Source organism: Juglans regia, chromosome 11 (genome assembly GCF_001411555.2).
Source record: "Juglans regia cultivar Chandler chromosome 11, Walnut 2.0, whole genome shotgun sequence".
Taxonomy (NCBI): Eukaryota; Viridiplantae; Streptophyta; class Magnoliopsida; order Fagales; family Juglandaceae; genus Juglans; species Juglans regia.
In genome coordinates this window covers 23,945,698-24,069,700 of record NC_049911.1, presented here as the reverse complement: position 1 = coordinate 24,069,700, position 124,003 = coordinate 23,945,698, and the positions used below count along the sequence as shown (strand labels likewise).

At 36.7% G+C, this 124,003-nt stretch overlaps 7 protein-coding genes, 1 non-coding gene and 1 pseudogene across 25 annotated transcripts; 4 read left to right on the top strand and 5 right to left on the bottom strand.

The window, feature by feature from the left end:
• The first annotated feature begins 23,184 nt into the window (after nucleotides 1–23,184).
• On the top strand, nucleotides 23,185–26,701 carry LOC109002251 (zinc finger protein GAI-ASSOCIATED FACTOR 1-like). Its single transcript, XM_018979915.2, has 3 exons — nucleotides 23,185–23,654; nucleotides 24,402–24,798; nucleotides 25,218–26,701. The coding sequence occupies exons 1-3, from the start codon at nucleotides 23,450–23,452 to the stop codon at nucleotides 26,302–26,304; spliced, it is 1,689 nt and encodes a 562-aa protein (XP_018835460.1). The 5' UTR covers nucleotides 23,185–23,449; the 3' UTR covers nucleotides 26,305–26,701.
• A 13,111-nt stretch (nucleotides 26,702–39,812) lies between these two features.
• On the top strand, nucleotides 39,813–42,660 carry LOC109002250. 6 transcript variants are annotated; one of them, XR_004797583.1, is made up of 5 exons: nucleotides 39,813–40,507; nucleotides 41,172–41,268; nucleotides 41,891–42,016; nucleotides 42,180–42,257; nucleotides 42,345–42,660. XR_004797583.1 is itself a non-coding variant. In XM_035682836.1 (5 exons), exons 1-5 carry the CDS (start codon nucleotides 39,999–40,001, stop codon nucleotides 42,439–42,441), a joined length of 867 nt encoding a protein of 288 aa, XP_035538729.1. In that variant the 5' UTR covers nucleotides 39,813–39,998; the 3' UTR covers nucleotides 42,442–42,660. The 6 variants fall into 6 exon arrangements, 4 of the variants coding, with proteins under 4 accessions (XP_035538729.1, XP_035538730.1, XP_018835458.2 ...); XM_035682836.1 differs by having other exon boundaries at nucleotides 41,931–42,016; XM_035682837.1 differs by having other exon boundaries at nucleotides 41,931–42,016; nucleotides 42,180–42,263.
• A 254-nt stretch (nucleotides 42,661–42,914) lies between these two features.
• On the bottom strand, nucleotides 42,915–44,512 carry LOC109015208 (annotated as a pseudogene).
• Nucleotides 44,513–44,962: 450 nt separating this feature from the next.
• On the top strand, nucleotides 44,963–45,041 carry LOC118343858. The gene has a single exon (XR_004797648.1). It is a non-coding gene; the product is annotated as a small nucleolar RNA Z155 (small nucleolar RNA).
• A 354-nt stretch (nucleotides 45,042–45,395) lies between these two features.
• On the bottom strand, nucleotides 45,396–63,414 carry LOC109002244 (metal tolerance protein 2). Of its 2 annotated transcripts, none has more exons than XM_018979906.2 (12): nucleotides 62,953–63,414; nucleotides 55,469–55,538; nucleotides 55,052–55,149; nucleotides 54,709–54,863; nucleotides 54,063–54,178; nucleotides 52,736–52,832; nucleotides 52,069–52,153; nucleotides 51,090–51,152; nucleotides 50,873–50,978; nucleotides 47,846–47,991; nucleotides 45,987–46,078; nucleotides 45,396–45,893 (listed from the first exon to the last, which is right to left on the bottom strand). In XM_018979906.2, exons 1-12 carry the CDS (start codon nucleotides 63,319–63,321, stop codon nucleotides 45,773–45,775), a joined length of 1,518 nt encoding a protein of 505 aa, XP_018835451.1. In that variant the 5' UTR covers nucleotides 63,322–63,414; the 3' UTR covers nucleotides 45,396–45,772. The 2 variants fall into 2 exon arrangements, with proteins under 2 accessions (XP_018835451.1, XP_035551629.1); XM_035695736.1 differs by having other exon boundaries at nucleotides 45,396–45,889.
• Nucleotides 63,415–65,710: 2,296 nt separating this feature from the next.
• Nucleotides 65,711–80,306, bottom strand: LOC109002240 (homeobox protein LUMINIDEPENDENS). Its single transcript, XM_018979894.2, has 13 exons — nucleotides 79,862–80,306; nucleotides 79,312–79,339; nucleotides 78,314–78,444; nucleotides 77,644–77,993; nucleotides 77,459–77,552; nucleotides 77,281–77,374; nucleotides 76,680–76,809; nucleotides 76,551–76,602; nucleotides 76,385–76,428; nucleotides 76,206–76,294; nucleotides 74,719–75,150; nucleotides 67,684–68,255; nucleotides 65,711–67,056 (listed from the first exon to the last, which is right to left on the bottom strand). Exons 1-13 carry the CDS (start codon nucleotides 80,033–80,035, stop codon nucleotides 66,205–66,207), a joined length of 3,042 nt encoding a protein of 1,013 aa, XP_018835439.1. The 5' UTR covers nucleotides 80,036–80,306; the 3' UTR covers nucleotides 65,711–66,204.
• Nucleotides 80,307–96,535: 16,229 nt separating this feature from the next.
• On the top strand, nucleotides 96,536–105,221 carry LOC109002241 (cullin-1-like). Of its 4 annotated transcripts, XR_001997985.2 has the most exons (21): nucleotides 96,619–96,717; nucleotides 97,137–97,344; nucleotides 97,448–97,547; nucleotides 97,985–98,170; nucleotides 98,324–98,371; nucleotides 98,462–98,665; nucleotides 98,760–98,837; nucleotides 99,231–99,320; nucleotides 99,424–99,504; nucleotides 99,683–99,742; nucleotides 101,859–101,891; nucleotides 101,971–102,057; nucleotides 102,142–102,291; nucleotides 102,381–102,436; nucleotides 102,543–102,663; nucleotides 102,770–102,931; nucleotides 103,049–103,192; nucleotides 103,312–103,530; nucleotides 103,647–103,814; nucleotides 104,426–104,668; nucleotides 105,007–105,221. XR_001997985.2 is itself a non-coding variant. In XM_018979897.2 (20 exons), exons 2-20 carry the CDS (start codon nucleotides 97,214–97,216, stop codon nucleotides 104,525–104,527), a joined length of 2,220 nt encoding a protein of 739 aa, XP_018835442.1. In that variant the 5' UTR covers nucleotides 96,536–96,612; nucleotides 97,137–97,213; the 3' UTR covers nucleotides 104,528–104,865. The 4 variants fall into 4 exon arrangements, 3 of the variants coding, with proteins under 3 accessions (XP_018835442.1, XP_018835444.1, XP_018835441.1); XM_018979897.2 differs by lacking the exons at nucleotides 96,619–96,717; nucleotides 105,007–105,221 and adding an exon at nucleotides 96,536–96,612 and having other exon boundaries at nucleotides 104,426–104,865; XM_018979899.2 differs by lacking the exon at nucleotides 105,007–105,221 and having other exon boundaries at nucleotides 96,608–96,717; nucleotides 97,158–97,344; nucleotides 104,426–104,865.
• Nucleotides 105,222–105,378: 157 nt separating this feature from the next.
• Nucleotides 105,379–106,839, bottom strand: LOC118349826. Of its 9 annotated transcripts, none has more exons than XR_004802750.1 (4): nucleotides 106,496–106,636; nucleotides 106,324–106,411; nucleotides 106,092–106,186; nucleotides 105,379–105,701 (listed from the first exon to the last, which is right to left on the bottom strand). XR_004802750.1 is itself a non-coding variant. In XM_035695404.1 (4 exons), exons 1-4 carry the CDS (start codon nucleotides 106,735–106,737, stop codon nucleotides 105,605–105,607), a joined length of 327 nt encoding a protein of 108 aa, XP_035551297.1. In that variant the 5' UTR covers nucleotides 106,738–106,839; the 3' UTR covers nucleotides 105,380–105,604. The 9 variants fall into 9 exon arrangements, 4 of the variants coding, with proteins under 4 accessions (XP_035551297.1, XP_035551298.1, XP_035551296.1 ...); XM_035695404.1 differs by lacking the exon at nucleotides 106,092–106,186 and adding an exon at nucleotides 106,732–106,839 and having other exon boundaries at nucleotides 105,380–105,701; nucleotides 106,324–106,405; nucleotides 106,496–106,637; XM_035695405.1 differs by lacking the exon at nucleotides 106,092–106,186 and adding an exon at nucleotides 106,732–106,839 and having other exon boundaries at nucleotides 105,380–105,701; nucleotides 106,324–106,378; nucleotides 106,496–106,637.
• Nucleotides 106,840–107,242: 403 nt separating this feature from the next.
• Nucleotides 107,243–116,597, bottom strand: LOC109002237. Its single transcript, XM_018979887.2, has 11 exons — nucleotides 116,014–116,597; nucleotides 115,167–115,239; nucleotides 114,942–115,072; nucleotides 114,239–114,622; nucleotides 112,791–114,142; nucleotides 112,263–112,702; nucleotides 110,286–112,165; nucleotides 110,037–110,197; nucleotides 108,372–108,532; nucleotides 107,842–108,002; nucleotides 107,243–107,455 (listed from the first exon to the last, which is right to left on the bottom strand). Exons 1-11 carry the CDS (start codon nucleotides 116,185–116,187, stop codon nucleotides 107,270–107,272), a joined length of 5,103 nt encoding a protein of 1,700 aa, XP_018835432.1. The 5' UTR covers nucleotides 116,188–116,597; the 3' UTR covers nucleotides 107,243–107,269.
• Between the last annotated feature and the right edge of the window lie 7,406 nt (nucleotides 116,598–124,003).

Sequence of the window (124,003 nt, the reverse complement as noted above, 5' to 3'; positions counted from 1 at the left end):
ATGACGACTTGCTTGATAATTGAATCATCCCCACTCTGATCTATATAGTATGAATATGACTACTTTGTGATCTCATCTTACTTGGTATGGTTATCAAGTGCCGGCTCAAAGGATTGATACTTTAATTAACTTTCCTTATTTAAATCATTTTCCTAATTATAATGTACCCTCCAGACCGTAATTATTGGATGCTCATTTTTTCAATACCTAATATCATGACCTCAGAAATCGAAGATTCGAGGCGAAAGGACGAGAATAAAAAGAGAGGGTAAGGAATAATTCACTTCCATAATAATAGAGAAATTCGATTCGATACTTAATTAGAATAACTTAGAGTATTTTCAGAATGATTGTCAACGTTAATTTTTGGTTTATTTTACTAATGCTATATATGTTTTGATCTTTTATCACTCGATCAAAGGAAGAAACATAAACTAGATAATTAGTAATTTAGTACATCATGATCATGTATGTTATGACTATAAACATATATACATCATGCCTATATATGCTTATATGGTTTGATAGTGTCCCATATCATGAGGCATCACTTGCTCAATAACTCATGACAAGTACGTACTATACTTGTTGAATAATGCAAAAGTCGTTTGTCATGGTTTAAATTTGAAACCCCAGTTTATCCCTATCTATATATGTGAACTCACTTTGAAGGATATCAATCCAAAGCATATCATGTAGGAGCTAGCTAGCTAGCATATATATATATATAGCTCATTAGCTTATAATTAACAATTAAATAGCCGCAGACAAACAGTGCGTACTCTCCAAATTAAATAGTATCAAATGCCTGAAAAGGAAAATAATTTGATGAGGAGAACATAAAACTGACAATTAAGATGCTAAATTGGGCAATTTATGTAATTAATTACCACGTGCATGTAGAGATCGATCAAGAGGAAGTACTGGAATATTTAAAAATAAAATGGTAATAATAAATATTTAATTATAAAAAGAATTGATCACATCGATCGGAAGATCATGATATTGCCTCACCCCAGCCATGATCTGCAAACCCTAATCCCAATTGCTAGCTAGCATATTATATATATATATATATATGTATATATATATATATATATATAAATGAAAGATAGATATATACTCCAAATTGACTGATCCTTGCTTCTAATTCGATCCAGCTCATACATTAGAACAAAACATATCTATATATAAGAGTACAAACTAGCTATTCTACAATTATATATAGGTAATAATATATAAGAAGCATTAATACTGAATTTTGAACGGTGAGAAAAAATCAGAAAAGATAGTGACTAAAAATATTCCAGGAAATTCCAAATTATAGCGACACCTTTATATATATATATATATATATTCCCAACTTCCCTCAAAAAGATATAAATATGTATCACATGATTATGGAATATATCCCATTTCCAATTGTATATATATTAAACCACATCTTGATATATGTTCCAAGATTATTGCTTGCCACCGAAAGTTGCATTAGCCAATCTTCTGCATCTTACCGTACTTGTATGTTGGCCTGAAAACCACTGTTTAGAGAACATGATATGTGGTCCTGCATGTTCAGTAAACAAGTAGAGGGTTCGTTCATCAGGCAGCTGGATGAAGAAAAGTAGGCCAGCAGGCCGAAAAACAATTATAAACACGTACAGACGCATGGATCTGATCATAACCTTGCTTTTAAAGCTTTTCGATCTCTATGACTTAAAGTAGTACGGCTAGCTGGTTTATACATATATAGAGATTTAATTTGATCATCTGAAAATGGAATTTTAGAGTTGTTTTGCCTCTCATATATATATATATATATTTCTCGATCGATCGTCTATCTCAGCCATATATATATAGATTTGTTTCATGTGTACTGGGGCTAGCTCCTTAATTAATTGATTCTTCCATACTCAAAACATTAATTTCTTTCCTCGTCCTTGGGTACTACAAATTCCAATGATGCATCCATCAGCTAGCTAGCTACGATCGATCGAAGTTCCACCTGGGGCAGGGGTACGTACTATCATCATCATAGGGCGGCATATATGCAGTTCAACCCTTTCAAAAGAAATATTGGTTGCGAGCTGTTATAAATGGTGATTAATAAGTCATACACTGCCAAAGTTACCATGATCTGCATGGTGGGTTGACTTCAATTTTGGATTCTCTATTAACACAAGTAGCGTAATAAAGAATTTTCAATTAACCAATGGGTCTGGGCACTTAAATATAAGTCCCTGAAAGAAACTGTTCCTCCTAGCTATCTTCTTTTACTATGATTCCTCTCCATCCTCTTTCTTGCTCTAGTGGGCATCTTAGCCGGTCGATCTATTCTAGATTTTTGAATCTAGCCGGCTTTGGAAGAGTGGGTTTTGGTCCCGTTCTAAAAGGGTACTTAATCATTATAAGGAACTGAAAATCTAGCTTTAATATGCGTCATGTTTCACTCTGTTCGATCGATTAGTGTTTCTTGAACCCTGATAAGTAAATTTGCATGCTAATTTTTGAAGTAAACCCTTTTTGTTATTGCTTAATGCCCAGTATTGACTAGAGGGGTGTTAAATTGTGTTAACGGATCGTGTTCGTGTCATGTCGTGTCAAGACATGTACATTATATTTAATGGATTAATCCGAACACGACCCGTTAAGGATTTCGTATCAAAATCTTAAATCTTAATACGACCCATTCAAATAACGGGTTAACACGACACGACACGACCCGTTACTGAATACGAAATAGATTGACACGATACGACCCAACTCGTTTCAACCCGTTTACATTAATGGGTTGAACATAACCATTTCAATCTATTTGACCTGATTGATTTTATATAAATATTAAAATATAAACAATATCTATACAAAATAAAAAACTAACTATAAGTCCAAAATTTACAATCCAAACAAAAAAAATACTGACATTAAAATTTCAACAGTATCAAATATATAAACACACAATTACACAAATATGATAAATATACATTGTAATAATATTACAGTTACAATCTCCAAATATGATAAACACATATTGTAAAATATTAATGTTACAATTCCAAATATGATATAAATGTAAATTCAATTTTCTTAACGGGTCATAAGGGATTATAATGGGTCATAACGGTTTACCCGTTAAGCAATCGTGTTTTAATGGATCAATCCGTTTTGACCTGAACCCATTAAGGCCAAACAAAAACCTGCTTTTATAGTATCATGTTCATGTTGGGTTAACGGGTCGTGTCACATATTACCACTCCTAGGCCAATACTGCTGTTTTCAAATAGTACTGTTATGGTTTCAAGTACTACGTACATCCACATACAATTGTGTTATCTGATATTGTACAGCTTGGAGAAACAGACACAGACACATGTACTATATATCTATACATGCATAAAAAAAATATTTTGTGTCTATCTTACATTAACATTAGCAACTATAAAGTAAACCAAAAAACATCGTATACAACAAATGTAGCAAAGATAAAGGCTCTAAAAGTCAAGCCCTGGTCCCCAAAGTGCGCTATTTATAAGTAATTAAAATTAGGTGTGTGTGTGTGTGTGTATATATATATATATATATATTGGCTGACTAATTAATCTTAAGTACTCAGGGTCAAGAACACTATTTTTGAACAATTAATAAGAGTTAGACCTTCCTTCTTTTCAGACTATATAATTTTATGGATACGAAAAAAAAGATGAGATAAAAAAAAAAAACTGGCTTTATTAATTGTCAACTGCTCCTATTAATGTACATGTGCTATATAGCACACATGGTTTTGCCAAACCGTGTGATCTTCCCCAGTACTCAAACAATGTAGGTTTTACGCGAAGAAGATTCGCCTAAGCATATTAATTATATTCGACACAGGTAGGAGAAGATGGGTCTAAAATCATCATGTTAAATGAGTTTTGTCATTTGATTTCTTATAAACTTTAGAACTGTACGTAAATGGACTTATATAGAAGCTTTATTCCTTAGGATATTAATTAAACTAACATACTAATTAGCACAACTAACTTTTAAACAAATAGATTTTGAACTTACAACTACATAGATGGGACAGCTTACCATTAAAATTCCAATTTAACAAATTAATGACATGATCCAAATGATGGACTCATATATATACATATAGTGAGAAATTCATAAACTTACATATGAAAGCTAGCATTCAACATGCATGCTGTTCAAAATAGTTATTCTATTATCAAGTTGATCATATGTAGAGCATATCATCCATATCACTTAAATAGTAAGATCTTATTTGTAAGACTCAAGTCTTAAAATTTATCTTTCAAATTAAATTATGGCATGGAAATACTTTACTCTTTGTGCTCTACACACCGGCTTGAGAGTATAATTAATTTTTCTGTTCAAAAACATGAGCAGGGAATCTCATATCGAGCACTGCAATGTTTGAAAGATGTTTAATAGGACCTCTTTCTAACACATAGTTCAAAAGGCTTAAACAAATAATTGCGACGTTTGAAGAACATTAAAAACAACATTCTTGCATGCACGTTCTCAAGCATTTAAATTTGCAATGTTTCAAGGTTCAAGTGGCATTTAAAGTCACATGATTTGAACATGCATGTAGATCCGGTGATATAAACATTTAATATCAAGCAATACTAGCTAGGTTAAACAAAGACAAAAGACTGTCATGGCCTTAATGTCAATGTCTGTCCCTTCTACTCCCAATCAATATACTACTGCTGGATCGAAGTCAATATTAATTATCTCATATTTCCTCATGTCCGTTAAAAAAATGAGTCCCGAACATTCAATTCCGACCGAGACTAGAGGCAGCATGTCATGCAATGTTGGACATCCATGCATATAGGAAAAACATATCATGCTAACTGGCAATTTCTGGCTTTGAAAGATAGCTAACTCTACGTATGTTCTTCATAACACTCAAATATATATATATATATATATATATATAAACAGCGGTACAAGAAGAAGAGAGGAGATCAGAGTATGCACAGTGTTATGCAGGCGGTTAAACCGACCATATGCATGTAAGTGCATTAAAATATCAACTTAGTAAAATTACAAAGCTTTAAAACAGGTTATACAAATTTGTACTTACAAGGTTAAGCAAGTGAGAGCAGAGCAAGAGAAGATAGAAGACAGAATGAGCTCTACCTAATTCCAAAGCAATGTTCTCATTTTATAGATCAATGAGTTTCCGTTTACAATAGTAAAAGTAAATCGTAAGTAAACAGTAAGGGTTACTATTGGATCATGTGAAAGTAAAGTTATCATTATGTCTTCAGCAGATTCTACGGGAGCATTTGCTTTTGGCATAAGGTGAAAAAAAAACAAGACAGGCTAGGGGTTCATCATTGTGTCTTCAACGGATTCTTCGGGAGCATCTGCTTTCGACACAAGGTGACAAAATAGGAAAACAAAGAGCTAGTCAGTCTGGTAAGATGACCGTCTTTGTTGGTGAAGCAACGGATCATTCATCATCTGATAACCTTGGGGTTTCTTCATAATCATGTCCAAAAATGTTGTTGTATGGATCAACAACAGAAGCCTCTGATGATGCTTCTGAACTTTGGTCTTCTTCAGAATCATTTGTTAGGGACATTTTTAACAAATTAATTAGATCATTTTTATTAAGTCCTTCAAGAACATTGGTCTTGTTTTTGGACTTAGAGGATTTCTTAGAGGATGAGCTAGTAGCTTTTCCTTTTTATGAAGCAGTTCGTGATGTAGGAGCCTGGATCTGGGGGTATCGGTCGAAACAAGTGAACCATGTGTGATGGTAGAGAATTCTTCTTTGTTCTGCAAGTCTAGTGCAGGCTAAGGAAAATGTTTGATCACTTAGTAATTTATTGGGTATAAGGAAACCTATCCCACTATTTTGTGAAGCAAGATTGGGTCATGATATTAGCATTCCTCTTATAATTCCATTTCATGATCCATGGTACTTTATACCATTGGCAAAAATGGAGACAATAAGGAAAATGAAACATATGTCAATCAAGTTTAGAACAAACAATATTAGAAAAATAGTTGAAGGCTCTAAGGAGCTCATCAGAAAAGTTCTGGGGAATAGGTTCGAATTGATTCCACCATTGGAGAAACCAAAAAGGAAATTTCCCTTTGAAGTTTTTATAAAAATTAAGAAATCATGAATGACTCATATCTGGTACTTGGAAGAACATGGAACGGTTTCAAGCTGTGATGTAGTCATGGTAGTTATAGGCAATGTCTGTATTGGCGAGTCTCTTGGGAGTATAGGGGTTGGTACCCCAGTCTTCTTCTGTGAGGACTCAGAAAATATAGGCACTGTGGTAAATCAATTTTGTTTTATCATTCTTGTCATATATAGGTTTTATGACAAGCGAATTAGTGTGGATTAAAATACTGGAGTAATATTGAAGATTCTTAGAGGAATCCTTAGGTATCCAGTGAAATCCAGAAGGAAAATAGGATGAAGTAATTTTGAAATTATCTGTATACACAGACCGGTTAGGTTCAATATAAAAACAGATAGGCAGAATAAGATGTTTTAATATACACAGTTTTTCCTTTAGGGAGGAAATACTAGGTAAAAGCAGATTTTGACGCAATTGCTTTTGCATAGGGGTTAAAGGTCAAAGCAACTGTAGAAGCAAAAGTAGCAGGTTGGATAACCTTGCCAAGAGGTGTGAACCTATTGACAATTTTCAAAGAGGAAGTAGGCTCATTTTTTATGAGCTTTTGGTTGGTAACAAGGGGAGGAGCATTGGTCTGTTTTTCTTTTTCTTTTCTCTTGCTCATTATTGGGTGTTTGCAAGAATTCACGGGTAAGAAAATCAGGGCCATAATTATTAGTGCCTTTGATAAATTCAATGTCAAAATAAAAAACACTTAAAATAGCCTGCCAGCGTGTAAAAATATATTTTGATGCAATGTTTTCAACATCTTTTTCTAATACATACTTAGTACTTTTGCAATCAATTCTCAATAGGAATTTCTTATTGAGTAAATCACTTTGAAATTTAGAAATGCATAGTACTATAGATAATATTTCCTTTTTAATAGTACTATAATTTTCCTGTGCAGGATTCCAGACTTCGGAATAGAGGTGAACAATTTGTTCAAAAGAGTCTGGTGAAACAATTTGGTTCAGAATGCCATCATAACCGATGCCAGTGGCATCTGTTTCAATTATTTTGAAGGAATCAGAAGTAGGGATACCAAGGCACGAGAGAGTTTTAATATGTGCTTTGATTTTCCTTACTAGAGTAGTATGAATATCTGACCAAGGGAGAGGGTTCTGTAGAAGCCTTTTAAACAAAGGTTGACATTGTTTCCTCATGTTTTGGTAGAAATCAACAACATAATTGAGAGATCATAAGAATCTCTGTAATTGTTTTTCGTTAGTGATGACATCAGGGAATTTGTCAGCAAATTCAATAGCCTGTTGAATGGGTCTAATTTTACCTTCAGAAATATCATAACCAAGGAATTTAATCTTGGTTTGGAACAATTTGATATTTTTTGCAGAAACAACAAGATTATTTAATCTAATGATGTTAAGAACGAATTTAAGTATTTCCAATGATCATCAATAGACTTGGAGAAAATAAGAACACCATCTATGTAGACAATGGTGAAATGGGTGAACGAATTGAAAATATCATTCATGATATTTTGGAATTCACTTGGGGCATTTTTTAGGCCAAATGGCATCACATTCCATTCGTAGTGACCAAAAAGGGTATTAAAGGCAGTCTTATACCTATCTTACTAGGCTATATGGATTTGTCAAAATCCTGATTTTAGGTCAAATTTAGAGAAGACTATAATATCACTCAACCTATGAATTAAGTCATTTTTATTGGAAATAGGATACCAAATCCATTCTAAGACTTTATTCAAAGGTTTGTAATTAATAACAAGGCGAGGTATTCCTCTTTCTAACTCAGTATTTTTTTGGACATAGAAGGCAGCACAAGACCATGGGGACTTGCTGTGTCTAATTATCCATTTTTGAAGAAGATCAACAATTTCAAGTTGGCAAAATTCTAAAGTCTGACTATTCATTTGAATAGGTTTGGCTTTAGTGGGAATATATTTTTCATTAAAATCTTTGATATAAGGAAGATAAACAACATATTTTTTCCTATACCAAAAAGCATTGGGTAAATTAGAACAAATATAAGAAATCAAACGTTTGTTAAAATCTTCAGTTTTTTATTGAAGCAAAGCATTGGATAATTGTTTAGAAATCTTTTTGTATCTGATTTCCTGTTAGAGGAAATTCAAATGTTTTGTTTTTGCAGTAAGCAAATATTTCAAACCTTTATCCATATCAATCTCAAAACGAGAAACAAATTTGAATTTGACTCTTTGACCAAAATGATCGGTAGTGATACCATCTTTTTCAGTCAAAAAAGGATATAAAGATGAAATAAAAGGAATCCCTAAAATCACTTTGTCAGACATGTTTCTGACCAAAACAGAAGAGATTTTAAAACAGACATTATCTTGGCAAACATGAGCATTGTTGAGCTCATAATTGATCTTCATCTGAGATCCATTTGCTGAAAATAATCTTTCAGTAGATTTTTCAAAGTATTTGCTAGGGATTAATCATTCTTGAATGCAATTCAAGTCTGATCCAGAATCAATCATAACAACAACAGAAAATTGAAAATCTTGAGAAATAAGAATAGTGACTCGTGAAAACCATTTATGAGAAATAGTATGACGGATCAAACATATCTGATTGTCATCAGCCCAATCATTTTGGTTAGAACCAGATTCATTCGTTTGCTCATTATCAGAAGGAATATCTTGATCAAAATTTTTATCAATTTTAAAACACAAAAATTCTTGTTTTAAAATCTCATTTTCAGATTTGAGATTGTTAATCTCGAATCTGAGTTCAACGATTTCTTTTTTAATAGAATTTATTTCGTGTTGTAAATCAGAAGTAGAAACATCTTTGGATTTATTAGTGATATTAGATTGTGTGCCAATAAAATGTTTTAAAATAACGTAAATCAATGTGTTAATACCATCAGGATGAGCCATCCCAATTGTGTCATAAAAAATAGGTAATCCTTTGTCATTACGCTTTACAGCATTCTGAATGGTTTCCTTATCATCACAAGTGAGATTTTTGTCCCACCAATGACGAAACACTCCGGAAAAACTTGGGTTAAAATCATAACAATATCAGGTTGTCTGATATTGTTGTTAATATAAGCATTTGCAACCAAAGATATTTTACTCATGGTATTGAGGATTTCTTGTTCAGATAATCCATCAATATTCTATTCGTAAACTTTGTCAGTAGAGCAAGAAAATTGGTTTTAAAAAACTTTTTCTTCAAACTGTAAATCAGGAGGAGTAGGATTGGAATACCAGTTTTTTGTCAGACTCATTGGTTTGGGTTATTTTGAAGAAAATCTGGCAATTTCAGATTTTAAATCAAAATCTTGAAAATTGTTTTCAAGTAAATCTATATCTTTTTCAACAGATAAATCATTGTCAAATGATTCTCTTGTGGTTTCTACAAGAACAGTCTCCTTTTCATTGCTGGTTAAAGCATTAGTAGAAGGTTGTTCTTTTTTTAGATCAGCAAGCATTTGATCTATTTTATCCAGTGTCTTGGCATGTGACTTTTTAAACTCAATTTTAGGTCGACTATCTGGTAGAATAATCAAAAGTTTTTCAATAATTTTCAAATTTTTCTTTGGCTGTTCTATGGGAGGAACCAAAGGATTTTCAATTTTGAAAACAAGATTTGAAGTAAAGATATGCTTTTCAACATTTTCTTCAATCCTATCCAACTGTTGTCCGATCGTGTGAAGAGCAAGGTTTACAAAATTATTCTGATGAATAATCGTTTTTTTTTCTTTCATAACCTTGTCATTTTCAGGATCTCTGGAAACAGTTTCAAAGATTTTGAAAGGGGTGGAACCAGGAGTTTTTTGTTGGGAGCCAACCAAAATAATTATAAATGTAAAAGCATGTAAGTTCTTATAGCTCCCCTCTATATGAGTACACGTGCATTCCTAAAGCTCTACTCAAAGGCTTGAAGTAAAGAATCAATATTGTAATCGCTTAAAGTTGATTATATAATAAGAAATCCAACATAGTTCTGCAAATAAATAGCTTTTAAAAAAGACTAAGAGATTTTGGAAAATTTTTGGAGGGATCAAATAGTACTCTTTATTTTGAGGACAAGTTCTCGATGCCTTGTGCCTCCACGCAAATCCTTATTCCACATGCATCAAATTGCTGAACTTGACAAGAAGGCAACTGGTCATGGAGGCTCCAGTTGCCATGTTGAGATATAGGGATAATAAAAGAAGCCCATGTATATATAAAAGGCTAGCTCCCTTCTAAGGGGTGCAGTATTCTTTCCAGGGCCTCCTCCTTTTGTGGCCCTCCAAAAGCGGACTTACTTGGGATGGGGTCTGCATAATTTCACGAGTCTTGTAATATTTTCCATTCATATTAATGTCCATTTCAAGAAGGTCGCTTTACTTAGCTCAAGTATTTTTATCTAATATTCTCCATATAAAATCTAAAAAGTGTCTATAATAATTAGAGCTGTAAGTCGGTCCTGTCCATGAGGGGTGATGGATCAAAATTTTCAGTCCATCATTTTTTCGGACCGAACCTGACCAAATATCTATAGGGACAACCGTAATGGTAGCTATCGGTCTAGTCCGGTTCGACCTAATTATTTTGTTATTTTGTTTCATTTTTTATATAAATTAATAAAACAAATTGTTTAAATTACTAAATTAAAATTAAGTGAATTATTAATATTGATTATGTAACTAACTCATTAAAAATATTTAACTATAATTATATTTATGATGTTGATAGTTACTACTTACTAACTTAGATTTTACTCTTTAGTATGCATAATTATTAATAATATCATATATACATTTTATATATGGTTAATGAATATTAAATAATTTCATTGTACATAGATAATTCATGCTTGCTTGCAACTTAGGTATTTAAAAAAAAAAAAACCTAAATACTTTAATTAAGTGTAAATAGTAGAGTATGTGTGAATGTATGATGTATTAACTATTTACATATAATGACATAAATTATTACATGATTTATGATTTATTATAAATTGATAGTATATATTATTTTATATTTTATATGGTCAATGATAATAAATTAGATGAAAATTACATCATTAACTTATATAATTACTATAGAATTTTGGTCCGGTCCGGTCCAAAATTTATAGACCCCGAGACAGGACAGAATTTCTTTAGTCCATGATTTTTGGGACCGAGACCAACCTGTACAATATTCGGTCCAGCTAGTTTTCCCGATCCAGATCGAATTTTGTACACCCCTAATAATAATGATTAGTTTCCAAGATTTAATAGCTCTATACATACTGATTTAATAATATTGATTCGGCCCGGCTAGAATCTAGACATACAGATTCATGTAGATAGTTACCCAGGTCAGGATTAATTCGGGTCAAATAGTGGTCATATACCTAAAGATCAAAAGCCCATGAAAAATTACTTACATTTAAGAGATCCAAAATAAAATCCATAAGATAAGGTCAAGAGATTGGTACTGGATTTAAATTACTTTGTGTTGGTAATGGGTACCCCATGACCCATGTTGTGTCCACATGTGTAGGAAAATTATTATTTAACTCCCCACCATTAAGAGTTAATTAACTTCCCACAACTACTAGTACTTAATTTTAGGAAAGTTAATTAACCGTCTATGAGAAAACTCTTTAAATACTTGTAAAAAAAAAAAAACTCTTTAAATAAGAGTTTTTTAAAGGGTTTTCCTTACGTTAAAATCATAAGAGTGAAAAAATGAACGTGCAAAAGAAAAGCTCTCGTCTATCTCTACAATTTTCTAGAGCAACCCTTGATCAACTTTTGATTTTCATGCGTAGAATTATTTAGGAGACTCTAGTAGCCTCCTAAGTAACATATAGGTACAAACAACAAAGTGACTTGGGTTGTAAGACGAACAAAGATCCAGGCTGTGGGAATTCTGCTCATTGAGGTAGTTCGAATTAACCTTATTTAACTTGGTATCAAAGCCTATGCTGCTTGTTTTCGTCCATATGAATATGATTACAAGTTGTTTGATGCTTTAGAATGAGTTTAAAAGCATCTAATTGATGATATGTCATAATTGTTTGTGTTTCAGATTTTTTAATAATGGCTACGGTATAACATGTTTAAAGTTGAATTCTCTACATGAAAACATTCTTTATAAGTCAGAAACATATCCCTTAAATTTGGTGAAGTTTTGTTGCATGTAGAAGAAGAAATCTGAAACTCTAATTTTAAAATTCATATTCAGACCGTGAATTTGACCCAACTTTTAACCAAAAAAATCTTATTTTATATAATTAGAGATCTGGACTCATAAGCTTTAAATTGACATATTATATGCTTGATTTGGAGATAATATGAGTAAGTTATGGTCAATTGAAAATGGATGTCGAAATTGGAATAAATCAAAAAAACTGATTGAGGAAGAAGATGATGAACAATAATTTTTTACCAATCCCACTCTTGGTCTTAGAGTGTAATCCACAATTGCGCTTGGGGTGCGCTTTTGCTCACTTTATTGACACACATACACATTAAAATGATTGAACTTTGTGTTTGGATATCGGTAAAAAGAACGACAGAGGTGATATACACTCTCTGTCACAACAACTAAAGCAGATGTAAGACAACCTCTGGAGCTAAAACGAAGCCTACATGCATAGGAGGTACATGTGGCGGCTTCCAGTGTCCATTTTTTTGTCACATGTGGCACGTGTACTCTTGTGTTGATGTCTAAAGTTGATTTTTTTTTTTATTCATTAAATGTGTATGTGTCAAAAAATATTTTTATTAAAATGCTTTAAATATTCATTAAATATTTATTAAAATGCTTTAAAAAAAATAAAATTAGATAATAATAAAAATTATTTTTGAGACACTTGTCATACTTTCTCAAGTCTAATTTTTCTGTTATATGAACATTTATATAGATTATTTTTGGATGCATGTATTGAATTGATTTTGTAAATATATGTCCATATTGAATATGTTTCCAAAATTTGACGACCTATTGAACCCTTCTCATTAGGTGAAAATGTGGTTCTATATGTATTGAACTATCATGTATACATTTATGATTAGATGTTTGAGTTCATTATTTTTTAATTAAAATTGATAGAGTTGACATTGGTAATTTTTTGTGCTCATGTGTAATGTATATATTTATTTTTATGTGAATGGATATGGTGTAGTTTATAAGTATATTGATGACTTGGCATTCCTATTTATTTATTTATTATTTTTCTAGAAGATTTGTAGTAGGACTTTCTTTGAAAATGTAATTTTATTATTGAGGCCATGTAAATGGATGTGTTTCACGTCTATCGATATACTTTAAGCTTACATTAACATGATGCACCAAATTCTAAAAAACTAAGAAGTTCAGGTAAGCAGGGTTGTTATGCTAGATTTTGTATAAAAATAAAATGGGCTGGAGTTGATTTTTGAAAAGTATGCATGTTTTGTTATGAAAATAAATTTATACTTCAGTTATTTGTTCTGCATTACTCATGAGATTATGTTTAAGAATAAAGTATTTTTCTGGCATGACTGGTGTAGACATGAGTTATTTTGGTATTTTATTTCTGAACTGTGCAAAAGAGAGCGAATATGAAATTTTTTGTATAAATTATGTTTTTGTGATCTGATTCTGTTATATTCTGAAGATGTTTTGTACTCTGATATGATATGATGTGATTTTTGAAAACCTCTAGCATAACATTCTGTTTTTGTTTATGTTCCGTTTGACCTTATCGCTAGTGTAAAACTGTGGCCTCTGTTCGGGTTGGTACCAACTTTTCTGTTTCCGGTACACCCACTTTAGAAGCAAAATGGTTTCCTAGGTGCCTATGTGCACCCTTAGAGTTTCGAGAATAATAAAGGGAAGATTTACATTTTGTTTATGTTAGGTTGGTCATTGGCATTTGCACAACCCTACCATGAGGGTTAAACATGCTCTCTGTTCTGATATGATAAGATAAGATGTGATGTTTCAGTTTATACTATGTGAAATGGATTTTGATTATAAATATTTTTGAACTTTCACTCTGATATTTTTTATAATATTTTGATTATACATTCTGAAAGAAAATGTTTTATTTTGCATTCTGAAAGAAAGTATTTTATTATGCATTCTGAACTCTGTAAATGCTTATGTTTACACACTAATATATGTTCTCTATTTACTGAGTTGTTGATAACTCATCCCTTATCTTTAAATATTTTTTAGATGATTTTGATGGTTCAGCTGGAGAACAAGAGTAGGAAGTTTTAGAAAGGTGTGATGATCGTAGAGGAATAAGTGTCCGAGGGTACAAGTACTTATTTGAGAGTCATAGTTAGTAAATTGATTATTTTCAAATATTTTGATGTGTTGGGTTAATGATATTTTTGAGTTTTTGGGAAGTTTCTAATTTAATTTATTGAGAATTTCTTTGTTGTTTTGGTGAAGGAACATGGATATTTGAGTTGAGCAAATGAATTAATATTTTATTAAGTTTTATGGATTTTATAGTTGTGGTATTGGAATTGATATTAAGTATTAAGAGCTAACTCTCTGAACTTCCGGAATCAGGGCGTTACATACTGAACCGCAATTAGGGTGATGACTAACACACTTATACAACTGTAGTTAGTTATTTGTTGTCTAATTTGAGTGTAACCCCTATCACATGTGCATTGCTAACATTTAGCTTACGAGGTGGCGGGAGAGATGTTGGACCGTGGTTGGGGCAAGGGAAAACACACTTATATAAGTGCAATTAGCCTTTTGTAGCCTAGTGCAGGTGTTAGCACTAATCACATGCGCATTACTAACACTAGGTTTACGAGGTGGTAGGAGAAATGTTTAACTGCAATTTGGGTGATGACTAGCACACTTATACAAGTGCAGTTAGCCATTTGTTGACTTATGCGAGTGTTGGCCTCGATCACATGCACGTTGCTAACATTCGGCTTACGAGGTGGCAGGAGAGATGTTCAACCATCGTCGGGCCAAAGGCTAACCTTAATCATGCGTGCGGTTTGGCTTTGGCTGCCTAGTGAATTAGGATGTTGCGTGAAAGATAACATTTGAAAGAAAGCCACTTTATTGCATTCTTATGTTAAATGAAACAATTTAAGCAAAGTACTTTTTTAAATACTTGGCATTCCAAGGGTGAGATAATTCTATTTTGTTCATATCCCTGAGGTGATATGAACCCAGCCTATGACTGGCTATGACCACACATGGTCCCTCCCATCAAGGGTCCCTTATCCTTCCGTCATTGTTCCTATTTCCCTTAGCACTAAGTCCCCAATCTAGAGTGACTTGGGCTTGACTTTTTTATTGAAATAATGCTCGATTCTCATTTTGTAAGTTGTGACTCTAACCTCTGCCTCCTCTCTTATTTCATCCAGCAAATTGAGATTCTCCTCTAGTCCCCTGTTATCACTTCCTCACAGTAGTGTCGGACTGTGTGACTTTGTATGCCAGTTTCCACCGGTATTACTGCTTCACTCCCATATGTCAATGCGAATGGAGTTTCCCCAGTCGGGATTTTTATGGTTTTCTTGTATGCCCATAGGACTCGTGGTAGTCTTCGGCCCATACTCCCTTTTTGTTTTCCAGTCTTTTCTTTATTATGTTGAACACGGTCTTATTGGCCGCCTCAACTTGCCTGTTGCCCTGAGGGTGCCCCGACGAAGAGCCTAGACTTTTATTCCCAGCTTTGCACACCAATTGTGATATTGGTCATAATTGAATTGTCACCTATTGTATGAAATTATGGCCCAAGGTTTGCCAAACTTGCATATAATGGTCTTTCAAAGCAATTTGGTGATGGTGCTGGCTATAATTACTGTTGATGCCTCTTGTGGTGCCCTCGACCCCCACTGGTGTTTTCGCGAGAGTCGCAATTCCGAGATGTTGGCCACTCGGGTCGCACACCCCTAAAGCAATGCGGAAGCAAGTGTGTGCAAGCATGCGATCTAATAGTGTGCAATTAAATTGCAACGTAAATTAAAAAGGGCAATCAAAAATACTAAGAGTACCAGAATTTAAAATTACATCACCCAACAAAAATCATAAGTCACCAATCTTCAAACATCGACATAAAAACAATACAGTCATTTGCTTAAATTAAAAACATCTAATCAACATTACGCAAAGGGGAAACAGGCCCCCCCCCCTCCCAAGTCTTCACTCATCAGGCGAAGCCGAACCTCCAAGTTTATAATTATCCTCTGCATCAAACGTAGGTAGGGACACCAAAATGAGATTTTGCAAAGTCTCAGTAAGTGAAACAAAGTCTAACACTCAAAATACAAGCAGGTGCAAAAATATTAAATCATGCAAAGTAGAAAATATCAGAGAATCATAACATTTACGATTTTACCCATTTCTCATACAAGACACCACACAACTGAAGATCACATTTTTATTTTGAAATTATTTGTTTTAAAAAATAGGATATGCACCATCTGCACACTCTAGCTCTCTTCGTCATACTACGGGTAACGATTGTGCATGTGACTTCGTAGCGAGCGATGCCCAACATGGTCTCCTCTAGTCAAGTGACCAAGCATCCTCTAGCCTCCGCCAGCAAAGACATCACGGAGTCGACTCAAGAGTGTTACCGTCTTACCCAAGCCTGTTGTTGCCCGACGACAACCAAATGGACGTCACTTAGTTTTACGCACTCCCGAGTAACCAGAAGAGCTCCATCTAGGTTGGTGTGACACGACAAAACGATGGTGGCAAGGATCCCTAAGTGAGAATGCTAGTGAAAGGGATCTAAGAGGTGGTTGCAAAGCTTGGGATGGAGGGGTAACACCATAGATCTAGATGGATTTGGATGTGAGGGTCCACTTTTGGTGGTTCTTGGTGGCAAGTTTGGGTTGTTTGTGGTTGATTGATGGTGGCTGCTGGAATGGTGATGAAACCGAATGAAGAAATTGTGAGAGAGGGAGAGGGATTGAGACCGTGTTGGTTTTGAAGGAAAATCGCACGACGAGGAATGACAGTGACATGGGTTGCGACAGATAGCACAACGGAGAGAGAAGAGAGATCTGAGGGAGGGGGAGCGAGATCGAAGGACGAGAGGAGAGAGGACTTACTGGCACTAGAGATAGACCTAGCAACGACAACAAGAAGAATCTAGCAGAGGTGGCCATTGTGACGTGGCAATGCAGTAAGGTAGAGAGAGAGAGAGAGAGAGAGAGAGAGAGAGAGAGAGAGAGAGAACGGGGAAAATGGAGAAGAGGAAGGAAATTTAGGATTTGCCCAACACTAAGTGGTTTTGAGTCTTGGGCACGTGAGGGCTGGGCTTGGGTATATGGGGGCACTTGGGCAGGGTTCAATTGTCTTGGGCCTCACACCTCTGCTTCTACCCACTTTATGAAATAGTCCACAGTGACGACAACAAACTTGGTGCCTCCCTTGCCTGGTGGCTTTGGTCCCATAATACCAATCCCCCATTGTGCAAAGGGCTATGGCGTGGTGATTAACATTAGTTCTTTAGGTGGGTTGTGAGGTACATGCACGTGTAACTGTCACTTCATGCATTTCCTGACAAACTCATCTGCGTCATTTAGTGCATGTGACCAATAGTAACCCATTCGCAGGACCTTTCCCGCCAAAGCTCTCTCACCAAAATGGTTTTCGTATATTTCTACCATCACATACTATGCCTCTTCTTGTGAAACACATCTCAAGAATGGGCTAGAGAAGCCTTGCTTGTATAGTATTCCTTCCACAAGGGTGAACCTAGCCACCACTTTCCTCGTTTACCACTTCTTGCTAGGAAGTTCCCTAGTGGTTAGATATATCATCATGTCGCATGCCCATTTTGGGCCACCCAATTATATCTAATACTTCGTTTCTGACGAATGAGCTTCCAACACTTTAATCATCACATCCCATGGTGGAAGTGAGTAAACCATCCCTGAAGCAAACCGTGCTAATTTGTCTGCTTTCTAGTTGTCCTCCTATAGTATTTGTCTGATGCCGAAATAATGAAAACGATCATGCCGTTCCCACACCTATTGTAGATACATTTTGAGCTTTTCTCCCTTCGATAGGTATTATCTCGTCACCTAGTTTACCACTACCTAAGAATCGGCATGTACATCAACTTATCTCGCCCCTAGTCTTTCTGCTATAGTGAGTCCTGCCAGCAATGCCTCTTGTTCCGCATCAATGCTAGTGGTTTTAAACGCGAGCCTTATCATGTAATGGAGTTCCTTGCCGGTCTTAGTTACAAGGTATATGCCTACTAGCGGCGGGAGGAGCCGTTGACGAAAACTCGCCAAGGCTTCCTTTCGATACTACCTGGATCTCATTAGGAAAGTTGATGAACTTGACGACGAAATCTGCCAAAACCTACTCTTTCATGGTCATAGATGATCACCCATGCCTAGATATTGCTCTTTGTGCTTGTAGTGAGAATCTATTACTTGCATATATAAATAAATAAATAAATGAGGCGTAGAGATTAGTGATTCCAATACCGAAATCTACATCCACAAGCAGATCTTTTAACCCTTCCTCCTTACATGATGGGCTGCAATTTGCTATAGACTCTTGATTGGACTTGTCATTCCTGAATCGTTTTAAGTTATTCAAGCAAATGCCCAACCTTGACCCATTGCAGTACTGCGGGCCTCGACCCTATGGGGGCAGATTGATATTGGAAATTTACGACAAACAATCTAAAAAGAAAAATACTATTTTGGTTTTTGAATTAAAAGGGATCGGGATTTGAAAAGATTGTTTTAGGGGATCATTGGGGTCCTTTTTTTTTTTTTTTGTGAATCAGATTGGGGTCCATTTATATATGTTAGAATCCTACATGAACTGGATTTTACAAAATTACACTATTTTTTTTTTCTTTTCTTTTGATAGGGTCCAATAAGGGCATGAAAAGCAGCCTTTCTGCTTTTAAAAGAAGACAAGAAAGCAAAAGAGTCAAGAACTACTGTTTTTTTTAGTTATGTACTAAAAAGGTTGTCTTTCTGATTTACAAAAGATTACTACGTACAAAAGCCCAAACGAAAAACATATTTGATGGAGTTATTATTGCAAATATCGCTTATTATCAAGACTAAAATTCATGATTAAATAAACCGTTAATCTTTGTTGAGTAATGCTATTATGTTGCTCCAATTATATCATTTATTTTGTTCTATTGACGTGATACCACATAAAAATAAAAATAAAAAGTATATTAAAAATAAAATGACATCTAATTAAAAACACAAAAAATAGATGACTGAAACCTTACTTCTACTCATTTTATATTTATATTTTTTTTAATAAACTACGTGGCACGGTACTGCCACGTCAATAAGACAAAATGAGCGGTATAATTGGGGTGGTGCTGTAATATTATTTATAAGCACATTAATTAAAGATCAGGTCCTAATGGTACGCATGCACTTTGCTTATTAATTTGCTCAAAACTAGAGAAGATTTTATAAAAAAAAATAATGTGCTGATCAAATCAATATTAATTTTTAAACCATCATTTTACATCAAATTGACGAGGTGCATGTAATTTGATGGACGACTGAAAAATGCTAAAATATATTCTCCTTATATATCAATTTCTTTTCATTATCAAAACATGTCTATATCAAGGAAAAAAAAAAAAAAAAAAGACTATCCTTTTGTTTTTTTCCCACCGTACGTTCACATATCTTTTCAAAGAAATATAATATAATTATAAAAATATTATCAGAATGGAATATAATGGATGGCTGTCTTTTCCATTGGTTGTATCCATTCGGTTACTTTGCTTATGTCAATTAGCAACTGGATCGGTCTGAATTAATTATGTTTTACCGGCATCCAAATGCCATTTCAAACGTTTAATATCCAGTTTTATCATAACATACATAAGAAATTTGGTCTAATATGCACATGATGTTGCAATTTCTCTGTCTTTAAGTTGTTGTGTTGATGTTAGCTAGCTTCCTCAAATACATCGATCTTCATAGATACTTACTAGGCAATGATCTATTTTTGGCGTGATTATAAGGATCGTTAATTATATTAATGTGATGGAGTTGATCATCATCATCATCATCATCATCATCAAGGGGGCATCTACATGAAAATGCCCCAAGAGTTGTTTTGACTTGAGACTTAAATTAACGTAATTAGCCCATGCATGGATGATCATATATATTCTAATTCCTGTCACATTGTTGTTCCCATGATTTATCGCCGGGCTGGTTGTTGTTTCATTATATATAGGTTTGAGGAAGCTGCAATAATTAAAGTACTCATGATGAAATATTCCTTGAAAGGAAAAAAAGGGAAATGGATAATATTATCAAAATGCAATGAAATTTGCTTATGTATGGATGTGATCCATGACAACAAAAATATGAAAAATGCGTCATTAATTAATTAGAGATCTAGTAATTAATTATTTGTTGATCTCACGTATAATACACGTTGAATTAAAGATTGCAACATTAAAACAATTAGTAAAAAGAATGTTATTAGGTTTTTGGAAAATTAATATAATATAGTACTCATAAATCTATTTTGCTTTAGATTTAAGTAGTTTTCACAATTGTCTAGCTAGGTAATTAAGTTACCCTCGATCACGACATGATCAACAAGTTTGATGAAGAATGATAAAAAATAAGATGAAAAATAACATTACTATATAAAATATTAGTTGCTGCGCCAAGAATCATGCACCATAATATTATCACTATATATATATATATATATTATATTATATACACTTAATTTCCTTAAAAACGATGTTTAAATTGAGAAATAGGCGGTAACGGATGTGATGAGGAGCATCATGAATCTCTCAACAAGGTATTCCAATCCCTTTTGTTTATATTATATGAACTGATCATTAGTCGTTTAGAATTCAAAGTGGAGGTCAAGTTGTTCAATCCTAAGCTGTGGTATATACTGTGTGATATATACAGATTGTAATTAATATATACTTCCTCAATTGCTGGTTGTCTTTTAGGCTATAAGCTAGTGCATGGCTTGTAATTAGCAACTTATAAATAATATTGCATAAATGTGATCACTTTCCATAAGATGTCAAATTCCATGCACTTATAATAATTATTAGTATGATATTCTTGGATATATAATATATACACACACATTTTCTAAGTATATATTATATAATTGGTTGGAATATTATTTCTTCACAACTATAAATATGCTTAATTAGCTGATCACATATATCATGCAAACCTAGAAAATAAAGGTAACATCATCTTTCTATGTCTTTGCTTAATTAGTTTTAAGATTTATGTAGCGATATTCACTTGTTTGGTTCCTACAATGGATCATATATATAAGACAATAAGATTCGGCACTGTTTATATTAACAGATATATATATATATATGCATATAATATGCAGCTTATATAATTGTCTGATTTGTGCAAAAAATGATTTTCATACTGATTAATTTATATTAATTGCTTAATAAATGCCAGTATATATTGATCTAACTAGCTAGTATTACAACGACTAATTTAAAAAATAAAAAATAAAACTGAGAAATAAAATGATCAATAAAAGGCTTGAATTATGATTGGATGAATGCCAAAATGACTAATACTGCAGAAGCTAATTAGAAATTAATTACCTTCCTTTGAATTATACACGACGTTCTAGCTTCACACACACACACATAGTACTACATGATAAATAGAATCCAAGAGTACTCAAAACTCCTTTAAAAAGCCTCAAAGTTTACATAAATAGATGCCGATGCTAATATAATTAATAACGTACTCAGTTATTAATTTGAGAGAGAATTAATATTCATGAGTACTTATATTATTATATACTCCGAATGAAAGTAGACCTAATTAAAATGGCAAATTATAATCATTATGAATAAGACATTATATATTGAATTGCAATGATTAGTGAAAAGAAATTACTCAAAAAGAAAAAAAAGCGAATGCAATAATTATATATTTATTTATTTTCTATTCTATAGAGCGCCAACTCTTTATAAACTAATTATTTCTTAAAAAGTGGTTGCATCCTATGCTAGCTTTTACCGTGAAAGCATGATGATCAGTGGCGTCATTTCACTAAAAAGGCTGGCGCGCGGCTGCTAGCTGTGAAGGCGTTGGTTATTACCTCGTTTGTTTTTAAAGATGAAATAAGATAAGATGAGTTAATATTAAAATTAAAAAGTTAAATAAAATATTATTAAAATATATTTTTTAATATTATTTTTATTTTGAAATTTAAAAATTTTAAATTGTTTATTTTATTTTAAAAATTAAAAAAATTATAATAATTAAATAAAATGAGATAAAATAAAATAAAATGAGATATTTTTTTAAGACAAACGAGACCGCTAGCCTAGCTTTTGACCTAGTTACTTAATTAGTACGTACTTGAGTAAGCTATGTTTAATCTTGCTGTGTTTCTCCTGATTGTATTATATATATATATATATATATATATATATGTTTAGCCATTATTAATGAGTTAAAGATATTATATATAAGTTCCTTCATTGCCAAGACATCAAGTGTACGTACAGGCTAACTTTGGCTTCATATTTAATTCCCCTATCCTTTCGATTTCCTAATCTATTCTTTATGAGTAATGTTAGAGAGAAGCAACTATAGTAGTGTACATTTTATACTCACTGCATGATTATTTCTAGTTGATTATTTTCAACACTTACTTAGAGAGATGTGTGGTCTAGATGATGCCACATCATGTGTATAAAATGGATGCTCCTAATAATGACTTCTATCTATATTTATTCATTCTTTATATATGAATTTTACCTAAAGGCCGCATGTACTGATGTACTTGCTAGTTTATTGATAATCCAGTTGAAGTTCTGCTAATATTTATCAACAGATTTATAATGACACCCAGCTTCCCTGCATATATAATAGATGCAGATAAAAAATTTAAAAAAATGGAAAAAAATAATTAATATATTGAAAAAGAATAAAGAAAATTAGGTGAAATGGAATGGCCAAGATCAATATTATATATGATATATAATAATTAACCAAGAAGTTGGGGGTATTTGCTAAGCGATTGTCTCTTATGAATACTATATATAATGCTTATATAAGGCCAAAGAAGACCAGGTTCCAATGGTACTCTTGTGGCAGCAATAGTTCATGACTTCAACTTCTTCACTAGAAATGAAGGAGAATTCTCTGGTTTTTGTCTTCCTCTTATGAAAGAAAACTCCTGATTTTGTGTTAACCAAAAAACAAGCCGTTCCTTTTAGTAAGAGCGCCGGCAACAAGAAAGGAATTAGAAAGAAACAAAGGAGTGTTTGGAAAGGAAGAAAAAAATAAAAAAGAAAGAACAGGAAGACAAGTATCAATCTTCTGATCCCTTTCGAATGTCAAATATTACAGGTGATGAAGGGAGTTTCTCTTCAGGAAATACTGGGGATCAGGAAAATCAGCTTCAACAAAACTTCCATGGCTCAAGCTCAGGACGACCCTCCGGTGTCTCTAACAGCAATAGCTCCACCTCCCAACAGCAGCAGCAACAACAACAACAACAGCCAGTTAAGAAGAAAAGGAATCTTCCAGGAACTCCAGGCAAATTCAACCACCCACGAATCTTAGTCATGTTTTTCCTGTTAAAACATCTAGCGATCGAGCTAGCTGGTTCCTTAGGTTAAATATTGAACTTTGTAATCCCGAAAGAAGTTTTGCTGAAGTTAATTTTGAAATTAAATCACGTAAATTCTCTTGGCATGCATTAATTACGTTCTTGAACATATATAAGAGGCGATTTTACCACTGAATTTTACATGTTTCAGTAGTCATGTTTGAGCATACACGTTAAGAGGTATATGATTTAGGTCAAGAGAATTACAAAGAAATTTTTTTATAAATCATGAGGTTATCTTCTCGAAAAATATTAAAGCTGATAGCCATATTTGTCGAAAGAATAATTATTATGATAAAAGTTCAATTATTGCCTAGAGATCAGATTACAATAATTGTTGACAACTGTTAGCTAGCTTGATTGCATTTTGTATCTCTCTCTTTTTGCCTCTAACTGTTGTGGGTGCTATGGGGTCATGATGGAATCAATAGTACTATAGATGGAATGATATTTATGAAACTCCGACTTACATAATATATATGGATGACATTTTTCTTCTCTATAAATGATTATTTCTAATATTTCATCCTCTCACTTAGAGAATTAGCAATCTAGCTAGCTTATAATATCGATCGTTCCTGGCCTTGTGGATGATCAATTCGACAAGGCTATATATATATATATATATATATATATATATATATGCTAATTATGGAATTTTTATGGATTAATAGATCCAAATGCTGAAGTTATTGCTCTATCACCAACAACACTAATGGCAACAAACAGGTTTGTATGTGAGATTTGCAATAAAGGGTTCCAGAGGGACCAAAACCTGCAGTTGCACCGAAGAGGTCATAATCTTCCATGGAAGCTCAAGCAAAGAACGAGCACCGAGATCAGGAAACGGGTCTACATATGCCCTGAGCCCACATGTGTCCACAACAAACCTGCTCGTGCACTAGGAGACCTTACAGGCATTAAAAAACACTACAGCCGGAAACATGGAGAAAAGAAATGGAAATGTGACAAGTGCTCAAAGAAATATGCTGTGCAATCGGATTGGAAGGCTCATCAAAAGAGCTGTGGTACTAGGGAATACAAATGTGATTGTGGAACCATCTTCTCCAGGTTCTCATTTGATATTTAATTTCCTCAAGTGCATATATAGAGTACTAAACATATAAAAGTACTTCATCTGCATGGAATTTTGATTAATTAAGTATTTTTTGTGGGTTAATATATTTCTAAGTTCGCAGAGCCTGTTGAAAATCTGCCCCAATTGGTAATATATAAATGGGCTGTTTTCACTTAGGTTAAATTATCACAGTATTTCAAACTTTCCAATTAAAGGAAATAATTTAGAAATGGCCGACAAATTGATGGGGTACTCTTTTAGATACCCTTTTTGGTGCTTCTTTTTATGGTGCAAGTTTTGAATTTTTTCTTCTCATACAAATATTATAGTCTACTGTACTTAATTATTCGAATTAAGGTTTTTAAACTAGCAACCAAAACCTAATGCAGCTCACTTCTTCGTGTGCGTGCAGAAGAGATAGTTTTATCACCCACAGGGCCTTTTGTGATGCATTAGCGGAAGAAAACAACAAAGTAAATCAGGGACTGATGAATAATGTCGGATCAAACTTTCAGACACAAATGCAGGAGCTTATGTCATCCATGCCCATGAATACAACCACCAATGCATCCATTGGAACATCCGAATTCAACAATTTAGACCCCAAGAACCCCCTTAACTCCCTCCCTCAAGAACCAGTCCCAATGCCTTTCAAACCTATGAACATGACAGGAGGCATGTTCTCAACCAGCTCCGGTACTCTCTTTGGTGGTCCAAGAACCTCCTCTTCATCAAGCCTTCAGCTCAGTTCCAACAGCTCCTCTGGCTTGAATTACCTACATGACAGCAAAAATGGTTGCAAAATATCCGGGTCTGCTCACATGTCAGCAACAGCTTTATTACAGAAAGCAGCCCAAATGGGTGCCACTGCAAGCAACACTATAAACTCTCCCATGATGCAAAAGAGCTTTGTTAGTAGCATGGCTGGTCCTGACCAGCTTTCTTCGATTAGACCACCATACACAGGTAACGTTCAGCAGCTTAACTCCTCATATGATCACTTCCGACCACAGCCTGATCATCAATCAAACATGGCTGGGATAAATGGCGGTGAATTCACCAATCAGCTTTTGCAGAAAGGCCCTCATGAAGATATCTCACAGATTTTTGATGCTATTGGTGGCTCTACAATACAAAATATGGTGTTTAGCCAAATGCTCATGGGAGGTGATCAAAACCAAGGCTTCATCAAGAACAAGGAACAAGAGGAAAGTGGTAGTTCTAGTTTGATACATGGGAGAACTACGGTGGCTCCGGATAGGAACACGACAGTGCCGTCAAGCTTTGGAGGAAGTGCAGCACGAAATAGTATGACACTTGATCTAATCTTGGGGATTGGAGGGTCAAGGCCTGTGATCAGTTGGCAAGAACAGCAGCAGCAGCAGCAGCAGCAACAACAACAACAAAGGTTGGAATTGGAGGAAATGATCGAGCCAGCCAAGGTTGCCAATTATGATACCTTTCCAGCAATAAATCCCACGTGGGGATTTAGGGATTGAAAGCTGTCATTTGGTATATATGTTTGGAGGTTTGATCTGTAGGAGTGGAGCCCTGATTAGAGGAAAAACATGCGGGTTTCTTTCACATTTTGATTGGCCATGAGCCGTACGTAGTAATCTAAAGGGCACCTAATGGGTTATGATTTGGCCATAGTACTCAACTTAGCCATCGTCACACCTGAGCCTCAGTACTCTTGAACTCTATGTGGCTCTCCAGCACGTACGATCCAACTAGATGGCTCTTTTTTCTTGTATCTTGATTAATATGCTTGTTTGTGATCTGGCTTCAAAAAGAAAAAGGAAAACATGAATTCCATCGCTACAACGCTTAATTGAATGGTCCTAGCTTGAGTGTGCTTAGGGGAATGACTAACTAAGAAAAGGCCGGTGAGTTCTAGCGGGCATCATGTAAAACGATATTCAGTACCATGTTGAATGAATGATTTACAAAAACTAGTCACTAGATCAGCACGGGCAAACGTGAATATGTTTTGAATCTCTCTCTCTTTTTTTTTTTTGGCAAGTGCTCTATGCATGATAATCATAAACCGTAGCATGCAGCCTTTAATTTTGATTCTTTTTGAAGACTTTCCACTCCTAATTTTACTTTTCATGAAGCACTTAAATCTAATAATTAATTAGTTAATAGGCTAGCTAGGCGTTTCGTAAATGATAAATAATCTTAAATTTTTGGACATTTTCCGCCACTAGGATATTGCATTAATATTGGACTGATCATCTGAGGATGTCACTTTCTTATATGCTTTAATTTGCTCGAAGCTAAAAAAGAAGATCAAAGAACAACATAAAGAAGAAGATGTACAAGAAGATATATACCATGAGTTACGCGCAACTCCTTATATTTTAGAAAATTATTTGCACAAGCTTGTTTTTTTAAATAAAACTAACTAATTAAAAAATAGAAAACGCCCCAGATTAATGTTCAGGTGGGGAATACCTTTGGAACCGCTTTGTTGGTTTGCATTCTCTCAGTATATTTTTCATTTATATGCGTTGCATTGCTTGAGAGTTTTTCATCAAACAATTCGCTTTGTTTGATTTTCCATCTCATAATGGATGAGGACTACCTTTCTGAACGATGGGGGAAGTTGCCTTTGTCTGAAGTTGAAAATGCCGAAGTGCCATTACCAGCCAAGGTTTCGGACTCTATGTTGGATTATTCCGATCATTGTCTTATTTTCAGCTTTCCAGAAGAAAATTCTTCAATAAGGAAGCATTTAAGACATTGATGCGTAATGTGTGGAATCCGAGTAAGGGAGTTGAGTTTTTTTGACTTGGGTGATATTTTTTTCTTAGCACAATTCTCTGAGCAAAGTGATAAAGACAGGGTTGTTCGATATCGCCCCTGGTCATTTGATAAGAACTTGGTGCTTTTGAAGGAATATAATGGTAATATTCAACCGTTACCATGTCTTATGCTTCATTCTGGTTCGTTTATATGATTCACTTTGAAATGGATGAATGGGATAACAATCAAACGTATTGGTGAATCTATTGGAGTGGTCATTATAAGAAAATTGTTTATTTGCGACCAGTTAATTCTAACGAAATGACTATTTACAACTAAAATTGGTTGCAAATAATCTTTTGGTTGTAATAAATTGGTTACAAAAGTCTGTTTTTCTTGTAGTGGTGGAAGATATAGATTTATTTGATTATTCTTCTGGGTAGAGCTCTTGTAACACCCAGGTCCAACAACAAGATTTATCTAGCAGCTTCCTAATCATTTATGTACATTTGTTTTTTTATTATCTCAATTCAAAATTATTTTGATCATTCTCAAATTTAGTTATAATTAGTTAGATATTTTTTTACGTCAATGTTAAATTTTATTAATCCGGTATTTTTTTACTATTTAATATTAGTAGATCATCCGGGTTCTTTGCAACATATTTCAACTCGATAGTACTTCCATTCAATAATTTCATTTAAGAGGCAAATTAGTTACTATTAGAAGAAAAAAATAAAAACGATATTTTGATCAAGCTTATAAATATTTGAGACTCCTAACCTCGTTTTTCAGCTGCTCATTCTCTAAATTCTTCATAAAGCATCATGTCATCCCCATTAATAGAGCTGACAAAGAATATTTATATAGATATATATCTACTTTATTTTTATTTTAATAAAATATAATAGTACTTTGAACTGGGCATACGTGCCTGAGGCATGTAACTTACTAGTTTATATATATATATATATATATATATATATATATATACACACACACATACCTGCATGTGCTAGTTTACCAAGCCTATAGCTGTTGTAAACCTCCCACGGTAGTCTCCACCCACGCATGCACAAAAACAGCTCCATCCACAAACCATCGTCCACCACAAGCTCCACCCTCCACAACCTCCATGCAATCACCATCGCTGTCTCTACACCTCCACACCCATGGCGTTAGACCTCGCCTGCAGCCATTGCAGACCTCGCCATCACAAAACCCATGCCTGTGTGTGCTCAACCGAATGGAAACCACCCCCCGTGCGAGTTTCCCCCTGCACGACGGAAGCCTCTGGCCATTGCCCAACCCCTTGTGAAACCGTAAGCCACCATAGCCCAACCATGTATCATCCCCAACCCCCTTGGAATACTCTGTTTTCTATACAAAAAACAGAGCATCCCAAATGCCTCCTCCCTCTGCCACCATGCACCACCAAGCGATGCCATCGAGTACAAGCTCCTTTCACCACCCAGAACCTCCCTCATGACCACCACCGGAAGCCACCATGGCCCTGTTTATAGGAAGCGAAGTGGAGCAATTTTTCTTGCTCCTCCTAGTTGCACTGCGCCGGACACAATCCAGGCCACGAGGTTTCACGTAGAAGCCGCTGCACGTGGGGCCAACCACCATGCCTGGTCCTCCACCTGTGAGATATCTAAATTTTTACTTGTGTTTTAAATCCATATATTTTTTAATTGAGGTGTTATTTTGTTATTTTAATTAAATGTGTTATTTTATTGTTGTTATAATTTATTTTGGTATGTTTTTATTTTGGGTTTTTATTTCCTTAATATTTATTTATATATGTTATTTATATTATTTTCGTAGTGTTTTATTTTATTGGGTTGTGTGTGTGTGTGTTTTTATTTGTGTTGTGGCCCAAACCGTGTGAGATAGCCCAGCCCGAGTGTGTAAAGTCTAAACCTTGTGCAGCAGAGCCCAGCCCGTGTGCCAAGCAGAGCCCAACCCATGCGCCTATCTAACCCAGCCCAGCTCGAAGCTCAGCCCGTGCGGGTTAAGTGAACCCAGCCCCCTTAGCTTGCAATGGCGCCATTTTGAGGAACCCCTTAGGGTTCCATCGTGTTCTTCTCCTGCGCCGCACAACATTTCTCATTTCTTCTTCTTCTTCTTCCTTCCAGCAGATTCCTACCTCCACGCAGCAGCTGCCAATGCCATTTCGAAGCATAGTCATGTCTTTCAGCCTTGAGCTGCCACCTCCATCTTCCCTTTTCTTCTCAGTGTCGCTCGGCTAGTGATTTTCGAAAGCTCGCTATCAAGCCATCCTTCTTCATGGCCACCTCCACCCACCGTGAGCAGCTCCGTGTAAACTGGTTGTGAATTTCGGGTGGTGTTGTCTTTGCCGCCGCACCACGTGTCCGCATGATATGCTACTTTTCCTCCACGGCTTGCTACCGTTTTCTCTTCTTCTACCTGTGTGACACATGGGCACCTACCACCACCATTTTTAGTCTATTTATAGGCCACAGCATCTCCAATTTAATCCTTCAGAGATCACCATCTTCTCTCTCTCTCTTAAGCTTTTTGCATTGTTGGTGTTTGAGAAATTTTTTTGTGTTTTCGTTTGTGAACCCGTGAGCTCTAAATTGTTTCTAAAATCATAAATTTTGCTCGGGTTCTTGATGAATTGTTGGGTTGTATTGTGTTGATTTTCCATCCTCTTGTGTTTTGACCAACCTGAGAGTTGAGAGGCCTTTTTGGTAGTGTTTTGCCGTGTGCCGCCGCCTTTTGCAACTTTTCCTTTCACGTGATCTTCCATAATTTTTCCTGTCTTCGTGTGTATGTAATTTTTCCGTTTAATAATATTGTTGTATTTGTCGTTCATAAACTTTTGATTGTATTGGTTTGTTGGAATTGGGCCTTGGGCCGTTGAAGCGTTGGGTTGTAAATTGGAGTTGTTGGAATTGGGCCTTGGGCCGGATTGGAGGACGAGATTTTGCTTGTAATTGTGAAACTGTGTAATTATAAATGGAGGTCTATTGTATGTAAATGAATTATTTTAATTGTATATTCCTGTTAATTGTTGAAATGTATATTTTATAGTTTTTATTAAAATTGTGTTGTGGTATCACGTTGTCTGTTTGTAATTGTGACTGAACATGTGGGTGCGTGTGTATCACGACCCCAAGCCGAGATGGGCATTATCTCGATGGAGCTCCTCTGGTCACTCGGGAGCGTAACAGACTGACATGACGTCCCCTGAGTTGTAGGAGGGCGATGACGGGAATGGATGAGACGGCAACGCTCTCGTACCAATTCCGTAACCTTTTGGCTGGCGAGGTTAGAGGATGTTTGGCCATATACGCGCTGGGCGCAGAACTAGGCATTGCTCGTTATAAAGTCTCATGCACGGACGTTACCCGTGATGTGACAATGAGAATCAGGTCGTGCGGACGGTCCATAGGGGAGATCGTGGCGCATGCTTATTAATTAATAGTTATGATTGGACCAAAAATGGGATTTTCGGCGTGAGTGGTTAAAAAGAGTATTTTTGGAAAAAAGAACATATGGTGTTGTTTTATGTGGATTATGTCCGTATGGGGACGCGTGTTATTTTTATATATCTCTTAGATGTTATTTTTGGTTAATTACTTGTTGAGATGTCATAATCTCATTGCGGTATTTTACCCTACGATTCCGTCTTATGGTGCTGTAGAGTCTGACGTAGAGCCCGAGTATGAACCCGAGAGATCAGCTCCGTCGGAGGTTTGAGTTGCTGAGAAACTGTTCAGCGGGATTTGTTTCCCTTATGTTATTTCTTGTTTTTAATTTATCTGTCGAATGACTCTTTAATCCTTGTAAAGTCACTTTACTGTTTTTGAACAATTCTAGTACTTAATAAAGAAAGACTTTTTATTTCTCTGCTGCGAATACTATTTTGTATACTTATAGCATAATGTACACACACTCTAAGCATTGGTCGTTGGGGTGCATGATCCGTGTGGTCATCATCTCGGTGTCACGAACTCCACAAAAATAACACGTGGGGGTCAAAGGCACCACACCACCCCTCCTGATTCCCCTCTCACGCTCTGTTGCCCGAGATAGCCACCGTCACTCAACCATGTCGGAGATTCATGGTTGAACCCACAACGCACGTCGCATACATACACTGCCCATGCGTAAGTCACTCTCCTCCACTTCACTTGTTGAGACATTAAGCCCCTTATAAGTAAATTACATGTATGCCCTTCTTAGTAAGTGATCCAGTATTTGTTATTTATAATGATTTTTGTAATAAGACAAGAAGTTAGATGTTGGAAGTTGCAGGTATTTTAGGCGTTTTTAAAGTATTTTAGAGAGATGATATTTTATGATTTGGAGGATTTGTAGACAATAGGAAAATTTAGATTTTGTAGAACTTGGGTGTTGATTTCGAAATATGTGTTCAACTGAAAATTTACAAAAGTTACGTGTGACTATCTTATAGGTGATGATCGATTTTCTTTTCCGTTGGCACTATTGTGAGAAAATTCAAAGAATTTAAAAAGTTCAGGTAAGCGGAGTTCCTATATTAGACTTTGCACAAAAATAAAATAGACTGAGGTTGACTTTTGAAAAGTATTCATGTTTTGTTATGAAAAAAAATTTGAACTACCTCAGTTATTTGTTCAGCATTACTCAAGAGATTGTATTTAAGAATAAAGTATTTTTCTGGCATGACTGATGTAGATATGAGCTTATTTGTTTCTGAATTGTGCAAAAGAGAGCGAATATAAAATTTTGTGCATAAATTATGTTTTTGTGAACTAATTTTGTTATGTTCTAAAGATGTTTTGTACTCTGATATGATATGATATGATTTCTGAAAACCTCTGGCATAACATTCTGTTTCTGTTTCTGTTCCGTTCTGACCTTACCACAGGTATAAAATTGTGGCCTCTATTTGGGTTGGTACCAACTTTTCTCTTTCCGGTGCACCCACTTTGGAAGCAAAGTTTTTTTTTACATGGTCTTTCTTGTGTGCACACTCGGGACTCCGATAATAATAAGGAGAAGATTCACATTCTGTTTCTGCTCAGTTGACCGCCGAGATTTACATTACCCTACTACGGGGGTTAAACATGGTATCTATTCTGATATGATAAGATAAGATATGATGTTTTAGTTTATGTTATCTCAAAGGGATTTTAATTATGAAGATTTTTGAATTTTCGCTCTAATATTTTTTATAACAATTCTGCTACAAGTACCGTATTCGGGTACCCGTTACGGAATCATTGACGTGGCTAATGCCACGTCTAAAAATAAAATAAAATAAAAAAAAAGAAAAGGACGGAAAGCATTTGCGCAGAAGAAGACGAGTTCCGTTCTTCATCGTGGGGGAAAGGACGAAGATTGGGGTGTAGCAGTTTGAAGGTGATACTAGCTTCCCAAACCTGCTTTCCGTCCGTTCTCCAAACAACACAGAAAAAGACGAGTTCCGTTCTTCATCGTTACCATTTGTGCTGAAAAGAGAAGCACCAGAAATGTTCCAACGTTGAAAACAAAAGCACCAGAACTCGGCGTGTACCGAAACCATTCTGCGAACCGTGGGTTCGTCGTTCTTCATCAAGTTCGTCGTTCTTCAAGTGAGTGCCGTCGTACCCATGGCCTGAGTAATTTTTTTTTTCTTGATTTTTCTTCATCGTGTTCATGGTGTTGTGGGTATGCTCTGTTTTAGTGATTTTTTTTTTCTATTTTTATATATTTTTCGCCACCCAGTGTGACAAAGCCGTGATAACCTTTCTTCTACTTGTATATTTCTCAAGAAACGACATCGTGAGGAGCTTGGATGAGGCCGTTAGCGTCCTGCTGCAGCGGAGTCCCGAGAAGATGAGGGAGTTGATGCGCCTCACGTTTGTTAAGCCCAATTACAAGGTCGTGCCCTCTTGCTTTCTCAACGATTTCATCCAAGTAAGTGGTCTTTTATATTGAGACTTGGGGGATTGATTAGAATTGGAATTTGTATCTCGAAATTACTTCAACGTTGGTTCAAATTTTACAAAAGAAAATTAAGCGAAGAAAATTACAACGTTGGGGGTATTTCATCCAAAGTTGTTCGAGGAGAAGCTTGTGGCCACCCATTGTACCTCCGTGGGGGAATCATCTTTGTAGCAAGTTTGGGAAGCTTGGAGGTGTGAAAGGACAAAGATTGGGGTGTAGCAGTCTTCCATGGGTGTTCCTGTGTTGAGTTCAGTCCTAATCGTCTGAAGATAGTCTAGTCTTCATGGGTCAGTTTCATTTCACAAGTGTTGATAACAAGCAGAAAAAACAGTGCGTTTAACTTAGGATGCAAACGCACCATTTAAATAAAGCTGACTTGGAACCCGGGTAAGCGGCATGTCCCCGTCCCGGGTGCAGGTAGCTTTTTTCTTTTTATAATATTCTGATTATGCATTCTGAAAGAAAACGTTTTGTTTTACATTCTGAAAGAAAGTATTTTATTCTGCATTCTGAACTCTGTAAATGCTCATGTTTATACACTAGTATATGTTTTCTGTTTACTGAGTTGTTGATAACTCACCCCTTATCTCCAAATATTTTTCATATGATTTTGACGGTTTAGCTGAAGAACAAGAGTATGAAGTTTTAGCAAGGTGTGATGATTGTAAAGGAATAAGTGTCTGAGAGTACAAGTACTTATTTGAGAGTCATAGTTAGTAAATTGGTTATTTTTGGATATTTTAATGTATTGAATTAAGGATATTTTCGAATCTTTGAGAAGTTGCTAATTTATTTTATTGAGAATTTCTTTATTGTTTCGGTAAAGGAATATGGATATTTAGTTCGAGTTCAACTAGACATCAGTAAACCACTGCCACGCGTTAAATGCCTTTGTCTGTCGGAGGAGGAAATTATCTAGGTGCATCTGAAATATGAAGGCCTACCTAATTTTTTTTTATTGTTGTGGAAAGTTAGGACGTGGAAATAAAGACTGTGAGTTGTGGCTAGAGTCTAGGGAGGTGTTTGAAAAAGATAGGTTCGTTATGGTGCTTGGTTAAGGGCAGATGGAGGGAATACTGCTATTCGAAACCTTAAAAATAACACGGTTTTTTCTGATCCTTCACCAGCGCTTGAACATAAGGAGGGGGATAATTCTTTGTTTTCGGAAACGGTGGCATAGGTTTCAAATCCTTCTATTCTACATAATAGTGCTCCAATAATGGGAAAGAAGGAGACATCAGTTAATATTGATGATTATCGGGTGTAGAGGTTAAAGATGAAGCAGACAACGTTGTTGCAAATTGCGAAAAAAGAAGTGAGCTTTTCTAAGCATGGTTTGCCAAATATCATGCTATTCTCTGATGGGCCGAAAAAAAAAACATATTTACTCTGATGGGAGGGTAATTAATGAGGGTGGATCTGCTTGGCCGAAAGCCAAGAGTAATTTGTCTACTGGGTTGACAATTGCTAAGGAACAAGTCTTCCACAGGCTAGGTCTTGTTCTTATAACCAGCAAGAGAAATTCATCTCATGGACGATGAAGGGCTCCATCTTCACAGAAGGGACAATGGCATAGGAAGGGTTCGGGTCTTCTTTAGGCGAGGCAAGTGAGTCTTCGAATTAGTACCCACAAAACAACTTGCAGAGGTTTTTCCCTCTACTATGTCGTCTGATTTTCATGATTTGAATAGGGTTAAATCCTCTTGTGATGGCCAATTGGTGGACATTAAGGTGTAATCGGCAGAGGCTGAGGTTCAACCCTACCGACAACCATGCAAATCCTCAGCTGGAACTCCTATGGGTTTGGGAACCCACAGGGTGTTCGTACACTTTGGGACTTAGTCCGGAGTGAAGATTCTGATGTGGTTTTCCTCATGGAAACCAAAATGTGGCAGGTCCTATGGAGAGGTTGAAGTTTACTTTGGGATTTTCTGATTGTCTTGTTGTAGATTGTGAGGGACGTAATGGGGGTCTGGTTTTATTTTGTCGTAGGGAATCTGATTTAGAGATATTTTGCTATTCAAAAAATCATTTTGATACTTGGGTGTATGATATGCATAATGATTTGAGATTCCACATTACTGTGGTCTATGGATATCCTCAGGCGAGTAAATGACATGATGTGTGGAGAAGAGATTAATGAAGTTGTTTTCAACTCAGGTATAGGGTCCTTGGTTATGTTTTGGGGATTTTAATGATATCATTTCTAATTCTGAAAAAAGAGAAGGTCGGGTTAGATTGGATGGGTAGAATGCAAGACTTTCAGGACGCACTTAACTTTTGTTGGTTGAAAGGTTTAGATTCTAAGGGCCTTTATTTACTTGATCTAATATGAGATAGGGGAATACACATATTCAAGAACGTCTAGATCTATTCATTGCAAATCCTGATTGGTTGTCTATGTTTCCGATGTCAAGGTTAATAATTTTCTTACTTCACACTCTCTGATCATCATTGTATTTTATTAAACATGATTGGTTTTGTTGCTCCTCAATGGAGAGGGAGGAAACCATTTCGTTTTGAAGCAAAGTGGGTGGGTAGTAGGGGATGTGAAGAGGTTATATCGGATTCCTTGAGGGGAGGAGATAGTGTTGATTCTGTTGAGGTTTTACGTAGTACACTTTCTTCTTGTAGTCGTAATTTAACTGTTTGGAATTCTGCTCAATTTGGTAATATTAAATCACAGTTGAGGTATAAAAAGAACGAGTTATCTAGAGTATCAAGTGGCTCTCAAGCAGCGTTGTCTTTGCCTTTTATTAACTCTCTTAGATATGATATCAACTTGTTACTGGAAATAGAGGAATTAATCTGGAAATAAAGATATAAGGTTTTTTGGTTGTCTTCGGGTGATCAAAATTCAAAGTTTTTTCATAGGAAATAATCATAAAGGAAAACCAAAAATTATATCAGTAAGTTATTAGATGATGATGGTGTTTGGCAAGAAGGGAGGGCAATGGAATCGGTTGTTACAAATTATTTTTCTTCATTGTTTGCCACATCACAGTCGGGTAGCATGGAGGGTATTCTTGATACCATTCAATCCAAAGTAACTAACTCTATGAATGTTGATTTATTAAATCCATACTCTAAGGAAGAGATCAAATATGCTTTATTTCAGATGCAACATTTAAAGGCACCTGGACCAAATGGTATGTCTCTTATCTTTTTTCAAAAGTACTGGCACATTACGGATAGCTTGGTAACCAGGTCGGTTTTATCTTGTTTGAATCATGGTTGTATTCCTACAAAGCTAAATGAGACTTTTGTTGTACTTATTCCGAAGAGGAAGAAACCTTGAAAATTATAGAGTTTAGGCTTCTTAGTCTCTGGAATGTTGTTTACAAGATTATTGCTAAGGTTAATAGCAAATAGGCTTAAACTCATTTTACCAAAAGTGGTCTCTCCTAATCAGTGTGCTTTTGTTCTGGGTCATCTTATCACGGATAATGTGCTTGTGACTTTTGAGACATTTCATGCTATTTATGAAAAGCAAAAGGGTCGTTGGGTGTGATGCTTTTGAAGCTTGATATGAGTAAGGCGTATGACATGGTTGAGTGGTGTTTCCTTGAACAAGTTATGTTGAAATTTGGCTTCAATCAATGGTGGGCGAATTTGGTTTTATCATGTCTCACTTCAGTGTCAGCTAGGTTTGGGTACCAAAAGTATCTCAAGTATTCTCAACATTCTCCACTACTATTCATTACTTTTATTACTTTTTACCTATTTTTTACTATTATTCATTACTTTTCATTACTATTCAATATTCTATTATTACTTTTTCATTACTTTTTCACTACTATTTACAAACATTACGCTTCTCAAGTATTCTCACTACCCAAACGTATTTGAATTTTTTTCCAACAAAAGTATTGAGACAATGTGATCATTTATTACCATATTTATTTGTGCTATGTGCTGAGAGTTTATGATCTCTTCTTCAAAATACTGAGCGACTACATTTGATTAATGGTGTGAAAGTGTGCCCATGGGCTTTTGCAATAACTCATTTATTTTTTGCGGATGATAGTTTGCTATTTTGTCATGCTACTTGAGCTCAAAATGAATCTTTACAAAGACTACTAGATATTTATGAGTTAGCAGCCAGACAATAGATTAATTTAGAACAAACAGAGTTGATTATTAATCCAAATGTGGGTATGGATGAGGTTAATGATATTATGGCCATTTGGAATGTATCTTTTTTGCAACATCATACTCGATATTTGGGACTCCCTGCGTTTGTTGGGTGTTTTACGATTGCTACTTTCCATGATTTGAAAGAAAAGGTGTGGACTAAATTACAAGAGTGGAAGGAACAACTACTTTCTCAAGCTTGGAGAGAGATTTTGATTAAACTTTTTCAAGCTTTGTCAACATATTCCATGAACTATTTTTTTTTACCAAAAAGTTTCTCCAGGGAGTCAGAAGGGATGTTTGCATGGTTCAATGGGGTCAACAGAATTCATAACGTAAATTACATTTTGTGAGTTGGCAACGTATGTGTCTATCAAAATTTCAAGGGGGTATGGGTTTTAAGCATTTGGAGTTATATAATTTAGCTTTAATTGTGAAACAAGGGTGGCGGTTATTACATAATACTCAATCCCTATTGTATAAAGTTTTTAAAGCCAAGTATTTTTCTCATGTGGGATTTTTGCAGTCAAGTTTGGGTCGAAAGCCTTCATATGTGTGGAGAAGTATTGTAGCCAAGAATATTTTGCTATCTGGATGTACTTGAAAAATAGGGAAGGGTAATAGAGTTAATACGAGATAGAGGGCTTCCATTGTCTTGGCAACCTCATTTCTTACCTCCCAACCAGTTTGTATGTCCTGATAGTACAGTTGATACCTTGCTGATCCAGAATTCCAGCTCTTGGGACCATGACTTGGTGAAATCAGTTATCCCTCCTTTTGTGGCTAAAACAATTTATATACTTCCTTTGCTTTCAAGAGAGGTTGAAGATCACATTGTGTGGCAAGGTATAAAGAGTGAATATTATTCTGTAAAGTCAGGTTACCATACAGCTTTGGTGCCATTCCGACATGAGGATAATGCTGAAAGTTCATATACAGCGGAAACCAAACTGTTTTGATACCAATTTTGGAATTTGAAACTGCCAAATAAGGTTAAAAATTTTAGGAGGAGAGCACGTACAGAAAGTCTTCCTACAAAAATAATTTATTGTTAAAAGGGATTATTTAATCTAGATTGTGTGCACATTGTCAGGTTGGTTTGGAAGATTGTATTCATACTTTTTGTGGATGCTCATTTGTTCGACCAATATGGGCTGCTAGATGTCCACAGATTTGATCTTTGGTGGGAATGGTGGATCGGTTTTATGATTTGTTGTGCATTGATGAAGTTTGATTTGCACTTAGTTCCTATTTCCCTTCTATTGCATGTAGTATTTGGAAATGTAGAAAACTTAAGATATTTCAAAATTCTGATTGTGTTATGCAAGAGATTGTTGATGATTGCCTAATGTATGTTGAGAGCTATAATTATGTCAAGAACCAGCATTTCGTGGTGTGTAAGGAGTACTTGCTCTCATGGAAAGCTCCCCCAAGGTATGTTTTAAACTGAATTTTGATGGTGCCTTATTCTGACATTCAAAACTAGCTAGTGTTGGTGTTATTATGAGATTCATAAAGGTGATGTTGTCATGGCTTCAAGTTGAAAGGAACAAGGAGAATATGAGAGATGATATTGAATCTTTGGCAGCACTGCGGAGATTACAAATATTCTTATTGCAGTTGGGTATATCTAAGCTGATTTTGGAAGTGGATTCCTTGACTATAATTAAAGATATTCGTTCGAATGTACCAAATTTATCCAGACAGGGATCAATGATTGCAGAAATTCAGAGCCTTCTTGGGTTTGAAAGGCATAAGATGATCCGTGTTGGTCAACAAGGAAATGAAGCTGCTCATTTACTTGCAAGACATGCTTCTTTTGTAGAGGACACCAATATCCAGATTTCATCCAATCCCAAGTTCTATTAGATGGTTCATTGTAATGTAGCTTGTCGTGCTACTATGTACCGATCTTCTTTATGAATGAAACATTTTATTTTGAAAAAATAAAAAAGTCTCTAAAAAAATTCTACTTTTTCATGATAAATCTCCTTTTTTTTTAGAGGTTATCCGTAGACAAAACTTAACATGCAAAACTTGTATTTTAACGTTAGCCTTTTTTATCTGGATTTGAGGAAAGGTTTACGGAGCCAAGAGGCCTACACTCAAGCCCAGTGGCATTTTCGTAGTTCACTACACAAATAGCGTCTACCGTCTCAAACCTAACCCGCAGCAACTGGAACCTTCTCTGTTCTCACACAAAGCTTGCAGCTACGTCTCAAACCAAACCCTAATTCAGAAATTTTCTCTCTCTCTCTCTCACTCTCTCTCTCATTCTCACAAATATTTGTGGAGGTATGTTGGCAGATGTTCGGGGGCAATGATACTGAAAACTACCTATTTTCTGAGGGAATAAATTTCCCTAATGATTATGAAAACAGTTCTTCTGGGTGCAAGCGATGCTGCGTACCAATTGCGTACCAACGGCCTACGTGGAGAACTTTGTCAGAGAATAAAAAAAAAATGTAAAATGAAAGAAAATGCAGAGAATAGAAAGACGGAGGGAAAAAAAGGCAGCCCGCGTTCAAATCCCCCAAATCTATTGATCCCAACGCATTATCTCCCCCAAATTTCTTCCTCAACGCAGGCATCTCTCCCAAATCTCCTTTGCGCGCGACGACGACGAGATGGCGAGGCTCCTCTGCCGCGAGGGTCTCCTCTGCGCGCGACCGTGACGGTCTCCTCTGCGCGCGAGGACGACGAGATGGCGAGGGTCTCCATTGCGCGCAACCGCGAGGGTCTCCTCTGTGCGCGACTGCGACGGTCTCCTCTGTGCGCGACCGCGACGGGATGGCGAGGGTCTCCTCTGCGTGCGACCGCGACGGTCTCCTCTGCGCGCGACAGCGACGGTCTTCTTTGTGTCGATGATCCCAGGTACTCCATCCTCTGTAAAAAAAAATGTATGTGAATATTATGATTTCATCTCTGTGCTCACGCAGAAGGGCATTCTTTTTTAAATCAGATGCTGCCATCTATGCGTCTGAAATAATCTATTCTTGCCAAACTGGTTTGGTTCATACATTTTGTTGATGGTTGCTCCAATAAAGCACCCCCATCCCGTGAGTGGATAATCCTTCAATGCATCTCTAAAACCTTCAACTTAAAAAATTGGTTTGCAAAAAGCTTTTCTCGGCAGTGATAGATATACAGGTGCCACAAATAACCATTGTGGTTTCAATTTAGTTAGTATTTTCTTCAATGCTCAACATATATTCGTTTTGGCAAATCCGTCATAAAATTTGTCTATGGTCACGGTTGAAAATCTGGTTGAGAGGATCTTAAAAAAAAAAATGGAAATTGTATAGAGGATTAAATAGTAGGTCTTCCTGTCAGTTATTAATCTGGAGTATCAACATCTTAAATTCTCAAGTGGCTTTGTTTTCTGTGGATTTATATACTTTTGTTCAGACAGCTTAATGTCCAAGGCAAACCATTTGTTGGGTTGGGGTTAGACTAGACCCTTCCTGAGTTTGGTTCTTATTGATTCTTGTATGCTAGAAAGAACTTTACCATTGTACCAAATATTTTTCTTGAACAGGAAGGGATTGCTTATGTCATTGGCAGAGAGTCAGAAGAATGTCTGTTGTAAAAATCCCTTTTGCTCAAGTCGGGCTTCTTATGGCAATGTTGAGAGGGTATTCCACCCCCCCCCCCCCCATTATTTGATGGATGTCTTGTCTGATACCTCTCATTATTCCCTTTGACAAGAGTTGCTAAACTACTGATCAATGCATTGCCAATATGATCTTCTGAATCCAATGTTCCTTGGAGTCTTGTACCTCTTTAGGCCAGCAACACATTAAAAAAAAATGAATGGTCTAGCTTGCTTATGTGATGGTAAATGGGCTTGGTTGTTAGTAATGTTGATGGCTTTTTAAATTCTAGGAATCTCCAGCTAAATGCTCTGAAACATGTTGTCAACTCAATGGAAATTTTCTCATGTTATGTTGTTGTGGGATTTAATATTTTATTTCTACTCTTTTCTTTTTCTTTTTTAATAAATTCTAGTACTTTTAGGGTTCTATAAGATACAAATTATTTTTCTACAAATTTTAATTTTCTAAGTGTGATTGGGGATGACAGATTAGGATGAAGAAGAGCATTTCTCAATTGTGTATTCTATAGTCTTGCATTTAAAATTAGTCCCTCTTCATCCATTTATTTTGTCTTTTCTACTAACCATTCCATGGACGCTAAGTTGGAGTTTAGTATGTAGATAATGACTTAAAGTTTCTAATCTGTCTTGGCATATTTCAGTCAGCTGCATGATTATTTAGCTTGTGCCTCTTCCTTCTAGCTATCTGTAATTTGCCTCAGCTGCAATATGCCTCAGTTGGCACGTGCAATAATTTATTTGGGACTCAAGAGAGTGTTCCCGTTCAGGTTACATAACTCTTAATTAGTGCTTTTAAATTATATTGTGTTTTGTTCTTTTTATTCATAGGATTGCTTTTAAATCAACTATAATGCTTAAGAAGTGAGCAGATTTTTTTGTAAGATTTCTCAACTATATATATAATATGCCCTTTTTTTTATCTGTTGTTAGTCGCCCCAAAACACTACCCAAGTGTTGGACTTTAGTGGAATCCAGATTGGCACGGCAGAGATCGAGATACAAGAAAGTGTAATGGTTTTTGTTCCACTTCGTCACTCTCTCTATTTGACTTTGTTACATGTGGATGAGTTTTTAACTATTATATTATGTTCACAGATGCAACTTGGGGTGGTGGATGGAACCTAGCCAAATAGCTTGTCTGGGACACAACTGTGGCTATAAGTCAATGTACTTGGAGAAGTTGGTTGGATAGTTGTTTTATTTTAGAATGGATGGGAAGTTGTTAAAAACATGTTGATATATTGTCAGATGTAAATATATTTTTTTTGGGACGATTGATGTTAAATACATGGATGGGAAGTTGATAAAAACATGTTGATATTTTTAGCTCTTTTTTATATTCTTTTACTTGGAAGATGTTGCAAGGGAAGTTTGTGAAATTAGGGACTTGAATGAAGTTCAGAGTTTATGATACTGAGTGCAGGAATTTTAAAAACATTTGAGGATGGTCTCTTTTTGCCATGCAATTTGCCATGATCATTCTATAAACAGATTTTAGTACTTTGCAAATCATATTATTTCCAATTCGATGATCAACAGATTTATTGCTAGTAAATGACTGACCTGTGGGCCTAATGGACAACAATGTTTTTTCCAGAATTTTACAATGGATGCAAGTGATCCTGTCTTTGTGTAAGGAAAGCCATAGTTGCTTATAAGTTATTATTATAAGCAACTATAGTTTTCACATGATACCCTCAGCTTGATACATGCCTTGATATTAGAGTACACATCAATACCATACTACTCTTTAAATTTTGAAGCAAAATAAGTAAACAAAACTTCTTCAAAGTCTCGCCCTCCCAAGCTTATGTCAAAAGTATGTGATAATATCCTCATATGTCCAGCCTCAAATAATGCAATAGAGACATGGTGTCACAATGACCAATGTCAACAAGTGCAACGTAAATTGGTCCAGAGCTGGGGAAATCTGTTTTATAAATTCCAAAACTAAGTGAGTGGTAGTACAGTCATGCATCAATCTCAAAGGCCTTAACCCAGCAATTGTCGCAGCATTCAAATATGCACATCTTTGCAAGTCCATAAAGTATGATGGGATCCCCGATTACACAATCTGAAATGGGCATTTCCAAACGTTTCTCTATTATCTCTTTCAAATGAGAAAAGAGCATTGCCAGAATCTGCACTGGTGTACAGGTATGGCTCTCACCCCGGTTCGTCAAGTGAATCAAAATGCCCCCATCCAGACCTTTAGAAGTTTCAAAAGGCAGCTTTTTTAGCTCGTTCTGTACATCCATATCTAAGAATTCCTTGCCAATTAGTCTTTTGACCTGAGATATTGTGGATTTCAGATTCATCAATGCAGAAGCAGCACCAGCAGATCCCATAAACCGTTGCTTCTCCCCAAAACATACCACAGCCGGGGTTTTACGTTTCGATTCATCATTCAACAAAACATCAATACCCCTTTGCTTCACCACGGCAATAACACAGTCCTCATTTCCAATATCAAATCCCACCACACTCATTTCAACTGATTTGGTTTTAGTGCAAACCAAAAAAAGAAGTAACTTGATTAAGTCCAAATTCTCACTTTCCCCAACCAACTCAAGACTTTATACCTTGGATCTTTTCCACAAACCTTAAGTTTCCCTACAACAATATTCAAAATTTAAACAAGAAAACATAATGGTGAGAATGCCCAAGCCCGTAAACCAATATCCAAAGAAATGTAAACTCACTCTACTTGAACAAAGGATATTTTCAGTGCAAATTAAAAATTAAAGGGTGTTAAAAATTATTATAGTCATTCAATCCGAAGCCAATCAATTAGCATACATCTAGTGACCTCCCAACTATTAAAGCCAAAACAAATAGACACAGAAACTAAAAACTTTCTTCCCATTTTCGTAGCAACCAAAAACAGGGCAAAGTTCTATCTCACAAGCTAATCTGTAAAAATCCAATTTGAGAAGCAGCAAAGAACTTTTCCTGGTTAAGAAGGACAGATTACCTGATTTAGAGACTATTTTTCGACAAAAAATTCCACGAATTACCTAAATTCAAAACCTAACTTTTGAAAACTCTTAAATCAAAATATATACACAATACAAAATTAATCAACTGCATGATTATCTGCTACAGAGAGAGAGAGAGAGAGAGAGAGAGAGAGATATACCAGTGGATGTAGTTGTGTTCGCGGGAAAGAGCCGCAACGAAGGCACGCGGAGAAGATTAGGGCTTGGACCAAAAAATGGGGGTTAAACGAAAAATGGAAGCTTTTAGGTGGAAGAGAGAAGAAAATCGATACTTGAAGAGAAGCCAGGCAGAGCAGAGGAGGCACACGAAGAAGAGAGAAGGCACAGACGGGAAGGGGAAAAAACCAGAGAAGAGAGAGGGCACGAAGAGGAAGAGAAAGAGGAAGAGAGAAGGCACGAAGACTGTGCCCTTCGTTCAAAACTATGCATTTTGTCAAAATATTTTATTTATCTTCAGATCCCGCCCAAACTTCAGCTCCTTCACGTAAAATCAAAAACGGTTCGTTTCATTAAATTGATCCATGTCAGCACATGGGTGCACTTCGATACGCAATTTCGCTTAACTTTAGAGTTTTCCTTATGAAAAACCAATGGATCCTTTGAGCCCTCACTCTTCCTTTCATACTCTTCTTTTCTTTTTTGGGTCTGTCATTCAAACGTTTTTGCTTTCTTGGTTTTCGGTTTCCTCGATTTGTTTTAAATCTGATTCGGAGCCATTGGCGTGATGATACACAACTCTGAAAATACATCATGTGGACTAAACCATAATCAGACTACAATTATCTGATCAATGGCTCTTTTTTTTTCCTCTCTTGTCCTCTTAGAAATTATAATACTATTTATTTATTTTAGGAACCTGCAATATAGCATAGCCCAGTTGCAGAACGAAGTGCATAAATTACCCAATTGCAAGCATGCCTTCCAATGATATTGTGATGCATTTTCTAGGAACCTTCAATATGCAGTTTTGTTTATAATGACAAAGTAATGAATAAGGTTCCGTTTGATGTTAAGAGTCTCTCAGATCATCTGTGAATGATAATGAAATAATTTGTGAATAGTAGTGAATTAATTGTAAATAGTAATGAAATAGTTGAGAATGTCCCAAACACAGCCTCAGATCTGAATTCACAAGCATTACGTGATCAGACATAAAATGCATCACAATATGATGAACAAACTTCAGCATCATATGTAACAAAATATTCGAAAAGGCTTAGGAGGGGAACAACTCTGGATCTCACCAGAGTCCCCTCAGCACAGAACATGGATCTCAACTGAATGTGGATGAAACTAAAAGATTACACGAAAAACTGGTTCCCTAAACAATGTAATCATGATAAACGAGGTGGCTCCAATGAAACTTTGGAGTGTTAAAGACGCAATTTCCCTGGCCCCTTGTGGACAATAGATGTCCATAGTATTATGTCAGTGCTTCAGCAATCCTATTTATTACTCTTCCCTAACTAGAAACAACACATGTATAACCTGTACGTTCTGTATTCTTCTCTCTTGGTCAGTATGTTATTCATGGTTCAACTGTGGCATTGGATGCCCCAAGCGCAGCTGAATGCTGACATGAATGATATTTGAGGCTGCCTTCTGAATCTCCTTTTCTGCTTCTACTGCCAACTCCATTGCCTGTCTGGGATCAGGAAAAAGAAAAGACCAAAGCTTTTGGAGAGTAACTTTTGGCAAACATTAATAAAATCACCAAGGTTGGATTATTAGCTTTTACCTTATCAACATTTCTGGGGGCATAGACACCTCAATTTGGAGTAAAACCTTGCCTTGCAACAAATGGCGGGTAATGCGCTCAACAACCATGATCTGAAACTCATTCACATATCATTTTCACATAATTAAAAGGCTGAAGAAATGCTCCATTTAACAAAACGTTTGGTGTAGCTTCACATCCGGTAGTCTAATTAGCAATAATTTTCCATGCTCAAAGCATCCTTGATAGGGTGAACCAAAATAAAACAAAATTTTAAAATTTTTCTTCCAAATCAAAATATGCTACATGTATAGTGTGTGATGTAAAAACCTTCAAATAGAATTATTCATAATTTAGCTCTCAGAACATAATCATGATGACCCCAATTGTCACAATGCCCAACTGCCTCCGAGCCTCTAGCTCAAACAATGGCTAAAGCAGCATGACTAAATTTATAACCTATAAGTGGATAAGGCTCTCAAATAATTCCATGGCATTGTGGCATTGTAAGTTAAGCGTGTAATTCAATTCCAGCTTAATTTTTTTTTTTTTTATAAATAAAATGAAAATTTTATTGATACGAATGAAGTAGGCAAAGCCCATGTACACAGAAAGTACACAAAAGAACACCTAAATATATTCTAGGAACCAGAAATTAAAAATAAAAATCATGAACACTAGTTCTGTTAAGCACAATAGCTGAAAATAAGAGTAATCAGGTGTGCACAAAAAAGTTCCAAAGTTCCTCCACTGTGTGCTCCCTAACTTCAAAGCGCCGATCATTCATTTCCATCCAAATACACCACATAATGCACAAAGGAATCATCCTCCAAACTGCAGCCACTTGGGGACAGCCTTGAATATCCTTCCAGCAAGCTAGTAAATCCACCACCCTCAAAAGGCATAACCCAAGCCACACCAATTCTTTTAAAGATCTCATCCCACAACACTCTTGTCACCTTACAATGCAGTAATAAATTATCCACTTATTCCCCATTTTTCTTGCACAAATAAGTCCAATCCATAACAATGAGACCCCACTTCCTCAAATTGTTTGTGGTCAAAATATTTCCAAGAGAGGCGTTCCATACGAAGAAAGCAACTTTGGAAGGCACATGAGACTTCCAAATATTCTTCCATGGAAAAGGGACATTACCATGTGATGCCAACAGCTTGTAATAAGATCTCACTGTAAACTGTTTGCTCCCGTTGGGCCTCCACGGCATCCTATCCCCATGTACTGATAGACCTCTCATAGAATATACAAGACTGAAAAATTCAGAAACAGTATCCATTTCCCATTCACGAATATCTCTATAAAATTGAACATCCCACTGGTGAGAACCATGGGAAAATGCCAACAGATCCAACATAGAAGCATCCCGAAATGCGATAGAGAGCTGGGAAAGCCCTATAGAGAGCCCGATCTCCACACCAAACATCATGCCAAAATCTGATTCTAGAGCCCTCACCAACTACAAAACAAATATGAGTGGCAAAACTCTTCCAAGCCCTCCTAATAAATTTCCATAAGCCCACACCATACACACCCCCTCACTCTGTTAGAACGCCAAAAGCTATGGAGAGTGGAGCAGGTCTCCATTGACTTTTTGTATCACATAATTGAACTTACTGATTCCGCCCCTGGTTGCTGGCTCTTTTTAACAGAAAACAACAAACGGATAAAAACTTGAAAGACCACCCCTTGGTTTCAGTTCCGGTTTAAATTTTTAAATTTTTATAGAATAGCACATGCCATACTTCAGTGCTCAAAAGCTATGGAGAGTGGAGCAGGTCTCCATTGACTTTTTGTATCACATAATTTCAAAGTAAAGCATAGCTGACAATAAACTCATAAATGGACTTTAAAAGGAACGCACCTCAGGAAACTTTGCCAAAATGACCTCAGAAACAACTGCTTCAAAATCTTTATCCACGGCAGGAATATTTCTATTTTGGTACCTGGTCCCCTTCATACTTTCTTGCTGGTCGGCTACACTGGGGGAGATTTGTGAAATTGCAGGATCTACAAGATATTAAGACAAACAAGAAAGACACGGCATGGTGAAAATATATGATAAGAAGGCAGAATCAGAATAAAACGAAACAAAATAAGAAAATGAAAAACTCCTGTTAGCCAGATAACCAAGCAATAGTTGGCAGACAACAAGAACGAAATAGGAATAACAATTTATTTTTTTTTTATAGGTAGGAAATAGGACTAACAATAAAAAAGTGTAACCATTTTTTCAACTTATACAAAAAAAGTCTATCCTTATTGGTCACTGCACATGGTAGTAACCGAACACTAGATGTTGCTCTTAATTGTCCAATTTTCATCTTGACACATTTTCAGGTTACTATAAGATTTGTTTTTTTGATCAGTTGGTTGCTATAAAATATTTACAGAAGAGCCAACATGGTAAGATGATCAAGACAGTCATCTAGGCATATATATGAGAAGAGACACAAGTACTTCTATTCCAAGAAGAATGGAGCCTATAACGAGAAAGACAAAAAAATTTGCAGCAGTTTGATTGTCATAGACCACTTTAATCATTTGGCCTAAATACAAGATTATCTCTAAGGTGCTAGCGAACCGCCTAAGTGAGGTTGTGGGGAAGATAATTTCAAAACCCCAAAATCCATTTGTAAAGGATAGATAGATTCTAGATGCGGTTCTTATCACAAATGAATGCATAGATAGTAGACAGAAAGCTGGCGCTGCCGGGATTATTTGCAAGCTAGAGATGGAAAAGGCGTATGGCCATGTTAATTGGGACTTTCTTCTTGATCTTCTAGAGATATGTGGTTTTGGGGAGAAATGGTGTTCATGGATTCAGTGGTGCATAACAACGGTGAAATTTCCAGTACTGATAAATGGAAGCCCAACTGGTTTCTTTAAGAGCACACGAGGTTTAAGACAAGGAGATTCGCTATCCCAATTACTCTTTGTTATCGTGATGGAGGCGTCGAGCAGAATGACCTCGACTTTGGTTGCAAATGGTTTTGTGGTGGGTTTCTCGATTGGATCCCCAGAGAGGGGACTTATTAACATTTCGCATTTATTATTTGCAGATGACACACTTTTCTTCTATGAGGAAGATCATAACCAGTTTCGAGCTCTGAAGGCCCTTCTCCTTTGTTTTGAAGTAGTATTCTGGTTGAAAGTTAACTTGGACAAATCAGAGATGGTGCCTATTGGAGGGGTACAGCGTATTAGACAGTTGGCTAGTACTCTTGGGGTGTCAGATTGCCTCACTACCTATGACTTACCTTGGTCTTCCATTGGGAGCCGCCTCGAGCAATTTCATTATGGGACACGGTGATTGAGAAAGTAGAGCGCCGACTAGCAGGATGGAAGAGACTGTACCTATCAAAAGGTGGTAGGATTACCCTGATCAAGAGTACTTTATCTAATCTACCGACCTATTTTTTGTCCCTGTTTCCTATTCCAGCAAGTGTGGTACTTCGTCTTGAGAAACTTCAAAGGGACTTCTTGTGGAGTGGAGTGCGGGAGGAATTCAAATTTCACCTCGTCAAGTTGGAGAAGGTTTGTAGCCCTATTTCGAATGGTGGTTTGGGCATTAGAAATATGAGATCTTTCAATCGGGCATTACTTGGAAAATGGTTGTGGAGATATACCATAAGGAATCTGAAGCTCTTTGGAAGATGGTGATTGAGAGCAAATATGGGGGTTTGTGAGGGGGTTGGTGCACAAAAGAAGTGAGAGGAGTGTATGTTGTGGGGTTGTGGAAACATATAAGAAGAGGGTGGGAGGTCTTTTCTCATCGCACTAGATTTCACCTAGGAGAAGAAACTAGAATTAAATTCTGGTATGATAATTGATGTGGCAACAATGCTCTAAAAGATACATTTCCATCATTATTCCAGGTTACAAGTGATAAAGATGCTTCAGTTGCATAGTAATGGGGAGATCAGGGGAGCAAATTTAGTGGAACATCAATTTCAGTAGGGCTACACAAAATTGGGAAATGAGCAGTTTTGAAGCCTTTTACAGCCTTCTGTATTCCATAAACCCGAGCAACGCACATGATAGGCTATGGTGGATACCTGCAGCTAAAGGTTCCTCCTCGGTTCACTCCATACTTAGTTCCCATGGAGAAAGCTTTGAAGACATAAGGCGCCACCCAAAGCGGCGTTTTTCGCGTGGACTGCTTCCTTGGGTAAGATCCTTACAACCGATAATTTGAGGAAACGTGGGGTGATCATCGCAGATTAGTGTTGTATGCGTCGAAAGGGGGGTGAATCTGTGGACCATCTCTTACCACATTGTGAGTCAACTAGAGGGTTATGGAATGAGGTTATTGGTAGAGTAGATTTGGCTTGGGTTATGCTTGAGACAGTTGTGGCGATTTTGGCAAGCTGGACAAACTTGAGAGGTATTCGACAGATTAAAACTGTGTGGAAGATGATCCCTATATGCATCATGTGGTGTTTGTGGCAGGAGTGCAATGAACGGACGTTCGAGGACAAAGAGAGATCGACGGAGGATTTGAAAGCTTTCTGTATTAGAACTCTTTGTACTTGTGCTATTGCTATTGACTTTAATGGCCTAGATTTTTATGATTTCCTTCTCTATTGCTCCTACTTAGCTAGGGCAAACTATACATGTACCAGGCTTTGCCTATTCTTTGATTAATATAATCTATTTACTTATCAAAAAAAAAAAAAAATCATTTGGCATAAGAGGGGAAGAAAAACTTGGGTGACCACCAGGCTAGAATACTTTTTCTAATAAGAATGACTGGCTGGAACGTATTAATATACATCTCTGTTCATTCCAAAATCTCTTTGCCACTGAAGAACATACACTGACTCAGACACCAGCCTCTATGTAATTTGTCTGGAAGAGTTTCGGAGAATGTACAAACTGAGTAGTGTACCTATGTGTATGAAAACTTCAGCTACTTCAGGATGGGATTTGTGAATTCGATGACGAACCTTTTCACCAATGTAATGAGCTGCACTAACACTACATAGAGGATCAACCTGCAAGTGAAGATAGGGCCTAAGAAGCTCATCAATATCACACAGCTGCAGTTTCATGGTGAAACCTAAATTTTATAAACCATGAAAGATTGAATAATCAGGACAACCAACCTCAATATGTACATCAAGATACAGAGATGACCCAGCTCTCCTTCCCCTCATCCGATGGCATCCCTGTAGACAACTTTAGAGGCCATTCAGAAAAGCATGATACTATCTAAAAAAATCAGCAAGCACTTCTTACTGATAGCAAAAGTATGTTCAATAGTCAAAACAATTACTCCTCGCTGGCAGCTGCATCTGATATGGTATGAGTTCTAGAATTTTGACAGCACCATGGCTATTCCAATTTTAACTTCAATAAATATGAAGCAAAAATACATCGTGCACCTTGTTTTACACTTTGCACCTAAAACTACAAAAACTGACACATTGCAAACTCAAAACACAAAAAACTTGCAATGAGCACCCTCTGTTAAGATCTAGCAGTCAAGATTGTGTCACATCGCCTATTTTTTATCCATCTCAATGGTTAGAATTGGATGAGGGGGCTATTTTTCAGGTAGTGGTAGTTGGAGGGTGCAATATGTCAATTTTGGCAGTTTGAGGGGCAAAGTGTAATTTTTTCAAATATTAATTTCTTTAAGCTGGACAACAAATCTCTAGCACTGTTGTATGAAACTAGTAGCCAGCTACTCAGCCAAAGGAGTTTGATTAATTTCCAGGACCTTCATACATATTTTTATACATACAACTTGTAAAATTACAATCTATGAGTGTATGCATGCTTAAAAGGTTCTGAAGTGACATCTGAAGACTACAAAGTTTTCCTTTGCTATAAACTATTCCCAATTTCATTCCAAAGCGGCCTACGAATTTATGCAATTCCTATTATTAAGAGTGTTACCACTAGTCAAGTAACAAAAACTAATTGGGTGAAGAGTGGATGATTTTTCTTCATAGATAAATCCACAAATGTACACTGATAGCCCCCACATGAAGTAGAAGTATCAACAACTTTTCCAGCAACTGTCTAAATAACTCCATGCGAGAAAAAAAGAAAAAAAGAAAAAGAATACTTGAAACTTACCTTGACACCCTCAGTTTGAAGTATTGTTTGTTTAATAGGATCCAATTGTTCTGCTGGGATCGCAGCGTCCACTAGTTCCAAAACACTAAAATTGGACCAAAAGAACACATCACATTCATGTTGAACCTTTTTTTTTTAACTGGTACGTTCATGCTGAACTTCAAACAATAATATCTCTTACACTAAGTTCAAACACAATCTACCATCTTTCAACACTTTAAAAGGCCATTGGAGGTTTGATAAGACAGTATACCGAACTCTGATACAAGCAATAAGTCAACAGTGGGTTAAATGGTTTGCCAGCCATTACACCTCTCAAATGAAATCCATAAGTTGCAAGATAACTGAAGTGCGGGGAATTTTAGCCAGAATAAACAAGCTTCTTTATCCAATCAATAAGGCCTCATATTAGTACAAGGGAGGACTGACCATACTGGAAATAATGCAACCATACAAAAGTTTGGACGAAAAGATGCTAATGCAGATATTCAAGACTTAAAGCATGTTTTGGCTGATAAATAAAATCTTATATTAGCTGAGGCAGTATAACTTCTTCAAGGTTCAACTACAGTTCCTTGAAACTCGTCTTGAGAGCCCAGTGAGGCACCACTAATCAAACAAGAAACGATGTGAGTTATACAGGTATAAAGTAGAACAGACAATGTACCTCTGATACCCACTTTCAAGTCCAGCTTTTAGGATCATGCCTGAGACTATAAGTCCAGCAAGTGGATCTAAAAACTTAACTCCAAGAATAGAGCCTCCTAAGGTTGAGATGAATGATAAAGGTTAGAAACCTTTCACGCGATTGAACAGCACTAGGTTTCCTAGAAGATGTATAAGAAAAGGCTGAATAAACAGACAACGTCTATGCGAACACTCAACTGGGAACCACAATCAGTGTTGGAGACAAGGTAAGATGAAATAGTCAATATGCATCGCTCATCATCTCTCCAAAGTATAATCAAACACAGATGGATTTTGGAAAGCAAGATACAATATCCATTTTGAAATATATCTTTAATGACAAATGGAAAAGAATGATGAAACAATTAGTATCCAATCCTTGAAGCAAACCCAAAAAAGAGGCGTTCAACAAAATGTTTTGGGATAGCATCATCAAGTACATGACATATTGAATCGCAGGAAGTGCAATGAAAAGGTTACCTTCATTGACTGCTTAAGCAATGGAAAAAGAACTTTAGACATAATCTCTCTGAATTAATTTTGGAGATATATAACCTACACCGATGAAGGTTTAATCAGAAATGCCACTATCTATCATGAGGTATGGTATTCCTTGTCTCCACAACTTTCAGTCCCTCTCAAGTTTTAACCATTGAAAAACAAATTTTTCCCATGTAGAAACAGCAGATTCTGGCCAGTCCATACACAGGGCCAGCAAGATTTCAAGAACACGGAGGGTTAAGTTGATACAACCAAACACTTCAGTGAGTTCTGACAATAGACCATGTTAGAGGACATGGTTGTAATTAGTGTAACTTGTGAGGGTATAATTGTCAATTGTATGTAGTATATATATTGTTGTACATCAATGAATGAAGTAAGAATTCCCTCCATGTGTGTTTACAAAAACATTACATTGCGCATCTTAATCAATGAGTGAAAACTTTCTTTTACATTTTAGTGTAGCATTACCGCAACTCAAACACCAGACCTGGTTCAGAGCTACCGGTATCTGCTGTCACATAATATTCTATACTCCATTCAAAGTGTACTCTATGAAATGGTTAGACCATTAAGTCACATACTAACAAGCAGTGTCTTAAACTGAATATTGTAATTGGTTCACAGCAAGTATACTCCCAACTCCACTCAATTAGACATTGCCCAAACTATTTATGTAGTTATTGAAGACTTACAAAATATAAACAAAATTAACGGACTAGCTACATAATAAGCACCAAAATATCAGATTTTATATTTTGCTCAAACCAAACTGAATATTCGTCAGAAGAAGCAGCACTCCTTACCAACACCAATGAGAGCTACTACAGAGGAAATAGCATCTGCACGATGATGCCATGCATTTGCTTTCATCAGCCCACTGCCTTGTCTTTCCCCGGCTTGTTTTGTTATCCAATAAAGCCTGTGAGAATAAAAATGAATGTTTTATGCTGAGATAGAATGCAAGAAAATAAATTTAAACATAAATAGTTTATCGGAATTAATTTAATATTTAACATTATAAGACAAGAAATGAAGTTAGAAATGATCTGTCAAAGCACAAAAGTGCATCAACAGGTGGAAGGACAAAAGAACATTAGTTGATATAATTCACTAGGGCGAGGACCAGTAATTGCATCAACATCAGGTAATAAAGTTGATGTTGAAGCTCGGCAAGGACAAGGCCAATAAGCATCAAAGATGCAGAAATATAGGGTAATAAAAATTAATGGCATGTAGCTTAATAGAAAATACGGCCTTAAAAAGTGCCAAAACACAAGATAATATTCATCATAGCAGCCCAAATAGTTTTGTAAGACTTCCACCAAAAACTAAAGTCGTTCAGATAATTATAAGTGATGAAATACCAGCATGAATACAAAATAGATCAAATAAAAAAAAGAATAATAAAAAATTGTTGACCCAATGTATAGATATAAATAACTTTTGTACCCTTCTTTAACACATATTGATACAATGGTCATATTCAAAGCCAGGATGGGGTGATCCATGTCAATTCCATGGTGATGCCCCCTATGATGATGGCCATCCACATGCTCATGTCTTAATGGCTGATCAACTATTTCAGGATGTGACGATAACACCCCCTGCATGTGTGAATTGGCAATTTCCAAGTAAGTAAAGATACTAAGCGGATTATAATATTTTAATTTTATTTCCAACGTTGAAATTCCACAATTAGATACTTTTAGAAGTTTCTTTAACTCCTGCTGAGATTTATGTTTAAATCTCAAAAGAACTAAATCAGAGGGGAAAGAGAGTAAAGCAGTCATACTAGCAAAAGATCTAAAGCATGCCATGCAATACCACCCGCAGTAACCAAAAGCAAAGAAGAGATTCCAAGGGCTCCTAGAGTCTCAAATTTACCATGTCCTGAAAGAAAAACAAGAAAGAAAAAAACAATTGTATAATTGCATAAGCATGGCCAAAGAAAGAGAAATGATATTTGCAGTACTAGGGTGTAGAAGCTCCACGCACTCCCTTTGAAAAAAGTGGGATGAAAAAAATCAAAGGGAGTGCGCGGGGCTTGCACACCCTAGGACTATATCTAGCATTAACAAAAGAAAAGGTCTAGATCACATTTTGCTACAAGGATAGAAACCAATAGCACACGGCAATAAAAAATAATTTGTCTATATTATGTGTAAATTGAGATCAATGGAGTAGCACGTAGGTACAAATCAAGAGTGACCATATGGGTGTTCTTTGTCTTTAGGAGCCTTTGCAGCTTTAAATGACCATAGCGCAATGCCACTAAGAACCTACAAGATAGAAAGATATGTAAATGGTTACCAAAAAATGAACAAAGTAGTTTTAAGTACTCGAATATTTATTACAAAGCACAAAATACATAACCCTGGCACAGATTTATATAGTCCTAGGGTGTGCAATCCTCACGCACTCCCTTTGAAAAAAGTAGATAAATCTGGGACCTACATGAAAAAACCCACTTTTTAATGATGGGTACCAATTTTTTTCTAAAAGGAGAGTACGTAAGGCTTGCTCGCCCCAAGACTATATCTAGAATTACTAAAGTAGATGTCATTATCTCCAAATAGAACCCAAGTTACAAAGAGATGTTCATGCATCAATTTTTCTTGAAACCAAAAATCCATGAAATACAAGAGGCACATTAGTTATGAAAAATAAACTTGCTCATTAACAAGATGGAATATTGCTCTAAATATAATGGAAGCCTCAGAACTGATCATTAACATGATGGAATATAACATTGATGACAACATAAGAACGCCATAATGGACATGCACAAAGATAGGAGCAAACAAATAGTGATCACTTTTAAAGGAAGATATAATATCATTCGGGATAAGTCTATTTCCCGGGGTATAAAACTATCAATCATAACCACCACTTATGAAAGGTATTAAGTTTCTACTTTGCATTACACGGTATGGGTTTCAACAACACATCCCACCTGATTGACTAATCAGTCAATACATTGTTGTCCTGTTTCTGCAAATTCCAAGATTACCTTAGTTTTGAGAGTTTATGAACAATGTTTAACTTTTCTTTTTCAACTGATCAAATGTATGATAGAATAGTAAGGTTTTCAAGTTTTGCTATGATTAGTTTTGAGAGTTTATTTTATTTTGGAGTCCATTATTTGTAAGCCTCTATATAAGGCAATTTGTAAGAACTAAGATGGGTAGTTGATCATTTTTTTTTTTTTATAAGTAGGTAATTGATCATTATTATTTGAAATTAGATTTCCATCAACATTTCTTTCCAGCAGAAAGTTTTTAAATTTCAATGTATCAATAGGCTTTGAGTTTAGAAAGACAGAGGGTAAAAAGTTCTGTTATGATGGGGTTTAGAAAGACAGTCCTTATAGAATCGAAGATATTTGAGTTAGTGCATGTAGGAAGCAGAGCTCTATGTATCATTGAGAGGGGAAGGAAGGTGACTAAACAGTTGGTAATCAGTTTCACCACTGCGAGATGGGTTGTGCAGTCTCTTGAAGGATGTGGTCAAGCAGATGCCAAGAAGGATTACATAAAAACCTTCAGTTATGGCAGCAGTGCATATATTGCTCAGAGATCCTCTAATGCATTCGGTAGACATATGGCCTTTGTGGAATATAGAGGTGGTGGCAGAAGAAGCATCATCATTGTCCCTGAAGATGCTGGAAGTCAAGGATGGAGAAGGCTGGCGTTGGAGATCAGTGAGATGAGTGGTGGTGGGGTGAAAAATGCAGGGGAGAAATATGGGAGGGAGGTCCCCAATCACTTTCCTGTACAGAACAAAACCTCATTCAAGACCTATGCTGAGGCCGTAGTTGGTGTTGATCCAGCCATGAGAGGAGCTGCTACTAGTCCAGATTTTGAATTGAAGGGCAATGATGGAATTTTGAAGAAAAAGGACAGAGTGGAATGGCATGACAGAGATGTTTACACAAGAAGGGATCAAGATCCTCTGATCAAGGGGAAAGTAGCTGAGAAGATTTCCCTACTTAGAATAAAGGAGGAACTGATAGCTGAGAGGGAGAGGCTCACGAGGTTAATTGATAACATTGAGTTGGACATGGGCTTGGACCAGGGGTCTGGAATAGTAAGTGGAGCACCTAAGGCTGTGAGAACACAAGTGCAGATGTTGGGCCAGCAGAAGGTAACAGGAGGAGTTGGTAGACCAGACAAGGAGTGGGCTGTTCAGCATACAGGCCCAAGAAGAAGGCTTGGAGAAGGCAGGTCTGGAGAAGGAGGGCCCGAGAAACAGACATGGAGATGGAGGGCCAAGCTCTCAGGCCCATCCACGTACGAGGTGGGGTCATCATCCGGCGCGTCTCTACCGGCGACGGAAAATCACCGGACGGGACCACCACAGACTTGGGCGACGGGAGCAGGCGAACTGGTGGCTGGTATCCCGGATGATGGGGGAGTGACGGCGCCGCCGCCGTCAAGCTCTAAAGAATCTGATACGGTTCTCGAAGCAGAAAATGTCGTCGAACCTGGTCCAACAACCATGGAATATCCACAGACCACGCCGACGGTTGAAATGATCACTCTCTTGAGGTCGGAAATGGACTGTACTGAGGTGAGGGGTGGTGAGGTTGTAACGGAGACAACGGGATGCGCGTTGGCGCTGGTTCCTTTCGATGGTGAAGGGGGACCACCACAGACTTGGTCGACGGGGGCAGGCGAACTGGTGGCTGGTCTCTCGGACGAGGGGGGAGGGACGGCGGCGCTACCGACAAGCACTAAGGAACCTGTTACGGTTCTCGAAGTAGAAAATGATGCCGAAGAGCCACGGATCACGCTGACGGCTGAAATGACTGGCCTATTGAGATCGGAAATGGATTTTGGTAGTGCAGGGATAGCAGACACAGCTTCCTTGGCGTATGAAGATGAGTGTTGCTGGGAAGACCCTCTCCCACTAATATCCCTGCATCCGTTTAAGAACAGTAATTCTCAAGCTTCAAATTGGGTCCTGAACAAGGTAAAGGAGATGCAATTCAGCATGGGGATTTTATGCAATGGTTTTGAGGACCAGCTCATTGCTCTCTTTGTAGCTATGGAAGCTGGGAAAAACAGTTTGGGATCACCCAGGGAGCTTGCATCAGCCAAGAAGCAAGCAAGAGAACTCCATAGACTGGACTGGACAGTAAATGATGGAGTAAATGGAAAGAGCTCTAACCGGGGAAGAGTGAGGGGAAGGGCAAAAGACGTGGTTTTATGAAACCAAAGATTGTTTCTTGGAACGTAAGGGGGCTGAATGAGAAAGACAAACGTCTTATAGTTAGAAATTTGCTTCGTAAATGGAAAGTGGACGTTGTATGTTTACAAGAAACGAAACTTGCGGTTATTTCTCTGCGTATCATTAGAAGTTTGTGGGGTTGTAGTCAAGTGGGATGGCATTATTTACCGTCCATTGGAGCATCTGGGGGCATATTAGTAATGTGGGACAGGAGGGTGGTGGAGAAAATTGAGGACTTTCTGGGAGATTACGTGGCGGCATGCTCATTCAAAAATGTCAGGGATGGTTTTCAGTGGGCATTCGCTGGAGTTTATGGGCCTAATCTTGATCGGTCCAGAAGTTTATTATGGGATGAGTTGGCCGGTATTGGCAGCGTATGGGACCTACCATGGTGTATCGGTGGTGATTTCAATGTCACTCGTTTTCCGAGTGAGAGATTGGGTGGTTCGGGTTTCAATCCATCTATGGTAGAATTCTCTAACTTCATCTCGGAGCAAAATTTACAGGATCTTCCTCTTGCAGGTGGCTCTTTCACTTGGTCTAGCAACCGAGATATTCCATCTTGGTCTAGGCTATATAGATTTCTAATCTCACCGGATTGGGAGGCTCATTACCCAGACCTTATTCAGAAGAGATTACCTAGGCTATGTTCGGACCACTTTCCCATCCTTTTGGACTGCGGAGGCATTAGAAGAGGTCCAAGATACTTCAAATTTGAGAACATGTGGTTGAAGTCTGAGGGTTTCCTGGACAGAATACGTCAATGGTGGTCATCTTATCAGTTTCATGGCAATCCTAGTTATATTTTGGCATGTAAATTAAAGTCTTTGAAAAAGGATTTAAAGGAGTGGAATGCACAAGAGTTTGGCAATGTGGAAAGCCAAAAAATTGTTCTCTTGGAGGAGCTTAAGCGCTTGGAGGGTGTGGAAGAGGAGCGGGTACTACTTGAAACCGAGCAGGCGCGCAAAACTCAAGTAACTGCAGACATTGAACGGTTCTATCTTATGGAAGAAATATCTTGGCGACAAAAATCTCGTGCTTTATGGTTGAAGGAAGGGGATAGATGCACCAAGTTTTTCCACCAAGTGGCCAATTCGAATAGGCGGAACAATGCTATAGAAACTCTGATGATAGACGGGGTGGCCTCATCCAACCAAACCGAGATCTCAGATTACATTGTCAATTACTATGATAAGTTGTTTTCAGAACAGTTTTCGTGGAGGCCAAGACTTGATGGACTGGCTTTTGATGTTCTTGATCCGCAGGCGATGGAACAACTTGAAAGGCCGTTTGAGGAGGTAGAGGTTAAATTGGTAGTTAAAGGTATGGCGGGCGACAAAGCCCCAGGTCCGGATGGTTTTACCATGGCCTTTTTTCAGTCTTGTTGGGATGTACTTAAAGAAGATATCATGGGGCTGGTGGCTGGTATCCCGGATGATGGGGGAGTGACGGCGGCGCCGCCGTCAAGCTCTAAAGAATCTGATACGGTTCTCGAAGCAGAAAATGTCGTCGAACCTGGTCCAACAACCATGGAATATCCACAGACCACGCCGACGGTTGAAATGATCACTCTCTTGAGGTTGGAAATGGACTGTACTGAGGTGAGGGGTGGTGAGGTTGTAACGGAGACAACGGGATGCGCGTTGGCGCTGGTTCCTTTCGATGGTGAAGGGGGACCACCACAGACTTGGTCGACGGGGGCAAGCGAACTGGTGGCTGGTCTCTCGGACGAGGGGGGAGGGACGGCGGCGCTACCGACAAGCACTAAGGAACCTGTTACGGTTCTCGAAGTAGAAAATGATGCCGAAGAGCCACAGATCACGCTGACGGCTGAAATGACTGATCTCAAAGCCTCAAAATGCCTTTGTTAAAGGTAGACAAATCCTAGACTCAGTACTTATTGCCAATGAATGCCTGGATAGTCGTATTAAGTCAGGAGAGCCCGGACTTCTTTGCAAGTTGGACATGGAGAAAGCTTATGATCACGTCAATTGGGGATTCTTACTTTATATACTTGAGAGATGTGGCTTTGGCATTAAATGGCGTACTTGGATCCAATACTGTATTTCTACGACCTGTTTTTCTGTATTGGTGAATGGAACATCAAAAGGCTTTTTCAAAAGCTCCCGAGGATTGCGACAAGGGGATCCCCTCTCTCCACTTCTTTTTGTTTTTGTGATGGAAGCTTTTAGTAAGATGATTGCAGGGGCAGTGGCGGGTGGTTTCTTATCAGGATTCTCAGTTGGTGAGGCAACCTCAAGTTCGATAAACATCTCACATCTCTTGTTTGCTGATGATACTCTAATTTTTTGTGAGGCCAAACAAGAGCAAATCCGAGCTTTGAGGGCTTTTTTATTATGCTTCGAGGCCGTGTCAGGGTTGAAGGTGAATTTGGCCAAATCTGAGGTAGTGCCAGTGGGGCTTGTACCCAATGTGGAGAGTTTGGCGTCCATCTTGGATTGCAAGATATCTCAGTTGCCCATGAAATATCTTGGTTTACCATTGGGTGCGGCTTTTAAATCAAAATCCATATGGGATGATGTGCTAGAAAAAATGGAAAGAAAATTAGCCGGTTGGAAGCGGATGTACCTATCCAAAGGGGGTCGGGTGACTCTCATCAAGAGCACTCTCTCCAACTTACCAACGTACTTTCTCTCATTATTCCCGCTCCCCGCCAAAGTGGCTCAACGTATGGAGAAACTTCAACGTGATTTCCTTTGGGGAGGGATAAAGGATGAGTTTAAATTCCACTTGGTGAAATGGGCCACAATTTGTTCTCCCATCAAAGAAGGAGGCTTGGGTATTCGGAATTTGAAATATTTCAATAAGGCTTTGCTAGGCAAGTGGTTATGGAGATTTCACAATGAACAAGAGGCCTTGTGGCGAATCGTCATTGCTTTGAGGCATGGAGAATCATGGGGAGGTTGGTGTTCCAATGAGGTGAGTGGGCCTCATGGAGTTGGGATATGGAAACATATTCGAAGAGGTTGGGATACATATGCAGCATATACTTGTTTCAAAGTCGGAAATGGAGTGAAGGTAAAATTTTGGCATGATTTATGGTGTGGTGATCGGGCACTCAAGGAAGTTTTTCCTCAAGTTTATGGCTTAGCAAGAAGAAAAGACGTATCAATAGCGGATTTAGTTCTCATCTCCAATGGTCTTCCACAATGGAACATTACTTTCCTTAGAGATGCACAAGACTGGGAAATGGATGAATTTTCGGTGTTTTTTGACCAGGTATACTCCACTCGTGTGTTGGGGGAAGGAGAAGACAAGATTTATTGGCGCCCTTCTAAGAAGGGAGTTTTCACAGCACGTTCATTCTACCATTCCTTGACCATGCACACCTCAGCCCGTTCCTTCCCATGGAAGAGCATATGGAGGACAAAGGCACCTCTAAAGGCAGCCTTTTTTGTTTGGACAGCTTCTTTGGAGAAGATTCTTACTATAGACAACCTGAGGAAACGTGGAATCGTAGTTATGGACTGGTGTTATATGTGCAAGAAGAGGGGCGAGTCCACTAACCATCTCTTACTACATTGTGAGATTGTCAGGATCTTGTGGAACGAAGTTTTTGCTCGATTGGGTTTAGCTTGGGTGATGCCGGAAAGGGTATGTGACTTTCTAGCCTCGTGGAGAGGTATTCGGGGCAACCCTCAAATTGCATCCATATGGAAAATGATACCTATATGTCTATGGTGGTGCATTTGGAGGGAGAGGAATGCAAGAAGTTTTGAAGATCAAGAGCGATCGATGGAAGAGCTTAGAAATCTGTTTTTCAATACCTTACTTCATTGGTCGATTGTAATTGATTTTAATGGCATGTCTTTTCATGAATTCCTTGTATCTCTAAACTAGCAGGCACAGGCGTTGCTCTTGTATATGTCCCGTATACTTGGGCTTTTTGCCTCCTTTTGATCAATAAAATTTTGTTTACCGATCAAAAAAAAAAATTATTTGAAATTAAACTATGGAATACTTTATAAGAGAGTTTTTCTCCATTCTCTGTGATCTCAGAGTGGATTTCTTTTGAGATCTTGGAACAGTTGTGTGATTTTAGTATAACAGGTTACATTTCTACAATACCACTGTGTTTGTAGCATCAAATTTTATCTGTATACTGCATCAATCTCATGTAATAGAAACTAGAAAGATGCAATAGAGCTAAAGCTTATTGAGAACTATTAGCGCCTATTAATGTTCACCCATTTTTCTTTTTCTTTCTTTTTGGTCAGGATGTGTACTTCTAAAGTTGGAACCACCACAACCGCAATTTTCTTTTTTCTTATGCAAGTCCATGGCTCTTATCGTGAACCAAAACAACGATAATGGCAATAATTCACCAAAAAACACAACATGAGCAAGCAAGAAATATAACAATGCGCACAATTCAACAGAACACACAACATGGGTACGTAATTGTTTACGAAAGAAAAAAGAAAAAACGGAAAATTTTGTTACCACGTCGGAAATTGAGTGCGCCGCATCGGCGATAATTGCGGTGCTACCGGAAAGATAACCCGTCAGGGCCTTCCCGCTAGCCAAAAAAATGTCAGCAGTGAGACCCAGCCTGAAAATGTTCTCGCCCTCCTTGCCAGAAAGGTGATGCTGGTGGTGCTGATCAAGGCCACGATCATGGTCGGAATGGCCCATATGCCACCTTCTGGAGACTTTGTAAATGGGTCTGTCAGAGAGAGTTAGTGAAGGGTCTTGGAGATGAGAATTGAGGGTTTGGATCATGGGGTTAGGGTGAAAATCCTTATTGACGTGCGAAAGTTTTGACATGCAGCTTCTGTATAGAAGATGGAGATTGTGGAATCTAAATCCCATTAGTGTGCGAGTTCTTGGGTGGAAGAAACTGTCGGTTTTAGTTGTGCAGAAGGGAAGTAGCCAGAGGAGACGCTGTTGAGCAAGTCGACGAAGCTTTTCTTTTGTTTTTCTTTTATCCCACATTGATTTTGCTCCTTATATGGTAACAATTGTACCAAGCTCAGATGCCTGGCATGTAACCGATTGTGAAAAAATTTTGAATAGTTAATAAGATATTAATTTTAATATTATTATTATTTAGAATTTTAAAAAGTAATTTTAGAAACCAAATCTTTTGTAACTATTCAGTTTTAAATATATTTTAAAATCGAATTAATATATATCGATTTTAAATTTTGAATATCTAATATCATATCAGTTATATTCTTAAATTGATACTTTTGATTTTATCAATTTTCATCTGAATCAGATATAATTTTAATATAATTATTAATATTATAATGATTTATATAATTATTTATATATAATAGGTTATTGATAGTATTAGTATGTGTGTATATATATATTGTTTTTTTAAATATTAATTGTAAATTACCATGTAGCTAGAGAAAATGGTATGGAGATTGAGGTGACAATACCACCTGGCTAAAAAACATAAACAAATTCCTTTCGAAATGCTTCCATATGCTTAATATATATTCAACTCGCGATGACGAAGTGAAAGGGAGAAGGAACTGACCAGCTTGGTGGGAGGAGTTTCAGAGGCCAATGTTCGTGACGATTTTTAGAAAATTGTTGATGAATTTGCACTACTCGGAGAAGAGCTTTGCTACACAACCTCCACCACACTCCACACTCCACATTTTTTTAAATTTTTTAAATTTTTAATATTTTTTTAAAAATTTTTTTTGAGTTTATTCTTTTTAAATTATTTTAAATTATTTATTTATTATTTATATAATAAATATTTAATAAAAGAAAAAAATAATAAAAATTAAAAATAATGTAGAGTGTAGAAGTTGTATGAATAGTAGGAGGTTGAGTTGATTTTTTGTTCTCGATACCCTTCGTCGGTGGCAATCGACCACGTCATCTATCATTATCGTCATGAGAGTGGCTATAAATGTGAATTTGCATTATCAAGTCATGTGCATTTAATATATAAGTTAATCTGAATTTGACCGTTAAATGTATTAAATTTTTAAACTTTAATTTGATTTATTTAAATAACAAATTATATCGTGTAATCTGTTTTGATCTATTTAATAATTAATTAAAAATAACTCAATACGACACAACTCATTTCAACTCGTTTTATATAAATTGGTTAAACTAAAATACATAATCCATATGACCTGATTAATATAATTTCATATAAAATCTATATTTATTAGTAGCCATAATATATAAAAAAAAATACATACTAACAAAAAATATAAATATTTTTCAAATATTAACCTATAATAAAATTAATATTACAAACCATATAATAACAAATATGAGCATTGGCCTATAATTACAATTCTAACAATAAAAATATAAGCATATTGATAAATACCAATATTACAACTCAACAATAATAAAATTATAATTTAGAAATAAAATTTAAACAAGTTATTTTGGGTTCATTTCGAGTTAAGTGGGTTAACTTATTATTAACCCGTTTATTACTTATGTCTTAACAGGTCAACTAGTTTTGATCTGAACCTATTTATATCAAATTCAAATCCGTTAATTTATTGTCGTGTCATGTTGTATTCGTGTTGGATTCACGAGTAATATCACATATTGTCATTCTTCCTGACAAATCTAAATAGTAATTTTACCCAAATATATATATATATATATAATCTGAAGCACTTTATATTAATTTAAAATGAACGACGTAAGTCGAGAAGCTCATATTGCAATACCGTTGTTTCCAATTATGGTACGGGGTAAAAAAGCATTACATTTTCTTTTTCTCCTTGCATAACGAGAATATTTTTATTAACTAAAGGGCTGTGCTGCGCATCAGCCTGAAGCCGCAGCACACCACATAGATTTTTTTTTTTTTTTTCACTCAATCCACTGAGTGTGCGGCGGCTTCAACAAACAGTAGGCTGATATTTATATTTTCTCTTAACTAAATCACCTTAGCAACCTTAGCAGAATAAATGTTACAAAAAATAAATCAGAAAGGAAAATAAGTGTTTCAAATCAAATAGAGCCTAGCTAGAGAGTCCTAATGGAATTCGCCCTCAAGCCCTTTTTTTTTTTTTTTTACCAGTTGGATTAATTCTAGATGAGCCAACTCGTCGATGAAGCCCTTCAAATCCCAAAAACTGGGTAATATAATTCGGCCAACGGAGCCCATTAAACTTGGAAGTTAAATAAATAGGAAATATTTTAACCATAAATGAATTACACAAAACTAAATCTACAAAATGAGATCACTTGATGTGATATGTTAAATTATAAAATTACTTTTCTTGTAAAATAGATTTAACAAACCCTATGATATCACATCAATTTGTAGAAGTTCTTCAATTAAATACACAAATAATGCGATCCTGTTTTCCTTGAGGTAGGTAGCCATTGGGGAAACTGTATGGTTGTTTATATGAGACAACTCGTCGAAGAAGCCCATATTTCCATTTTATTGGTCAGCCAGGCTTTTAAGTTGCTTTTTGTGAGGAAGGACGGTCCAGAAGAAAAACAAAATTGGCAAGCTTTTAGACCATTTTAATCCGATTAATAACGAAAAGTTATGAACATCTCTGAGATTGCTGCAATGGCGTCAATAAAGTCAACTGAATTCTAATATTGTCCTCGTACCGAAACCCATTGTAATCCTGAAACCTCCCAACTCCCATGCGAAAAACTCCGTTATTCACAAATCCCTCTATATCAGGAAAATTGCCAGTCGGGCAGTGCAAGATCAAGCCAAATTTAAGTACAAATTCAGTGCCTCCGGTCACGCCACTTTCTGTCTCCATACCTATTATGGTCCCGGTAACCAGAAAAATTCCGTTGTCTAGACCGGTCAGGCCTATAATTCCACCCCGGGTTCGTTCTCGGTTCAGGAAAATTCCGTCCCGACATGTAGTCTGTGGTTCGAGTAGGGCTATTCTCTGGGCTCCATGATTCAAATTCTTCCCCAACAACATATTCATTTCTCTCCCAAGAAGGACCTGGCTGCAACGGAGGCTGCCTAGATCCTCCAACCATTGCATTATAGTTATTTTGATTAGCTTGAGAATGATAATTTGGAGGCAGACCCTGGCTTGCTCTCCAAACAGAGTCAGAAACAGGGTCTAGTTTTCCGATTGGGGTTCTAGAGTATTGAGCTGCAGGTATCCGAGGCTCAGACAAAAGGGGTGATGGATTCAGTGATTGAGATACTGTTTGGGGCCGCGCCGGAGTTTGCATTAAAGGAAGTGATGGGAAGGAAGCGGGGGCATTTGGTGTGACAGCTGCAGTTGACAAGTTATGCAAGGAAGCGCCCATGGCAGACAAATTCTTTGTGGTTACGACTACTTCTGAGGCCGGTGTTTGCAATATTGGAGAATTGGTAAGTCGATTGTGGTGAACAATAGAAGGCAGCTGGTTTTCGGGTATGGTTGTAGTCGTTTGAGGCAATGAATAAGTGGCCATTCTTGCTGGCTGCTGCTGTGGTTGAACAAGGTTAGATGTTGTAGCTTGAGAGAACACCAAGCCGGTGGTAGCTAATCCTTGCGAAGTGTAGGCAGCTCTGTTAGCCATTGACGTTTGTTGCGAGAATGGATTCTTCGCAACTTCTGCTCCCCATCCACTCTGTAAAATTCATCAGGGAAAGGCAGATTAGAAAAGAGGTCAAAGAAAGAAAGAAAAAACACAAAAACAAGAGTAGTTCTTTAATAATAACAGTTTTATTTTTTATACCAAAAAAGAATATTATTTACTAAATAGTATTTTACCAAAGATGGCAACAAGAGTTCTACAAATTGTTAGTCAGTCACTGGTTTCAAAGCTATGCATGGGACGCAAGAATCTTCCATGGAAGGATAAATCTGACGTCAGATTCATATTCTAAAGTTGCCACACGTCCGAGTGGCAATGACATTTTTGGTTGTTAAAAAATTTAATAAATATATGTATGTATACGCGTATACACACACACACACACACACACATATATATATATATATGGACGTGTATGAACTCCCACCAGCGAGAGAGACCGTGAAATAACCTTCTGCTGTTGGGATAATCACCAAATGCATGGGTTTTCAATTTTTTTTTTAATTTTAAATTAATGGCTTTCAAGAAAGGGGTAGCACTATTTACTATCCTTGGTAATGAATGGCAAAGTGGAGGGCAAATGGAGCCACCCTCGCAACTTTGGAGTAAATACGTGAGATATCAGGCAAAAGTAGCAGGCATGGGCCCAAAGTAACACACCGTTCCAGGATTGCTGGAGGGAGTCGGGGATGGAAGTGAAACTTGGACCTGCTCCTCCGCTTTTCCGCCTAACATATTAAAACCAGCCCCACCAGCCTGCTCCTCCGCTTTTCCGCCTAACATATTAAAACCAGCCCCACCAGCCTTGATCATATCGAGCAGTTTCACAGTTTGTTCATCTGATAAATTTCCAGCTTGTCCAGACGTCAATGCATATACCAATTCAGGGTTTTTCAGCAGAACTGCAAGCAACTCAAGATCTGGTTCGGCTGTACTTGCATTACCAACTTGAGACGAGGTGGGTTCTAAAGAAACAGCATTGTTTACATCTTGATTAGAAGCAACCTGTGGTTCTGAACTGTCAGCATCGGGCAGCTGTTCGGTTGGGATTTCTGGGGTCAGCGTGTCATCATAGTCAATTTCAATGTCCCATGGTTCCTTGGGATTGGATGGGATCTCCAGGACTGTCTGGTAAATAGTTTCCTTCTCACGGCGGTTTCTGTTTTTCTGGACTTCTACCTCTTTGCTATTCTCACCGGCACCGACTCTCCAAACATCATCGTGTATCATTTCTGCAGAAAGGAAGAGGGCATAAATGGCTGCAGTCGGCAGAAAGTTTATTGAAACACAGAAAAGAGTCCTCCACTAACAAAACTTAAGAACTTTCAAAGGAATCCAGGAAAGGACGAGAAAAACCAAGCTAATGCAAGTGTTGCGGTTCATTATTACTGCACAACATACATGTGGAGCATCTTGCCATCTTGGACTTCGCTACATACTTTTTTTTTTAGATGTAAATAAGTATTATTAATCAACAAATAGGCATAGCCCAGTACAAATACAGAAAGTATGCCCTATCTAAGTAGGCGCAATAGAAACAAGAAAATCATGTAGATCCATGACATCAAAATCAACAGCAGTGGCCCAAATACATAAGAGTTCTAATAAAAAAAGTTTTTAGTTCCTCTAGCGATCTCTCCTTGTCTTCAAAAGTCCGTTCATTGCGCTCTTGCCACAAACACCACATGACGCATATGGAGACCATCTTCCACACAGCTTTAATATGTTTAATGTCTCTTAGATTTTTCTAGCTGGCCAGAACTGCCACCACTGTCTCGGGCATAACCCAATCCAAGTCTACTCTACTAAACACTTCATTCCATAACACCCTAGTTGTCTCACAATGTAAAAGAAGATGGTCCACCGACTCGCCCCCTTTCCTACACATACAATACCAATCTGCGATGATCACCCTCCGTTTCCTCAAATTGTCTGTTGTGAGGATCTTACCCAATGAAGTTGTCCACACAAAGAAGGCTGCTTTGGGTGGTCCCTTATGTCCCCATAGCCTTCTCCATGGAAACTGAATATTGGGCTCTTGTGTGAGGGACTTGTAGTAAGAGCGAACCAAGAAAGAGCCTTTACCTACTTGTGTCCACCACAACATATCTTCCTGTTGGTTGCTTGATTTTATAGAGTATAAGAGGCTGAAAAATTCTTTAAAACTACTCATTTCTCAGTCTTGTGCCACTCGACTAAAATTGATATTCCACTGGATTTGCTCCCCCGCTATCACCATGACTTCAGCCACTGAAACATCTTTGGCACTTGCAAACCGGAAAAGTGAATGAAATACATCCTGTAGAGCACTGTTACCACACTAGTTATCACTCCAGAATTGAATCATGGAACCCATACCCACAAGAAATCTAGTTTGTCTAGTGAATACCTCCCATCCTCTTCTTATATGTTTCCACAACCCCACTCCATGAGCCCCTCACTTCTTTAGTACACCATCCTCCCCATAGTCCTCCATATTTGCTCTCCGACACCAGCTTCCTTAGGGCTTCTAGTTCCTTATTGTATCTCCACAACCATTTGCCAAGTAGCACCCGATTAAAAATTCTCATATTTTTAATACCTAATCCACCATTGGAGATAGGGCGACACACCTTCTCCCACTTACGAGGTGGAATTTGAACTCCTCCCCCACACCACTCCACATGAAGTCACGTTGAAGTTTCTCAATTTGAACCGCCACGCTTGCCAGGATAGGGAAAAGAGATAAGAAATAAGTAGGTAAATTAGGTAATGTACTCTTAATCAAGGTAATCCTACCACCTTTTGACAGGTACATTCTCTTCCATCCTGCCAGTCTCCACTCTCTACCTTCTCAATCACTGTGTCCCATAACAAATACGCTCTCGAGGTAGCCCTTAATGGAACTCCAAGGTAAGTCATAAGGAAAGAGGCAATCTTACACCCTAGAGTGTTAGCGACCGTCTTATGTATTGAACCTCTCCAATTGGCACCATCCCTGATTTATCAAAATTCACCTTCAACCCGTACGCTGCTTCAAAGCAAAAGAGAAGAGCTTTCAGTGCTTGAACCTGGTTTAGATCTGCCTCACAAAATATAAGTGTGTCATCTGCAAAAAACAAATGGGAAATATTAATAATTCCCCTCTCCGGGGTAGCAACCGAGAAGCCAGCCACGAAACCATTATTAAACATTGCTGATGTCATTCTACTTAGCGCCTCCATCACAATAACAAAAAGTAATGGAGACAACAGATCTCCTTGTCATAAACCTCGTGTGCTATGAAAAAAGCCAACTGGGCTTCCGTTTATCAAAACCGAGAATTTCACCGTTGATATGCACCAGCGGATCCACGATCGCCACCTCTCCCCTAAACCACACCCCCCAAGAAGATAAGAAGGAAATCCTAGTTAACGTGATCATACGCCTTCACCATGTCTAGCTTGCAAATGATGCCTGCAGTGCTAGCTTTCAGTCTACTGTCAAGGCATTCATTGGCAATAAGAACCGCGCCTAGAATCTGTCTACCCTTTACAAATGCATTTTGGGATTTTGTAATTATCTGCCCCAATACCTCACCTAGACGGTTCGCAAGCACCTTGGAGATTATCTTATAAACCCCACTTACCAAACTAATAGGCCGAAACTCCTTAATCTCCACAGCCCCAACCTTCTTTGGTATCAAAGCGATAAAAGTGGCGTTAAGGCTTTTTTCAAAATTTTTAGCTGAGAAGAACTCTTGAAACACCTTCATTAGATCATTCTTTAACATGTCCCAGCATGTTTGAAAGAAACCCATAGAGAAACCATCGGGACCCAGTGCCTTGTCTTTAACCATTTTCCTCACCACTTCGTAAACCTCCGCCTCCTCAAAAGGACTCTCCAATCGACAAACATCATATGGCCCAATGGAATCAAAACCAAGCCCATCAAGCGTAGGCCTCCATCCCATCTGTTCGGAAAGTAGCTGCTCATAGAAATCAACTACATGATTGTGAATCACCTGCTCTTCCCACAATCCACTCCATTAATTCTTCGCATCTCAATGTTGTTGTTTCTTCTATGAGAGTTGGCTATTCGGTGGAAAAACTCCGTGCAACGATCTCCTTTCTTTAACCACAATGCTCTTGATTTTTGACGCCAATAGGTCTCTTCTAATAAGATAATCCTCTCAAGCTCTGCCACCAACCCTATCTTCCGAGTTACTTCTTCCTGTGTAAGAGGTCGGTCATCTTGTAACCTCTCTAATTCTTCAATCTCCAACCCCTTGCTTTTCTTGTGTTCCCCTACGTCACCAAAAGACTGCATGTTCCAAAGCTTTAAATCTTTTTTTAGATCTCACTTTTCTTGCAAAGGTGAAGCTAGGGGTCCCCTGTATCTGATATGATGCCCACCACTGTCTAACTCTATCCACAAAACCTTCAGATTTCAACCACATATTTTCAAATTTGAAATACCTGCGCCTTCGTTGGATGCCACCACAATCTAGCATGATATGCCAATGATCCGAGCAAAGATGAGGCATTCTCTTTGGCCAAACATCCAGAAAATGACTCCCATTCTGGCGATATCAGGAATCTATCCAATCGAGACCCCGTCAGATTATTCCACCACGTGAAAGAACCCCCCACTAGTGGCAGATCCACTAGGTTTAAATCAAAGATGCACTCCGAGAACTCTTATCATTGTTGGCCGCTCTCTTCTATTTTCGGAACATTCACTTGAAAATCTCATGACATTAAAATCTATGGGTGTTACCTGCACCATACGGTGCGGGGTAGCCCCTCCTTGCCCCCCGCCCCCGCATCCCGGGGTCGGACTCACAATCCGCCTCGCCCCCTACCCCCCGCCCACTTCAATAATGGACTACAGTCCACTAGGCCCAAAAATTATTTTTGGGTCCAAAAGTGATCAAAAACAAATTTTTGGACTCATTGTAAATTTAAATTTGTAAATATGACTATAATTTAAAAACTACGTAATTTTTAAATTTGCTAGCGCATATTTTGTGTAAGTTGTAGTGTAACACAAGAGTATCACATTGCTTAAGTGTGAGACTTGTATTGTCAAGGCAATCTATAAAAGGGTCACCTTACTACACTACAACTTACACAAAGCATCAAGTAAAAGTTCTATTTAATGCATATTAATATATTTATATATAGTAAAAATAATATATATTTATATATAAATATATATTTATATAAAAAAAAAAAAAAAAATTGGGTGCGGGGTGGGGGATGGGGCCATACCGCCCCCCACTCCCGCCAGTGTCTTGCCTTGCAGGGCAGGGGCTGAGTGAACGGGGGTGGGACAGCGAGGTGCGGGGCCCCGCTGCCCACCCCTATTAAAATCTCCACCAATGCACCATGGGAGGTCCCACAAACTATGTATTCCAACTAGTTCTTCCCACAATAGTCTCCTGTTGCCCACCCCTATTAAAATCTCCACCAATGCACCATGGGAGGTCCCACAAACTATGTATTCCAGCTAGTTCTTCCCACAATAGTCTTCTGTCATTGTCTAAGTTTGGTCCATATACACCAGCAAAGGCCCACAAAAAGTTATTTGTTACACTCATAAAGGAGCATTATACCAAGTACGCCCCTATAAACTCTTCTCTTTTCTCCACCACCCTTTTATCCCACATCATCAACACACCTCCTGACGCCCCATTTAAGGCCAAATACACCCAATCCACTTGTACACAACTCCACAAACTTCGTACAACTCTTCTAGTAATTAATTTCATCTGTCTCCTGTAAACAAACAATGTCCGCCTTCCATTCCCGCAGCAAGTTCCTTATTTGAAGACGCTTATTAACCTTGTTGAGCCCGCGGACATTCCATGACACAATTTTGGGTTTCATTGAGGAAAGGCCGACCCCTTCGCTATATACTAAATTGGTAATTAGGTAATCATACCCTTATTTCCTACAATGTTTGGAAGAAAAACAATAAAATCAAATGAAGATTAAAGGTGGTTGACTTATTTCTGCAGTCAGTCAATTAACCACTTGCACCCCATAGAAGTTGCACGACTAGAATCAAATGACTGCTTCCCGCAATATACCTGGCATACAATGGTGATACAACGGCCTAACAAATATATTTGACAAACTGAAGATTGCCAGATAGATAAAAGTTTACTGTCAAAGCCGTCTTTAGAATCTAACAAACTGATTCTGAGCTGCAAGCAAGCCATATATAAATTCAATAGTAATTTCACCACACAGGAGAAAGTGGCAAGTAAATTTCTATTTTGAGTGCGATCAATCTTACAATCTACTAGAAATCAAAAGACATCCATACCAAACTCTCCAATCATTACTTTATGCCTACTAGTCATGCAGGCTTCTAGTTTTTCACCACTTTATATACAGCAGCCATGTCATTTAGCCTCTCACATACAATAATGTGTTCAAAATTCACGAAAATAGAAGGCACGCTCATTATTGGGCAGCAAAGTGATTGGGGAGGCATTCAAACACCACATAGAAAAGGAAAATTGAAAATTTTCAAATTCCATAGCTTTGAATTATTTGATTCCGAGTTAAAACAAAAACCCCCGTGGATATAACCAGATCAATAATAAGAAGGGAAAACAAATAAGGTAGTGGGAATGAGGTCCTGAAGATGTGAAAATAAGCTCGTAGTGTCTGTTAATTAAATGAAGTTATATACCAGGACAAACAGAACAGAATGATTTTATTTTCAACAGCATACGAAGACCCTATTACAAATTTCTGCCTCCGGTCAACGCATCTTCTCCTATCGAACTCCTGGTAATGACTCATTGAAGTAAAGGCATGCTCCCAATAGAGTTTGCTCCATAAAAAGGGTTGCAGCAGTGAATAATGTACTGAAGGGGCAGAATTCCCACTCCAATTGCAATGTACAAATGATACTCATGCTGAAGATCTATGGCAAAGTTTAAGGGCCATATTCAATTGCTATACAAATGAAAATCTTTTGTCTAATAATCCAAAAAAATTACAATGATTTATAAAATCTTGGATGATACATCAGCTTGAAAGGATTAATGATATCTCATCCATTCTACCAAAATCATCAGATGCACAGTTATTATGATTCCTGGGAAGCAATTCGCAAAGTCCTATATAATGGTACACAAGCACATGCATTGAAAAGGCTACCCAAAGTGAAAGCCACGGTGAATAAACAACAGTATCACCATTGCCAAAAGATTAAGGGGGGTACAGGGTGTCATCAAATTTGTGAACAACCTCCCGTCCAGCCCCCAAATGGTCCTAATACTCTAATTTCATTGATATCAAGAGACAGTTAAATAATATCATTTGCTTTCTACAATAACTTTTCTTGTGAGCAATTTCAATAATTACCTAAGACGAACACGGGGAACAAAAGAAAGGTATACAACTGAAAAAATGTCCAACTCTCAAGTTCTATACACAAATTCCAATCCAAGTCATAAAAGTAGAAATGAAAATAGTTGAAGGGGAAAGCAGAAAGGGGAGGGGACATGGACTTAACATCTGCAGTTGACAATGACCATATGAATCTCCCTCCAATGAAAAATGTGGGACTACTCAAGTTTTTCCTCTCTATCACATAAGATTCAGGGAACTTTTCAACTGCTCAGTTAATTTTGCTGTCAAGACAGCTATTCTTTCAACAAATAATATTATTGGCAAACAAAAGAAACCAATAAAGAAGCACTAAAAGCAGATGTACCTGGTGGCATCTGCCATGGGATCTGAACCCTCCCGCACAGCTCCCATAAAGGCTCCTTTGAATTCATTTTCAGCATTGTATCAAGAGGAGTTTCTGACCTCTTAGAATTTTTCAATGGGTGTACGACAGGTTTCTTTTCTTCCTCAGTTTTAGGCCAAAGAGCAACTTTAGATACGGGATTTGAAGTGTTGGGCTGAGTGTTTGAAGGTTTGTTAAGACCTTCAGTTTTTGCTTCTTTACTATCATTAGAAGAACCAGTTTTCCCATACTTGCTTTGCATGAATAGAGCACGCATTTTCGCCTTTTGAATGTCATCGGCAGACATTGGACGGCCTCGACTTACAGGTGCTGCTCTTGTGGCCTGTTGGCTTCTGCCTCCCATTTTTTGAACCGGCTGTTCCACCATCTGAACTTTTCTGCGTTCTCTGCTTTCTGTTACCAGCTAAGGATCTAACAGGCTTAGTTAGTCTTACATGATTTTCCTGTATCCTTTTTATTTCTAGAAAGATGACTTTCTTGTACACATCTTGTTGTATGTAGAATATGCATTTTTTATGTAATGACCACTACTTCATGAAAAAGATCCACTGATATATATATATATATATATAACTATCACTGCTACGTTTGTTTCAACGTAAAATGAGGAAAATATGTTCAGATGAAAATATTTTTGGGAAAAACTACTAATTTTCTGATGTTTAGTTGACACCCTGAAAAAGATACATAAAATAATTTTTGGTGTTTGGTTGCATTGAAAACATGACTGTGTTTATATAACTGTCACATATTAATCATTTTAATCATAATATTAATTTACTCTGGAAAAATAGAAAATCAATCTAATGATTTTTATGACTATTTATTTGCAATTATAATTTTTTAGATTCGCTATAAATGCAAAGTGACGGAATGGAGAGAGAGAGAGAGAGAGCATGTAAGGGGAGAAAACATCATATCTAATAATCTTTAAGATTATTTGCAATAACAAAATTCTTTCAGCAGAAGATTCTTTGTTTTTTATTTGAGCAAAAAAGTCTATTTATTACCTAGGTGAAGAAAAACGCATAAAGCAAGCAGTGGAAAATGACTTACTGCCCTGAAGAGGGGTAAGAAGTCATTTTCCACGACATGCACATGATTTTCCCATTCACTCACTAGCCATTTTCCATCAACCTCTTTTTTCTGCCCTTTCCAAAAGGGACAAGAGATGAAAATGTTTTCCCAGAAAATACTTTCAGCCGAAAAAAGCACAGACTAAATAGATGCAGATGCAAAGATATAAAAGGTAAAACAGCCCAAGTAACCAGACTTCATATAAAGTTAGAAGTCAATACTAATAAGAGATGTAATTCCTATACTAATGATTTTTTTTTTTTTGAGTATTCTCTTGTAAGCCCTCCAAATATGTTAGTCATTGCTTTTTTTACAAATTAAAATTTAGAGAGAGAGAGAGAGAGAGAGCAAATTAGCAACACCAAGGATACGGGATGAAGAGACACCGAGAATTTGCTTCCTATTTGAGTCATCTGAAGATGCTGGTAAAAGTTTCAGTGCTTGTGGAGATTCCAATTTTCTGAAAAGAAATATGTGCTCAATAGTTCCACAACTACCAAAAAAAGGCCAACTGACCTAAATTATGTCACCAAAAAAAAAAAATACCCACCTTGAATGCTCTAAATTTCCATAAGGAGGAGCAAGAATGTCTTCCTGTACAGCCAAAAAAATGAAAGAAAATAAGAGTTGAAACATTTTTTTTTAAAATAAGAGTTGAAACATTGCACAACAAAAACCCCCATTTAGAAAATAGGTAGTAAATCCTTAGTGCTTACAGGAATATCGATACTAGAGTGCCATGATTCTTCACCCACTATATCCTCAATACTGCAAAAAGTAGAGTGCAATTATTAAAAACTAATTTTACAAATCTTCCAAGGATAAGAGGTAAAGATATGACTTGCCTCTGCTTCAGCATTATATCATTATGAATGTCACTGGCAGATTTCATGCCATTAGGTTTCTTCAATGCTTGGCTTCTTGCTAATAATTTGCTCCATCTCGATAACAAAACTCTTGCCCTGTTTGATATGTCTGATCTTCAAATCAGATAAATGAGATTCAAAAGTATCACAGGGTGCAAAAAGAAATACAACAGCAGCATCCTAAAAAACAGTCTTCAATGCTTCAAAAGGTTAAAATCATCTACGAAGAAAATGGAAAAACCAATGCTTTGATGATATTTTCACCTGTACATTTTTTAATAAACTATCTCCTAATCATCTAGCATCCAAAAGCACACAAGACTTCAGATGTATATATATATATATAGTAAAAAATGATTTAGAAAGAATTATGAAGTCAGCGCCTTGTTCTGGCATTAACAAACCCTGAGTTATCATATAAAAGGGAAAAGAAGACTCCACAATTCATATACTTGAGGCATTCTCCATTCCACCAGAGTACAGGTAAGCAGTAGAAAAATATGAGGTGAGCAGTAGAAAAATATGAGGCGACGGAGAAGGAGAGTACAGGTGCAGAATAGTCACTGCAAAAAGAACACACCTGATGTCCTATAAAATCGCAGTCTGTTAACACTTTGCAGAATGGCTGACATATGTACAGGGAGAGCTTTATGGAGAGGCATATGACAAAGAACCTAGAAAACAAGTAACCATTGAAATCCTGAGAAATGTATATAAAGCAAGTACACAGTTAATTAACAGCACAAATATGTATATACCTTAAGAATTACAAGAAGAACGCTTGTTTGCTCTTCGACAGCAGCTTGACTCAACCAAGTAGCCAAAATCATAACACCACCTTTACTTAAAAACCTGTAAATATAGTAGAGGACAGTTGGATCAAGCAAGCAAGACAAAATATAACAAATATACCGACAGCCTCAAAAAGTGATTCGACGAGTACCAACATAATACTGAAGAATTTTGTATCTGCAAGATCCACTCCATCAGTTTCACCTGCCCGGAAAAAGTTTCTTCTTTCCGCATTAAAATGAAAATATTTTCAACAAAATGTTTTTCTTCATCATCTAAGCCAGGTAGAGCATCATCCTGTGTTGAACAAGATGGGGCTTCTTCGACACTAGCAGGACCAACAGAGTCTAAGGGAACCAAATCAATAGGTATCGTAGGATCAGAACTTATTAGGGCACCATCATGTGGTTCTTTACATGCGCCGGATCTCATGGCCTTCTCCCTTGACAGCCGGACTAGTTTCCTTACCCTTGACCGTTGACTATTAAAAAAATCACGAACCTATAAATCAACAAAACACCCAGGTGTAAAGAAATTGACTTTCAAAAGTGGAGGAATTCAAACAAAAACATTTTCATTCATAAATAAGTTGCTAGATCAGCTCCTTTGAAAGATGGTTATATTAGGAAAGAAAAAATCACATCAGGATAATACGAAAATAAGAAATAATTAGTCAATAAAAGAAGCCATCAATAACCTTTATGGCATCTATTAATATCAGGCAGAGTTCAGGATGGGTACGGGAAGTTCAATATCCACACATTCCGTTCAAAAAGCATTTAAATGAAAGACAAAAGCAAGAAAATTAGAACTAAAAATACCTGTGTGACTGTGACTCCAAAAAGAGCACTGATCTCACGGGATTCCTTCTTACTAATAGCATCTTTAATAGAGAAAACCGATTGCATATACTTTACAGCCTTAGGGTTTAGCAAATCCCTAGGCCTTTTTCCTGCAAAATCAACAATGTTTTAGTCAAACAGCGACCATATGTGTGCCAGGAAAACAATACTTCATAAGCACAAAAAGCAAATTCAATTAATAGGAAAAATCAATGAGCACAAACCTAACTTTTATAGCTCATTTACCTCCTATGATAAACAAAAATAATGATAACCCATTGTAACAACAATACATTTTGAAACACTCCAATAATTGTTTAACCCATTGATCAAATAAGGCAAGCTCAACACCCAGCAGAGATCAATATTCAATAAAATTCATTTCAGATATCTTAATGCATCTAGGGAAAAAATTAACCTGCAATCAGCAACAAACGATGCCTTTTGGTCTTAAGTCTTTTATCTAATAGGAGAACAAAAAAATAAAATTAAAAAGGTATAAATAAAGTTCCTGTTTCAATATTTTGATGCTGGTCGTGTTTTAAATATTTTAAAGGGCATGCCTAGTCCAATGGATAGGCGCCTCCCTTGCAGAAGGGAGGGCACTAGTTCGAGTCCTGCAATGTCACTTTTCTTGTGTATTAATTTTCTTATAAAAAAATAATTTCTTTCACTGAAAATTGGGTGTACAAACTGGATAATTCTCTCATTTATTGAATCAAAGGATAAATAGACTGCAACCAGCATGCATGCATAAGGCAAATGTAAAAAAGATCGTGCAAATATAAACAAGCATTCATTGAAGCCCTTGTAAAATGAAAGGTATCATGTCAATCATAAGTACAAGACTTAGGTCAGAATTAGGATACATTCTCGGCATATCTGCCTCAAAATTTCTAAAGAAAATTACCAGTAGCTCAAACGTTAAAGGCTCAAATTTTTAGTGCACTATTATCAATCCCACAATGATTACTCACCAATTTTTATTGACAAAGCACCAGCTGCCTGTGAAAAGGAAAAAATACGTTTATGAGCAAATGGAAAAAAATGCAACTACAAGTTTGTTCCTGAAGAAAACCAGTAAGAATGATATGAAACAAATAATCAGTCACGGTATATTAGAATATGTACCACCAAGCATATTTACATACAACACGAAATGTACAAAACAAGTAGTCCCAACGTACAATGTGACAATGAAACTTAGAATAGCATCTAGTAGACATTTGGTAACCTAACCTCAACTCTTTCACAGCAAAAAGGCAAAAAAAAAAAAAAGTGAAAAGTTCTTTAGCAAATGTCCAAAATTAAGGGCTAATGTACCTACCAACATAAAATGTAAAACGGTAACCTAAATTGTTAACTGAATAATAGCTTTTGCGAATTATATATAGACATATATATACTTCTATTTTGTCCCAATGTTTGGTTGCTGAGAAACAAGAGAAATTCCAATTAAGGTTAATTATCCTTTATTTCCTCGTGCAACCAAAGTACAAGACACGAGTTGAATCATCGAAAGCTCACCATCTCTTGAGAGAGAGGATTAACGCCGGTGAGTTTGCATTGCGTGACAACGATATTCTGGAGCTGGTCGATCTGGCTGTGGAAGAGCTCCCTCTGCGAGTCCATAAACCTCTGGAACGAGTCGACGGAGCTCCCAATCTCTAGCTCCGAGAATTCGTCCTTCAAGACCTCCATTATCGACCTCGAAGCTCCGTGTATCAAAACGGGTGGAAATAAGCATTAAGGACCTGAATCCAAGGATTAAACTGTGGCTATAGAAAAATATTCAAAATTTAGGGTTAGGGTTTGATAATCACAGAACGAAAATGAGAAGCGTTCGGAAAAAGGTGCGAGCGAAACAGGAAAGTAAAGCCCAGACTCAGACTCGCACGTGGATAAAATCGCAACGAGCGCTAACTAATGTTGGCGGGTTTTCATTCTAGCACATCGATTTCTCGCCTGCCATTCTTTCCCTAAGCACGTTATTAATATCAAAAGGTTAGAAATTGAGTATTGCTACATATAAGCTATTCTAGCTGTGCATATATTGCACCTATTACGTGACTATTTTTTATCTATTTGTTTATTTATTTTTTTTAGGTACAAAATACACAAACGTCTCCCTCTCATCAAAAAATTAGAAATATATATCAGTTCGGTTCGGTTCGGTTCGGTTTAAACTGGTTTTTAAAATATGAAAATTGGTACTGCACCGACTTATGACTCATTTCGATTCTTAAGAATCGGTACCGCATCAGATTGCTTACAAACAGGATCAGACCAGTGGATTCAATCCCGTCCGATCTGGTTCAACTGATTTGTCGATTTTTTTTACACCCCTAATAACCAGGAGATGTGGCACAACTTATGTAAGGATAAAAAAACAAAAATCAAAACATGAAAGGCGAGAAGTAGACCAAGCCAGAGCACAACCGACGAAAAGAAAACTGGCCGACCAAAGCACAACCAACGAAATAGGACGTTGAAGCATTTCTCCACCAAGAAAAACAAACCCATCTCTTAGATTTCATGATTAACAAATTTCTCTCAAACTCATTTCCTAAATTTTTTCCAAACTCATTTCCACGATTTTCCCGAAAGCCATTTTTGTTATTGCTTGTTAATCTTTCCAGATAACAAATTTCTGCTTTTGTTGATGTTGGCCGGTTGTGAGCGCCCCCAAACCCAAAATGGGATGAAACACAATCGTTTTACAAAGCCTTGAGCTTTACAAACTCCCATCATCTTCAACATGTATTTCAGGATTCCATCTCGTGCCCTCGACATCGTCTTCCTCCTTGCCTGTTCTTGGGACCGCCACTGCTTTGCCATATCAATTCCTTCCTTACATTTATTCTGTTCTTTGAGCCATTTAAGGCGCATTTTGTCCCTCCACATCCTCCTTTCAAACTAATCTACATCTACCTATTCATCAGTATGATAATCATCCTCCATCATTGCTTCAACTTCAGGTGGCAGGGCAGCCACCTCTCCTCCCCCAACCGAGGCAGATAATCCATATGAGAACAAAGACCCATATCCTTGAACATCATCATCCTCGAAAAAAACCCCATATCCTTGAACATCATCATACCCAGAAGATACAGGAAGAAAAAAACTACAAAATAGATTTATGAAATAAACAGATTAAGAATTGACCGAAACAACTTCCAAAATTCGCAAATCGGTGTGAAATAAAAGGAAAAAAGAACAAGCCACACCATGACAATAATTCAATAATATTACCAGGAAAATTAGGGACAAGGATCTGGGTCTTTTTCCTTTATGTATAGCAGCTGCAAAAGTCAATCTTCGAAGGTTTTCAGCTTTCGCGGAGAGAGAGAGAGAGAGGGGGATAGCATTGAAACACACTGTTTTCTTCTTCAAAAAAAGGGGATGAAACACAATCATTTTATTTAATGACATGGCCCACCATGTCAGAATTTTGGGGAATAAGATAAGATGATAATTTTATGAATAATAATAAGATAGTTTGTGAATAGTAGTGAGATAGTTTGAGTTAATGTTATATGGGGTTTTGAGAAAAAAGAGAGAAAATGTTGAATAAAAAATATTATGAAGTTAAAATATTAATAGAATATAGTTTTTTAATATTATTTTTGTTTAGAAATTTGAAAAAGTTAAATTCTTTTTTATTTTTTGTTTGAAATTTTGAAAAATTTGTAAAGATTAGTTTGAAAATATTTGTGTTTGAATGATGTTTGGGAAGGAGATGAGATGAAAATTTTGAGATAAAATATTTTTCCAAACAAGCCCTAAACGTTACTGCTCTATTTGCCTCCTTAACTTGGCATTGTGATGTGGCAATGCCACATCATTAATTTTTCAAAAAGAAAAAAGCGAAAGCCCATCCCTTATTCTCGAGCAATTGAAATAAAGCGATAGAGCATTTGAAACCCTAGCACTTGAGCAACCAGTCCTCGAAACCCACTGGCTGAAGCAACCATTCTCATTTCCATTCTGTCCAACCAACTGTTAACCAATATGCTGCAATTACACTAGACAAATAGAAGAACAATCTGCCACTCAACACCAAGCTGGAACTGCTAAAATCATGGGATCACACCAAGCTGAAATCATGGAATCTACCAATTTTGACATAGTCAAGATTTGAGGGAAAAAGATTATGGAATTTTCCTTTACTGTCTTAATACTATAATCTTGTATTTATGTCATTGTAGTCTTGTCTTTAATTACCCATTACACTACAAGATGTATATATATATAAGGATATGTAAATATGAAATGAAATATACAGTCATTTTTCAAACTCTTCTTTGTTTTGTTCTTATTCTTTCATGGTATCAAGAGCTATAAAGGCTAACACCACTTTTCAAAATGTCAGATATCTCCTTGTTGCCTCCTTTCTCATTCCTAATCTCACTTAGCTCATTTTCATTAAACTAGACAATAACAACTATTTACTGTGGGTTTCACAATTCCTACCAGTGTTAAAAGCCCATGATCTTATAGGAATCATAGATGGAACTGAGCCATGTCCCACACAATTTCTTCCTTCTCAAGAAGGGTCTACACCCATTTTGAATCCAACATATATTCTCTGGAATAAGAAGGATCAGTACATTCTGAGTTGGATTAATGCAACTCTAATTGTGAGTGTCATTTCCATTGTGTTTGGACTCAACACCTCACGCCAAGTTTAGATTTCCTTGGCCTCTCGGTTTGCTTCTCACTCTAGGTCTTGAGTTACTCATCTAAAGAGACAACTTCAGACACTAAAACAGGATTCTAAATCCTGCACTCAATATCCGCAATTAGCCAAATCTTGGGCAGATTAGCATGCAGCTGTTGGCAAGCCTGTGGATGATGATGATTTAATTTCCTTCATCATCAGAGGGCTACATCCATCATACAACCCTTTTGTCACCTCCTTTTCATTTGTCACTCGTACCAACCTAAAGACTTTTGTTGACTTTCAAGCAAAATTACTAAACCATGAAATTATGCTTGAATCTCAACAAAAAAAGTATATCACCTAAAACTAGTTCATTTGCTCTCTTTAGTAACAAAGGCAATAAAAACTTCAATCCTCACAAATTTAAACAGCCTACCAGTTCAAAATCTTTCACTCCAAATCAATCAAACCAGCAGCTTTCTCACAACACTTCCTGTCAAGCTTCTACAACCAAATCTGCCTCCATATTTCAAAACAATACTCGTGTCCCTTGTCAAATTTGTGGCAAAACTAATCATCAAGCTCTTGACTGTTTTCATAGGATGTATTACTCTTTTCAAGGAAGACACCCTCCTCACCAAATAGCTGCCATGGTTGCCTAAATAAATGCTCAGGTTGAAGAAAATGACTCCTGGTTGGCAGACAGTGGAACCAACCAACATATCATTGTTTCACTTGAAAATCTGAACTTCCAGCATCATTTCCAAGCTAATGACTCTGTAGTTGTGGGCAGTGGTTCTAATCTCAACATTGCACATACTGGTTCTGTTACTCTTCTCACTCTAATCTCACAACACTTTCCATACAACAGTTTTGCATAGATAATTCTTACTATTTTGTACCCATTTCTGATCATTTCTTTGTTAAGGACATTACAACAGGGAAGATCCTACTGCAAGGAAAGAGTGAGAATGGACTCTATCCGATCCACCTGGGAAGAATTTTAAAAATAAGACAAGCCAAGTCACTACTCTGCTTGGCATCAAGACCTCTACTTCAGTTTGGCACCTTAGATTAGGCCATCCTCATCTTGTTGTAACTCAAAAAGTATTGCAATGTTTTAATCTTCCAGTCAAAGACTCCATTAATAAAATTCTATTTTGTTCTTCATGTCAGCTTGCAAAGCACAAACAATTACATTTTCATAATTCCACTTGACAAACCTTTGTAGATGATTATTCTAGGTTCACATGGCTATTTCCAATTCAACAAATATCTGATATCTTCAAATTCAAGTGCTTAGTAATTTTCAAAAAAAAAAAGTGCTTAGTAGAAAATCTCATATCACATAAAATTAAAACCTTACAAACAGATGGGGGTGGACAATACACCTCTATTCAGTTTAAGGTTTTCCTTCAAACTCATGGGATTCTACATAGAATTTCTTGCCCACACACTCCACAACAAAATGGTGTGGCAGAGTGTAAGCATAGACATATTGTAGAGACAGGTTTAGCACCTTTAGCTACTTCTAGCCTTCCAAAATCTTACTAGGTTTATTCATTTCTCACATCAGTTTATTTGATCAATAGGCTTCTCACTCCACTATTGAACTTCAACTCTCCATACACCAAATTTCTAAACAAGGCTCCTTACCATCTCTCTCTTAGAGTATTTGGATGTGCTTGTTTCTCTTTGTTAACACCTTACAACAAGCACAAGTTAGATTTTAGAACAAAAAGATGAATCTTCATTGGTTACAGACTTACAACTCAAATAAAAAAGGATATAGGTGTCTTGATTCATCAACCAACATAGTTTTTATTTCCAGGCACGTGGTCTTTGATGAAGATGCTTTCCCAGCTCGAGATTCAGCCATTCTCAACTCCAAAATAGAAAAAGGATCTTCCTCGGGTAATGCTCTTCTCATTTCTCCTCCCACCTTCAGTTTTCCTTCTTTTGCAACATCTACTATCTCAGAAATCTCTTCTACAGAGCCAACATTACCCACTCAGCCTAATCTACCTTCCTACTCTCTATTACCTTGTGCACCTTGTCCTCAACCTTCTCATCCAATGATTACCCGAGCACAAGATGGAACTTCCAGACCTAAATCATTTCCTGGATATTAGTTGTATTACTTTAGCAATCCAATCATGGATCTCTATACTCCATTACTGCCTTTTGAACCAAAAATATTCAAACAAGCTTCCAAAATGCCTGAGTGGGTTGCTGCCATGCAATCTGAATTCATTGCATTACAAGCAAATTGTACCTGGACCTTATGTCCAAGACCCTCCAAGCAACATGTGATAAGCTGCAAATGGGTGTTTAAAGTCAAGCAAAAGTTAGATGGTTCCCTGGACAAATACAAGGCTAGACTTGTTGCCAAAGAATATGAACACAAATATGGTATTGATTACACTAAAACCTTCAGTCTAGTTATTAAACCAGCCACCATCCGTGTGGTTTTGGCAATTACAGTCTACCATCAGTGGCCAATTTGGCAATTAGATGTCTCAAATACTTTCCTCCATTGTCAATTGAATGAGGAAGTCTTCATGGAGCAACCACTAGGCTTTGTAGATAAACAATTTCTTGATCATGGATGTAAGCTTGAAAAATCCATCTATGGCCTTAAACAAGCCCTCGAGCTTGGTTTAATATGCTTTCAGAAGCACTTACTGATCTTGGCTTCAATGAATCCCAAGTGGATCATTCACTATTCACATTCCACTTTAACTCCATTCATATATTTGTGCTTGTGTATGTAGATGTTATTATCATCACAGGAACACATTTAAATCACATAGAATAGCTTATTCAGCATCTCAGCGAACACTTTGCAATGAAGGATCTCGGCTCTTTATCCTTCTTTCTTGGCATTCAAGTGTTTCGTAACAATGATGGACTTCATTTAAATCAAGCCAAGTACATAATGGATCTTCTCAACAAAGCAAAAATGGTTGGGGCAAAACCTTATTACTTTCCAATTGTCTCTAGTTCAAGATTGTCTCAAGCTGATGGAGTCCCTCTTGATGATGGAACTGAGTATAGGCAGATTGTAGGTGCCTTCCAATATTGCATATTAACAAGACCAGAAATAACATTATTAATCAACCAATTGTGTCAATTCATGCATTCCCCTACCACTACTCATTGGACAGCTACTAAGAGAGTTCTTAGATACCTTAAAGGGTCTCTCAATCATGGACTACACTTCACTCATGACTCACTTAGCTTGTATGCATTTTGTGATTCAGATTGGGTAGGCTCCACAAATGATAGAAGATCTACCACATGTTATGGCATTTACTTAGGTCCATGTCTTGTATCTTGGACTGCTAAAAAGCAAGTTGTTGTGTCAAAGTCCAGCACAGAAGCTGAATACAGATCCTTGGCACTAGTCATTGCAGAAATGTATTGGTTACAAATGTTACTTCGTGACTTACATGTTCATCTTCATCAAATTCCTACAGTTTGGTGTGACAATGTAGGTGCACTAGCTCTAGCATCCAATCCAATTTTCCATGCTAGAACCTAGTATAAAGAAGTCGACTACCATTTCATTCGTGAGAATATCCTCAATAAAGACATCTCATTACAATACATACCTCCTATGGGTCAAACTACTGATATGTTTACCAAAGGTTTAACTACAGCTCGTTTTCTATTGTTAAGTGCTAGAACCTTGTAACATATGGCTTAAAGCCATACGTTACAAGCTATTGCAGCTTGCAACGGCTACAGTGTAAAGGCTGGCTTAATTAATTTTCAGCTCATATTGAATTAATTATTTTCTAATCTAGCTTAGTTCTTAGTTTTGTTTTGTTAATCTGTTAGTTCCATTGCATATTAGGTTAATTATGACTTAATTAATTTCAGTTTTATTAATTAGTTTTTTTATTAATTGAGATTGTTTAGCTTATTTGGTTCATTGATTGTTAATTTCTATTTGTTAGTCTCTTATATTTCATTTCAACACTAAAAAAAAAAAAATCTAAAAATATGAATCTAGTATACGACTAGTGCCATTTTCATTCCCGTTGCACTCTTCCATTCATTGCACATACCACAACTTTTATTTTCTCTTTGTGAATATTTTCACCATTTTAAACGAGTTTGATTTTAAGCAACTTTCCTTGAGGAGACAATTTAGGAATTTATTCCTAATTATTACGCGACATCCTCCTACACTTGGGACAGCTTTCGTGCTGCTCATTTTTTAGTAAGTCAATATATTATTATGTAAACATGAGCATTTAAGGGTTCAGAATGCAAAGCAATATTTTTAGTTTCATAATGCAAAACCAAACATGTTATCAAAATATCATAGCGACAATTCAAAATATTTATATTCAAAAGTCATTTGGCATAACATAACTAAGCATCATCGTCATGTCATATCGTATCAGAACAAATGTCATGTTTAACCTCCGTGGTAGGGTTGTGCATGTCTGTATTTAACCAAGCAGAACCTATCACTATTCATCACTGAGGTGATGCACCAGATGCCACTATTGTATCCTATGGCAGGGTCGGAGGCCACTGTTTTGTCCCGTGCTTAGGCCGAAGGTCATTATTATGTCCTGTGGTAGGGCCAAATGTCACTATTGTATCCCGTGGCAGGGCCATAACTCAGAGCAAACAAAATTGTTGGTACCAACACAATAATAGAATCATAATCATCAGATCAGAACCATAAATAGAATCAAATACATAATTAGAATGTCCTGTCAAAGGTTTTCAAATGTCAAATCATATCATAATAGAGTATTAAACAGATTCAGATCATTTTCACATATTCAAAACAGATTCAAAGCATCTTCACATAACATGCACAAATTTTCAGATTTCATATTCGCTCTTTTTGGATAGTTCATAAACAAAATGCTAAAAATAACTCATGTCTACACCAGTCATGACAGAAAATATTTTTCGCTTCTTATACAAAATTTCATAAGTAATGCAGATAAAATGACCCATGTTGTTTTCAAGTTTTCTTTTCATAAAAAATATGCATATTTTCATATAATCAGCCTCAATCCATTCACTTTATGTAAAGTTTAACATAGGAATCCCATTTATTTGGATTTTCTAACTTATATGAATTTTCTCACAACAGTGCCAAGGAAATATCGATCATCACCTATAAAATAGTCACGTAACTTGCATAAATTCTCAATTGAACACATACAACGTAATTAAAACTTGAGATATAGAAATCTATATTTCCTTAATGTCTAAAAATCATTGAAACCCTAAAATATCATTACTCTCCAAAATAATTTGATTTTCATATAATCTCTCCAAATAATCTCACGATTAATTTCTAAAATCATATAAACTCCATAATATTGACATTACAGTCATAAATCTAGTGTTGATATGTCCAACTTTAAATTTATTGGCGTTCTGTCAATTCTTTTAAAATAGTCTAATATTTTATAAATTGATACTCCTCGCTAAACCCATAAACATACGTGCAAGCCCATTAACAACACTAGTTGAACTTAGAAATAAACTCAACCATGTACAATCGAATCTGGCCCGCCTAGGAGAAATAAGCCCAACTTAGTTGAATAATCTATACGGCTTACACCGAGACATTGAAGAAAAAGAAAAAGAAAATATGTGTTGTGGTATAGTAATCGAGAGGTAGAGAGAGAGAGAGAGAGAGAGAGAGAGAGAGAACTAACGTGAGAGAGGGACTAAGAGCTAGAGAGAGAGAGGGAGGGCTGGGCAGTGTTTGACGGTGGAGACCTGTTCTCCAACGTCTGCTGTTTCTATTGGTGGTGGCATCGCGACCTCAACTATTGCAAAGTGTGGTTCTCGGTTTGGCCCTGGTGGTGCTATGGTTATGTGCAGCTAGAGGTTCTGTCATGGAGAAGGACCGTGCAGTTTTCAATGGCTCCACTGTGAGTTCATGGCTGGACAACAGTTCACGGATGGTAAGTATCTGGGCGGCTTATAAAGAAGTTATGTTTAACAGAAATCATTCTCTCTTTTTTTTTGTGGGTTAAAATAGAGGAGTTTCGTTTGTTGTTTAAGGTGGGGGGAGGGGTTATTTCTTGGTAGTTTATGGTGGCCATGGTTTGGTTTAGCATGAATGAGCATGTGGTCGCGTTCTTCCAACGATGAGGCACTATGATTGGTGGCCCATGGAGTTGGGTGTCATGGCTGGCGGGGCAACAGTTAAGTTAGTTGAGTTCTTGATTGCTCTGTTTGGTTGCAAGTCGGCAACAACTAGTTCGTGGTGCATGTGTGGCTAGGCTCAACATGGAGGCTGGCTTGTTCACGATAACCGTAGGAGGAGGTGATTCTTATTTTTTGAGGTGGCTAATGTGGGGTTGTTGGAAGTGGTTGATGATTGTGTTTCACAGAGGGTGGCTTGTTGGGGATGGCAGCGATGTGGGGGATGTGGGAAGGGAACGTGCAGGCTGAGGCTCACTGTGAGGCATACGTGGAATGTAGGGGCTTGGCTAATGCAATGGTGGTGCTTATGTGTACAAGGGCTTGCCGTGGCCGAGCTTGCTCCTTGTTGGTTCCACATATGTTTTAAGGTTGTTTTTGCTTGCTGTCTGTGGTGGAGGAGGGTGGACTTATATGGTTGGCAACGTGAAGGGGTTGGACAGCGGCCTGTGGTACATGGAGAATGGCTTGGTAAACCTGGCTGGCCGTATTTGATGGTGAGGAAGAGAAGGCCTACGACTGAAAGAAAATCTTTTGTGAAGAGTGTGTGTACAGTGCAGCAACTATATTCTGGGGAGTTTCACCATGCATGAGAGAGACATATGTGTGTGTGTGTGTGTGTATAGGTAACTGGAAACCCTAGAGAAAAAAAGAGGAGGAAGAAACATGCATGAAGTTTTGAATAGTTGGGCTTGGGCTTTTAGAATAAATTCTTGGGCCACTACTAAATTAAAAAGGGCCCACTTGGTCTATAAATTATAAAAATGGGTTTTAACTCATTTATTGAATCCAAAATCATCCGTTAAACCCTAATGAGCTTTAAAATAAACTTTTGACTCTCGGGCCAAATTAAAAAATCCCAGCTAACCAAAAACTTTAGCTCGTGGGCTTATACTAAATTATCCAATAAATCTCAAATGAGGTTTTCAAAATATTGGCCTTTAAAAGAAATTTTTACTAAAGAAAAAATCCATATTCAACCAAAATAAAATTTTGGGCTCGTAGCCTATTCAAAATAACTCGTTAAATCTTAAGTGGGTTTTCCATACAATTTGACCTCAATAAATTAATAGTACGTAGGCTTGGCCTAGGCTTGGTGTTGGGCCTAGGTGTTACATGAAGTTTCTTGTCTTTTCCATACTTCAAACATGTGTGTGCTCCAATAATACACTATACAAGGTAAATATGCTTTCATCGTTTAAAATCGCATTAATCTTAACCTTACACCCTATATTATATGTTTATCTTGACTTGAGAACATTGGTAGTTTGATTATTTGATGTGCCTTGTCGTGCATATACCAAGGTAAACCATCTAAGCTCTCATCTTCATCCTGTCTAGAATTTCCTCTACGCACCTTAAACCCTTTATACTTAGTATACGTCATATAGTAAGTCCGAACTTATATCACTATTTACAATAGCAAATTTCCACAAAACAAATCAAATTTCACCTGATACATACAAGAGGACAAACAACCAACTATATTGTTATCGACCCAAACTATAACAATAAGAATAGTGAAAGAAAACCATAATAACAAGACCTGTTATCAAGTTGGTTATGATATCTGCTCAAATACATGTCATCTATCACAATGCCATCTATCACAAGGTTTGCTTTTCATAACTGCTTCATTTAATAGTTCGTATGTATTTTGCATAATTACCAAGGAAATAAAGTACATTTTGATTTTTTATTTTTTATTTTTATTTTTTTTATAAAACATACTGCATTCATTAATAATAGACATTACAACTTTGACTTGAAACATACATAACAAGTCAACTACAACATTAATAGCTCCTCAGTACACAACTGTGACTAACATGGTCTAGTCCATGCTGCAGACCTTTATAGACCATCGTCTGAGAGACAGCACAACTCTGTCCAAGACAGAATTTACAAACCTCATACCCTGTCTAAGATGGAGTATAGGATATACTCTATGGACAAAAGTCCAAAAGACATACTCTATGGACAAAAGTCCAAGAGACTGTATTTTTTACTTTTATTTTTCTAAAACAAAAGACATAACAGAAATTAAAAATACATGGAAAAAAATGAATTACATTTTGAAAAGACATAGAACTGTAATTTTCAACCTTGGATGAAAAAAAGTCAAACAAAATGACTGTGATGGCGTGTGAGAGCCACGCGCCACCCTAGGAGTATGGTGATCAGTCAACTATGAAGTAACTAATGGCCTTGGATCTAGAAAAGCAGCGCATGGTGGCAGAAGAGTACCCTTGGCGGTGACGCGTGGATTTCATGTGCCCATTTTGAACTGCTCGTGTGGCTCACGCACAACATCATTCGGCAAAATTCTTCACTTGTCTGAATGATCGATACCTTGGAAAACTTGCAGTAGTGCACATGGTGGTCATCGGATGCCAGAGAGTAGCAGATCGGCCTTCTGCCATACTTAACCCTGAAAAAACTACCAAAAAAGAAAAGAAAAGAAGAAAACTAGAGAGGAGATGGAGGAGGGATGAATGAGGGAGGAAGCTCCTCCCCCCTCTACACAAGTTTTGATTTGGTGGTGGTTTCTAGAGAGAAGGAGGAGTCTCTCTCTAAAACTAGGGCCGGCTCAGCCCTCTGTACATTTTGATTTTGAGACCTTAGCTTTAGTCCTATTCAAATATAAGTTTTTTTTTTTTAGGCAGCACTCAACTTCAACTAAAGAGGGTAAAGAATGGTTGCTATAAAGCACTGCCTACATGTTAATGGAGTAATAGATGATCCATAATAACTAGTCACCTCCTCAGATTTTTTCACGGGACAATTTTTCTTAATGCTTCCACTTAAACGAAAGAATACTGCTATAGAAAATGAGAATTTTCATGGGGAGTCAATACTCGATAAAGTGATTACCTCCAAAGGCTGGCTATGTTTGGTTTCCTCAAATTTCCAAACAAACGAAGATTCATCGAATACATAAACAGATTCGCAAACATAAAATACACCAACGCATAAACATATTCATCACTGGAAGCTTGAACAAAAAAAATGGCCAAGCATATAAACAGATTTCTTGTGAAACACATAAATAGATTCATCGAGTTCTGATCAGGAAGCTTAAACAAAAAATGGCCAAGCACATCCAAAAACAGGTTTATTACCAAACACATGAACAGATTCATTGAGTTCTCAAGAAGCTTAGCTGAACAAAATAGACAACAACACGTAAACAAATTTATACAATTTGGGCTTGATTGGTTCATTGACTGCACTCAGCTCAGTTGAATTTAGTTCAAAATTTAAACGTGGGACCTCTTTTAATATCTAAACACCCAACTCTCAAATTACTAAACTCATCTCAACTCAAAACTTCTTTAAACGTAGGACATACAATCTTTTTTAACTCAACACATCTTTACACGTGAGACCCACAACATTTTTTAACTTCTCATAAATACATCTAAATTCATCTTAACATCCAAATACATCTTTTACTCATCTTAGGTGGGCCTCATAGAACTCACTTCACTATCTCAACTCACTACTATTCATAGAGAACTCAATTCAGTTCAATATCTAAACGCAACCTTAATTTTAACTACATTAGTATAAGAAACTATATATCTTAATAAATAACAATACAAACTTATACAATTTACATGAAGGCTGCGTTTGGTTGCAAAACTTAACTGACCTTAGTTTAATTTTAAACTGAGTCTAACATCCAAATACTCAACTTGCAAATTAATAAACTCATCTCAACTCAAAAGCTCCTTACACATGGGACCCACAACCTTTTTCAACTTAACACATTTTTATATGTGAGATTCACAACTTTTTTTAACTTCCCATAAAAAGTACTAAACTCATATTAACGTCCAAACATACTTTAAACTCAGTTTAGATAGGTCTCACATAACTCCTTCCACTACTCAAACTCACTACTATTCATAAAGAACTGAACTCAATTGAACTCAACTCAACATCCAAACGCAGCCGAAATATAACAAATTTCAACATTTTATATGTGAGTGTATCCTTGCTCGCTCAAAAAAAGAGGAAAAGAATTATAATTCTCTACTTGAAAAAAAGAAGAAGCCATCCAAGGAAAGTCTCATTGCAAGATTTGTATCACTTAATAAGAGTTGTTTGGTATGGATTCTAAGATAATTTGATTGCATTCAAGTAAGTGTAACACCCCATTCCCGTATGATAGGAGTGTCATGTATTTTTCATAAAAATAAATCCGGCAAGAGATCCCAAATTTCATAAATGAAATTAGAAATTTATTTTGTAGAAAATGTCTAATAAAATGTCTCCCAAAAATATTAAATGAATAAACTGAATAAATTCATGTTATAAAAATATGTTTTATTTTAGAAAGTCTGAACTAAAAATAACTGCTCCTTCTACTCCTGGTCTGCTTGCTCGTATTCATCATCCTCACCTGGGTGGTTAAAAAAATGAAAACAAACTAAAATGAGTCGAAGACTCAGTAAAAAATCCATCACAACGTAAGGTTTTTATAAAAATTTTCATTCTAAGAACTTAAAATTCATGACTGTTCATACTGATATTTATGCTATGTATGACTGATTTAACTGAATTAACTGATTGATTTAACTAATTTAACTGATATACCTGACTGGTCAACACACTTAACCCTGTGTGCGAGGTTGTGCACCGACCCCACGTCCCGCTGCAGCAATGGGAGCCGTTGATAGTATTCTGGCATACTATGGTGGACCACGATTGAGTTCGTGGCTTGCACACCACCCTGAAACTGAACTGCATTGGTACCATACATCTGAATTGCCATCTTATTAACTGATCTGATCTTATATTACACTTGAATTTAAGATGGCTTACGTGTCTTATACACATGAGATGCATGACATATTACATACATAATCATAATTTCTAAATTTAAACATGATGCGGAATGACATTATCGTATGCTATGCTGGATGACATGTTTGCATATGACATGAGTGGTTCATAAATAATTAGCTGGAAATGAACTAGTTTGAATAATACTTATTTATAAGCTAAACTGTGATGATACTAATTTATGATCAAATTACTTATCTCGTTGCGCTTCTTCTTGAATAACACTTCGTAACTTGAGACCTATATACAATAATAACTATCACTAAATTTGTTCGGAAACAAATAAGTACCAATATCTTACTTAATTAAATTCACAATCTAAAAGATAGTCAAACAAATCTTTTGTTTTACACTATAATCAACAAATCATAGTATTTAAATTACTTAAAATACTAATTTATAAATTAGAAGAAATACTCGAGTTATTTTAAAATAATTTATAAACTTAAATTCTTAACTAAGTTTTCATTTCTTAACATAATTATTAAATCTTATAGGAAACCTAATAAATTCTATTAAATATTCTTAACATCATAATTTTATTAAATTCTACTAAATAGACAAAAGAACATTAACAAAATATTAGTCTTAATAATATACTTTGAAATATAATTCAGTTCTTTAACACTTCATTAAAATGGTCTTTGACTAATATATATATTTAATTAAAAACTGACATTTAAAATATTAAGCCTAATAAAATCACTAAAACAATTATTGAAATAAAATAAGATCAAGCCCAATTTAAAATACAAGTCCATTTAAATATCATTAGAATCTACAAGAGTTAAAATCTAACCCAGAATAATATTACTATATGAGTCCAACAAAAGGATAATAAGTCCATCCCACGCAAATAAGGGCCCATCAAAACTTACGGATTATTCTAGAAACAAGACACACGGCCAACCAAAAAAAAAAAAGAGAGTTTGAGATAGAGAGGACGAGGTCCTACGATGGACTCACCGAGAGGGTATGAGACGAAGACGGGCTGCGTGGCAGTTCTGGCGGCAAGCCAGGGTCACGGCGGTGCAACTAGTGACTTATCTGTGGTGGTGCGACACCGAGAGAGAGAAAGAGAGAGAGTTTAGAGAGAGAACTATGCTAAACTGAAACTACCGAAAACAAGAAGAGGCTGGCGGCGGTCGAGCTCTTACCGGAAGGAAGTGGGTGCGTTGGGCTGAGCTGGTCGGCAGTTTCTGGCTCCACAGCTGGTGCTCCGACGTCCTATGGTGGTTGGCGGCGGTTGGGCAGAACCTAAGACTTAAGCGAAAAGTTGATCCTCTAGGTATTTCATAAACAAAGGATTATCGTAAAGTGGCTCACGAGTTTCTCCTCTCGTATATGGATAAGAACAAATTTATAATTGTAGACGATAGAGAAAAATAAAAGAAACCCTAGAAGAGTAGAGACGTGCATGTGTAAGAGAGTGGAGGTATGCGGAGTCGAGAAAATTACTCATCAACAGAGCCTGTTTTCCACTAGAACATTAGCAACAAACACTGAGAAACGTACGGGTTTGAGGTTTAAAGTGTTTAACTTAGAGGCTAAAAACAAGAGATGAGGTTCGATAGAGATAGAGAAAAATAAATTTTAAATTTCAAACCAAACCGCAGTGAACGTAAATCTGATACAATTTAGTAATCGCTATTAAAACAAAACTCTAGTAAATTTTAAATAAAATTATAATAGCAATTATAAAAATAAAGTAAATATAAATTCTGATAAAACTATAATCATAGTAATAATAGAAAAATAAAAATTTTACTAAGAAATTTACTTATATGCCCTAAATCTAAGACTGGTATGTTACAGTAAGCATTAACCATTAACCATTCTGAGATCCAAAGACAATTTCTACCTCATTTCTATTTTTAAAAGGGAAAATGATAAGATTATTCCCCATTTACTACTAATTTACTCTTCTTTTTATATTTGATTTTTTTAAAATTTTTATTTTACTTAATGATTAAGGAAGTGACTATTAGTAAAATTATATATTTTTTTAATTTTTTTAATGATTAAGGATATTAAAAAAATATTTTAAAAAAATGATAAAAAAAATAAAAAAAATTGAAATATAGTACGAGTGGTAAATGAGAAGTAAATCGGTTGGAAGGGTATCATTATCTATTAAAATAAAAATAAAATTTTGTTAAAATAAAATTTTGAAATAAGATAAACTGAATATTTTTTTAGTCATAAACATTGATAAAACAAGATATTGAAATAAATGGAGGATGACTTTCTTATAAGTAGAAGAATAATATTATATATACTTATAGTTTTACTTATATTTTTACTTATAAAATTTATTTGATTAGTTTTCTTTTAAATTTTAAATTTTATGATTTTTAACGTATCAATAACTAATATATAAAAAAAATAAGTTTTTTGTAAATTCTTTTAAATACATTTAATATTTTCCATCAACAAAATCATGCTACAGAGGAATTAATTAGCTAGTGAAATGATTAATTATCTAACTATTTTTAGCCCAAAAAAGTGCCCAATCCGTTTATTTTGATAAATCATTTTATCAAGATGTGAACTCTCGTGCCTTGAATACACAGTACGCATAAATAAATTTGGAAAATGATTTTTTAATTCTTGTTTCTGCTCAATTCTTTCTTACTTCGTTTCGCTGGGCGTCTCCGTACTCCAACCGAATACACAGGCGAGTTTCTAATGATTTCGATCTTTTAGTTCAGATTACTGTTTCCGATCAAGTATCCTCAATAATCTCTGCGTTGCAGCTAGATTCTGTTCAGTGCTATTATCTAATTTTGTTGTAGTAATGTTTGTCAATGCGGAATCGTCTGGAATCGTTTTTTAGGGTCTCTGTTTCTCTGTTTTTGCGGTGAGCGTTTTTTATTTCTTCGAATTTCAAAGTTTTTTGTTACACTAACGCTGCTTTAAAGTTCTTGCGAATGTATATAGCGTTAGCGTTTGTTTTCGATGTAATTCTTGACCATAGATTAAGAGTATTAAGTATGTATGTTTATGCGTTTGCATGCCTGTATAGAGTATTTTAGTTTTTATTTATTTATTGCTGCATCCTCTTATGAAGCAGTTATTGTATTGGTGTCGATACAGACGCTAGTGTTTTTTTTGCAGGTTATTATAGTTTGTGGCGTGAGGGTGTCTTTAAGCAGCATTTACTACAAATTACAATGGAGCGTAAGATTATTGATTTGGACCAAGGTTGGGCGTACATGCTGAAGGGGATCACAAAACTGAAGAGGATTCTTGAAGGGTTGCCGGAGGATCCATTCAGCTCCGAGGACTACATATTCCTCTACACGTATCCTTTTGCAATTAGTTAGTGAATGTATCGTTTTTTTTTTGTTTTTTTTGTGTTCAACTGTTGTTTGCTTGAGATTCTGTTTTTTTAATTCCAAGTATAGAACTATCTACAACATGTGTACCCAGAAGCCCCCGCACGATTACTCTCAACAGCTTTATGACATGTACCGTGAGGTGTTTGATGAATATATTGCTTCCATGGTGAGGAATGTTGGCTTACTTCGTTATGTCATAATAAGTAACATAAAGAGCAGAGTTGTTGGTTACCATGTCGGTTTATTGCAACTCTACTAGCCAATAGGAATATTTATGTTCTCTAATTTGAATCTGATTGTGATTGCTATGGTTTGAGGAAGCCCCATGTTGTGTGTGGGGAAGGACTTATCCTGGCAAGGTCTAGAGTTTTTGGAAATTATTTTGTGCAAAATTTATGCTTTTTAAAAGGATTATGCTCTGAGGTGGTACTTTTGGTTCAAAATCTAGTATTTGTACCAAGAGCTGTGGTTGCACACAAATTATGTTATCACATTATACTGTATGAAACTGATTTATCTTTGCTAGCCTCATTACTTGTCTTAACACTGCAGTGGCTATTGAGTCTTTTACTATTTGGTTTTTTTTTTTTTGGTATTTGTCAGGTCTTGCCCTCTCTAAAGGAAAAGCATGATGAATTTATGCTGAGTGAGCTTGTGCAAAGATGGTTAAACCACAAGGTTATGGTGAGGTGGCAGTCACGCTTCTTCCATTATCTTGATCGATACTTCGTTGCAAGGAGGTCACTTCCCGCTCTTTATGAAGTTGGACTAGCCTGCTTCCGTGACCTGGTTTGCTACAAGTCCCTCTAGTGTCGTCTTCCATTGTCTTTAACATCCCTTTGGTCTAATTATCTTACTACTTTCCATATGATTCCTCTGTCTGCCATCTGCTTCAAAGTTACTTTGGGTCATGTAACAACATAAATTTCCTTACAAATTCAGGTTTACCAAGAGGTAAAAGCTAATGCCAGGGATGCTGTAATTTCTCTTGTAAGTTCATTGCTTCTTTACCCTAGATTTCTTTAAGATTATATAAATCTTCGTCCAAAACAGTTTGCACCAATGCTTGTGGACCAACAGATTGATAAAGAACGTGAAGGAGAGCAGATTGACAGAGCATTGCTGAAGAATGTTATAGATATATTTGTCGCAATAGGAATGGGACAAATGGAGCTTTATGAACAAGATTTTGAAGTGCATATGCTTCAAGACTCTGGTGCTTACTATTCTCGTAAAGCATCAAGTTGGATTTCCGATGATTCTTGTCCGGATTATATGTTGAAGGCAAGTCTATGCACACGATGTTTCTTGATTGCGTTGTACTTTATGCCAATAACCTTTGAGATTATAACATCTATTATCTCGTCAAATTGTATAGGCTGAGGAGTGCTTGAAAAGGGAGAGAGACAGAGTTTCTCATTATTTGCATATAAGCAGTGAGCAGAAGTTGGTGGAGGTTTGTTAATGTTCATCTATATACATATCAGATCCTTGAATAGCTGGTTTCTTAGTTTGTGTGACTATGATTCTATGAAGTGTTATTTTTATGGCAACACTCAGTCTCACATAAAAAGTTTAGAGGACACCCTATGATGATAGCGTTTCACTTTTTATTTCCAGGTTCATTATTTGACAAGTGCTTTTGATTTCCCAAATAAAAAACATTATCATGGAGAATTGTGGAATTCATTTCATACCCAAGTGTCCCCTTTCATGGGAGCTTCAGTATCATTTTCATCTCATATTTTCTGGTGGTTATCAATTCATAATAATAATATTTGGCTATTTGGAAAGGAGTTTCTGCCATTTCTCTTTCATTCGATTTATAGTTGCATTCTTGGTCTTATAGAAAGTGCAACATGAGCTGTTGGTGGTGTATGAAACGCAACTGCTTGAAAAGGAGTATTCTGGATGTCGTGCTTTGCTGAGAGATGATAAGGTATTTTGCGCCAAATCATGTGATTGGCAATATTCCTTTTTTTCTTCTTTGCTTTTACAATGTTATTAATGCTTTATCTATTTTGGTTACCTTGCTGTTAAAGGTGGAGGATCTTTCTAGAATGTATAGACTTTACCATAAAATACCTAAGGGCTTGGATCCTGTTTCTACTATTTTCAAGCAGGTAAATTGTTTCCTGTTTGTATTCATTTATGATGAAAAGGAACCTCTCAGATTCAATATATTTACACGATGAAAAGGAACCTCTCAGATACAGTATATTTACATGATGAAAAGGAACCTCTCAGATTCAGTATACTTACACATTGGGACTGACACTTTTGAGGGTTTTCCTGTTGTAGCATGTTACTGCTGAAGGTATGGCCCTGGTCCAACAGGCTGAGGATCTTGCGAGTAGTCAGGTTTAGTATTCTGATTTATTCTTATTCAATGTGGTAAACTACGTATTCACACACATGTTTTGTATTCCTTTATTATATAGTCATAATGGACAAATTGCTTTTTTCCCATGTTGGTGGATGTGTAGTATAGATGTGTTTTTAAAACAGCAGATAAAGCTTCTAATAGAAGGCTGAAACTTCTATGTTGGATACCTGATGTGGGATGAATTAATAATTTTCTTGATGGGGAATGGGATGAATGGATAATCAATTGACTTTCAGTTTCTGTAGGTTATTAGCATACCATTTTATGTTTTATTTAAGTTATTGGGATTAGGCTTCAGTGAAAGTCAAGTTAGGATTAGGAGTTAGTTGAGATTTTCTCTCTTTAGGAACGTCTTTTGAAGTCCATTTGGAAGCAGATTTTGAAAGGAATAAAAAACTATTTGAGAAAGTGATTTTTTTTCTTCCCCCTTCTCGCTCTTATTCTTCCTTTGGACTGTGGTGATTCAGCCCCCTCCTTCCCTTTCTTCTTCCTCCGGATTGGTGATTCAGTCCCCCTCCCTAATTTTAGACATTGAGAACTTATTGAAAGATAAAAAAAACTGGTACATCAAAAACCCAATCGGACAAGTCTCACTAACCTTCTTTCACCAATGGCATTGCCACCAAGGACATCCACCTCAGAATCCGACATCCACCTGCCATCACATCACCACCCAACAAATAAGCTTCACGTTGCCGCAGAACCGTTTTCATGGACTGTATTGAGACCTGATATCCCAGAGGGCACCACTGACCGCAGATCACCACGCAGCCACTTACGGCCCTCCCTGTAGTCAGTCCACTGCCCAGAACACACTGCAACTGCAACGATGAGATCCCTTGCATCGTATCACCTGCATGCCACCCCTAGTGTCTGTGTTGCTATTTTGTCAAGAGAGTGTGTGACCGAGAAAGCCTAATCTAGAAGGAAAGGAAGTATTGGTTATTTTTTTTATTGGTTATTTTTTTTTGTAAGTATTGGTTATTTTTGGCCAACATCAACTACAAAAAGAAGAGAGTTCACATGATTTGTCATTGGTCAGCATTAACAAGATTTGCAAAGGAAGTTTGCTTTGCTCCATCTGCTTGTGTATCCTTTTGTGGTGCTACGGTCCCCTTCTTCCCTTTATTCGTCCTCTGGACTCTTGTGATTTGGTCCGCCTCCTCCCCTTTCTTCCTCTTTTTTCTTCATTGTCTTCTTTCTATCTTTGTCCTGCATCAATACTCTGTATTTTAGCACAAATGCAGTATGATATCGATGATCTCAGGAACTCTTTAGACCCAAGTGTCACTGTTACTCGCTGGCCATCTTGATTGGCTGGCTTTTAGGTACTTATATTTGAATACTTCCAAAGATACAAGATCATTAGTGCCATGCAAAGAGTGAGTTTCAAACAAGATGTTTCCTTATGGGCGTGTAGTTTGACTGGATATAAATCTTGTTACATATGAATTCTTCACTAATTCTCAGAAGATCTTGGCACTAGAAATTAAGCTTATGTTTGTTATTGTATTCTATTAAAGTAGATTGTGATATGTTGGGGTACGATTGATTGGTTTTACGTACAACTTATTGGAGTAGATTTGCTTGTATTGGGGTATGATCAATTGGTGTTATGTGCAACTTATTGTACATACAGAAGTACAACGAAGAGAAAAAAAAAAGAAAAAAGATGAAACCGGTTCTAGCAATTGGGAGCGGAATAATTTCACCATATGTTAGCTATGTGATATTTTCTTATCTTAGAAATTCATTTTTCAGATTTGGTGGCAACTCTTTCGGCATGCAATTTTAATCCTGCATTGGTAGTCTTGAGTTCAGTTTATTGCTACATGGTCCATCAATGAAATGAAATATTTTTATGGATTTATGTTACACTAGCTGTTGCTGGCTTTAGTGTATCATTTTTGTAATGTTTCTCCTTCCCTGGTCATTGTGGGATAAGTTCTTTATAGCAGTTATGGCGCTATCTCGGTTCTTCTATGCATTTTTTTACCGTAATTGGTACAAGTCCACTAGTAGATTATCAGCTTTTCATCTCTGTTTCTTAGTTGATTTTGGTTCTAAGTCATAATTACCATGTACTTGCAGACTGCAAATGGGGGGGTTGGTGTGCAGGAACTGGTAAATCTTCTAACCTGTGTCTTTTGAAAGTTTAGGAATGGTAAGAGGTTGAAGATTGATATAGATGTGTGGTCTTCAGGTTCTTGTCAGGAAAATAATTGAGCTGCATGACAAGTATATGGCATATGTGAACGATTGCTTTCTTAATCACAGTCTGTTTCACAAGGTTTGTGCTGGAAGATACTAGTTGTTTAAACCTGTCTTTTCACTTTCTGCTTTCATCAAATTTTTTTATCTCTCTGTCCATTAGGCTCTAAAAGAGGCTTTTGAGGTATTTTGCAACAAAACTGTTTTGGGCAGTTCAAGTGCAGAACTGCTGGCTACATTCTGTGATAATATCCTCAAGAAGGGAGGGAGTGAGAAGTTGAGTGATGAAGCCATAGAAGAAACACTCGAGAAGGTGGCATTATAAGTTTCATGTCACGTTAAAGTCAATATCATGTTACTGCCTTCAGTAGTCATACTAAGCTATGTTATTGATTTATGCAGGTAGTGAAGTTGCTCGCATATATTAGCGACAAAGACCTCTTTGCGGAATTTTACCGGTAATTAAGTTGGTTTTGATATGGTTTTATATTAATTTTTTATCATTGGTTGGAATTTTGCTTTTTCTTTTTTAAAGTCAGTGCTGATATTATGTTGACTCTGCAGGAAAAAGCTTGCTCGTCGGCTCCTTTTTGATCGGAGTGCTAATGAAGACCATGAAAAGAGTATTCTAACTAAGCTGAAGCAGCAGTGTGGCGCGCAATTCACATCAAAGATGGAAGGCATGGTGAGTTAGCCATGATTATTTGGCATTAGTTTTGCATCTGTTAACACTATTGTGCTCAGTTGAGATTATGCTTGGCATGTTTTTATTCTTTTTTTTTTCACTCCAGGTCACAGATTTGACGCTGGCACGGGAAAATCAGAATAGCTTTGAGGAATATCTTCATAAGAATGCGAATGTAAATCCTGGGCTTGATTTGACAGTTACTGTGCTAACTACTGGGTTTTGGCCAAGTTATAAATCTTGTGATCTTAGCCTCCCACAGGAAATGGTAAGATTTACTGGTTCTTTAGATGGTGGGCATGTAAATATTCCACCATTAATGTTTGTTCTGCAGCAAAGTAGCCAGATTCTGTATATGTATTATGTTTTTGAGCGCTTGTTTCAGGTAAGGTGTGTGGAAGTCTTCAAGGAATTTTACGAAACAAAAACAAAACACAGAAAACTTACATGGATTTACTCATTGGGAAGTTGCAACGTCATTGGAAAGTTTGATTCAAAAACCATTGAACTGATTGTGTCAACCTATCAGGTAATTTTATTCTGCAAAAACCTTGCTACATCTTTTTGGGGGTTGGAACCCGCCTATGAGATCGACATGTATTGATTCTGAGTATGGGATAGTAATCTTCTGTTGATTTTATCTTACAGGCTGCTGCCCTCTTGCTTTTTAATAATGCTGATAGATTGAGCTATTCAGAAATTATGACCCAGTTGAACTTGACCCATGATGACTTAGTTAGATTGCTCCATTCTCTATCATGTGCAAAGTATAAAATCCTGAATAAGGAACCCAACACAAAGACTATCTTGCCAACGGACAACTTTGAATTTAACTCCAAGTTCACGGACAGAATGAGGAGGATTAAGGTCTTCAGCTTTCTTACTTTTAGCTTATCCTTAATCTTCCCCACTGCTTTTTACGTTTTCTTTTATCTGCTTGTTTTGTATTAAAGATGAAAAAATTTTGAATTCTTCTATCGTAGGTACCTCTACCGCCAGTGGATGAAAGGAAGAGGGTAATTGAAGATGTTGACAAGGACAGGCGATATGCTATTGATGCTGCACTTGTCCGCATTATGAAAAGTCGGAAAGTTTTGGGTCACCAACAGTTGGTTATGGAGTGTGTTGAGCAGTTGGGCCGAATGTTTAAGGTCTCTCTCTCTCTCTCTCTCTCTCTCTCTCTCTCTCTCTCTCTCTCTCTCTCTATATATATATATAGATCTTTTCTCTATGATACTACATATGAAAAATGACAAGTTTGGCCATGGAAGCTATTTAAAAAAATATATTAATGAAGATGCACCTTCATTGGCCGTTTCCTGTCTTGAGACTGCTTTTTTTAAGATGTTATTTGATTTGACACCTTTACGAATTTTTGAAATGAATTAGAATGATTCACCAGTCACTAAAACTTGAGCCATAAGATATTATAGCTATTTTAGGTAGTTTTGAATTTTTTGGTTTCCTATAATTGATATTTGAGTAAAAAGATTGACCCACCGCTGATGAACTCTTGACCACTAGATATATGGTCAATTTAATTTGTTGGCCATTAATTTTGTCATGAACTTAAGTGTGCATCCTATTGTGTAAGCTACATGAGTTTAGTCTATTTAATTTTTTATATTTCATATAAAATATACAGGGAGAATGGGTTTAGGGGCAATTGGTTATAAACCCAAGTGTTGGGAGTTTTCTATATATGTCAAATAATGCCTTTTTTGCTGTAATATTATTTTCCCGGATATCATTCTACGTGCAGCCCGATATCAAAGCAATAAAGAAGAGAATGGAAGATTTAATCACCCGCGACTATCTTGAGAGAGACAAGGACAATCAAAACATCTTTAAGTACTTGGCATGACTGCTACTACCGTCTGTTGGACATTGCAAGCTGGAGCTGCTGATGTTTAAAGCACAGTGGTAGTCTTGGGGCTTACACATGAACTTGTAATGTTCTGGAAAGGAGTAAGGGTCAGCAATATATACACTCATCGCAATTTCTGTAAGTACTTTTTCTTTACGACTTGCTTCAGTGGCTTTAGGAAGTTAAATTCAGTACAGGATTTGTGTACTACAACTTTAGGAGCAAATGTATTCTTTGCGATTGACCCTATACGACTTCTATAAATAATAATAATAATAATAAATCATACGAATACCAATTTCTAAGATGGTAAAAAAAAATGCTGTTGATCTTGATGTTGCATGCTTAGCTTTACATTTTTTTCTTCATATCTATTTTTAAGTTCATCTGTTTGGAAGACGACCTACGTTTTGATCGTCAAATTCAAAATTTTGCTGCCTTTTGTATTCTGCATGGTGATGAATGGCACAAAATAGACCAAATTTGAGGTGATGGGACATTCAAACGAAGCTGTGGAGATTTCATGTTCTTGACGTTGTGGCAAGTCACGTATCATGTTGGATTTTAGGCGAGATCTAGAGAGATTGGAGTCTGAGACACCCACCCTGACGGGAATTTTGTGGCCCTGAGCATGTTGAACTTTGATATGTAACAAAAACCATAATACCGGCATTGTTATTCCTCCACAATCACTCTTTTCCTAAACAAAACCCTACTTCCATGGTGCTTTTTATTTGTACTGGAACCACAAGAACTGTGGTCAACATAGGAGAGATTATAGACAGCATAAAAGAAAACCGTGGGAACAATTAAGAAACGACAGTGAGTTTCAAACAGATAAACATCCAAAAATAATTTCCCGACGACGTTCGTAACCCAATCTTTAAAAAGTCCCAGTGAGCAATACCATAAGCCTGTTACAGCCTGTATGGCTGAATCATGGCATTAACCAAGGCGATTTTCATCAACTGAGATGGGAAAGATTCAATCCGTAAAAGATTTTATTATGTAAAACTAGATAAATAAGGGAGGGATCAAAAATCACATCATTAGTGACTTGCTGTTTACAAAACATCAGGAAAGAAATAATATAAAGTCAAATCTTCCACAAACAATCAGTAACCAGCGAGCCAGCGAGCGAGCGTGCCTTCTTCTGCCTCGATTGCTCAATCTACAACCACATATGCGATTAAGTTAGTGGTAATCAGACAAGAGTTTGAGCGCTTGATAAGTGTACTTTTAACAGTTTAGAAGCTCTCTTTCTTTTTGTTTTAAAGAAGTAACTCTAAATACAAAAATAACTTTAAACATCAGCATCCATCACTAGTAAATACTAACCCAAGGGTTTCAAGTGGTCTCAAGGAGGATATTGAACATACACTAATGGACCGTACCACCCCCTTGTTTGTAAAGAATGCTATGAGTTCCTACGCTACTTGTTTCTTCTTCTCCTTCTTTTTCAAACTCTCCCACACAGTACAGAGCAAGATTTATTAGTATGAAGTATTTAGCTTCAGTTCAATACAAACAAGGAAGAATTTTGTTCCATGGAAGGCTTAACCTTTCAATGAGTCCAGAGTTATTCATACAACGTTTTATTCCAGGGACATCACAAAACAGTGGCTGTGGCTCCTTCACGATGAATACTACGAAAGCCTGAAAGTGCAATATTAACATCACTAATGCTTAACCGTCTCGACAATAATATCAATTGGGATTTATATGATCATTATCATTTAATTAAAAGCTTTATACTCCCAAGTTTATTAAAGTAGTGAAAAGAGTAACTTCACCTGTTTAGATACAGATGTGCTAGTTGATGAGGGATGATATTACACTCGGTCAATCCTTTTGAAAAAAGAAAAGAAGCATAAGCTGTTCCTGGTATAAACGGTACATCGATGAATTGTATGTCTGCCAATGGAGAAATAAAATGAGTTATGAGGTCACAAGAGTGTCACGAACCTTTTATAGGAAGATACTTGGCAAATGCAGTTCTGAGAGCTACATGGTTATCACTGTAATTCTCCTTTCTGTTACATAATTTTTGCTGGCTTATTTCTGATTGGTACATCAATAACAAAGAGAAACTGTTCCTGCCTATGATCTGCACGTATGCATATGAAACAAAGTCAGAATAAAGAAGAACATTGAAAACAAAAGATTGATGGAAAAGAAAGGAGTTATGTAAAAAATGTTGCCTGCATGAGACTGCCATTTCTTTTAACTCTTTACAGGATAAGCCCTGAAGTGTCTCTGCTTGTAAAACCAACATTACAAAGTTCAAGCACATACTGGTAGCTCCCCACACTTGTTCTAAAGTAAATATCAAATTAAAATAAAAACCGAACTTCCTTCGAATAAAAAAGCCAACTGATAGAAAGTTCCAGTGTCAAGATGCAAATACCCCACACCTCAGCCACAATCCAGAAGCATCATATCCTCACATGCATCTAAAATCTCGGAATCATTTTGGCAGCCCCTTAAATGATAATGAATCATACTTCATTTATTCCTTGTCTGACTCAGAAAGCAATCCGCGATTTCCTTGAGGCTTCCATTGCAACTAATATGCAGGTTGGTGGTGATCAGTCTCTCGAGAAACTAATATGCAGTGTCGAAGAGGGAGATCCAGCTCAGCCTCTTCTTTTGTTCCTTTAAGGCTTAATGCACATGATACACCAACCAAAATAACTTTCTTCCAAGGGTTGAATTGTCTTCAAAACCACTTGCGGTTGTTTAACGGCTAATGGCCTCCATCGCAAGCCGTACCAAACGCAGTAATCCCTCAACATCTTGGAAGTTGAAGTCAAGAGCTCTTTTAATAGAAGAGATACTCTCAGTCTCGCCCAAGCTTACACTAGCAGCTGCAAAAGCAATCCGCGATTTCCTTGAGGCTTCCATTGCAAAATTTACATCCTCTGCCTGCATATCGTCACATATGATTATGCTTATGTATAAATAATATAAATAGAAAATATTGCGGAAATGCATCCCAGTAAGATGTGATGATGATTCTATTATAGGCAAGATCGCATTATAAACTGGATGTGTTCCAGATGCAAATTGTGCCACCCATGCATAAAAACTATTCCAAGACCCAAGACATTTGGTGCAAAAATAAGCAGAATGCTTTTGCACATTCTGCTTATTTTTGCACCAAGGGTATGTGAGGAAAGATAAACCATATGTATATGATTTTCTTCTCCAACCAACAATGTACCTCTGAAGCCCAATTTGCATACAAAAACCTTTTTTGAATATTCTGCAACAATTAAAGTTTATATAGAGGATTAACAAGGTATACTTACAAAACTGAGTAACCGCATAAAGTTGGGACGGCTTCGTGCAGCAATCACATGGTTTCCGGCAACTTGGGGAGAGCTAACACCCTTACATAAGGTAACCTTGTCTACAGTGGTAGGGTTGTTTAAGTTGTCAAGATCAGAAGCAGATGAAGAAGGAGACTCACCTGAATAATGCAACAAAAAAAAATGACATCTCATAACAAGAAAAATGTTACTAAATGTCCCCTTTAGAAAGGTCAAATTTACAAAATTGCTTTCTGCAAAAAGCCAGAACAGATTGACCAGCTGTGGGTTCAACAAATTTTGGCCATCGGATCATTGTACAACTATCAGATTTTAAGGTGTGGGCATTGAGTTGTGTACCAAATGAACTTAAAATTTTTTCCTGATGTCAAATGAACTTTAAATTGTGGAGAGCTCAGTGGATTTCATGCTAAGAGCTCGTAATATCTTTAAGAAATATCACACAATTTGTTCCCACCAAAAAAAAAACAAAAAACAGTTTTACCAGATCATGACATTGTTCAAATTACCAGGAGGAACCATTTGTAGAGCAGTCTGCAACTCGTGGCGATCTCTGCTCGCACTAGTTTGTGAAAAATAAATTACCCTCAAATAAGCCACCTCCATGCATTTGTAGGCCAGAGCAGCAGCAGCCATGTCTTTCAATTTCTCATATTCATGGGCACAAAAGCTGTTTTATACAACAGATGGTCAAATGGACAAGAATCAGAAAGCTCCAAATGCTTATAAGATTTTCACGAAAATGAACACATCTAGAACAAATTCAAGAAAAGACAATAAGTTCCAGATAGCTGCAATATTAACCTGTCCATCAAAAAACTTCAGAACTCCAGTTCTAATGATGGATAAAATAGACAAAGAAGAGATACAATTATTATGGATCTTTATCATTAAATCTAAAAGGCTACAACCAAATGGAGATTTTTTTTTTTTTTTTTTATCGGTATGGAGAAAAATGAACCTACATGGTTAAGAAAACTTTCACTAAGAATGAAGAAAACCACAAAAGATGAATCCCAAAGTCTCTCTCTCTCTCTTTCTCTCTCACACTCACACACATCCCTAAACCCAATAGAAACTCTTAAGAATTTGAATGAAAAAATTATCCATCTCATCTCCCATCTACATACAACTTACAATTTTATTTTTTGATCGCTAATTGATTGATGGGTTTTCCATTTGCCCATCAAAAAAAAAAAAAATTATTGTGAGTTGCAAGTAGAGAAAGCATTCATAGTTTACATGACAATAAATGAGAGAAAGCGTTCATAGTTTACAAGCCAAAATACCCCCTGAAACGTCTCATCAGACTCCTTCCATGTTCAGTCTGGTCTTAAATCAACAGGGGTCCCACCATCAGCATGCAAAGGGTGTGATTCAAAATTTGCATGTGATTCAAAATAATATTATCTCTATCCATCTTTAGGAATTAACAGAATTATGGTAAAGTACAAAAAACCCTTACAAACTACCACACTGACTTATGACAGGTCACCCCCTAAATCAAATTTTTTGGTGTGATTTGCCCCCTACGTCAAATGGGAGTGTTAATTGTGGGGGGGGATTGGGGTTAAAATGATGACATTATCTCTCATTTACAACAAAAATAACATAGTTTCCCTCCACTATCAGTGCTCCCACAGCCATTAATTTCTTTATCTTTTTAATGGAGGGAAATATAAACCAGGGGGGAACTCACAAGAAAAGGTACGATTTAATAGTTTAGTTTGGGTGTGCAAAGAGCCATAGTTTGGGTGTGCAAGAAAGATTGGGATAATAGTTTGTGAGGGTTTTTGTAGTTTGCCCAAAATTTATATAAACAAATGTCAAGACTGACAAGGAGAAGGCCATGATAGTCTGATAGACAACCAAGTGGAACTGCAGTTTTGGAAAAAAAATCAAGTGATGCTACAATCCAGGTTAGGTGGCATATACAGCTGCTTTAACCCAAGTTGGTATAAGAAATTGTAATTTACTTTTAGGAATGGAAAACATGTTCAGATTCCTGGTGGTGCCTGGAATTATGTCTTGCCATGAACAGTGCTTATTCCTTAAATCATGACTACCCAAATTGCGACTCTAACAACTAAAATCATAACCCCCCAAACCAGAAAAAAGGTAAGCAATAAGAGAACAAGTATACCCCAAATTAAATGGTTTATGCCTTGACTTACTCGCATAGTTTAGCAGTGCTACTATACACTTGCTTTGATTGAATCATCTCACTGTGTTTGGAGCTCTCACAGCTACCAGACTCCAACAGAGAGGCTCCATAAAGAAACTTAAGGGCTGCCTCAAAATAGAATCCTGTGCTCTCAAGACTTGACCCAGAGTTCTGCAGAAGATAGCCACTACTGCTAAATGCAAAGAAATAGGACAGAATAAGAGCAGCAATAGCTGAATCGAGCAAAGATTGTAAAAACCTTAAGACGATCAGCACAATGTTTAAGATCTTTTGCTTCTTTCAGAGCATTGGTAGCAGCCTGGCTGGAGGAATCTCTTCTAGCTGGACTAGGGGCGTCAAGTTCCCTGGCTTTCTGCACATTGGGTGTGGGATTTCTTGAACTATTGTGCTGAGTCCCATTCTGATGATCGGCCCTTCTTGCCTGCTTTTGTGCCATTAACGCAGCACCACTTTCAGAGGCAACAACTGCTGGACTATGTACTCCATTTGCATTGTGGGAGCCAGTAACAGGTCTGGGACAGCGTTTCAGTGTCTCAATTTGAGATCCTCTAGAGGGTGGTAATGGTAGTGACTTCTCTCTCCCAGAAACTAGTCCAACTTGATCAGTTCTGTCGGAAGGGAACCTTTTTGAAGACCTTTCACCATCAGAGTCTTGCAGCAGAGTTTGCTTTGTTGTAGACGCAACATCCTGTCTGCAGATAGAATCCACTTTGGTATGTGAAACATCATGTTCTTCACACTTTAATTGGTTCTCTCTTTTGCTACTCTCACTCGACAATTTTTTTGCAGGATCTTTCTTTGCAACATATTTGTTCTGAGCTTCATCAACCTTGATTCCAAACTTCTCTTGAAAGTCATTTTTATCATCCCTAGGTTTTACTTCATGTGAAGTTGAATCGTCATGAACGTCACTGAGAGACTGAGGAATCTTAACCTTACCCATATCAAATTCATTTCTGATACTTCGGTTTTTGTCCTTCAACCGTGAAGAGGACCCCTTTCCAGACTTCCTTGGACGAGACTCATGAGCACGGGGACTATCATTCTTTCTCTCTTCATCATGGCATCGATTTGAAGACAGTGGTTTACTGGGATTTGGAGTATCCTGGCCAAAATTATAGACACCACCATTTGCACAATGGGGATTGGCGACAACAGGAGAAGGCACAATATGAGGTCTAGCTTTACCACCTGATATGTGACAAAAATCCCTCTCCTGAAAATCGGGCCCAGTGGACCCAAAGGACCTATGAGAAGCTATATTGAATGTTTTTTCCTTCCTCGCTGTCCCAGATCGACCACTCCCATTATCATCCTCACCATATGAGCAATTTCTTGGACTACCCAGAGCAAAGGGACCAGCATCCTGAAGGTCATCTTTCCCCTTGACGTCCCTACTTGCTGATGTAAGCTTATCCGCATTACAAATTCTCATGGGTGATGAAGAAACTGATTCCACTGGCGAGCCTTTCACTTCCTGGAAGCTGGCCTTTGTTTTATGGGAACCAGAGACCTTAGAAGAGCTTGAAGTTGCTGCCATGGAAGGCTGTAGAGATCCTAAATCCCTTCTCAAAGAACCCACACCATCCAAGCTCTGCTGAGACAGATTGCTCCCTGGATCTTGTTCAAGTTGCTGGTTCTTTGCTTGACCACCTTTTTTGTCTGTTCTACCACCATCTCTACTTGCTCTGGATTCTTTCCCCTCGGACTTGGACACCCTCACTTTTTTTTCCTTCTTGTAGTCATCATCATTGAACTCCTCCTTCCCTTTCCTCTTTTTAGAATTTTCTCTAGGATCAGAGTTTCCCATTTCCAAAGATCCACCATCCAAGGGCACCAGAACTTTGTGTTTTGCATTCTTAACAGAAACATGTGGACCGTCGTTTGCCTCATTCCTTGAGTCCTTAAATGAAGAGTGTTCACTGTATCTTGCTTGATCCTTCTCAGAGGTAGTAGGAAAACCATTACTTGAGCTCGGACCTATTTTCCTAGTGGGCTCACTGTGGTCCGACATCCCATCTTCATCGGTACCTTCAGTCTTCATTTTCCTGGAAGCTCTAGAACAATCTAGATCACTATCATCCCTTATTCTTTTCATCTTTAAATTATTGGCATCACCTGTGCACGTTTCATAAATATAGAGAAATTAATTTCTTGATAATAAAGAAAAAGAAGGTTTCACAACCGAAAAAAATTCTGACATTAAATACAATACCTCCATCAGAATAGCTATGACGTACTTTTTGCTTCTCTTTATGTTTTTTTACAGGTAAGTCACTGGACTTGCTTAGCTGCTGAGAATCAGGTTCTCCCATAAGAGGAGATTGGTTCACATCATTTAGGTTCCTATCTTGCACTGATACCTGCAAGTTCTTCTTCACTGAATTTGACAACTGAGAAAGACCATCTTTATATGATGCATTTGGTGCTTCTGTTAACCCATCTTTCTTCTTTCCACCCCAAGGCATAGAGTGTGAACCAATATTTTGGTGGTCTTGGTCAGGACGCCAAACGTCAGCCAGCATTACTCCAGTTAAAACCCCACCGGGATTACCATGCAAATTAGTTTGACTTTCAGGAGCAGGAATTTGGTGAAGGGCGATAAGAGCTTTTGTGGTTTCTTCCTCGGCAACACTACAACGGTTCATTCCAGGCCTGAAAACATTTATGGATAGGTAAAACACTAGAGAGAGAGAGAGAGAGAGAGAGAGAGACATTGAAATGCTACTGGAATAAGACTTACAGCCAGTCAAGCATGCTACATAGCCACTTCTCAGGTAGGTCTTTAGGAAATGGAAGAAGCCGCCATTTATGACACCTATCACACGAGACCCAAGTATCTAGTTCCATTACTGAAGGAGCCCCCGTTGCAGGAGCTGCATCAGAAATGTGCCCATTCCCAGAGTATGGACCTATATTTGGTTCCACTTTAGGATAAGCATCCGTTACTGAAATTTTATCAAATTTCTGGATACTTGATCTTTCATCCAATGCATTGTTAATGGCACTTATGCTTTTCTCAACTACCTCACAGTCCTTATCCTCAGAAGGCACTTCTAACAAATCCATTTCGTTCTCTTCTTCTTCCAATTCCCCAAAGAAATCTCTATACCTATCTCCAGCTGTTCCAAGATCCTTTTGTATTTTGAAGTCTTCAGACTCACTTTTAGACGTATGATGGTCTGCATGAGTGCTCTTTTTTGTTTTGCTAACCGAAGAAGAACCAACCCTCAAGCTTACTTTTGGTACATCTACAGCTAGGGTGCCATTACTTTGACTTCCATTAGATTTCTTCTTACTCCCAGAAAATGAATGTTCTTTCTCAGGCACCAATCTCATACTGTCTTGTTCATAGACAGTACCTTTCTGATTAGGCTTCTCCTTGAAAGGATCTGTGAGTTCGGTGTTTAGAGCTTTTCTTCCCTTGGAAACCTTTGAATCAGATTTGACTGAGTTGCTACTCATCTCTCCATTGAGCGGGGCAGCTTTTCTAGGAAATCCTGGAATGCCATCAAGAGAACTTTCTCTATTATCTTCCGAAACCTTTCCAGCTGAACCAGCCTTTGACTTCTCAAATAAGTCATTCTCTTGAGAGAATGTTGGCCCCATATGATCCTCTTTTGCTAGATCAGAGAAGTCTTTGTCCTTTAGTAAACCCTTATCAGCTTCCCTTGATATATCAGAAGCCTTATCTTTACCTTTTTCCATGCCCCCAACAGCAGAATTTGAATTAGATAGAAGTGGTAGCTTCAGATTCTTAGAAACAGGCTCCTCACAAGTCAATATGTCAATATCTGGCTCCTTCCTTGATATTAACCCATTGTCCTTCTGTGCATCCTTACAATTGCCACTCTTCAATTCTGCTATCACATCACTTCGCTTCAGAGATTTCATTTTCTTCTCCCCTACCACTTTCCCACCAACCTTTCTGGAATCAGGTCCATAAGGTATCGTGTTAGTACTTTCCAAGCCATCCCTGGACACAGGCATAGATGTATAAACTTTCATAGGCTTTTCCTTCTTGGTCAAGTGAATAAGATTATGGGAAAGAGGTGATAAGAGTGCATCCCCAGGCACTGGACAGGATGTCATAATCTGCTCCAACACATCCAAACAATCGCATTATAATTTTTTTCATGCATAATAAGGACAAGAAAGTAGAGTGTGATGAGATTACAGGAGGTATTTCACCTGGAGAATAGTTGTGGGAGATTCAAACGGCATATCTTGGGGCACTCGGGACATCCCTTCACTTCCTGAAGGGCTGTCATTCAATGATGATGATGGTGAGACGTCAAGACCAAGACCACTGTAAATTGCAGCATTTTTTCGTGTTGACAAGTTATCAGAACCCACTTTAATTCGAACCTTCAGTCTTTTCTGGTCTGATAAATTAGTCAGTCTCTGGTTCTCAGATTCATATCTAGGAGTGACTTCGTCAGCAATATCTAGTTTGAAAGAATCCTTCTTGGATGGCGCCTTCAATACAGGCAATGATGTGGAACTAGTAGAAGTCGGTTCAACTCTCACTGGCTGAGATGCATTTGAAGAAACTAAAGAATTCTGCTGTCCACCCTGTGTAGGAATGTAAAATGCTCAACTAGAAAATCTCCAATCAACAATACCCATTCATAAATCTCTCCTTAAAGTATAATTTCTTTGACAAGTAAGATATTTTAATCAATGAGCAAAAGGAACTACCCAAGTATGCAAGGGAGGTTGAGAGATCAAGGAAACCGGAGTCCTTATGCTTGTGAGTTGTGGAATTCTCATTTAAATAGAATGAAAATAGTTGCCTACTTTTCTCATTTATAAAGCTCTTACTTACTGATAAAAAAATATATAATAAAAATAGTATATGGAAATTAAATGAATCACAGTCTTTAAAGTCTACCTCCAACAACCGACTGTTTGGAGATCCGGCTATGCTGAAATTCTGAACTTTTGGAGACGTCCTTGGATGAGACCAAACTGGAGATCGCGGATAGGCAGGCAAAAATGAGCCATACCCTCCAAATTTTGCCCCTGTCAAAATGAAATAATGCCAAATTCATCAATTTAAGAGAGACTCCAAATTAATCTGGCCCTCAAACTTTTTAAATGGTTTTTCTTGACTTACCCAAATTCTCTGCAGATACCCCACCTTCAAAGTCTTTCTGAAAGTGTCCCAAAACATTTTGAAGTTTCTCATCCTTAAGAAGATATAAAAGTTTCATATCATACAAGCACCCATAAAAAGATACATGAATAAAAAAGACAGTAACACTGGGAAAAATACATTATAAGATGTTTAGATAGTTTCCAAAGCTAGCAGATATTACTTTCCTAAAGAATTAAACTTCAACACCCTTCAATACATCAACTATCTAAGATTCTAAATCACAATCAAACTCAAAATCCATCTTTAGAAATCTCTCATAATGCATTTAAAGTTTCCATGGGTAGATCTAAAGAAGCTTAAAATATAGGTTCTCTGATGACAAACTGCATTCCTGCCTAATGAAAGATTTTAAAACCATTACTTCTAAACTATTCATCATCCTTCCATCACCAATTACTTATACAGAATCAGGTATTTGCATTAACTTAACAACTTGAACAGCATTGTCATTAAATTGGAGGGGATAGCACTCTTAATAATTGATCAAGCTGAATTGGCAAACCCATATTTGGAATCAACAAACAAAAGTTAAGTTTTCACACGAAGGTCGTGAGTTTCCTTTTTTTCTTTTAAATTTTTCTCCTGGCCAAACATTCTTGAATCGAACCTCATTAAAGAACCGGAAGAATTTATTGTAACAAATATAGTGTTCTAAAAAACCGCTTAAAACGATCACACGAACAAATCTCGGATCTAGCTCACCAAATAAATTCAAACAAAGCCATATTAAGCACTTCTACAACAAAACTCACATGAAGTCATCATACTTGTCCGAAAGCAAAAGAGCATGTAAAAAAACCCTTACAATGTAAGATAGAGCGATATCGGGGTCGACACTGGCATCGTAATCGCCGTTGTCGTTCCGGTAAGAACAAGCCTCGCCTTCTTCAAGCTCAGTCTCTTCCATCCCTCTCCCGCCACCCCTACCCTCAAAACCTAACCCTAGCCCCCCCTTCCTTGCATCCCCAACGAAAATCATTAAAAAAAAAAAAAAAATACAAAACTTTGTTCGATCAAACCCTCAAACCCAGAGGTTCATCTTCACAACCCCACGTCCAAATCCAAAACTCTCTCCAACCCATTTCACAGAACCAAAAACCTACCAAGGATTTCAGCTAAAACCATCAGACTGAACCCCGATCACAAATCACACCCCTAAATTTGACAACTTGAATAATTCAATTCTTTAATATCAAACTATTTGATTAAATAAAAAAACAAAAACAGAAAAGACCGCTTTGATTTTGTGTTTTTCCTTCTTTCTTTCCTCGAATGCTTGGAGCTTCCGAATCGTTTTGCTGCGATTTCTGTAGCTGGAATCGCATTTGCACTCTCTCTCTCTCTCTCTCTCCCCTGGTTTTTGGCGTATACAGCAGCCGCGTTTATTTTTTATTTTCTATATTTATTTTCTCCTCTCTTTTATTTCTCTGAGGCAAAATGGAGAAATTGAAAGAAAGGACAAAGAACCCAAAGCATATCTGCGGGAATCTATTTTTTCTTTTAGATTTATTTTTGCCCCCTCTAGTGTTTTCAGTCTGCAGTGGCCTGGCTCGATGGTACAAGGACATGATATTATCAATCGCCTTCTACGGCGAGTGAAACCACGCACATGTTTTTTTTTTTTTTTTTCATTCTTTTTTCAGTTTTTTTCTGGTCTAATCTATAATCATTTGTTAATGCTGATACAAATGCAAGATTTCCAATACAAAAGGTGGTAATTCTTGGCTTTAGATCTCAGAGATCGTTTTAGATGAGTCCATTAAAATATTATTAGAATATTATTTTTTAATATTAATATTATTTTAAAATTTAAAAAAAATAAATTATTTATTATATTTTATATAAAAATTTAAAAAAATTATAATGATAAGACGAGAAGATATGAATTAAAAATATTTATATATCCAAACAGGACTTAAACTTTTTGGAATTAGGAGGTTAATTAAAGTGTAACAATTCTAAAAGCATTAATATTGACTTCATCAAAAGCTTAATCAAATATAAAATTTGATGAATTTCATCAAAATATGGCTACATTGAATTAGTCAAATAGATAAATGTGAAACTTTGAGTTACAGTAAATGTATAGGTTTTTTTAAATTTGAAGGTCTATTATTCATTCATCAAATCTATTTTTTATTCACTTTTAATCTCCAAAAGTCTTGTAATAATAATGTAAGAATCAAATTAAATTATTAATTAACATATGATTAGTGTAATTATAAAATATGAAAAAAATATTTTTATTAAAAAAATAATATTATATTATTATTTTGATGAATTCAATGACTAATTCAATGTGAAGTTATAGTTAGAAAAATTTTGAATTTATAGAAATCATGTACTTTTCATCAAATTTTAGAGATAATTTTGATAAAGCTAATGTCGATGCTCTAAATTTTTATCTTCAAAATGAAATTCTTTAATGATGAACTAGAGTTTAATATGGTGAATCTGGTCCACCTACTGAGGACAGGAAATGCAATGTAAGTACTGTAATGTCCTTATCTGATTTTGCTTAAACAATGAACTGTTTGATCCTTGGAGATGATGGCAGGGAGGGAGTTGTAATATTTTTCTTTCCTTGCTGCTTTAGCAAGTTCTCTAACGGTTGTACTTTCAATTTCAATGCTCAGCTAACTCAACTTTTAGCTCTAAATAAATATCTTTGAGAGTATGTCATGCTTTAAAGGAATGCTATCTTAATATAACTTGTCTATACAAAACCAATTCCTTTGCCAAAAATAAATATGTACAATTTTTTTTTTTTGTGTAAAAATCACTAGATTGGGCATTTAATGTTACCTACCTAATAATGTTTCATGAGGTGTAGATGAGTACATTTATTTCATCTTGGATTCTCACTTCTACCTCCTTGCCAAAAATTGAGCTTTCTTTCTTTTTTACAGCATACTTCATATTTCATTTGTTTTCTTCAATTAGAGAATTTTTTTTTTTTTTTTTTACAGTTGCTTCACAGTTATTTTGAACTCTGAAGTGACTAAAGATCCGTTTGAATTGTAAGATGAGATGAGATAATTTTATATGAATGTTGATAATTAAATAAAATATTATTTTTTAATATTATTATTGTGTAAAAATTTTAAAAAATTATAACGATAAGATAAGATGAGATTAAACTATTTATAAATCTTAAAAAGGTCTAAATCTACTGTAAGCTAAGTAAAAATGTTCATATTTTCCTAAAGAAAAAATGGGTTAGCTAAAAGAAACTCCAAATTGCTGGTTAGCTCTTCGAATCTGGATTTTGGGATCCAATTTTGACAGAATATTAATTTTTTTAACAAAACTAATAAATTAATAAAAATAGTATTATATATTAAGTATTATGTAGTTATTTAAAAAAAAAAAGAGTAAAATTTATTATTAAAAAATTAATTTTATTTTTATATAAGTTATATATTTATTTATTTTTTTAAATTAATTATATGGCACTTATATATTCTAATTATCATTTTTTTAATTAATAATTTTAGTTTTCTTTAAAAAGCACTAAAAATAGTAATGTTTTTTTTTTTTAATTTTATTTTATGTTGGGTAGGATGTTTGAAAAGTCAACCAGTTCAACAAATGATTGTCATTTTAAGAGGGCCCCCTGTACTGACTACAGTTGGAACATGAGTTAAATGTTCAGGTAGGAATTCAAAAGCCGCACTCCAATAGTGAGCGCGTGTACCAACCAACAACTCAACAAACCCACGTGTCAAGTGGCGGAGGAATCCAGCAATCATGTTATATCTCTCACCCGACAGCATTTATTTATAAAAATTCTTCTTGGATAATTCTTTTAGGAAAAAACAAAAAACAAAAATCAGCCTAAAATATTATCTATTTGTGAGTAATGCTACGCAGACACTGTGAGAGTGAGTAATTATTTTGTAATCGTTTTAAAAAGTAATATAATTAATTATTAAGAGTTAATTTTTTTAATATAAATATCATATTTATATATTTTAATTTTAATTTTTTTATATAATTTTTTAATACTTTTAAATATTTTAAAAAAATTATAATATTATTAAAAAAATAATTTTTAATCATTAAAAAATAATAAATAAATAAAACTACTGTAGAGAGCACCATTTGTGACTTCAGCATTTATGTTATAATTTTGCTTTTTCTGTCTGGCGGGGGACAAAAAATGTCATTTCATGTTTGTGTGGGGTAGAGGGTTGTGTAAATTCTGTATATGTTTTTCAGCATTTTTCGTTATGTTCAAAGATAGGGACATGATTATTATTTGTTTTTTAATGTGAGTCACTTAACTTTTTACCCATTATTCTAATTCCTTCACAATTAATATAAACCAGATACCACAATACCTCTGCACGATTGAATAGACGTGACCTCTCTCTCTCCCAGGCGAAAAAATGATTTTGCCTCGGAGGAGTTCGGCTCTATCCACCTCTTCCAATAGCCAGTCGTAATAGTTTACTGTTTGTCTGACAAATTTTTCTATTTTCCGTATTAGGTTTTTATCAATAACGTCGAAATAAGTCGATTTCTTGCTTTCCGGCATCTCTTGACCAATATGTGGCGCCTTTTCTGCATCTCCAGTAGCTGATTTTCAAGTTTGTAAAAGGATTCCGCTCATTTGCTTGGCAAGTTCCCCGCACGCACGACTTATGTTATGTGCAACATTCACGTGTCACCGCATCCTAGAATTGCTTTTGATGACACGCGCGGCTCCCCAGCATTAGAGGTGTTGGATCCTCCGGATCTAATCCTCCGTTCCATTTCTACGGCGGCACATGACCTGCACGCGCCAGATCATGCGCCGTCACAACATGTGTTGGTCTTTCACAGCGACTCGATTTTGTTTCGAACTGTTATCCTATGTTCCTGTTTTCCCGAATTGAAGACTGAATCCTTTTAGGGGGCCTTGTGGTAGGGGCATTTTAGTATAATTTGAGTCTTTTATAGCACTAACATGGTCTAATCAGCATTTATAGGAAAGGTGTTTCAGTACAATATAATATTTACGTCCCGTTTGGATAGTGAGATGAGATTAGATGAGTTGAGATAGTTTGTAAATAGTAATAAGATTGTTAAGTTGAGATGAGATGAGATAGTTTTGAAAAATTTTGTATGTTTGGATTATGAAGTGAATAGATGTGAGTCCCACCAATTATTGCATAGTACTTTTAATAAATAATTTGATAGATGTGAGTCCTACAAATAAGTAATAGTAATTTATAAATTAACTTTTGCACTGTGCGACATGCACAGTGGAATACGGGTGCACGTAACGTGCACCCATGTGTTCAACCTATGTGGCTCACGGCCTCCAATAGTGAGCCCGATGTGGTTGCCGGCAGCCTATGAGCTCAGTGCCTTTTGTCACATCAGGAATGGTCACTGACGCACGAAGGTCGTGCTCACCGTGGCCCCGAGCCACAGTGGCCATGAACATAGAGTGCATTCGTGAGGCTCACGGCTTGCAGTGGGTGCACATTGCCATGCACCCAAAATGGCCCTACCTGTGGTGTCCGTGGGCGGGCAGGACCACTACTGGCCAACACCAAGATGACCGCTATTTCTGTCATCGGCAAGGTGTCCTTTGACCACCCAGGCTTCTCAAGCCACGCAGTCACCACCAGCTTCCCACGACCTGTTGAAGCTGCCAAGGGCCACAACTAGACATGTCGGCATTTTCTCTCACCGATGTGATGTTCCCTGGCAACAGAAAATGCTGGTGGGACCTTCCACACTAGTCACACAGAAACAAACTCTGGATCCCAACCATGGAACGAGTTGCTCGGCCATGGACCTCGCCACAAGCTCCTTGGTGTGACAAGAAGCCTTCTCGCTCAGTAGGTCCTCGCCCAGTTTTGTGATGGGCAATGATAGGCCATGAGCTTTTTGCCTACGAAGTGGTTGAGGTGCTCCTTGGCTATGGAAGACCCTCGTCACACCATCTCACCACACTCCCTCGTTCACAACGTGCTTACTTGCTACCACGACCATTTATCACCTCATCACAGCAGGCAAGCTTCTTGCCCGCTCAGTGGACTCCATTAGGGGTGGGCTCCGACTCCGATAAAGTCGGAGTTATCGTTTCCGACCTCCGACTACGACAAAAGTCGGAGCTGAATTACCCCTCTGACTCCGACTCCAAACTGAGTCGAAGTCTGATTCCGATCGGAGTTTGGAGCTCCGACCTCCGATCGGAACTTTGAACGGAGGTCGGAGCTCCGACATCCGATTGGAACTCCGAACGGTGGTCGGAGGGAGTTCCGAACAGAGGTCGGAGCTCCGACTCCGAATTAAATTTTCGAACTCCGTTCAGAAATAAATTTCTAGTTATTGTTTTCTGTTCTTTTTTTATTATTATTTAAATTTTGTTGTTCAATTTCGTTTCAGATAGTGAGCAACATATATATTTTTTTTTTAAGTGAACCATCTACAAATATTTGGTTTATTCAAGAGTTTTCAATAATTTAAACATTCCTTCTGATTTTGTTACTGAATTTTGATTATATCTTTAATTTGTTTTATGTCCGCCTGAATTTAGCATTAAAAGTGCTCATGACTCATGAGTCAAAAATTACACAAATTTAAAATTTTATAGAGAAGAATGATGGTACGAATTTGTATAATTCGATTAATTTCAGTTGGATAATAAATTATAAACGTTTGAGAGAGGATGAATAAGTACTAATAGAAATTATAGAATAAAGAGTACTTATCCCACGTCTTTGCTCGAGATATAACTACATAAATATAACTATATAAATAGTTTAAAAAGTAAATAACATATATGATATAGCCATAAGTTATAACAGTCTCATTTATAACGTAATAACAATATGATTCAGCCTTGAAATATAACTACATAAAAATTAAACACGGATTTCACTCAAATGCTTTTTGTTCCATTGGTCATGCCTGAAATGAAGATAGAAAGTTGCAATCAATAGATGAAAAAGAATTGATAATAAAAAATTGAACACGGTAAAAGAATAAGGAAGAAGAAGGGGGGTGACGCGGTTCTTCTTCCCCCTTTTTAATATAAAACGACGCCATTCCATATTAAGTGGAACGGTGTCGTTCAATTTTTTTTTTAAAAACCCAGCTGTAAAACGACGTCGTTTTACAGCTGGGTTTTATAAAAAAAATTTCGGAGTGGGAGTCGGAGCTCCTTGTAGCTCCGATTCCGACTCCAACTCCGAATAGTTATTCGGAGCTACTCCGAATTCCGACAACTCCGATTTCGTCGGAGTTGGCATCAGAGCGGAAGTCGGACGGAGTCGGAATTTTTGGAATTTTGCACACCCCTAGACTCCATCATCGCGAGCATCCATGCGCGGTTGTCCAATCCATGGCACTGCACCAAGACTGAGGGATGCGAGGTGCGTTAATGGTTCCAGTGAGGGGAAGGGGTTCGGAAAACCCAGAGGTTGGAGCTGTATGGTCTCGCTCCCGTTGTTCTTTCATCTGCAAAAGGTTCAGGATGACAGGCCATTTGTCGTTAGTGAAGTGAGATGGTTTTCAATCTCATATAGTGAAACAAAGCTTTTGGATAGGAGAGTATCTCTTCATACAAAGTGAGTTCATCTCAACTTTGAAACCCAACTGCAACTTAAACTCTCTCTTTTATTATAGAGTAAATATATATTCGCTATAACGTCATGTGTGTTAGACCGAAACACCACATTCCTATTTATTTAAATATTATAGCAAAAAACAAAGACAAAATAGGCAAAAGGATGTATTTAATTAAGACTTATTAAATAGTAGATTCCAATGTGGCAATGCATTTAAGTGGCAATCTATTTAAAGCAATTAACCTAGTGTGCCACGTGCATTGTAATATTTTCAAGATATCAAAGATTGAATTGATATAATTACTGATATAGGGAGGTAATTGAGGTCTAATTAATGTTTTATTGTCGCATGATCCTTGAAATTCATGATTATTATCCACTAACAAAATCTTCATCAATGAAAATGTAATGGGTGGAGCCCATTTTGAAGATGATCCCCCATGCCTAATCTTTTGAGATGGGCTTGAAGAATATCCTCCAAGCTAAAAGAGAGAATATACTTGGATAAGGTATATAACTCACACGAATATATATATATATATATATGAATAAATCTTCACAATCTCTTCACATTTCATATTTTATATATTTTTTTAATTTTTATTATTTTTTTCTTTTATCAAATATTTATTATATGAATAATAAATAACAAATTTAAAATAATTTAAAAAGAATAAACTTAAAAAAATATTTTAAAAAATATTAAAAAATTATAGTATACAGTATGGTGGAAATTATGTAACAAAACTCTATATATATATATATATATAGTAAGTCTTACTTGGGCCGCATCTTTAATGGATCACAAGAGACACGAGTACACAAGCGTGCATAAATTGTACGAAAGGATGATGTTCTCTTTATTTTTAAATATTTAAGAAATTAAAATTAAAATACACTAGCGATCAAAATCAAGAAACAAATCCAAGAGACAAACAAGCATAAACACAATATATTATTGCAAAAATATAAGCAAATGAAGAGAAAATTGAGGTAGCCCTTTCACCGTGATCATATGCATGCAATACAAACCTCTTACAATATCGATTTACAAGGAATTCATTTCGAGGCACCTTCAAACTCTTAAGGTCAACTATGGAGATGGAAGGATAAAGCTCTTCTAAAACCTGATAAGTTATGGCAAAAGCATTCAAACATTGAATTCCAGAAACTGGTTTTACAACCTTCTTTTATGGTTTAGATGGAAAACCAAGCAACAGATGCTAG

Coding starts and splice junctions, on each gene's coding strand:
- LOC118349826 (XM_035695403.1), bottom strand. Junction 106,412..106,495: donor CAAGTATCTTCCTATAAAAG/GTTCGTGACACT, acceptor CGTTTATACCAG/GAACAGCTTATGCTTCTTTT. Junction 105,702..106,323: donor GCACATCTGTATCTAAACAG/GTGAAGTTACTC, acceptor ATGTGGTTGTAG/ATTGAGCAATCGAGGCAGAA.
- LOC109002240 (XM_018979894.2), bottom strand. CDS start 80,035: ATGGAGGTCTTGAAGGACGAATTCTCGGAGCTAGAGATTGGGAGCTCC. Junction 78,445..79,311: donor TGCTTTGTCAATAAAAATTG/GTGAGTAATCAT, acceptor TTGATTTTGCAG/GAAAAAGGCCTAGGGATTTG. Junction 67,057..67,683: donor CCTCCAGCAATCCTGGAACG/GTGTGTTACTTT, acceptor TGAATTTTACAG/AGTGGATGGGGAGCAGAAGT.
- LOC109002237 (XM_018979887.2), bottom strand. CDS start 116,187: ATGATTTTCGTTGGGGATGCAAGGAAGGGGGGGCTAGGGTTAGGTTTT. Junction 112,703..112,790: donor TGTAGCATGCTTGACTGGCT/GTAAGTCTTATT, acceptor AAATGTTTTCAG/GCCTGGAATGAACCGTTGTA. Junction 108,533..110,036: donor AGCACTGCTAAACTATGCGA/GTAAGTCAAGGC, acceptor TGTATAAAACAG/CTTTTGTGCCCATGAATATG.
- LOC109002244 (XM_018979906.2), bottom strand. CDS start 63,321: ATGGGATTTAGATTCCACAATCTCCATCTTCTATACAGAAGCTGCATG. Junction 54,864..55,051: donor ATGCTTTAGATCTTTTGCTA/GTATGACTGCTT, acceptor TCACACATGCAG/GGGGTGTTATCGTCACATCC. Junction 52,154..52,735: donor CTTGAAAGTGGGTATCAGAG/GTACATTGTCTG, acceptor GTCCAATTTTAG/TGTTTTGGAACTAGTGGACG.
- LOC109002251 (XM_018979915.2), top strand. CDS start 23,450: ATGTCAAATATTACAGGTGATGAAGGGAGTTTCTCTTCAGGAAATACT. Junction 23,655..24,401: donor GAATCTTCCAGGAACTCCAG/GCAAATTCAACC, acceptor ATGGATTAATAG/ATCCAAATGCTGAAGTTATT. Junction 24,799..25,217: donor TGTGGAACCATCTTCTCCAG/GTTCTCATTTGA, acceptor GTGTGCGTGCAG/AAGAGATAGTTTTATCACCC.
- LOC109002241 (XM_018979897.2), top strand. CDS start 97,214: ATGGAGCGTAAGATTATTGATTTGGACCAAGGTTGGGCGTACATGCTG. Junction 98,171..98,323: donor TAGCCTGCTTCCGTGACCTG/GTTTGCTACAAG, acceptor TTACAAATTCAG/GTTTACCAAGAGGTAAAAGC. Junction 103,815..104,425: donor AGTTGGGCCGAATGTTTAAG/GTCTCTCTCTCT, acceptor TTCTACGTGCAG/CCCGATATCAAAGCAATAAA.
- LOC109002250 (XM_035682836.1), top strand. CDS start 39,999: ATGATTATGAAAACAGTTCTTCTGGGTGCAAGCGATGCTGCGTACCAA. Junction 40,508..41,171: donor CTTTGTGTCGATGATCCCAG/GTACTCCATCCT, acceptor TTTCTTGAACAG/GAAGGGATTGCTTATGTCAT. Junction 41,269..41,930: donor CTTATGGCAATGTTGAGAGG/GTATTCCACCCC, acceptor TCTTCCTTCTAG/CTATCTGTAATTTGCCTCAG.